General features: G+C 41.4%; 5 protein-coding genes, 1 long non-coding RNA gene and 1 pseudogene across 9 annotated transcripts in view; 3 read left to right on the top strand and 4 right to left on the bottom strand.

Moving 5' to 3' along the window:
* Positions 1 to 27,855: 27,855 nt before the first annotated feature.
* LOC120720078 (sodium- and chloride-dependent GABA transporter 2-like) lies at positions 27,856 to 36,488 on the bottom strand. The gene is made up of 13 exons (XM_040009722.1): positions 36,101 to 36,488; positions 35,256 to 35,390; positions 33,618 to 33,758; positions 33,430 to 33,517; positions 33,125 to 33,257; positions 31,533 to 31,667; positions 31,358 to 31,461; positions 31,117 to 31,241; positions 29,527 to 29,639; positions 29,313 to 29,450; positions 29,056 to 29,158; positions 28,703 to 28,803; positions 27,856 to 28,626 (listed from the first exon to the last, which is right to left on the bottom strand). Exons 1-13 carry the CDS (start codon positions 36,258 to 36,260, stop codon positions 28,447 to 28,449), a joined length of 1,656 nt encoding a protein of 551 aa, XP_039865656.1. The 5' UTR covers positions 36,261 to 36,488; the 3' UTR covers positions 27,856 to 28,446.
* A 4,621-nt stretch (positions 36,489 to 41,109) lies between these two features.
* Positions 41,110 to 53,675, bottom strand: vwa7 (von Willebrand factor A domain containing 7). 3 transcript variants are annotated; one of them, XM_040009450.1, is made up of 18 exons: positions 51,122 to 51,344; positions 50,178 to 50,437; positions 49,752 to 49,985; positions 49,536 to 49,632; positions 48,346 to 48,480; positions 48,011 to 48,206; positions 47,727 to 47,896; positions 47,182 to 47,294; positions 46,815 to 46,931; positions 46,118 to 46,166; positions 45,951 to 46,030; positions 45,286 to 45,418; positions 44,773 to 44,925; positions 44,540 to 44,632; positions 44,176 to 44,456; positions 43,212 to 43,348; positions 41,930 to 42,089; positions 41,110 to 41,842 (listed from the first exon to the last, which is right to left on the bottom strand). In XM_040009450.1, the coding sequence occupies exons 2-18, from the start codon at positions 50,409 to 50,411 to the stop codon at positions 41,279 to 41,281; spliced, it is 2,946 nt and encodes a 981-aa protein (XP_039865384.1). In that variant the 5' UTR covers positions 50,412 to 50,437; positions 51,122 to 51,344; the 3' UTR covers positions 41,110 to 41,278. The 3 variants fall into 3 exon arrangements, with proteins under 3 accessions (XP_039865384.1, XP_039865383.1, XP_039865381.1); XM_040009449.1 differs by lacking the exon at positions 51,122 to 51,344 and adding an exon at positions 53,590 to 53,675 and having other exon boundaries at positions 45,951 to 46,166; XM_040009447.1 differs by having other exon boundaries at positions 45,951 to 46,166; positions 51,122 to 51,342.
* Positions 53,676 to 57,543: 3,868 nt separating this feature from the next.
* LOC120719888 (von Willebrand factor A domain-containing protein 5A-like) lies at positions 57,544 to 106,394 on the top strand. Its single transcript, XM_040009452.1, has 26 exons — positions 57,544 to 57,666; positions 62,024 to 62,071; positions 62,229 to 62,431; positions 63,706 to 63,928; positions 65,431 to 65,615; positions 65,699 to 65,813; positions 65,943 to 66,082; positions 66,173 to 66,261; positions 66,350 to 66,494; positions 67,306 to 67,385; positions 67,475 to 67,589; positions 67,744 to 67,902; positions 67,973 to 68,076; positions 84,911 to 85,125; positions 87,551 to 87,592; positions 87,807 to 87,866; positions 88,216 to 88,257; positions 90,007 to 90,036; positions 90,410 to 90,451; positions 91,467 to 91,610; positions 91,900 to 92,045; positions 94,245 to 94,368; positions 94,455 to 95,725; positions 103,746 to 104,000; positions 104,739 to 105,240; positions 105,917 to 106,394. The coding sequence occupies exons 2-23, from the start codon at positions 62,029 to 62,031 to the stop codon at positions 94,532 to 94,534; spliced, it is 2,526 nt and encodes an 841-aa protein (XP_039865386.1). The 5' UTR covers positions 57,544 to 57,666; positions 62,024 to 62,028; the 3' UTR covers positions 94,535 to 95,725; positions 103,746 to 104,000; positions 104,739 to 105,240; positions 105,917 to 106,394.
* Positions 96,220 to 98,490, bottom strand: LOC120719890. Its single transcript, XM_040009455.1, has 2 exons — positions 96,711 to 98,490; positions 96,220 to 96,327 (listed from the first exon to the last, which is right to left on the bottom strand). The coding sequence occupies exon 1, from the start codon at positions 98,464 to 98,466 to the stop codon at positions 97,618 to 97,620; it is 849 nt and encodes a 282-aa protein (XP_039865389.1). The 5' UTR covers positions 98,467 to 98,490; the 3' UTR covers positions 96,220 to 96,327; positions 96,711 to 97,617.
* On the bottom strand, positions 103,062 to 103,718 carry LOC120719893. Its single transcript, XR_005692766.1, has 2 exons — positions 103,553 to 103,718; positions 103,062 to 103,169 (listed from the first exon to the last, which is right to left on the bottom strand). It is a non-coding gene; the product is annotated as an uncharacterized LOC120719893 (long non-coding RNA).
* On the top strand, positions 103,985 to 116,178 carry LOC120719969 (annotated as a pseudogene).
* A 4,495-nt stretch (positions 116,179 to 120,673) lies between these two features.
* Positions 120,674 to 134,340, top strand: part of LOC120719889 (von Willebrand factor A domain-containing protein 5A-like) — an 18,439-nt gene continuing 4,772 nt past the window's right edge. Inside the window, exons 1-15 of one of the 2 annotated variants that reach the window (XM_040009453.1) lie at positions 120,674 to 120,800; positions 126,830 to 126,877; positions 127,489 to 127,691; positions 127,787 to 128,009; positions 128,141 to 128,307; positions 128,382 to 128,496; positions 128,642 to 128,790; positions 128,872 to 128,960; positions 129,058 to 129,202; positions 130,355 to 130,434; positions 130,511 to 130,625; positions 130,730 to 130,888; positions 130,974 to 131,077; positions 133,773 to 133,993; positions 134,320 to 134,340. The exon at positions 134,320 to 134,340 is cut by the window's right edge and continues 24 nt beyond it. In XM_040009453.1, coding sequence (XP_039865387.1) covers positions 126,835 to 126,877; positions 127,489 to 127,691; positions 127,787 to 128,009; positions 128,141 to 128,307; positions 128,382 to 128,496; positions 128,642 to 128,790; positions 128,872 to 128,960; positions 129,058 to 129,202; positions 130,355 to 130,434; positions 130,511 to 130,625; positions 130,730 to 130,888; positions 130,974 to 131,077; positions 133,773 to 133,993; positions 134,320 to 134,340 — 1,834 coding nt within the window. In that variant the 5' untranslated portion in view covers positions 120,674 to 120,800; positions 126,830 to 126,834. Of the gene's footprint in view, positions 120,801 to 121,100; positions 121,285 to 126,829; positions 126,878 to 127,488; positions 127,692 to 127,786; positions 128,010 to 128,140; positions 128,308 to 128,381; positions 128,497 to 128,641; positions 128,791 to 128,871; positions 128,961 to 129,057; positions 129,203 to 130,354; positions 130,435 to 130,510; positions 130,626 to 130,729; positions 130,889 to 130,973; positions 131,078 to 133,772; positions 133,994 to 134,319 lie in introns of those variants that run through there. The other variant, XM_040009454.1, reaches the window with a different exon arrangement.

Below are 134,340 nucleotides of genomic sequence, written 5' to 3'. Positions count from 1 at the left end.
TGGAGGCAAGCTACAGTTATAGCCACAGCTGCCCTGGGGCAGACTGACAGAAGCGAGGCTGCCATATCGCGCCATCGGCCCCTCTGGCCAACACCAGTAGGCGGTAGGTGAAGTGTCTTGCCCAAGGAAACAACGACCGAGACTGTAACCTTCCAATTACAAGACGAACTGCCAACTCTCTGAGTCACGATCGCCCCTAACCTGTCACGGTCTGCGGTGGGCGGACCGTGTGTGGGAGTGTGAGGTTCCAGGTGCAGACACAGACGAGGAGACAGTACTGAACTTGAAACGAAAAGCGAGCCTTTATTTGGGCTGATTAACGTCGCAAACAACAGAAAGCGCTGAGGCAAAACTAAACTAGAAACTGAACTGGGAAAACTAAGAACTGACACTTAACTCAGACAGCAGGAAAGGCTAAGACAGGGTGACAATGATGCACATGACGGAGACAACTATGAACAGGACTCTGTGCTGGAACAACAAAGAACTATGAAACGTATTCACATAAGCAACATGGACATGACCAGCACAGAGTAGTAACTGTACATTCATGAGGTCTTGAAAACTGCCAAGACTCACAGCCTTAGCCAGCTGAGAGGTATACCAGAGAAATAGAAGGCGGGAGAACAAACCAGCTGTTCACCACAGAACCATCCAAGGTGTACTCTCAGTGGCAGTGGAACAATATGAGAACAGCATAACAAAGGCTGCAGACTGAGCAACACATAATGGCAATGGTCAGTGGCTAGTGGATCTAAGAGCAGTACACAGCAACCTGCCTGAACAGGGACGAGTAACCATCACAGTAGCAGGCATCCAAGAAAGGGTTGGATGTATGAAGAGTATGAAGGGTTGGATAACACAGGACCCGACATGATTCATGCCTACTGGTTGAAGAAGCTGACTGCACTCTGTGAGCATCTGGCAGTGCAAATGAACCAGATTCTAGTCACCCAGAATGGCTAACTGAAGGCCGGACAGACCTGATCCTCAAGGATCCCCAGAAGGGATCATCCAACTACCAGCCAATAACTTGCCTCAGTACCACATGGAAGCTGCCGTCAGACATCATAGTGGCTAAGATGCATAGGCACATGACTCAGTACATGAGCAGGGCACAAAAAGGAATTGACAGGAATACCAGAGGAGCTAAACACCATCTATTGGTAGACAGAACAGTCACCCAAGACAGCAAGACCAGACTGACCAACGTGTGCAGTGCCTGGATTGACAACAAGAAGGCCTGTGACTCAATGCCCCACACCTGGATCCTGAAATGCCTAGAACTATACAAGATCAACAGGACCCTAAGAGCCTTCATCAAGAACTCAGTGGGGATGGGGCATACAACACTAGAGGCTGACTTCAACCCCATAGCACAAGTCACCATCAAGTGCGGGATCTACCAAGGAGATCCTCTGTCCCCACTGCTGTTATGCATAGGCCTGAACCACCTCAGTCAGATCAAAACTGGCTATGGATACCGACAAATGACATTTGTGACTATTATAAACATTACATTTTACGATATAATCAGCAAAAGCTGTCCAAAAGATTAAAAGCAAACCAACAACAACAACAAAAAAAAAAAAACAGCGAGACCGGATATAAATATTTTAGATAGTAACTAGACTTAAAAGGGATGAGATTAAATTAGTGCTTTTACAAAAATTTAACCCAAACACACTGGATTAATATAATTATTGGCATTTCTAAATTACTCTAACTTATGAAGGTCCTCTGTTAGAGTTGTTTGGGTTTTGAATGAAATAATCATTCAGTGTGTTCCATATTAAGCTGTTAAATTTACATCATAATGTACTTAGGTCTATGCAACACTCCAGCTATCATTATCATTTTAAAAGTACTCAGGGGCAGACTTGTTTTTTTATGGTTTTGTGTATTCCTCTAAAAGCTAGTTAAGCACAGCAAAAGGGGAGTCCATACCCCATATTTATAAATTGGCTCTGTGTGAAATAGTTTTTTGCTTTATGGATCCCTGCATAGGTGCTCTGTCTGATACCTCAGCTTAAACGTATTGGTACCAGAGTGACATTGAGGACATAGAAACAGAACAGGAAGAGGGACAGATTAAAAAACAACCAAGACATAAAGTTTAAAAGTTTTGTAAAAACAGCATAACTATATTCCAGCTTTATTCTAAAGAACTTTCTACAGCTTCAGTACAACTGTTGAACCTTGTTTTTAATGCATGTTTATTTGTTTGTTTTTTAAAATTTTATTTATTTTAACTCTTTCCTGCCTGGCAGCTTTGGCAATCAGAATTGCGATCCGAATGCATGGTGGTGCCAAACACATTTTCCTTATGCAAGAACAGCTATATAGAATCTCTATAGACTCCTTTTGTTCATGTGAATATTTTCTGTTTATTTATTTGTTTCTTTTGTGCTATTTCAGATATCACAATATATGTGGAAAAGCATTTATCCAAATTTAATTTAAAGTCCACTGCAAAAAAACAAAAACATTATTCTCTTTAATATTGGCTAAAACGGTATAAACATAAATATGCAAGCAACAAACTGTGACAATTGTAACCTCGCTTATATGTTTGCATCACCTAAAACTCCTAATGTATTGGTAGATCACCTGGGCAGACCTAAGTCAAGTCAAACTAACTCAAATTTCTACATTTAGATTTTGAGATACCTAACCTGAAAGTTTGAGTTGTCCTCCTAAGACCCAAACTCTTCCATGGCATTCATTTTATATTTCTCCTTGATATTTGGGCATATTGGGACCCGATGAATGTAAAAACAAAGAATTACCAGAATTATTTTTGTTTCTGAGAAAAATGAGCGCCACATATGGGGATATTTGTCAAAAATTTAGATCAAATAGTGGCAGTATAATGTCCTTGTAAGTGGATATCAGGCCCTTGTAGAGCAAAATGTAGTATTTTGGCCTAGACAACCGAATGTGTGATGTCCACATATGTGGACGCCAGGTCCTAAGAGGTTAAGGATAGAAAAAGAATTTGTCAAATGCACTCAAATTTAATGAAACACATACAAATAGAAAAATGCCACAAAAGCAAACAAAACACAAACAAAGGTTTTTTGGGGGAGACAATAACTTTACAGTAAAGGTGTGACAGAAACTGAAATGAAGGAAGGATTGCACTGGGCCATGCTTAAAAGACACAGAGGATTTATTGGTGTTGTGAGGTACTTAAGCACATGATTCATATAATGCTGAAGATACACTTTTACTACTATTAGCTTGTCACTTCAGCAGGTGGTCTCTAATGTTTTTTTCCCAAAGACTTATTTTTTTGTGAATGTATTTATTTTTGCTGCACTTTTTTCTATTTCCATTGTGTTTTATGTCACTTCCATTTGTTGCTTTTGAAACAGTTTTCGATTGCTGTGTTTTCTTGAGTTGCAGTGCATTTGACCTCTCAGGGCCACCATAATATTTTGAACTTGAAATTTCTAAGTTTAAGTTCAAAACTTGAACTTAGAAATTTGAGTCTGTAAAATTTTCACTGTTTGCAACAAATTGTTGTTGTTTTTTTCACTTCTGGAAACAAGTGTCCATAAACTACGTATAAGTCTACTAATGAAGAATGAAATGTATGGGCAACCCCTCCTTCTAGGAGAATGTGGCTGCTTGTTTAAGCTATATACCTGACTCAACCACTCCTGCAATAGGAACACCTTGCTCACGAGCCATGAATCCCAGCACTGAGAACACAGCGAAACCAGCTACAAAACTGGTACAGATGTTCAGCAAACACAGCATTAGAGAGTCTCTGCAAATCACAAAAACAAAGTGCAATGTCAAGTCACTGCATTTAGTAATATGGGAATTTTAATATGCCTACTAAAATTAGGCTTAATTTACAATCAGCATTAATCATCATGTACTTATAGCAGTTGTTGCTGTATTTGTTGTAGCTTCCCAGCACAGTTAGGGTACCCACTCCGATACTGTAGGAGAAGAAGATCTGACTCCCAGCCTCCATCCACACCTGTTCCAATAAAGCAACAGTATTACACTTGTCCACCTGTGTTAGACACTGTTATAGACTTCACCCGCTCGCTCAGAATTTCATTGCGAATGAGCTCCACCTTCACCCAGCCGCTACCGCTCGCCTGCTCAGCTCGACGGAGGATCTGCGGCCCGGCCCGCCGGATGTGGAATGTATGCCCAGTGTATAGAGACAAAAGCGACGTTCGCGCCGTCGGCCGAACAGCCGGATGTTGGGACTTCAGAACTGCCGGCTGTGATGAGTCGAAAAGACACTTTTTCTGTTTCGCCAGATTTTTTTTACTGCTATTTCTGGGGCTGTTTTCTGTGCAGCCAGTGAGGAAATTGGTGTTTTCCCTGGCTCACCTACAACTGTTGCTAATAAGAATGTGTCGCCTGAAGCTCACATAGCTGCCCAGCCTGAAGCTCACATAGCTGTCCAGCCTGAAGCTCACATAGCTGCCCAGCCACAAGCTCAGTCTCCAGTGTCCCCGTTAGCCCAGTCATTAACTCCGCCACTAGCTCCATTATCATCTCAACCATTACTTCAGTCACCCTCAACTCAGCCACCTATTCAGCCATCACCTTCACCTACTCCTCCTGTACAGCAAGCTATGTCTATTCAACCCATAACGAACTGTTCTATAACTTCTAATTCTAAGCAGAGAGGCAAACCTATTAAGACTGTTTTCGTTCCTCAAAAGCCGGCCCGTTTAGAGACAGTTAGTCTCTCCAGGGCCTCCCCAGAGGTTGAGTTTCAGCCCTCAGCCCACTCTGGACCCCTGGAGGCTAAGAACCCAGCTGAGGACTGCACCCGGCTGTCGTTACCTGAGCAGAGTCAGTGCTCCGCGCAGCTGCAGTCTGCTCTGTGTTTGCCAGAGGCCCGCGCGCCTGCTGGTTCTGTTTTGTCCTTGCCAGAGGCCCGCGTGCCTGCTGGTTCTGCGTTGTGTTTGCCAGAGGCCCGCGTGCCTGCTGGTTCTGTTTTGTCCTTGCCAGAGGCCCGCAGCAGCTTCATCCACGCCTGCAGCAGCAGCTTCATCCACACCTGCAGGTGCAGCTTCATCCACGTCTGCAGGTGCAGCTTCATCCATGCCTGGGGCAGCTTCAGCTTCGCCTTCACCTGGTGCAGCTTCAGCTTCAGCTTCGCCTGGTCCAGCTTCGCCTTTGCTTGGTCCAGCTTCAGCTTCGCCTGGTCCAGCCTCCGGTTCAGCTTCAGCCTCTGCCTCGTGTGGTCCAGCCTCTACTTCGCCTGGTGCTGCGGGAGCCACGCAGCCTTCGGGTCCCATACTACCGCCTCAACATTGTCGGTCGTCTGCCAGGCCGCTTGTCGGGCGCTATGGACTACCTCCCAAACGCCGCTGCTGCCTTCCGCGCGGTCGGCCCCCTGAACTGTTGCCCCGTCGCCACCGTTGCCATCCGCACAGTCAGCCCCCTGAATTATTGGTGAACTGTACTCCAGTGTTTTTTGTGCACGTTTTGTTTTTGGACTCTTTTGTGCTCTTGTTTTTTGTTCCGTTCCGAGCCCTCCGACCTGGATCCCCGCTGCCCGCCCTGGTCGGGTTGTTTTGTGTTTTTTGGACGGTTTTTTTGTTTCTGTTGGGCTGTCTGGACCCAGCCCTTGAGGGGGGTGCTGTCATGGTCCTGGGTCTGCCGACTCAGTGTTTTGTGTTTCTTTATGCTTTTCTTTATTCTGAGTATGTATTCTGTTATGATTTGCCATTTGTTAGGTTTCTGTTCTGTGCCTGCCCTGGCCCCACTTCTGTGTTCTGTCTGTCTATGGTGTCTCACTGTCTGTTTGTGAACCTGTCTGTTTAGTTCAGTGCCTTGTCTGGTTCTCTGTGTCTGAGTTTCCTGTTTTATTCTGAAGGTCCCTGTCTCATGTGAGTGTGTTCAGTTTACGTTTCCCCTGTCCCATCGGCTCTGACTTCTCCCAGGTGTGTTGCCCTCCTGTCTCTCATCCCCTGATTACTGCTGTGTGTATTTAAGCCCTGTGTGTTCTCCTGCTTGTTGCCGGTTCGTCTGTGTTCCATGGTGTTTTGTCCCTCTCTCTGCATCTCTCTGCCCCGCACCCCGTTTCGTATGTTCTCAGGTTTGTTATTTAGTTTTCCCAGTTTAGGTTTCTTTAGTCATTTGCCATTCCTCACTGCCTGTTCCATCACCCTATTACTTGTAAATAAACGTCACTTGCATTATCAGTCAACTGCCTGCATTTTGGGTCCTTTTCCCTCCAACACCACACGGCTCGCCTCGACAGCCGTGACAATACCACCTGTGGTGAAAAAAGCAACTTTTGAGGGCATTAAAATGTTTACTCCATACATACGATATATATCTACTGTATATATAGTCATTGACAACAATTCTGCAGCTTGTGCAAAGACCTTTCCTGTACACCTGACTCCTCTCAAATACAAAAGTAGCAGATGATCCACATAGCGATGAGGCAAAACAGCACCTCCCATCGGATGCTACCTATTTCCTCAATGCCCCCTGAGATCGGCAGCACTCGTCGTCTAGAAGTCAATTAAATGCAGAAGGCATATATATATATGTGTGTGTGTGTGTGTGTGTGTGTGTGTGTGTGTGTGTGTGTGTGTGTGTGTGTGTGTGTGTGTGTGTGTGTGTGTGTGTGTGTGTATATATATATATATATATATATATATATATATATATATCCGGGCCATCAACACGTACGCCCTGCCCGTGATCAGGTACCCTGCTGGGGTAATAGGCTGGCCAAAGGAGGAGATAGAAGCCACTGACATAAAGACAAGAAAGCTCCTTACCATGCATGGAGGGTTTCACCCCAAGTCCAGCACCCTGAGGCTGTACGCTAAGCGGAAGGAAGGGGGCCGGGGACTGGTGAGTGTCAGCACCACAGTCCAGGATGAGACAACGAACATCCAAGAATACATGGGAAGATGGCCCCAACTGACCGAGTGCTCAGTGAATACCTCAGGCAGCAGAAACCCAAGAAAGAGGAGGGAGACGAGGAACCATCATGGAAGGACAGGCCCCTGCACGGTATGTACCACCGGCAGATAGAGGAGGTGGCTGATATCCAGAAATCCTACCAGTGGCTGGACAAAGCTGGACTGAAAGACAGCACAGAGGCACTAATCATGGCAGCACAAGAACAAGCTCTGAGTACAAGAGCCATAGAGGCGGGGTCTATCACACCAGGCAAGACCCCAGGTGCAGGCTGTGTAAAGATGCCCCAGAGACAATCCAGCACATAACAGCAGGGTGCAAGATGCTAGCAGGCAAGGCATACATGGAACGCCATAACCAGGTGGCCGGCATAGTGTACAGGAACATCTGTGCCGAGTATAACCTGGAAGTCCCGAGGTCAAAATGGGAGATGCCCCCAAGGGTGGTGGAGAATGACCGAGCTAAGATCCTGTGGGACTTCCAGATACAGACGGACAAATGGTGGTGGCTAACCAACCGACATAGTGGTGGTAGACAAACAGAAGAAGACGGCCGTAGTGATCGATGTAGCGGTTCCGAATGACAGCAATATCAGGAAGAAGGAACACGAGAAGCTGGAGAAATACCAAGGGCTCAGAGAAGAGCTCGAGAGGATGTGGAGGGTGAAGGTAACGGTGGTCCCCGTGGTAATCGGAGCACTAGGTGCGGTGACTCCCAAGCTAGGCGAGTGGCTCCAGCAGATCCCGGGAATAACATCGGAGATCTCTGTCCAGAAGAGCGCAGTCCTGGGAACAGCTAAGATACTGCGCAGGACCCTCAAGCTCCCAGGCCTCTGGTAGAGGACCCGAGCTTGAAGGATAAACCGCCCGCAGGGGCGTGCTTTGTGTGTGTGTGTATATATATATATATATATATATAAATATATATATTTATCGATATCACATACCTTGGCTCATGTGTTTAGAGGACCATCAGGGGGTCCTCTTGTCCTCTTGTCCCTCTTTGGGGGGATACTCCCACTGGGTTTAAATCTGGGACACTCCGCCATTTGACCTTAGAGCTGAAGAAGCTTCTCGGATGAGAGGTGAAACGTCTTCAAGCAACTTAAAGAAGTCCAGACGCTTTTCTTTCCAAGCTCCTTTGGTCTGATTAAATATTTGTGTTAATGAGCAACTGAGTGGGTGAACCTAACAAAGTGTCTGGAAAGTATTTTTATGTGTTACTTAATTAATCAAACATATACCGATGAGTGACAACACACAGCAGAGTCATAGAGATCTGCATTCAGCACTGGAGCATTTTCTTTGGACAATATCAGAATTGATAGTCTTATATTAAACATGGTTGCTGGGTGCTGGAGGGTGCCCCTCATGCAGACTCCACTCTCCTATAAAAAGAGATTTCAGTAATTAAGTGGGCAATAACAGTGAGACCTGGAGGGGCATGACTGTGAGGAACAGTCTAAACCTTGTTCTTCTATTGCATTCATGTGCCGCAACGGTATGTCTATAACAAACACTATGTTTGAACAAAAGAATGTTCATAAGTGCACATGACACCAGGACACCCTAGATCACAGGTCAATAATTGATTTTCTAACCGTATCATCAGATCTGCAGTTCTAGTGTATAAGAAGTAGGACGTTAAAGTTATTCAACTGTGTGTGGGAGTTTGTGAAATCAGTTTATAAGGATGCTGTGGACTTGTAGATTTGACCACATCCCTTGGGAGATCCAACTGGAGGTATCTGGACAGTTGCCAAAAGCTCTTCAGTTTCTCTGCGACTGCAGTGAAAGCTTGGCATACATTGCTGGCAAAAGGTGTGACTCATTCCCAGTGGGAATTGAACTTTGCCTTTTGTTATGGATTCTGTTCATAATATCCATGGACAGAATTTTGTGGTGGAACCAAGTGTTGGAAAGCTTTCACTTTGTTGACCTTAGGTTCTATGCTTTTTTGAGAATTATTATGGTTCTGCTGGCATTTGGCTGATTTGCAGCCAAATGTGAATTGGTGGGAATGAGAATCAGCATCACCAAATCTGAAATGATGGTTCTCAGCTGCAAAAGGGTGGAGTGTTCACTGTGCGCCTGTGATAAGTTGCTGCCCTAAGTGGAGGAGTTTAGGCATTATAAAGTTTTATTTATGATAAAGGGAAGAGAGCAGTGGGAGATTCACATACAGATCAGTAGAGTGTCTGCAGTGATGTGGAAGCTGTGCTGGCAAGTTTTGGGGGAGAGAGTTGTGACCATAAAAGTGAAGCTAAGTAACTTAGATTTAGCTTTAAACATTATTACATTTTCATTTTTATAACATTAAATTTCATTATATTACCTGTTTTACTCTTTTTTTGTTATTTATTTTGCTAACTATTGGATTTATTATTGTGTTAAAAATCGATCCCCACAATAAATCACAATTAAAAAAAGTAAGTGTAAGTGAACAGTAAAACAGATGTAGGGGATGATAATCTACTACATCCTTGTTTTTATACAGAACTCCTAATGACTTTGACACTTTACCTATACAATATCAAAAGTGAGTTTTGGATAGTGAAAGAAGGAGATCACAAATAGAAGCAGTGGAAATGAACCGGTGGGTGGCTCGTTTCTCAATTACAGTAAGGAGTAGGGTAAGAAGTTCAGTCATACGGGTGGGCCTTAGAGCAGAGACACTACTGCTCCACACTGAAAAGAGACAGCGGAGGTTTTACGGGCATTTGACTGCCTCAAGGGAACTTCCTGGGTAAGGTGCTCTGAGCATGTCGTACCTAAGTCTCTTGGCTGGTAAGGGAATTCCACCAGATAAGTCTGAGGCAGTGGCTGAACCTTGATAAGGTTACTCATAAAAATGTTATCAGTAACCTGTTTTTGTTTTCAGTTGTGGCATCAACTGTTAACTTCATTGTTAGGATAACTACAGAAAGGATTTAGAATTAACTAATGATCGTGTGCAAGTCTGTGACATTGTCATTTCTAGAAAAGGGCTGCATGTTGTTTTCTTGTTATTAACGATCCCTGAACAGCTTACCTTCTGCTAGTGGGCACAGCTTCCTCCAGCATGTAATGCCACCCTCCTGGGTGAACTGCCCTATAGTTGTCTCCAGCAGGAACAGGGGTACACCACAGGATACCACAAATACCAGATATGGCACCAGAAATGCACCTGAATTTATAACACAATACAGAAAAAACACACCTGATGTCCAGTGTCTAGGTAACAGCAAAAATCTAAAACAATAAACATGGACCTGATATATGGTTTTAGCACATGTTAACCAATGATACAAAGATTCTTTATTGACATTGTGGTGGGGCGTGGTCTGCGTTGCCGTGCAGGGAGGGCGGACGCATCTGCATCTGCAAATCACGCCCGCTGAGTTAAAACACGGGGACTCAGGTGTGTGTGGTGTTGTGTTGTGTTGTGGTGAGATGTGAATAAAGATGGCTCTAAATGATACTCCGTGGTCCCGCCGTGCCTTATTCTCACCACATTGGTGCCGAAACCCAGGAGGGCCTACAACCGAGCCGGAGGAGAGAGGATATGGCCCAGATGGGGGCTGAGATGGCGGCCGCACAGCGGGAGCAGGTGGTGGAGGTGAGCCGGCAGTGGGAAAAGCTGAGGGCCGAGATCGAACGCCACTTGGAGAGAATGGCGGAACCTGCGACGCTGCTCCAGGCCTGGGCGACACCGCCGCCGCCACCCCTGCCAGGGTTGCCTGATAGTGGGGAAGCGGTGGAGGAGCCGCGTGGGGGTCCGCGCCTGCTGGAGGAGGGGGAGCAGCCGGGTAAAGGGCTGTTCCTGCCGGGAGCGGTAGAGGATCCGCTCCAACCGGAGGCGGCGGACGAGCGGCGCGAGGGTCTGCGCCGGCCGCAGAAGAACAAGAAGCGGCTACAGCTGTTCAAAATCCCATAAGGCTGGCCGACATGATAGACGATTGGCAGGGCTTTGAGTACTCAGACTGTGTTTTGAACGCAATATGGATAACATCTGGGAGAAGAAGAACGGGAATTGAGAGAATTGGTGACCAGTGATGGACATTAGACCAACTGTAAAAATTGGATGCAGTTGTTCGCACTAAACCCAAACATTCACCATCTTCACTCATGCAGCTATCTCACTGGTGCCAGCTGAAGGCCTGCCAAGGTCGAAGCTGACTGGAACAACAAATTCTTCCCATGATAACATAATTGTTGTCAGAACTCTTTGTACCTCCTTCAAGGCCACCTGGGTCCACTGGAGACTGTTGATCTTCGTTTAACCAGGCATGGTGACACTTTCTCACAGCTGAACACGGGATACACACACACACACACACACACACACACACACACACACATGCACACACATGAAATATGTACACCGATACTGATACATCCTCACTATCACCCTCCCTCCCCCGAATCCAACGCCTCCTCCCATGCTTACCTCCCATCCGATGGGGACACCGGATCAGCTGGAGGCGCAATCGAAGATTGCAGCGGTCCCAGATATGCTGTACACACTGGAATATTCTCCCATGTTGCTTGTCTATGTTTTATTGTGTTATGGTGTGTTGTCAAGACGAGGAGGACGCACAACCAGGAGTAGAAGCCGAATCAATCCTCTCCACAAAGACAAGCATAAACATACTCGACTATCACTAAATCAAATTTAACACACGTTTGTAATGACACTAATTCAGTTTACAATAGGGTTAATTCGCTTGGTCAGCAGGTGGCAGTATCCTCGTACACTGGGGAGTAAACTGCCATTAAACGAACAGACGAAGAAGAAAACCCCTGCACATGCGCGGTACAGATCGGGTAGACCCGATTAGTACGGTCCAACTTTGCACATGCGCAGTAAGGATCGGGGAGTCCTGATCAGTAACTATCTTTTTATTTTGGGTTTTTGTCTTCATTATATTGAAATGTTTCATTATTGGAAACATTTTAAGAGATACTTATTATTCTTAACATCTTAACAGATACTCTGACCGTAACTATCGTAAAACACTTCGACCGGAAGTGGACACCTTTCGCGCATGCGGAGTACCGATCGGGTTTCCGGTACGAATCAGGTAGTGACAGTGCAAGTACAAGTACACGAGAACACAAGTACGCACAAGTACGCATGTTATTGAGACAGGGCCATGGAGTCTTCACTCCCCCGTTCTCTGTTCGCCATTGGGGGGCCGGGAGGAGGAGCCGTATGGGCTCAAATTGTGGTCATAAATATTTTGTACTTGTAAATCAGTTATGTACTTGTAAGTCAGGATTTGTATGTGTAAAAAGAATTTGTGTGTGCGTAAAAAAGATTTGTATGTGTAAAAAGGATTTGTGTGTGGACTTAGCCAAAAAAATATGTGTGAAACTCTGCACTCAAGTTTCAAGTTACAAGTAGGAATTTTGACCCTATTTTTCTTCCATTCATCTGATTGGTTAATGTCATGTCAATCACAAATGTAACTATCCAATCAGAGAACAGATGGGTTTGGCAGTCGGAGGGGTGCTTTTTTGAACTGCAGGTCCTTGAAGGGTAATACAGTTTGAAGCTGGAGGATCTCTATATAAATATCCGACAGAAGCTAGGTCCCCTAACTTTCAGTAGCTGTTGAAAGCACAGTTGTGGTATATCAGTGGTTAGAAATACCTGGACCTGGAGTTGCCTACCCCTGCTGTAGCCCCTTCTCCCTGCGCATTTTATATATCACTTGGTGTTTGTGTAAATAAACTCAGATATCTCAGACTCCTGCTCTTCAGTCTGCTGGTTCACCTTGACAGAACTAACTAATGCTCTTGTGCAACTCTGTGACTCAAACTGGCCATTTGTAAAAAAAAAAATAAATAAATAAACAAAAGGGGGGGGGGGACAGGACATGCTGTTTACTTGTTATAATAAAGACCTGAACAGCTTACCTTCTGCTAGTGGGCACAACTTCCTCCAGCATGTAATGCCACCCTCCTGGGTGAACTGCCCTATAGTTGTCTCCAGCAGGAACAGGGGTACACCACAGGTTACCACAAATACCAGATATGGCACCAGGAATGCACCTGAATTTATAACACAATACAGAAAAAACACTTCTTCTGTCCAGTTTCTAGGTAACAGCAACAATCTAGAACAATAAACATGGACCTGATATATGATTTTAGCACAAGTAACAGATCTTGTTAACTTGATCTTCTTTGAATCCTTACCATCTTAATAATTCAGATCCTGTGTGAAAAGGTTAGACCTTAGTGTTAAGTAAAAAGCTCATCAAATATTTTTACTTTTATGTGGCAGTGTATAATTGCTTAGCACTTTAATGTGCATGAAATATACAAGCATTAACACATCTTTTATTGATCAGTTAATACATTTTCAGTGAAAATATTAACAAACTCCAGACGGAAACTGAATTTCAAAAGAATAACAATAAAAAACGAACAAACAATGGTTTCATGTACAACTTTGTTTCACCTTTAACTCAGCAACACTATGGCAAGGAGCAAGTGTCTTGCTCTCAGGCCCTGATTTAAATAACTCCCTTCTAGGAGTACTACTCGGGTTCAGAAAGGAGCTTATTGCTGTGACAGAGGAAATCCAGCAGATGTTCTATGGTTTTATGATGAGAGAGGACCACAGAAACTACTTAAGATTTATCTTGCACCAAGACCATGACTGTCAGGGTCCGTAGTCGGTTGACTCCGTGGTTAGGTTTTGCTTATTCTTTGTTTTGATTCTTTAGCATGGTTTAGGGTTTTGAATTTCATCTTTCTTAGTAATTCTTCTGCACCTTGGTGATTTTCCAGCCTTTAGGTGTTTTGTTGTGTTAGTTCTTGTTTTACTTTGCTGTCTCTCTTAGCAAGCTCGTTAGGTATAGCTTTCGTGCTTGAGTAGCTGTGCTCCCCTGGACCTCGCTGTGTCTGATGTGTCAGCCAGCGAGTGAGAGTTCTCTAACCTATTTTAGACGGGTTTCTGTCTGGCGTATGGCAACCCATACCTCCCAAAATTGTTTGGATTGTAGCATTCCATACCCTTAGAGGACGGGCATGATCTGTGTGCGTTATGTTTGGGCCCAGAACAATGCTTTATTGGCCAGAGAAACCCCTGCATGCTGCATTGGATTTTTTTGTTGTTGTTTTTTTTGGGGTGCGGGTCGCTATATATGGATCCCAAAGAGTGGCCCAAGAGGGTGAGCAAAAACATGGGCCTGAGTCACACCACTTTGTCAAGAGACACTTTTATTTGGATGACAGACTAATCTCTCTCCCAATAGAAGCAGAGGCTTACTGTCTTCCTCAAATGCACTCAGGTATCACAGGCAGAATCTAATCCTAAACCTAATAAGATTACCTCCAACAGCATCACAGCAATGCAAGTTTTCGCTCCAGAAGAACTGGCACTGGGTTAAAAGCCTTGGTACTAATTGAAGGTAAATTATGTGAATTTCAGGAGTGGGACCACGCCTCCAAACATGTCTTATCTATATATGACACCTTTATATTTAAAGTTGCAGCTAACAATAAACCCTCCACTTGGCTAGGAGTGCTGCAACTGTGACATGAACCTTGATCAGGTTACTTGTGAAAATGTTACCAGTAATATGTTTTTCAGTTGTGGCATTAACTGTTAACTTCATTGTTGGGATAACAGAATGGATTTAGAATTAACTAATGCTCTTGTGCAATTCAGTGACTCATATTGGCTCTTTGAAGAAAAGGGCTGCATTTTGTTTTCTTGCTCTAATAAAGACTTGAACAGTTTACTTTCTGCAAGTGGGCACAGCTTCCTCCAGCATGTAATGCCACCCTGCTGGGTGAACTGCCCTATAGTTGTTTCCAGCAAGAATACAGGGAGTGCAGAATTATTAGGCAAGTTGTATTTTTGAGGAATAATTTTATTATTGAACAACAACCATGTTCTAAATGAACCCAAAAAACTCATTAATATCAAAGCTGAATGTTTTTGGAAGTAGTTTTTAGTTTGTTTTTAGTTTTAGCTATTTTAGGGGGATATCTGTGTGTGCAGGTGACTATTACTGTGCATAATTATTAGGCAACTTAACAAAAAACAGATATATACCCATTTCAATTATTTATTTTTACCAGTGACACCAATATAACATCTCCACATTCACAAATATACATTTCTGACATTCAAAAACAAAACAAAAACAAATCAGCGACCAATATAGCCACCTTTCTTTGCAAGGACACTCAAAAGCCTGCCATCCATGGATTCTGTCAGTGTTTTGATCTGTTCACCATCAACATTGCGTGCAGCAGCAACCACAGCCTCCCAGACACTGTTCAGAGAGGTGTACTGTTTTCCCTCCTTGTAAATCTCACATTTGATGATGGACCACAGGTTCTCAATGGGGTTCAGATCAGGTGAACAAGGTGGCCATGTCATTAGTTTTTCTTCTTTTATACCCTTCCTTGCCAGCCACGCTGTGGAGTACTTGGACGCGTGTGATGGAGCATTGTCCTGCATGAAAATCATGTTTTTCTTGAAGGATGCAGACTTCTTCCTGTACCACTGCTTGAAGAAGGTGTCTTCCAGAAACTGGCAGTAGGACTGGGAGTTGAGCTTGACTCCATCCTCAACCCGAAAAGGCCCCACAAGCTCATCTTTGATGATACCAGCCCAAACCAGTACTCCACCTCCACCTTGCTGGCGTCTGAGTCGGACTGGAGCTCTCTGCCCTTTACCAATCCAGCCACGGGCCCATCCATCTGGCCCATCAAGACTCACTCTCATTTCATCAGTCCATAAAACCTTAGAAAAACCAGTCTTGAGATATTTCTTGGCCCAGTCTTGATGTTTCAGCTTGTGTGTCTTGTTCAGTGGTGGTCGTCTTTCAGCCTTTCTTACCTTGGCCATGTCTCTGAGTATTGCACACCTTGTGCTTTTGGGCACTCCAGTGATGTTGCAGCTCTGAAATATGGCCAAACTGGTGGCAAGTGGCATCTTGGCAGCTGCACGCTTGACTTTTCTCAGTTCATGGGCAGTTATTTTGCGCCTTGGTTTTTCCACACGCTTCTTGCGACCCTGTTGACTATTTTGAATGAAATGCTTGATTGTTCGATGATCACGCTTCAGAAGCTTTGCAGTTTTGAGACTGCTGCATCCCTCTGCAAGATATCTCACTATTTTTGACTTTTCTGAGCCTGTCAAGTCCTTCTTTTGACCCATTTTGCCAAAGGAAAGGACGTTGCCTAATAATTATGCACACCTGATATAGGGTGTTGATGTCATTAGACCACACCCCTTCTCATTACAGAGATGCACATCACCTAATATGCTTAATTGGTAGTAGGCTTTCGAGCCTATACAGCTTGGAGTAAGACAACATGCATGAAGAGGATGATGTGGACAAAATACTCATTTGCCTAATAATTCTGCACTCCCTGTACAGGTATGCCACAGGTTACTACAAATATCAGATATGGCACCAGGAATGCACCTGAATTTATACAGAAAAACATACCTGCTGCCCAATTTCTGGCTAACAGCAACAATCTAAAACAATAAACATGGACCTGATCTATAGTTTTTGTAGAAGTTCACTAACAATGACATAACCAAAGTTGTAGTTTTCTTCATTTGAATCAAAATGATCCTGGTAAAAGCAAACAAGCTTTTGCAGCACCTTGAGTCCGTCAGATTTGATGCTAGCAGATTTGAGGTAATATAGGTGCTGCAAACTCCAGAATTATGCAAATAGAACCCTGCTTGGCTTCACCTACAGTTTTCATGTGAGTTACCTAACTTATAAAGCAAAATTTTATAGAGTACTGAAAGACACACTTCTGGTAACATCTCAGCAAATCTCTGTAAACTGAGCAATAATAGAGTTTGGAGAAGATGGAGAAGAGAATGACTACACCAAGTCTGAAGTCATATCTTAACCTAAAATATTAAAGATTTTACAGGGTTTTTTTTAAATGTGGGTACCGGCTAAAATTTCTTTACTCAACAGGTTTTGTTAACGTCATCTTCTTTGAATCCTCACCATCTCAGATTTAGTGTGTTTGAAAGGGTTTGACTTTAATAAGTGTTAAGTGGAAAGCTTATGAAATGTTTTTTCTTTTCACCTGGCAGTGTATTATTGCGTAGCACTTTAATGTGGATGAAATACACAAGCATTAACACATCTCATGGCTAGTGAATGTAAAATAAATATATTAAATGAATTAAACATAAGTGTTAGGAACGCTTACCCCCTCCATTTTTGTAACAGAGGTACGGAAACCTCCACACGTTCCCCAGGCCAACGACATTTCCCGCCACAGCAAGGAGAAATTCCAATTTATTTCCCCAGTGTCCTCGCTCCTCCACCTCTGGCTGTGTGTCTCTTTGTGCAGAGTTTCTTGTCATCATATCAAGACAGTTCAGGGTGAAAACAGTGATACCGCTATGCTTTGTGCTCTGGTCATCACTGCCTTTGTATTCTCTGCCAATTCTATGTTGAGGAATGAGCAACTGCACCATCAGTTAATAAGTTTTCAGTGAAAATATTGACCAACTCCAGATTGAAAATTAGTTTAAAAAGAATAACAGAAAAAAAAACAAGCAAACAATGGCTTCATGTACAACTTTGTTTCATCTTTGACCAAGCATCTCTGGAGATGGGGTAATGGTTGGGGTCATGAGAAAGAGTTAAACTGTAATTTAAAACCCTGTGCTGAAGCAGAAGAGTTTTCCAATGCATTCTTGTGACATTCGTGATGGTGCATGTAAGAGCTGTTGAAATGCTACTGTTTGCCGGAAGGTTGCCGGTTCGAGCCCCAGCTTGGACAGTCTCGGTCGTTGTGTCCTTGGGCAAGACACTTCACCTACTGACTACTGGTGTTGGCCAGAGGGGCCGATGGCGCAATATGGCAGCCTCAGTTCTGTCAGTCTGCCCCAGGGCAGCTGTGGCTGTAGCTTGCCTCCACCAGTGTGTGAATGTGAGAGTGAATGAATAGTGAAATTGTACAGTGCTTTGAGGGTCTCGGAAAGCGCTATATAAATGCAATCAATTATTATTATTATTATTTTCCTGAGTGTTCTGGCATACCTCACACACGTCCTAAGGTCATAAGAAAGATTGTATCTTCTCTCTCTGATATATGGTATGGCAAGTACATCTGTATCTGTTCAGTTACAAAAGCCTTTGTTTAGGTGAAAGGCATAGAGGTAGCATTTGTAGGGGATATTGTAAATGAGGGAGAATATTCATTTTAATTAGGCTCACATGCCCCAAAACAGAAAGTGGAAATTTTTGCCATCTATCCAAATCTTTTGAAAATTTTTGGGGAAATGTTCAGTTTCCATAGTTAACCTGGTCACCCAGCGGCAAAACCTCTGCCCACATTGCAAACTTGGTATGGCCCAGATCTGGCCCACACAGTGTGCTTACACATGGCCCTTATACCGCAAAGAATGACAGCCCTTTGGTGGCCCAAATCTGGTTCGCCCACACATGGACCAGCACAAGGCCAGTTGCAGACACACTGCTGGCCCAGAACAGTTTCAGCTCTGGCCCCAGATGTCAGCCTAATGTGTACCTTAATCAAGCCATGTAATAACAACATGTGCTGGAACATAATAGTGCAAAAGTAACATGACAAAACTCTGTTCAGACAGTGATTTGAATGATTCTTATATAGCGCTTTTCTACTCTCCCGGATTACTCAAAGTGCTCTACACAACATGCCACATTCACCCAATCACACACTTTGTCTAAACTAAGTGCTTCCTAACTACATTCATACACATTTACACTCTTACAGACTGGAGGAACCGGGAATCAAACCACTAGCCTTCCGATCAGTATGTGACCTGCTCTATCTCCTGAGCTACAGCCACCCAGTGATCAACATAAGTAGGTGACTAGGATTTGGATAAAGTGTACACTCACAAACCTGTCAAACCAGCATTTGAAACGTTGGCTACCACAGCAGTATAATATTGCAACATGGCATTTGGGTCTTCTAACTAAAATAGGAAAATAGGAACATAAATGGTGCCATCATTGCCAGATCTGGCCCACACCTTGTTGACATACACACTGCCATGACACCAATCAGTCAGAAGTGCTAGCTTGATGCCAGATCTGGGCCATACCTGTTTTCTATGACCCTAGGCCACATAACCCAAACCACAATTGCGCCAGATATGGCACATAGACAGTGGCATCTATGCCAGGCCTGGCCCATATCTGGATGACATACACCTTATCATGCCAGAAGTTAGCCAGCAGTGCTGGCTAGACACCAGATCCGGGCCAGACCTGTCGGCTATGTGGGTGATTTCCCAAAATTAATTCTGTAACCAGAGAATGAGCAAAACTCACATATAATAGACACAATGGCTGACATTCCCATATGGAAAAGAAATAGTAAAAACTTATATGTGATTACTCATGAAAGTGGCCACTTTCATGAGTAAATCATATAAGGCTTACATGATTTACTCATGAAAGTGGCCACTTTCTCATTACTTTCATACATTGTTTTAGTAAGTATCCAAAACATACAAGTTTCATTATATAATTTTTCAAGGGATCTTATATCTGTTTTCACTCTTATATGCTTTTCATACAAGTTTCACACAAGACAGATACAAACTTTATAAGATTTATATATATCTTTTCCATATGGGTTGATAGTTCTGGTTTTGATAAAAACAACAAAATATTATCAGCATACAATGCTATTTTATGATTTGTTCCACCCACTGTTATACCATGCAAATCCAGGTGCTGTCAAATGGCCTCAGGTAGAAGTTCAAGTGCTAATGCAGAGAAGGAGAGGGAGGAAAGGACAGCCTTGCCTTGTACCTCTTTGCAGTGGGAAAGCTGATGATTGTACATCATTTGTTATAACACAGGCTTCTGGAAGTTTGTAGATAGTTTTAATCCATGCAATAAAATCCTCTCCTAAGCCAAATCTTCTTAAATAAGTATGTCCACTCTATTCTGTCAAATACCTTTTCTGCATCTAAATATATAATGTAAACTTTAGAATTTCTCTGATTTGAATATTGTATAATATTTAATAATCGTCAAATATTTGTAAATGAGAAACGATTTTGGATAAAGTCTGTTTGATCAGGGTCTATAAGCAATGGGAGAGTGCCCTCCAGTCTCATCGTTAATAGCTTAAAAAGTAATTTAGAATCGACATTGATGAGGCTGATCGGCCTGTAAGATCTACATCTATCTGGTGATTTATTTTTCTTTAAAATTAACAAAATATTAACCTGTCTAAGTGTTGGGGGGAAGATATCAATTTTTGAAAGAATCTAAAAACATATCGGTCAATGGTCCGGTAAGAAGGTGACTTATTTAAAAAAAAAAAAAAAGTCAGAACCGTTGGGTCCTAATGCTTTTCCTCCTTTAAGACAGCGGTCCCCAGCAGTTTGGTACCAGGCCACGAGAGTTGAGGCTCGGGTGTGAAATTTATGGTTTTCAGTTTTTTTAAAATGGTCCGTAGCGCAAAAAAGGTTGGGCACCACTGCTTTAAGAAGATTGATAACAATTCAAACTTCCTCTTCTGTCATTGGGATATTTCAAATTTCCCTCTGAAATTTCCCTCTGAAATCTTATATAAAAATTCCCCCATCTTCCGTTCTGTGTTACTACACTCTGACAAGTTCATATAGAACTGCTTCATAATTTGTTTGATATCTGTTCTTTTTTTAATGCTTAACCTGTTTTCTATCAAACAGTGATGGTATAAACTGAATAATAAACTGGACTGGAGCCACAACACTGACGCCCTTTACAGGAAGGGTCAGAGCAGACTCTACCTGCTGAGGCGGCTGAGGTCATTTGGAGTACAGGGAGTGCTTTTAAAGACCTTCTATGACTCTGTGGTGGCATCTGTCATTTTTTACAGTGTTGTATGTTGGAGCAGCAGTTTATCGGCCGCTAAGAGGAAGAGGTTGGATAAACTCATCAAGAGGTCAGGTTTGTTCCCAGATTCATATAGCCTATGCTTAGCAAAGGAAAAATGCTGACTCTGCTTTTTTAGTCAGTAATTGGTTTAAAGCTGAGCGGGCTGCTTCTAAGTCCTTCAATATAGTTTTGGACCTAGTGATTTTAAACTGTACTTCCAGTTTTTGTATTGTGTTCTCTAAATCGAGTTGTACTTTCATTGATGTCTTTTTCTGCGCTGTGATATATGAAATAATACTACCCCTAAGATAGGCTTTGACAGTTTCCCACAGTAACGATGGGCTAATATCTTCTGTTTTGTTAGTGGCCATAAAAACATTCCACTGTTTAGATGGGTTTCTGATTTAGAGAAATCACACTCGATATATCGAGTGCGGGAGAGAGTATGACCGTGCAGCGTTTAACATGTGGAAGTACTGACCTTACTTTGAGTTTGATTCCATAAAAAGTGACAAAAACATTAGTGTCCGCTCTTCACTGCGTGGGAAGAAAACTTCTTTTTACAGCGAAAACCCCCCCCAAACTTCCAAGCAAGCACCGAGTGCGCTACCACGTAATAGGAAATTCACAGAGAAACTCGCGGATTCTTCAACTGACCGCTGCGGGACATCTGTACCAGGGCAAACCTCCACCTGCCCCACTCCTGCTATACAGGTGAAAATAGAGCAACAGGACTGCTAGTCTTTGATTTTATTTATTTTCTGCTGTGTTTTACTTGCATCTATTTGAAAGAGTGAGTGTAAACACAAAAATCTATTTTATTTTATGTGCTGGAATGTGCAGAAAATAGGTTTAAATGTGAAACAAATTTCTTCCAGTCAGAGAATGTTGCATATAATTTTTTTCCATTTGATTACATTTTGTATGATGCATTATGCAAAAAAAGTAGAATTGGGCTGAAAGATCTTTTGATTTATCACCTATGCAGGTTGTAAATCGTGTTTTTAAATAGTAACTAAGTAACTAAGTAATTAATTACTTTTGAAAATAAGTAATCAGTAAAGTAACGGGATTACTTTTCGGGGGAAGTAATCAATAATTAGTTACTGATTACCTTTTTCAAGTAACTTGACCAACACTGCTCATTAAGTATGGATTCTTCCTCCATTAGCATGAATAAGATAAGGGTCAAAATAATTTGGGTGAATAGTTATACTTACTAATGAATGATCGGATAATGGACAAGTACTTATTGAGCACTCTTCCATCCTATCCAGCACCGTCCTGGATGACAGTAGCAAATCTATTCTTGAGAAACTCTGATGAGGGCAAAAAAAAACAAAACAGTGAAATCCCTATCGGTTGGGTGAGCTACTCTCCAGGCATCATAAATTTCTAGATCACAGCAGAACTCTTTCAGTCTAAGGCTTTTTGGTGATAAGTAGAGATGGGTACCGGTATCGGTTCTGACATAAACGGTAGTAACCAGACCGAAAAGCAGCGCACATTTCGGTGCTTTTTTTTCCTGAGATGTCATACACTTTGGATTCTAGCCAATCATTTTACCTTTGCGAGCGTAGTAGGCGGGCCCAGGTACGTACGTTCTTTTAGAGCAGAGGTACAGATTAAAAATGCCCAAAGCGAAGCGGTCAAAGTCTGGCTGTACTTCACAGCAAAAGATGCAAACTCAGCAGCCTGCAACAAGTGCTTTAAGCTGATACTGTGATACTGTGCAAAGGAGGTAACACCTCGAATCTGATGAAACACATGGTGGCATATAGCGCTTTTTTAAAAGCAGAGAAGTGCGCCGTATTTGATAGCTTGCTGCGAGACCTCACACCGAGCACATCTACTGCGGGTGGTTTTCCTGTTATCGGACCCGGAGTTAGCAACATCCCCCAAAAACCCAAAGAGGAGAGTCCTGGCCCCTAGCCCTGCCAGTGTAGCAGAAATGATGACGGATGATGATGATGGCAGCAGCAGCCGTTCTTCTCTGCGTGAGTAGCTTAATGTTGTTCATGTGTAATTTACGTTGAGTAGGCTAACCACGTTATTAAATTAATGCATGTAAGGTAAACTAGCAAACACCGTCGTAGTTACATGCGGCTGTCTTCTTGTTTAATGGCAGATACTCCCTTCACCCTGGCCAAAAAGGCTAAAATGACCAAAGAAAAAGTGGAAAACAGCTAAACATGAGAGGTTTTTGGACAAAGTTGGTGTTTTTTTCCCATTGATTAAGCACTGCTTCCAGCCAAGAGTGATACCATATATGCCCTATAGCTGCAGAAACATTGTTATCTTTTTACAAAAAACAGCTAAACATGAGAGGTTTTTGGACAAAGTTTGTGTTCTTGATTCTTTAAGCACTGGTTCGAGCACCGTTTAAGCACCGGCACCGTTTCAAAAGTACCGGTTTGGTACTGGTATCGGATAAAACCTAAACGATACCCATCCCTAGTGATAAGTCACCCTCTGTTTTACATTCATCAACCCTTGGATCAGATACACAATTAAAGTCACTTCCCAATACCATTTGGACCATAAATGCATCCTATAGAAATAGATTCTCCAAATAGATAGCCAGAGAAAAGAATGTAGCATCCTTTCTTTTACAACTTTTTCTATAGTTAAAGGCAGATTACGATGGATGGGGATGGCCATCCTCTACTTTTTGTATTATAAGATGAGTAAAGAACTTATCCAATCCAACTTCTCTTTAATTTTGAGTGTTCCAAATCATTTAGATTGGTTTCTGATAGTAAAGCAATTTAGGTTTTTTCCCTTTTTCCAGATTGAAAGAGGGTTTTTTATTTGTTTTTTTTTTGCCTTTTTACAACATTATTCAGTCCTTTAACCAGGGGTGATTTTAGCCCATTTTGGAATCAAATGAATGAATCAAAGCACCCCCAAAGATTTTTTACTTTTTTTTGACAATATTTGTTGTTTGTGTGACACACTACTAAAAATATAAAAAGCATTCAGTACTTGTTTGAGACTTAACATTTTAACAACAAAAGTATAGATACCCCTCCCCCCCAAAATGGTTTGTTCCAGCTCGCCTCTCCCCTGCTCTGGCTCTAGCACCGTTGCTGCCAGAGCGATGGTGGCTGACATGCAGCAGAGCGGATGTGTAAGTGCCTGGCTTTAAACAGGACATATTAGCTGCATTTAACCTTCAGTTACTCTTTATATAGTTAGGTAAGAGTCAGACCATGTTTCTTTTTAACTGAAAAACATTACACCCAGGTAACCTGCTGTGTTGAAAACGTGTTTCTCGACTATGTTTGCTACCCTACAATCCGTCCTGCTCTGTAGTAAAATCAGCGATATTTGACCGTCCTGTTGCTCCCATTGAAATTTATACAGCCTATTTAAAATCTAAAACTTAACATTGTCCGTAGCCTACTGTTGTTACCACTGTCCTGTTTGAAATGTAATGAGAGAAACTGGTTATTTTGTCATATGTGCATGTGCCGATATTGAACCCAAGGTACTAACTAGCTAACTGACTGGATGCCCATTAACCTTATACCTCCTGTTGTGTGTGTGTGTACAGAGAGACAGCCAGGTTCATAATAGATATGAGGAAGTTTTTTCAAAAACAGGAGCCACATTCAGGTAAAAGTGTAAGATCAAATGATCCATCAATAAAGAATAATGTTGGATCAGTGTTTCAATATTTATATCTTTTATTAGATGTGCATGTGGTTCGGTTATTTGCCTTTTGGTTGAAAGTACACTGAGAGAGGACTTTTTTATTAGTGTTCTTAATAGTATTTTTTTAATCTAATTGAATACAATCTATTTGTGTATGATTGTCAGTCCAAAGATGGAGAGAGGAAAGAGACAGGGAATACTAACAGGCAAAACAGAAACTGGCAAAGAAAAAACAATAACTAATTTTACTCATACAATCTGGAAGTTGTGTCCTCCCTATATTAAAGCTGCTATACAGAATCTGCAAAATCAACTGGGTTGTCAGCCCCGGCACTGCATTACCATATTGAACTTCAGTCAGAGGAAGTCACGGTTGCCAAAAACTTTTTGAAGCTCAAGAGTGAGGCTGGTGCCATCCCAGATATGTTAACATTGTACAATCTTCTGGATAATCAGATTTTCCCCAGCTCCATACCTGGCTGAGAAGGACCATGGGTCAAAGCAGACTCCAGCACCTGGCTGTGATGTCAGTTGAGAAAGAGATGCTTGAGAGACTTGACCACCAAAATGTGATAGACAGATTTGCCAACCTCAAGGTGAGGCGACATAGGTTAAAAGAAAAGAAAAAAATCTGCAGAGCTATATTAGTATCTGCAGTAAAGATATTTTCATACATTGTATACATTGTACCATAGGCCAAGGTGTCTCCATTTTCTAATTTTTTAATATTTTGTACATTTCAAGGACTCTTCTATTTTTGGAGTGTATTTTTTATATTATTCATACACATTAAAAGTGAATCTCTGTCCAAAATATGCACTCAGTTTACTTCTTACTCACTGTGAGCATCATTCCTCAAAGAGCTCAACAACTTTTATGCTCGTTTTGAGCGAGGGAACCCCACAACCACAACCGAAGCAGACGTGACGCCAGACCACCAACCTTTGACTCTCTCCCCCACCGATGTAGGAGCGGTGCTGAGCAGGATCAATGTCCACAAGGCTGCAGGTCCCGGGCGTGTTCTCAGAGCGTGTTCTGGGGAGCTTGCAGGACTGCTCACAGACATATTCAATCTGTCCTTGGCCCACACTGTGGTACCGGCCTGCTTCAAATCCACCTCCATCGTCCCGATACCCAAAAACTCCAACCCATCTTGCCTCAATGACTACCGCCCAGTAGCACTCACCCCCATCATCACTAAGGGCTTAGAGCAGCTGGTCCTAGCACACTTCAAATCCTGTCTCCCCCCCACCCTGGACCCCCACCAATTCGCATACCGCCAGAACAGGAGCACAGAGGATGCAGTCTCCATTGCACTGCACTCTGTCCTCTCACACCTGGACAACAACAACACCTACGCCAGAATGCTGTTTATAGACTTCAGTTCAGCATTCAATACAATCCACCCCTCACAACTCATCAGGAAACTGACAGACCTGGGCATCAGTTCCCTCATCTGCAAATGGTTACTGGACTTCCTGACCAACCGCCCCCAACATGTCCGGCTGGATAACCACTGTTCATCTACAATCACGATGAACACCGGTGTACCACAAGGCTGTGTGATGAGCCCTTTCCTCTACTCCCTCTTCACCCACGACTGCAGACCTGCTGATGGTTCCAACACCATCATTAAGTTTGCAGATGACACCACGGTGATTGGCCTCACCAGTGACAACAATGAGGCCGCCTACAGGGAGGAGATGGATCGTCTGGCTGAGTGGTGCGACAGAAACAACCTGCTGCTTAACACCGAGAAGACCAAGGAGCTCATCGTGGACTACAGGAGGAATGCTGACCCACATCCACCCATCTACATTAAGGGGACGGTTGTGGAGCGTGTGAGCAGCTTCAAGTTCCTGGGAGTCCACATCTCCAAGGATCTCACCTGGACGACCAACTGCTCCAAGCTGGTCAAGAAGGCTCACCAGCGCCTCTTCTTCTTGAGGACTCTGAGGAAGAACCACCTGTCCTCAGACATCCTGGTGAACTTCTATCGTTGCACCATCGAGAGCATCCTGACCAACTGTATAACAGTCTGGTACGGGAACTGCTCTACCTCGGACCGGAAGGCGTTGCAGAGGGTCGTGAAAACTGCCCAGCGCATCGCCGGAGCACCACTTCCTGCCATAAAAGACATTTACAGGAAGCGGTGTCTGAAAAGGGCTGGGAAAATCATCAAAGACCCCAGTCACCCATCACATGGACTCTTCACCCTCCTGCCCTCTGGGAGGCGCCACAGGAGCCTACGGACTAAGACCACCAGGTACCGGAACAGCTTCTTCCCCACAGCTGTCAGACTCCTGAACTCTGCCTCCTGACATCTGACCCACGTTAAACTCATGGACTGAACATACACACACCCACAATGGACAACTGTACCCTCAAACACACAATAATAACATGGACTGAACCACCACTCACAACCACTAGCACTTTATATAGCCTCTGTAGAAACTATCTACACCCTCACTTATCTTAACTGCACTACTGTATAGCTCTGTGTAAATAATCATTCTGTACATTCGATAATCTTTAATCCTACAACTGTTTACAACTTGCATAGTTCCCATTTCTGTATAGCTGTATATCTCAGATTCTGTAAAGTTACTTATTTCATATTCTGTATAGTTTTTCATATTTATATCCTGTTCATAGCCTGTTCATAGCTTGTACTCACTACAGCCTGTACATACTTATAGTTATAGAATATTCACAACATACTTCATACCGTGTACATTATAACATTCCATAATAGACCCACTTCTGTAATATACTCACATATCTATATTATTGCTAATATATATTGTAATATATCTATATCACTAAAGCACTTCTGGATGGATGCAAACTGCATTTCGTTGCCCTGTACCTGTGCATGTGCAATGACAATAAAGTTGAATTCTATTCTATTCTAATTCTTTAACCCTGGCTGTGCTTTCCTCCAGTGATTTTTAGTTTGCGTCACATTTGTTTAAAATGGAGCGATTTTTGTTTTTATGTTTACATTTTATTTAATGGTAGAGTACTTTTTGTTTGTAAAGTTGTGACACACACACGCAAACACCTCACCTCACTCTCAGCCGCCTTCATAACTCTGGGATCTGTAGTCTTTTGGCGCCGAGGTCTGACCCTGAGTGGGGAAACTTAAATTGTATTTGTTGCCTTGTTTTGGACACTTTTATGTGAATGTATCTGTGTTGTGTTTGTGATTAGAATAAAAGGTTTGCTTTTATTAAACCGCTGTCTCTCTGAGCGCTATGTTGGGCTGTGTGCTTTGTATTTCAAGGTCTGTTTAGTTAGCTGTGTGAGAGAATATTTTTGTTTTTACTGCTTGCCTACAATTAAGTCTAAATGAGTGCCACGGTCCAATGAAGAGAGCCTCAAAGTGTTTTTTAAGTGGAATATCTTGGTTTGAGGTCAGTCATATCAACACAAAAGCATTTTTTCTTTTTGTAACATGTGGTGTAAAACATCATTTTTGGGAGTGCACTACACAAACACAGCAAACATATCTTTCCATTAAAGGAAATGTGTGTGGATTTAGATACATTGATATATTGTATAAACAAAAAAACAAAAAAAAAGAAAAGAAAAAGAAGACAATGAATCACTATGATGCAGCTCAAATGGGTACAGAAGTGGAAAAAAAGAGAATTTTTTTTTAATGGAAAACAGAGAAAGTGACATCACATTCAACTCCAAATCGTAGGTGTTACAAAGGGATCAGATGACCTTTTGTATCAGTTGAGTGTGAACTACTGCAGAAGTTCTCTGATGGTCTCTAGCTCAGTTTCCCTCTTTTGGTTCTCTAAATTTTCAAGATTAGGCTGGCACAGATGATGGAAACGCTACAAAATGGAGAAAAATGGAGAAAAACTTAATTTAAAAGTTTTATAATAATTCTAAAAAGGCTATTATTACCATGATTTCTATTATGTTAAAAATCACCCAGTAAACATGAAAGTCTTACATTTTTGTTTAGCTATATATTTAAAATAATAACACAGTCATCCCACCTGACTTAGAGTCCCAGTCTCAGTGCCCAGCTTATACAGGGCCCATCCTGGAACAAGCAGGATGGAGGAGAGGGCCAGTATCCACCCCAGCACATATGCCCAGGATGGATAGATGTACCACCGATTAAAGGTCAGAGGCTTGTACTCAATTAAAGAACATATAAAAGAGCCCTGAGAAATCAAAAGGAGATGGTTTAGTTGGTGGAGAATTGAGTGTTGGTATCCTAATACTTAAAGCCCAACTCACCAGTGAGACCAGTGGTGTGAGGTAGAGCCAGCAGAGTTTAAAGAAGTAGTTGGCTCGTGTTCCTGTCATGTCCTTTATTATGTCATATAACTTATCTACCCCTTAATAGAAGAAGAAACAAGATAAACAACGTATAAAGGTCACACTTGGTGTCAATGGAATGCCATGGATGTATTTTTTTCACATAAAGGTTAAATGACAGCCAAAGGAGTCATAATCACCCATGTAAAGACTCCATTATAATGTCCTCACAAGTGTCTGCAAGATTTGCCCCTATATATGAGAAAATTTCCCTGATCATGTCATCATTACGACATCATTAGTGTGAGATGTAAAAAGAAGAGCACACCTACCAAATATCCAACCCAGTGCCAGAGTTTCAAACACACATAGAAAGAGGATGCAGGCTCCATTACAAGCATAGTACTCGAACAACTGGAACACAAACATCCCTCCCTAGAGACAATGACACAGATATTTATTTTGCATGCATTTATTTTCCTCACTAAAATCAGGATTACAATTAGGATATGTAATGTTTATTTTTTTCTTTTAGACCCCTACACACATTTCCAAAACATTTTCTGCCAGTGATACATTTCATACGGACCTCAGTAACCATGACAAGCTGAGAGAAGAAGCATATTAAGCAGAAGAGAAGGAGAAAAATCTCCCTTCGGCCGGCTCTGCGCAACACTTTGGGAAACATATCGATGAAGGACGTCATCACTACTTCCATGGCAACAAACTGTGCAGAAAATGGACAAAACACACTGAGTAAATTTCAAAGCATAAATGCAATGTTCCAAAGTTGTGTGTCTTACTTGTGTATCCAGACCCAAGAGAATGAGCATAACAAAGAAACAGATGGACCACAGTTGAGGCAGGGGCATCATGGCTACAGCCTGAGGGTATGCAATGAACGCCAGGCCTGGACCTGAAACACAACAGCATGATGCCAGAACATATCAAACATGCCAGCCAGTGGTAAATGTTTGTGTTTTAGTTTGTACAGTTTGTGGTGTGTAATGGCATAAATATGACAGCAGAAATGCAGAAAATTGAACAATCACCTGTGCCTGTTCATATTAAGAGGGAAAAATCAAATGACATCAGGTTTTCACCATTACTCACGTGTTTGACTGTGATGGCACAATGGCACTGACTGATTTAGCCCACATAATATAGTCTGACTATTGGAACTCAAAGGATGCTGAGACCTGATTAGTATGGTAGTTAGTTTCCCCAGCTGTAAAAAAAATTTTTTGCCAGTGAGACCTAAGTCTTAATTTCAAGTTAAGCATCACAAAATGTCAACTTCCTGACACAAACATTTAGCAAAGCATTCGGTTTTCCTATAGAAATGTGAATACCACAGAAAAACCAATCATTCTGTTCCACATTCCTCCTCTTCCTATAATCAAGAAGATAACAAGGAAACTTTCACACAATGTTTGGATGCAAACATTGTGTGAAAATGTTGCCAATTTTCTTATTAAATTTTCTTAGATATCGTAAATTTTGAATTTTCAGTGGCAAAAGTACTTCGTTGTTTTTCTTCCAGTGCTGGAAACAAGTTCCCATAGATTAGGTATAAACTCACTACTGAGACATTAAGCTTTTGTAAACAAAAAATGTCGAAATCTGTCACCGTTCTGGGTCACTTTGACCCAGTATTTTGAGTTGTTATTTTTTTGGTGTGTTTTTGGATTATGGATTGTTTTCTTATTCTCTTGTAGTGATTGTGGTGGTGGTGGTGATTATTAGAGTTTCATGTTTCTGTTTATCTGTGTTTAAGGATTTGTTGTTTCATGTATTGTTTGAGTTCCATGTGTTATATTCTGTCTGCCTCTTTGTTTAGTGGTTTCTTGTTTCCTGTTTTAGTGTGAAGGTCTGTGTCTCATGTGAGTGTGTTCAGTTCTACTGCTCCCCTGTCTCGTTAGTCCAATTTCTCCCAGCTGTGTCTCCCTCCTGTTGCCCATTCCCTGATTACCACCCTGTGTATATTAGCCCTGTGTTTTCCTGTGCTCAGTGTCGCTTTGTACCCCCAGATCCTGCCTGTGTGGTCCAGTTTTATGGTTTGATTTCTGTTTTTGTTTGGTGCCAGCAATAAAGCTGTGGTCTTCAGTTACAGTTCCATCTCAGAGTCCTTCATTTGGATCCACATCTCCACCTGCCTGCACAATGAGCCCTGACAGAAATCATTCCAAAAAATAATGTTCCCCCAAATCAAGCTTAACAATTAAAACAGAGCCCTGAAAATTTTAAAGTCTTTCTCGTTCTGTTACCAAGTCTGTGACCAGTTGAGACATGCTCCCATAATATTGTTATGTAAGATTGAGTCCATTTATGGATCATTGTTATGTCACATTTATGGGTCCAGGAGAATATGGTCGCATGTTTGTGATATATACCTGACTCGGCCACTTCTGCAATGGGAACACCTTGCTCATGAGCCATGAATCCCAGCACTGAGAACACAGCAAAACCAGCTACAACACTGGTACCACTGTTCAGCAAACACAGCATCAGAGAGTCTCTGCAAATCACAAAAACAAGTGCAAAGTGCAGTCACTGCATGTGACAAAATATGAGGTTGTTAATATTTAAATATCTATTTAAAATTAAGGTAAATAACTACTGATCATCATGTACTTATAGCAGTTGTTGTTGTATTTGTTGTAGCTTCCCAGCACAGTTATGGAGCCCACACCGATACTGTAGGAGAAGAAGATCTGACTCCCAGCCTCCATCCACACCTGTTCCAACAAAGCAACAGTATTACACTTGTCCACCTGTGTCAGACACTGTTAGAGATTTGAGCTCGTACCTGAGGGTCTATCAGTCGTGAGGGTTCAGGCAGAAGATAAAACATGATTCCTTCGAATGCTCCAGGAAGAGAGAGGCCACGAATCAAAAGTATTAACAACATCACGTAGGGGAAGGTAGCTGTGACATATACCACCTGTGGGGAAAAAGCAACATTTCAGAGCATTTAAGTGTTTACTCAATATGTACTATGTATACATACCGTATATAGAGCTACAGTGAGGAAAAATAATTATTTGATCTCCAGCTGATTTTCTAAGTTTGATTGCTTATAAAGGAGTGAACAGTCTCTAATGTTTGTGGTAATTTAATTTTAATGGGGGGGGACAAGATATCTCCAAAAAGAACACATTAAATAAAAGTTATAAACTGATTTCCATGTCATTGAATGAAATAAGTATTTGAGCCCTTATAGCTTAGCCAGAACTCTGGTTCTCATAGATTTGCTGTTGTGGCCTATGTGGCACACAGATTGCAATCAATCAATGAATTAATCAGTTACAGATGCTCCTGTCACAGTTCTGGGTCTTAGGGCCAGCTTCTGAGTTTATTGTGGGGTTTTGTTTTGTTTTTTGAGTGTTTTGTGTTATCATTATGACTTAAGTTTCAACAGGCAGTCCTGAATTTATTCTTATTATTGCTTCAGAGTTTTCTCGTGATCTCAGTTTAATTCCGTGTTTGTTAGGTTTCCTTTGTTCCCCCCTTTGTCCTGTGTCCCTCGCTCCCTTGTTGCATTTGGTTGTGTGTGTGCGTCTCTGCGTCTTGTTTCCCTTTTCTTTTTACATGTTCCCCTCCTTGTTTTTCATTCCATATTCCTCCTGTCTTTCGTGTGCATTCATGTCTGTTCTCCACAGCCCAATTTGCCTCTTGTTTCAATAAAAACAAACAAAAACAAAATGTTTTATGTCTATTTGTCCTGTATGTTGCTCTGCATTTAGTTTCTCACATTTTTGATTAGTTATTGGCTTTTGGTTTTTCTTATTTTTGTACCTTTGTGTTTTTGCACCTAAATAAAATGTATGTAGACGTCATATGTTAATGAACCTGCATATTCATGTAACCTCAATAAAAGAGCAGTGTTACGGGGGAGCGGACGAGAGCAACTGGGGTCGAGCGAAGGAACGGCGTTTGTCCAGTTCTCTCCCGTGCACTAGAAACATAAAGAACTTTGCCTACTCGTGTCTTGCTTTGCTGTGTAATTAAATTATCTTGAACGTTCCAGCAAATAGGTTTAAGCTACAAACCTATCAGTTATTAAATTCATTTTTCCTTCTGCCATCTGCGCAGGGGTCCGTTCATTGCCACACACAATCTGCATCCACAGATCGTTGTCAACAATTTTCTATATTTTTGTCCACAAAATATGGGAAATCTGTGGAGGTAGCTAACACTTGAAGTTAAATACTTATTTCATTCAATGACATACAAATCAATTAATTCTATAACTTTTATGACACATTCTGCCTCATTCCATTGAAATTAATCTACCATTTAAATTAGAGAGTCATTAGAGAGTCATGTATTTGGACAAACTTATAATTTCTGCAGGGGATCAAATAATTATTCCCCCACTGTATTTACCAGCAAAACTACCTTTCCTGTAGATCTGACTCCTTTCCAGATACAAAAGTAGCAGACAATCCACATGGCAATGAGGCACAACAGCACCTCCCACTGGATGCTGCCTATTTCCTCAATGCCCCCTGAGATCATCAGCACTCGTCGTCTAGAAGTCAATTAAATGCAGAAGGTAAAAAAAACAATATATAGATTGATAGACAGACAGATCGATAGGTAGAAGGATATAGATATATATAGCTGGAAAAGGTACAGAAATTTTTATTGGGCTTTAAATAACTTGGTATGTAGGCTTTTTCAGTCCATCTACATAGACATACTCCCAAAATTCGGTGGCTGCAGAGGTCGAGTTTGTCTGGTTGGTCCAGTGGACGGTGTTATTTTTTGTTGAAAAGTCTACACAGCCCTCTGAGAGGAGAGTGTGAAAAGTGTCAGAACAAAAGTTTAAATACCTAAACATACTTTGACAATTTTTTATTGGAAATTGGAAATAATCTTTGCATTTTACCTGTGTTCCAGTTGTTGTTGCAGGAGGCCCAGGGGAGCTGAGAGCTGAAGGAGAACACGAGGTAGAGCAAAGCCCAGGACAGAATAATGATGTAGGTCATACAGCTATAGAAAATGATTAGTTGTCCACCAAAGCCAATCCCTGAAAGGCATTTACAGATAATAATTACAAAAATCTCCATTTATCAATTACTCAGACTTCTTATTGTTTTAGGGTTACTCAGCAGTTTTGGCTTGAGGTCTGTGACTGTGGTGGCCATTTGAATGAACTCATTGTTATATTCAAGAAACCAGTTTAAGATGATTTTGTGATATAACAGGATAATATGACATTATCCTGCTCAAAGTAGCCATCAGAAGATGGCTACACTCTGGTCATAAAGTGATGGACAAGGTCAGCAGCAATACTATAGGCTCTGGCATTTAAACGATGTGCAGCTGGTACTTAAGGGCACACGGTGTACCAAGAAAATATCCACCATATTATTACATCAGCACCACCACCAGCCTGAACCACTGATCCAAGGCAGTGTGGACTCATGCTTCTATGCCAAACCTACCATCAGAAAAAAAGTTTGCTCTCTTCTCCAGTTTTGGTGAGCTTCTGTGAATCTCAGTTTCCCGGTCCTTATCTGAGTGGCACTTGGTGTGATTACAGCTGAAGCACATCTGCTTCAAGGTTGTTGTGCATTGAGAGATCCTATTTTTCCCAGGATATATTGGATGTGTGTGTGTGTGTGTGTGTGTGTGTGTGTGTGTGTGTGTGTGTGTGTGTGTGTGTGTGTGTGTGTTTCATTTTGAATGAGCATATTTGATTTGTGTGTGGGTTTTGAAATACATGTGTCCATATTCAGATTTTTGCTACAATAATATGTCAAGATACTGCAGCAGGTTACATGTGAAAAGGAAGCCTAGTGAAAAGTTTGGTGAGCTGTAATTGTTACTTGCCTGTATTTTCAATGCTTTCAGCAAAAATGTTAAGACTTTTCAGGCCAAAATCCTAATAATAATAATACATCGTAATAATATGCAACTTTAAAGTCCACTTTTATTTCAGGCTGCTTGCATTCTGTTGCTAATTGCTAACTTAAAATGAAATGGGTCCAATAATTTGCAGCTACAGTAGCTTTTATGTGTAGAATTCAGTTGTGGGATAGTCCAGTGCTATTCCTTTAAAAACATAAATAAAAAAGGAGTGCCACAAACACTGTTTTATACATTAGCTGGGTAGCAGTCTGCAGTAAACGGGACAAATACATTCCAATATTTAATAAAATTTAGTATTTCTAATTTGAACATCATGGGAAATATTTGAGATAATGTAGAAAAGTGAACCACACACATAATATTAGTCTTAACATATTAAATTTAAATGCATAGAAATTACATCTTGTTCCTTTAGAACTGCCTAGTAGCAAATCACTGAGAATTACTTGCAAAACACAATGTTACCAGTTCTCAGTTAAGGCTTGAACTCATAACTTGAAGATTGTGATAAGTACAGAATTGGCTTAACTTTAAATACTTATTAACTTGTTCACTACCTTTTGAGACACAGTTGTGCAAGACTGTGAATAAATGGCCATTGAAGAGAAGGATAACATGATGTTTTCTTGTTAACGATCCCTGAACAGCTTACCTTGTGCTAATGGGCACAGCTTCCTCCAGCAGGTAATGCCACCCTCCTGGGTGAATTGCCCTATAGTTGTCTCCAGCAGGAACACGGGTACACCACAGGTTACCACAAATACCAGATATGGCACCAGGAATGCACCTGAATTAAAAACATACACAGTAAACATACCTGTTGTGCAGCTTCTGAGTAACAAGCTTACTCAATTAAATAAGGACCTGGTATATGCTTTTAAAAACAAAACATATATCAGTTGTTTAAACATACTACCAAAATTAAGACGACATATTGGGAAGTTATTAAAGGAAATTTTTACTAATGAATTGTTTGACTAGTACTTTTACTACTACTGCTGCTACAACTACTTTTTACTAGAACTTTGTTTGTGAAAGTTGAATTCACAAAAAAACTACAAGAGGTAGATTTTTATAAACTAATAATATTGTTTTCTTCTTTTTTAATTATAATGATTCTATTGCAAACAATCAAGCTGCCTGAGGACTGGATGCTATTGAATTCAATGGAGCAGAGTCTCCACTTTGGATGCTGGCATCAGATTTGATGGAATCAACCTGCTGCCAAATCCAAAATGCTTCACACAGATAGAGAGCCCTGCTTGACTTCACCTACAGTTGTCATGTGAGCTACCTCAAGTGATAAAATTAACATTTCCTAGAGTACCAATGGAGTTTGAAGTCACACTTTCAGTCTCATTTCAGTGACTGTGAACTAGTAATAATAGACCTTGAACTAGTACTGTTTTGTAATTTATTTTGCTCATGCTTTGCACAATCAATATAATCCTACAAGATTAATACACCTTTAATGTAGTGAGTTCCTCATTTGCTTACCCCCTCCATTTTTGTAACAGAGGTAGGGAAACCTCCACACGTTCCCCAGGCCGACAACATTTCCCGCCACAGCAAGGAGAAATTCCACCTTATTTCCCCAGTGTCCTCGCTCCTCCACCTCTGGCTGTGTGTCTCTCTGCATAAATTTTCTTTTCATCATTTCTAAAGGTTCAGGGTGCGGACAATGATGGCACTGCGCTTGGTGCTCTAATCGTCACTGCCTTTATATTCTCTGCCAATTCTGTGTTGAAGAATGAGTTAATAAGTTTTCAGTAGAAAAATTAATTAACTGCAGGAGAGTAACTGGGTGAAAAAAAAAGGTTTCAAAGGTTTCACTTTTAACTTGTTGGGGTCTATGTTTTTCAAGATGCATCTCAGATATAGGAGGGGTTAAAATTTAGTTGTGCTGCATCACTATGTCACAACTGCCGATCGTTAAGCTATACTTGCCAGCCTTTTGTGTTGGTCAAAGTAAAAGTTTAAAGGAAACCATTTAAGGCCACGAGAAGATTGCGAGTTAAAAGATGGGAGAGGAAGAGGAGGTGCACTTAAAATTGGGGTCTCCTGTCTCTAATTTAACTGTGAGTTTGTGTTTGTGGTTGCAGTAGCTTCTGATTGGTTCTCTAAGGCTGGCCCAGAAGGTGGGGACAGCCGAATTTCAAATGAATAACTGAGTAACAGGTTTTAGCAAGGTTCGTAGGAAAGTAGTTAAATATTTAATTTTAGTTTAAATATTTAAGTTAAAGTCCTACAGCTGAAGCACAAAGGAAAGTTTCTCAGTACATTTGTGTGGGATGTGGGATTTTTCAGTTAAATATAAACAAGGTGCATGACTCTGCATAATTCTTTGTTTCCAGCTTACTTACCTTTGCCAGATTGTATTTAAGGTCTAAAGACACTAAGAGTTTTCAATACTTTCTTTTTCTAGATAAATGGACGTCAGAGAAGAAAAGTGAAGACCCATCAGTCAATTCTTATCATGGGCCACTCTTTAATATTACCCTGAATAGTGGTATACAGATACTGCTTCGTAAATTTGTCAGATGTCTGCATGATATCATCTTAAAACAACTTCTTCTTTTTCTTTTTTTTTAAAAAATGTGTTAAGAAATGCATTATTTCATCTTGGCCATTAAGTGATGATGGTCTGTGAAAACAATCCAGTTATTTACCCACTGCTTTATTTGATTTCTACTTTTTTATTCCACATTGGAAAAATCCTGGATCCTAGGATTTTGAGTTTTTCTGTGAGTTATTAGTTCTTCTGGGTTTTTAGAAGTGATTTATGTTTTTGTTTTGTATCATTTCATGGTTTTCTATTGTAGTGTTATTTTGCAATTCCTAGTTCTGAGTTTTGTTATAAAAATTTTAATTTTATTTATTTAATGGACAATTCACAACAACAGTTGCCTCAAGGTAATGTATATTGCAAGGTAAATACACAACAATAATATAAGAAAACAGAGAAAACCCCAACAATCATATGACCCCCTATAAGCAAGTGCTTTGGTGACAGTGGGAAGGAAAAACTCCCGTATAACAGGAAAAAACCTCCAGCAGAACCAGGCTCAGAGAGGGGCAACAATCTGGCACGACCGGTTGGGGGGTGAGGGTAGAAGGACAGGACAAAGACATGCTGTGGAAGAGAACCAGAGATTCAAGGGTGTAGATTTGGTTGTGGCATTGGTGAGGACGGATGATTCAACCATCGAACCCTGCCCTGTTTCTTATTTTTTCTTTTTTGTTTTTGCTTCTTGATAAAAGGAGTAATATACTTGCCTACATATGCTATTCTACATGCTTTTAAACCATTTAAAATTACAATTCATAGTTTTATATGTGAATTATATAATGTTAAATTACTATTAAACAAATGACTGACTAAGTATTTTAGGCTTTAGTTTACTTCAGCCATATTCATATAAATCAGGTGTCATACAAAAATAAAAATAGCTTCAAATACAGTCATGACAACCATGTACATATATATATACAAAAAACTTGAATCTTACAGTGTTTATTTATCGGATAAATGAATACCGTTACTATTGTCCGGCCGGAAACAGGCCGGGGGTGTCCAAATTCAGAGGCTGCGTCCACCTGAGGACCCGGGCCGGGTAGACCGGAAATGAGCGACTGTGAAATTGGACGGTCTAGCCTTCAGAATTACGTCACCTGCCGTCTGCTCCTTGCTGTCTAAAATATAACCGGACGCTGGCGTCACTGGCGTGCACAGATAGAGACGAGGTGGTGCTGAAGCACTTGCCCTTTTGCCCTCAGTCCAAAAAAGTGCCCTTTTGAAAGACGTGATTTTTTTTTTTTTTTTTTTTTAAAGCTGCGCGATTTAAAAAGGTGTGAAAATAATGGCTTGATTTGTGCCCCTTCTTCAAAGACACCCGAACCCTGTCGCTTTTTCACTGTCACCGTGTCACGTGAACACGCTTGCAGTTCATTTGTTGTGAGGCGTGTAGCAGCGGCATGACATAGGACTACTTGGAGTAGGCATAGTAGGCTAACTATAGCGACTGGGAGCCACGGCGGACAACACGGCAGCTCTTTCCCTTCCCAACCAGTCGGGTAACCCATGAATCGAGTGAAATTATTCTGTCTGCCCTCTAAGACCAACCTGCAATTGTTTTGTTGTGAAGTAGCCTGTCAGAAACTGCACATGACAAACTTTGCCAGCTTGCCCCCTCCATCCATCCATATGGATAAACAAAAAAACGACACATTTAAAATGTAACCTAAACCATTTAGGCAACCCCACTCTCCATCAATTCCGACCTTTTTGCATACACTATTGAAAATATCACGTTATGCTATAGGCTACATGCCGTTAGGCAGAGGGCTCTTTTGAGCCCATTTTTCGTTACAAATTTTAGGATGATCTCACGGAAATCTGTGAATAAATACAAAGTTTTCAAACTGAAGTCAGTGACGGGAAGACATCACACTTTTTAGAGATGGAACTGCAGAAAAACCTAAAACCTTGACATGATTATGAATAATAGAATTATGGACGTTTCTCCGTTTTTGTGGATTAGCCTTTCCATAACTAACGTCAACTACTGTCCTACTTTGGTAAGATTGAAATTAATGTCTTTGACTGTCTTTAGTAGGTGTCTCCTGTGAGAAAGTTAGAACACCGTCCAACTGTCTAAAGATGCAGTCTTTAGCCTAACTGGTTGTTACTGACTCAGCGATGCTCGCAGACATTTACGCACTGTGTTGTGACCTGATTGTGACAGAACAGTGACGTTGTTATTGGTAGTTTGAAGGGTACGGTGTTGGGGGTGGTGCATGTTAAAAGTTTTGAGAAGCACTGGTTAGACATGTTAATTTTTTTTGGTGTAACATATTGGCAACATTAACACATTAATTTGCTAAAGGAAAAATAGGCAGTTCCCAATTGCCTGTGAAAACGACCATTCTGCCCTGTTCTTGTAATGACCACAGTCAGTCTTATTCGTTCTCATACATTTTGGTCTATTTATTTACTAATTTCAGCAAGCATAATGCCTAGGAAAGAGAGGCTGAGAAAGGAGAAAATAAAAGTCAAATTGCATTTAACCTGTGCGATTTTTTTATTATACAAAGAAAAGGTTTTCCACATATGCAAAAAGTGCCCTTTTCCCCCCCTGGAGCACTTGCCCCCCAAAATGTCTGTGCACGCCACTGGCTGGCGTAGATGGTCGAATAAACTGCTGTATTCACACAGCTGCTTTCACACACTGCTGTGTGACAGCAGTTTATTCAGCTGTGTGTTAACCTGGAGGAATCCTCCCGAGGGATTAATAAAGTTTTATTTAATCTAATTTAATCTAATAACTTTAATCTCAGCCAAACCGATTTACTCACCAACAAATAAAAACAACTAAAGCACTGAAAAAGGCCAAACAATAACATGTTTAAGTTATTTGACGTTTACACAGCTACATTCTCGCCTGAAAATGTGTTAAAAGTTTATTTTGCGACCCAGAAAGAGTAATAAGAGTAAAACTAGCTGCAGTAATAGTAGCCATTGTTGGAAACTGAAATTGGCTGGGCCAGTCTGGGATATGGTTTTTCAGTTTTGTTGTCCGGGTGGAAAATCGGGAGAAATTGGGGAGAATGGTCGCCCCCAGAGATTTTTGGGAGGGGCACTGAAATTCGGGATTCCCCGGGAATGTTGGCATGTATGGCCTAGCATAGCCTGTAACGTTATTGTGACGGACACATTATATGAGTGAACTTGACTTTAAGTGACTTACAGGTTTCTTTGAAAGATACTTTCTTATATCCAGGTTCTTCCTTTTTTTCTCCTCTTCTCCTCGCAGCGCAGGCTACTACTAGGTTTTCTTTCTATCGGGTTGTTTTTCTTTACTCGAAGAGATCAAATTATTGGTGGGGACAATTCAATAATCGCTGGATATTGGTGGGGACACGTCCCTTCCGTCCATGCCAAATCTACGCCCTTGCAGAGATTAGTAATAACTAATAATGAAATGCATAGAGGTGATGGTTGGTGTGATGCTTGGTTTTGGTTGTTTATGGTTTGTAATTTGTGCCTTTATAGTTTGGTTATAGATAACTTCATGTTCCTTCAGCCTTGTCTCTTTTTTGGTCTTTTTTTCGCATGTCAAGTTGATCTTGGGTGCACATTCAGTTGTGTCACTCTTCCCGTTTTCTTTTGGCAAGTGTTGTTCCTTCCATCTCATTTGTTTAGTTGTCTCCAGCTTGGTTTCCCACCAGTTCCAACTCCCCTCATTACCTTGTCTTTATATTGTCTGTGCATTCTGTGTTTTTGTGGAGTCCTGTATCCTAACTAATCTCTGATTTTTATGTCTTCTGTTTTTGTAATTATTTTCTTAGATTCTGGACTTTGTTTATGTTTTGATCTATCAGTATTAAAGCTTGCCTTGGTGTTATTGGTGCTGCTCCCCAAGTACAAACTACAAATGAATCGACCTCTCACACAGCCTTAAACATGACAGGCATACAAATCTAGTTGTAGCAAAAATAAAAGGAAGTGCAATAAAAGATTTTTTATTCTTTGCAAATTTGCATTTTTTGAATATCAATATGAAAAAAAAATTATTGGTGCTTCAGATTTTGCCTTTGAAAATACAGTAGAACAAGCTCTGTATCAAGTCATCAACAGATAATTTTGACCAGCAAAACATTTGTAATCACACGGGGCTAAAGCAGAGGAAAGCACAGCAGGCCTAACAGCAAGAAAAAGAAGCCTGTGGGCATTTTCTGTCCAGTCCCACTGGTTTCTGTACTCTTGTTTTGTAGCTGCCTCTTCTGACCATTTGTTAGATGGCAGCGTTTCATGTTTCCAGCTTTGTCCCAAACCAGCATCTTTGCCTGAGTAGAGCAGCAGCTGGATGTGTAGCTCACAAACAGTGGCTGAGATACATCCAGCGACCATTCTGAAATATTCAAAGGGGGGCCTCCTGTCTCTAATCTGGCCTTGTGGTTGTGTTGCTCTTGGTGGTGGTGGTAGTCTCCATTTGTTGATTTATCCCTCTGTGTCTGTTGCAGCTCAATGCCAGGCTCTCCAAGGCTGTCCTCTGAGGTTGGGTTACTGTGAAACAAAATCAGAATACCTTCACCTTCCTGTAGCTGCAGAGCATCAAGGCCAGAGTGTCCGATATCTGATACAGACAGAGACACACTCCAGCTAGTCGCATTGCAAATTGCAGAACAGTTAGATTGGACTCGTGCTGCAGAGCAGGATGGTGGGGACGTGTCTGAATCCTGTAGGCAAGAGAAAATCATCATATACACAATAAACCAAAAAACAAGTTTTCAGCAGAATATCCTGCAGTTTCTCTTATTGCTCACCTGAGGGACCACAGTCAAGTAGGCCACTGCATAATTTGAGTCAGCAGAATGAAGATCATTTACAGTCAGTGTAAGGGTGACTGTCACCCCTGCCTGCGCTGTGGCTGGAGTCTGGAGGTACACCTGGTCACGAAAAGACCTTTGTTCTGCTACAAGAAAGCTGAAGGGCAAAAACATGAATTGTGAAATCATTTAACTTATACTTACAATACTGTGCCAGAGTTTTGAACTAGCCATCATTTAATTTATATTTTTCTTAAAATGCGAAATAGATGCAAGGTTTTATCTCCTTTCTTTTAGTAGTCTTCAGGAATAGGTCTCCAGGCTTCTTAAAAGACATTCAAAGGTCCTCTTTGAATGCCGGCTGCCTTTTGTTCCACCCTCTGTCAAGATCATCCCACACTGCTTCAATAAAGTTAAGGTCCAGGCTCTGGGGAGGCCAATCCATGAATAATAGTGTTCTACTTTGTGTTTTTCTATCCAGGTATGCTTTTAATGCACTGGCAGTGTGTTTGGGATCATTGTCATGAAAAATTAAGCCACTGCCAATCAGGCCCAAAATGGAATCATACCTTTCTGTGTTCTTAATTGCATCAATTTTAACAAGATTCCCAACACCAATGGGTGAAATGCAGGCCAAACCATGATTGTAGATACTGACTGTTGTCATTCCATAAGACCCGTTACCACAGATTTTCAGTCCATAATTTGGCATATCTAAGCTTTTTCCCGTTTCCCTTCCTTGGGGATGGCTTCATGACGGCCTTTATAGGCATCTTTATCTGCTATGGATAGTTAAGTGGGCATGCCACTTCTTATTTTGTCCGCAACTGGTCTAATTTCCTCACACTTTTTAATGACACACTACTCAGCTAATAGTTCTTTTGAATAATCTTGTTGGTACATTTTGTTACTGTTTCACAGTGTTATCTTTGAAATTTTCATTAAAAAGAAATGGGAACAAATTATGTGTTTTAAAATTTAAAATTGGTTCTTTTCCCCATCTGAAGCACAAGTGCAAACTGCAATAGGTGCACACCCTTAATATATCCACTAGCAAAAAAGAAAATTATAAAGCCAATCTGATATGAAGAGCAGAATTGAGGGGTGACTCAAGACTTTTGTACATAACTGTATAATTTAAAAATTATTTTGTGTTACTAAGTTTAAATAGTTTTCAAAGGTGAGAGAATGCCAGCGAAGGTGACAAAAGAAGCGGGATGGCAGTCTAAGTTCTTTGAAGTTTGCTTTGCACCTGAGCAAGATTTTCATTTTGATCTACCTGTGGGGCTCTGTCATAAGAAGATATCCACAGTCATCATCGGCTGTCCAACTGAAGTTCCGTGCTGCACCGTGGTTTTGGATCTCAAAGTTCACCACAGCACTCTGACCAGGCACGAGGTCAGGAAGAGAAAGCACCTGAATAATGTGTGAAACAGACTGTGTCAAAAGTGCACGGACCACCGGTCAAAGAAAGGTCATCACCTGACACCTCTACATAGATACTGTAGGTAATCAATAACTTATAATTGTGCCATCTGGCCCTGCAGAATTTAAAGAAGCAAGAGAATAGAGTTTTACAGAGAAAACTGTAAATCCAGAAAGTATTCACAGTGCTATACTTGTTCTACAGTTTGCCATGTTGCAGCCTTTTCATCTCAGAATTCGACACAAAATATCCCATACTGACATTTTGGGGTTGTTTTCATTTTTCTCATTCTTCTTTGCAGAACCTCTCAACCTCCATTAGGATGGATGGGAAGCATCAATGCACAGCCATTTTCAAATCTCTCTAGACATGTTCAATCCGGTTCTAATCTGGTCTCTGGCTGGGACACTCCAGGATTTAACAAAGGAGTGGTCTTAGAGGGTCTTTATATGGTCTTCATATGGCCCACAGCAAGAAGCTACCACCAGCATGCTTCACTGTAGGGATGGTATCGGTCTGGTAATATGCAGTGATGAGAAAAGTTAGATTCTTTTAACCAGAGGATTTTGTTTCTCATGGTCTAAAATGGTTGTCCTTCTAGAACGTCCTCATCTCTCCACAGAGCAATGCTGAAGCTCTGTCAGAGTAACCGTTGGGTTTTGATCACTCCCCTGACTAAGGCCCTTGTACCCTAATCTCTCTGGTTGGCAGAAAAATTGAAAAATAGATGTACATAACAGAGTAACGGAGATGAACTATAGTAAACTTGGAGTAGAAAGCAGCCTCTGTCCTCTTCAGCATTATTGCTAACGATTACCTGTATCTGAATGTGAGTGGGCTCCACCATCTCTGTGGAAACCCTCTCCAGTTTGTTTCCTCTGCTGTCCTCGCCTGAAAGTCTAATGCAGAAAGGAACTCTGGGAAAAGGGTCCACCAAGCCCACCAGCTCCTCCAAGGAATAGATAGATGAAGAGGAGGAGTTGAGCTTCACCTGCTGAAGACTTTCTCCTTCAGCCCCCAGCAGTGTTGCATGACTAAAAGATGCCTCTTCATCTGAACCCAGGCCTGTAACAGCCACCACTAGAAAGGCAGGAACACCTGAAAATTAGAAAGATATATTCTTAAACATATTGTTTACTTACAAATCCTCATTATCGTGTAAATTTATCAAAATCCCTCACCTGCTGTAGGATTACCATCAACTCTGGCCAGACCCGGGTGTGTCTCATTGGTTATAATTGCAAAATAATACAGGAAGTCTACACCGCTGTCACCTGGTGGTGTAGATCAAAAGACAAATCAATTTAAAAAAATGTTTTTAAAAAAATCTCATACCACAGTAAAGCTGCATTTGAATTGAAAATGAATATCTGCCAGGTGATCTGCTTGATGTACTCGATATTATTTATTTTACCTATAACATTGAACGTAAGATGCCCATTGCTCTTGGCTTGCAGTTTCCACTGGCCAGGTTGTAAAGGAGGAAACAGGTTGACACGGTACAGTCCCTGAAATTGCTGTAGCACTGCTAGGGGACCTTCTTCATTCAACAGTGACTGACTCTGGTCTGAGAAGAGAAGCATAAACAGCTGAGCTTATTTTACCCTCAAATTACAAAGAAAAAAAAGTTAAAGAATGATCTTTGCAAGGTAACACTTTAAAGTATGTGTGATAAATCTAGCGCGTAATTCCCCTGTAACTAAACTGAATTTCAGTGTAGTGTAAATACCTTTCAATATTTACATGTAAATATAATTATACTGCTATTTAAAAGAAAATATGCTGAAATTCAATTTAATTACAGGGAAATTGCACCCTGTACATGATATTTCAAGCAAATGCAAAGTACAGTTCAAAGTGCAGTGTCGTGATGGAAAAAAAGCTAACCCTGACTTCATAGCTGATGTTAATATGATGTGAGAATTACCTGATGGACTGGTAAGGATACACTCCGTCATAGTGCCAGAGACATGTAGGGTGACATTTTTTACCGAGCTGTCAACTCTAAATGTATGAACGGACATCAGGTCTTTGTGACTTTCCACATGGAGGAGGGTCACCTGAGGTAGGAGAAGAAAAATAAGTTGTGATAGGTAATGAAGGTAATGAAGAGTAATTATAAGTGATGTCATTATGAAATTAAAGGTCTAAAAGAGAAATTAGTCGGCTTGCTGGAAAAGAAACTAATAAAAAAAAATATTAGAAATACACTTTGTGATATAACTTTTTATAAAATCTGACACATTTCTGCTCAGCAAAAAGTTGCAGATAAGATAGACTACTTGATTAAAAAAGATTTACATGTGCTAACTGTCATGTAGAAAATGAAATTATATTGTTTTTTCAATGCTTTATAAGCAGCAGTTGCCATGTTTGTCTGAGAAAATTAGAGCATTAGGTCAATGGAAAATTTCATATTTAATTGAAAATTTCTAATATTAAATGGTTGATAAATTATGAAGGTGGGAAATTGAGACTGCTAGAATGAGGGAAGTTAACAGATACTGTGAGCTAATGTACTACCTCAGTTCCTTAAATAACTTGTTAAATTTGTTTGGAGTGAATTTCCAGTAAATAATCTTATTTTGGCACCTTGTCAGCTGCTGTGTTGTCCTCCACTATTGTGGAGACCCTGTGTATGTCAGAGTTGGTGGTGAATATTGTTAGTCCTCCTGACAGGGAGGACAGTGAAGAGTAGAGATTAAAACGATCAGGAGATAAAGGTTCTCTACTTCTCCTCTTCCTCCTCATTAACCTGCCTCGGCTCTCTTTGGTGTAGTTGGGATCTTCAGTAAGGAGAAAAGTCACCTGTAGGGAAAATAAGTGCTGTCAGCTGTAAGTACACTGACATACAGTTTGCTTTACTGCAGTCCCCCTGTCCAAAGTAATTGCACAGTGAGCAAGAGAAGGCCAACAAGAGGGGTTCTTTCAGTCTTTCAATCTGGCTGCATGTTATTTTTGCTCCTTATTAGTACAACTGCTGGATGAATTATTTTCTTTGTTAACAAAACTGTCCTTTGGTTAAAAGGTCTCATGATACAATAGCACCACTGTGTGGCCAGTGACAAAAACTACAATTCCATTAAACTTTTAATTTTCAACTAGTGTAGCTGCTGCCACCTGCCGGCCACATGAGGCAGGTAATCTCCACCAGCTTTCAGCAGGCACAGTTTCTCCAGGAAATTCTTATTTCCTTTAAAACCCATCTAAAAATGTAATTCACGCAGTGCTTTCTTTATAAATATACATACAAACAGAAGCTGTATAACCAGTAGCAATCACATCAGATGAAGACTTTTATTTAAAATTTTTGAAAATCTGAGAACAGGTTATTAAACAGCAGCTCTCGGTTGGTGTTTGTCTTCGCTGTCAACCTTAAAGCAGCTCTGATTTTTGCTAAACATAATGCTATGTGACAGATGAAAAAAAAAGACTTCCCTTCAAAGGTGCATATACCTTGCTCTGTTTCTCGAGGGAGAGGGCCTTCACCACACCGAATAAATGGGCATCTTTAGGGGAAGCGTCAGTGAACACGAAGATCTCAGACAGAGGTGGACTGTGAGTGAGTGCCAGCTAATAACAAGAAGAAAGCAAGTTAGTGGTGACATGTCCAATCTATACAACTGCAGTGTTTGTGTTTTCTAACTCAGGTGTCTTAGCTGAAGAACTACAGGGTGATTTAAAGAAATCCCCTGTCACACACACACACGCACGCACACACACACACACACACACACACACACACACACACACACACACACACACACACACACACACACACAACATCACTTATTCTCTCTGAGTGTTTAGCGTCTAAATGTACCTGAATTGCGGAGAGGCACATCTCTGGTTCATCTCCGCCTCCAAGAGCCATCAGCCCCTCCATGTGCTGCATGAACTGGCCTGGATCATCAGTCTCAAATACCGGTCCTACTCCTGCACAGTACAGTAAATATAAATGCTTACAGACTGTGATAAGGAACAGCTTGTTTGCAGTCTTTATAGACCCTTATTGTCTATTTAAAAAATATTTACAGTACCATAAGACTGAATCTTTAAGCTATCAAGAGGCTCTGTCTATAAGTTATTATATTAGTATGTTATTTCTCATTTCATTGCTTTCATGGAAGTCACAGAAGTTCATTCAGTCATTCTTTGAACTGAGGGAAACAGATGGCACAAATCTAGAGGCTCACTGTTGATAGAACATACAGTAGGCATGAAACATATAATCAGAACTATACCTTCTACAGAAGTATATAAAGGTATGTATATAATGGGAAACACAATCACACATTAACAGGGGGCAAAAGCCTCTACAGGTTTATCTGTTATGACCTGCAGGCACTTTTTACCACCAGCTGTCACCTGGATCGTGGAAGGGGACGAGCACAAAGGTGCCGAGTTGCCCCGGGCTGTTGGCTCGGCTCTGTATGATGGATTGAGCCCGAAGACGAGCAGCGTGGATCTCCTCAAACATGCTGCCTGTGGTGTCCATGACAAAAACCAGTGCAGGAACTTGCTTCACACTAAAGAGTCTTCAAAGAGAGTTCAGCAGCAATTAAAGACAGTCATTTCATGCAGCACAGGCATCACCTGAATCTTGTAACAAGTTTACAGTTCAGGGAGCTTTAACAGTGGTTTAAACTTACTTGAGAAAGTTTCTGTGGCCCACAGAGTCTCTGAGGTCTCTCAGCACAGTCAGGGTGGCCTCAGTAGCCAAAGTGGCAGCTTTGAGATGGAGGTAATGATGAGGGGAGAAGAGAGGTGAGGTGCTGTCCTTGTTGATGCCCCCTTTGGCGCCCAAGAAGCGGCTGCTGTCTAGAATACCTCCATGACTGCATTTGCCTAGAAAAACCCCCCCCCCCATCTTTACAGCTTTGTAGATGGAAACGTAGTTGAAAAAGTCTTTAAAATATTCTAAAAACCAAATGTGTTTATTTATTGTGTTTTTGTAACACTTTGCCTGCAGGTGGCTGAGGTTTACCCTGAGGTTTTGGAGGAAATGTACTGAAATATCCAGTGGTGAGCAGCTGAGAGTTCCCCTGTGTGGTTTTCAGTCTTGGCAGAAGGTTGTTTCGACAGGTGGTACTGAAGCACTCCATACAGGTAGGTGTGTCTTCTGAAAGCAGAAATGATGAAGGCTTTAGTTTTTACATTTAAACTTTTTTTTTGTAATGTAATAATGAATATATCAGATTGACATATGTACAGCCAGGTTTCCAAAACATTGGGAGTCTGTGTTAAATGCATGACCAATGGAAATGATAGCTGATTTCCACTGAACCATTTAAAGCCACATTTGAAAGAATGTTGAACATTAGTTTGGCTGGTCAAGTTAATTAGTAAAGATGGGGAGTGCTTTACTAGACTTGGTGGGTCAATAGTTAAATGACGTGGATAATTATATGTGTATGTGTATATGTGTGTATATACATATACACACTGAGTGACACATTGAGTTTTGAAAAAAACCAACACATTATATAAATATTATATTCTTTTAAATGAAACATTATGCACCCTGCCTTCCTGGGTGCTCCAGCTACTACGTTATTTTTTACATCACTTCCATTTTCCTGCTAAACTAAACACTGACATAATTGCTCTGATCGAATCATTTTCTTTATTTTGTTGAGTCAGTCAGCCTCTGTTCTGCCTAGTTTAAATCTCAGCACTCAGTCATTTTGCCTTTCAGATTCTCATTCATGAAACCCACTTCCTTTTCATCTCTGCCTCCCTCTTGTCACTAATAGCCCCACCCAGGCCTCCGTCTTCATCTTCACTCTCATTGTCCTAATTTCTATCATTGCTGGGACTCCATTCTGCTACAAGTCTGATTACAAAATAGCATATTAATCGAACTGTTAAATAATAACTGAATGATCTCTACTTGATGAAATAAATACTATACAGTAGCATATTAAAACAGATTAGACCACAATAGAATAACATCTGAAGAAGCAGCAAAATCGGTAGTAGGAAAACTGTGGAAGAGCTGTAACTTTAACACGTGAAGCTATGCAGTATGATAAAATGATGCAAAATGAAAAAATTCTGTAAAGCTGGTACCTCAGTAACTAGTCTTTTCAAGAGGACCTTTACAATAATGTGTAGATACAACTAATTTTGTTTTTTGTGATTAAATGGGACTATAATGTCACATTCATGAATCACCTTTAGCTACAGGCACGGCAGGCTCCTCTGGCTGAAGCAGATGGAGGTAAATAGAACGCTGGCCCATCTCCACCCAGTTACTGTGGCTGTAGAAGTCCTGACATAGCAGATGTTCAAAACAAAAACATAGCCAAAACATTTCACTTCATGAAATATCTCTAAGGTTAAGCTAACCCTCCCCCTATTATTAAAATTCAGTTCTGTGTGGCAGATTACCTGCAGTGAATGAAATAGCTGACCCAGGCTATGACGGGCACTTTGGTACTCTTTGGCCCGCACTGAGAGCACAGTGTGGGTCCAGAACCGTCGTAGCATGACCGTGGCACTTTCAATATGCTCTGAATCAAAGTGGTAAACTGGGTCAGACCTTGTGGAGCTCCGGAAGTCCATGGCTGCATTGGATTTCACCACCTCTCCCACAGCTCTCCAAAATCCACGTCCCAGTCTGATCTGCAATCGTTAGACCAGGACTTTTATCATTATTTGAAAGAAATTCAATACGTCTGTGTTCAAATATCACCATAGGGAAAAAGAGTGATTCAGTTAAATTTGCATACTTACTTAAAGAGGTAATTCAAACACTTTATGAACCACTGATGCTGCATTACTCAGTAAATCTCCTGACTGCAAACATGACCTCACCTCCTCTTTATCATGGTTTCCATGGTGTTTTTTTAGTCCCCTCAGAGTCTCCAGGGTTACATTTAGAATGGCCCGCTCTGTAATGTACTGGTGAGTGTGTGAGTCCCAGGACAGAGTCAGCACTCTAGACCACAAGTCAGGGAGGAAACCCTCGCACGGTGAAGCCAGGAGAAGAAGGTAAGGGAGGGTAAAAAGGTGCACCTGCCTCCTCCAGATTCCTCTGTGCTGTGACATTGTGCTCTGAGCAGGTCACGTCCTACCTGCATGAAATAAAAACGAAATGTCATTTGCCTGATATCAGTCTTGCTAAGACTCATTATTTTGTCTTTTAATTGAAAGGATTTGAACTGACCTGACTTCTATTGTTCAGTAAAGTTTTGTGCTAATTTGATCAAGCTGTGCCACTCAACCATGCGTACTATTCTGTCATCACCCGGTCCTTACCACCACCCCCGACAGCTCCTCTCAGATTTTTCTCAGCCTTGCCTGTACAGAGCCTCCTATTGTTCTTTTTCATCTTAATTCAGATACATTCTTTGGGATTGTTCTCACAGTCTGTGCTTTCACGAGGAGAGAGTGCAACAAAGCACAAGGCCTATAAAAAACAACCTGTTCCTTTTACTATGTCAGGGTCCCAATAAAAACTCTCCAGGATTGATTCAAAGACAGTCATTCACTTTAACATTTCACAAAGCAAAAACTTTGGTAGTGTTGGTCAGTTTAAGCAATCACTTGCCATTTACCAACACAACTAATCTATTTTTAACACTTTAGCCTAATACGTTAACTGACTCCAGTGCAAAAATGAGCACTAGATGAGCATGAAGTATGAGTTATTTTATGCCATAATGGTTATTTTTATTAGCTTCCAAATTAGCAGACAAATGCAAATATTTCTTTAGAGCTGTAGTCAGACCCAAAGAACTTGATAAAAACAGTCTCACCTCAGTTCATCCTGTATGTCTAGCTCTGTAGATCTGTTTGATCACGTAGCACAGCATCAAGAGTACAGAGTATCAAGAAACGCCACAACACATGCTTGTCAGTGGTTAAGCAAATCACAACATTTCCATCTTTGAAACAAAATAGCAAAGTCTTCACATTTGTGCGTCCTTGAGCTCTTGTCTCTTATTTGCTCCTCATGGATATAGAAACCCTCCCACCCCCCACAAAAAAAAAACAGGACCTGAATGTTAGAGGCACTTTCTTCAGATGAGAGTTTAGGTGATACTGCACAGTCTTGGGTGTGCCTCTTAGCTTTAGGGGTGCACTGTGGGGCAAAAGATATCTCGTCATAGCTCCCCATTGCCCCTCCTTATCTCCCCATTAAAGCACGGTGCATTGATTCACCACAATAGGGCTGAATATATTACCAGTCAGGGTGTTCAACTAAGGCCTACCCCAACCCCCTCTTTGCAATGTATCACACTCTGTGTTCCTCACAAAACCAAAAAAAGCACTTTGCAAAGGCGTTGCAAAGAGGGGAATCAGTTGCTAGACAACTCCAAAGAGGGTGTTGAGCTTGCAGGACTGGTTAAGGTTATAAAGAATACAGGATGTCTCTGCTTTGTGTTTTTGTTGTTGTTTTCTTATGCTGTTTTGTTTTGCCTTTTTTGGCATTTTAATTATTAAAATTAATTATTACAATTGAAAGTGAAACACGAGATGCAACGGTTGTTTTGTTGCTGTGTCTCACTCTCCTGCCCTGACAAACCAAAACACACCCAAGAGGAAATTCTAATGTGTTATAGAAAGTGATCAGTGGGAGACTTTGCTATGGAGCTGCAGTTCTAATGAAGGACAAGTGCATTGCACATGGTTCCATGCAGGCACTCATAGCAAGAAAGAGGCTAAACAAGTCTGCTAACTTTTGCAATTTACCAGAAGAGTGCTGAGGTTGTTGAGGGTAAGGTTACTGTTTCCTGTTTACCTGCAGTAACGTAAGCTAGTTCACCACACTGACATTTCTGTCTGTCACCTCAACCAAGTACTTCTTACAAAAGCTTCTTTCTGTACTGAACAGTACAATTTGTGTCTTATTATTTTTTATAATTCATGTAACTGGAGAGTCCTCTTCACAGACAAAGTTTAATATTGGAGTTCTACAGGGTTCAGTACCAGGACCAGTTCTGTTTACATTATACATGCTTCCTTAGGCAGTATCATCAGAAGGCATAGCATACATTTCCATTGCATTGCCAACTTTATCTATCCATTAAGCCAGATTACACACACCAATTAGTTAAACTGCAGGAATATCTTAAAGACATTTTTCAAATGACCTTGGCCTCCAGTAACACTGTGAGGAATCTTGGAGTCATTCTTCACAATGATATGTCCTTCAATGCACATATTAAACAAATGTCTAGGATTGCTTTCTTCCATTTGCGCATTATATCCCAAATTAGAAACATCTTGTCTCAGAACTAGTTCATGCTAGTTCTAGTTTATGTATTACTTCTAAGCTGGACTACTGTAATTCATTATCGTCAGGATGTCCTAAAAACTCCCTGAAAAGCCTTTGGTTAATCCTGCAGCAAGAGTACTGACAGGGACTAGAAAGAGAGAGCATATTTCTCCTATACTGACTTCCCTTCATTGGCTCCCTGTTAAATGCAGAATTCAAAATCCTGCTCCTCACATACAAGGTCTTGAATAATCAGGTCTCATCTCGTCTTAATGACCTTATAGTACCATATCACCCGTTTAGAGCACTTTGCTCTCAGACCGCGGCTTACTTGTAGTTCCCAGAGTATTTAAAAGCAGAATAGGAGGCAGAGTCATCTGTGGAACCAGGTTCCAGTTTGGATTCAGGAGATAGACATTATTTAGTCAAATTTGTGAAAAATCAAAGACTTTCAGAATTTTTCTGAATGCTTCTTCAGCTTAATTCTAATTGTTTTACTTGTATGTATCTTTCTGTTGGCAGCAATTGAAAAATAAACCCAGTGCTTTGGATGAAATGAGCTCCATTCCTTTAATTATTGACTTTGCATGTTTTCTGTTCATAGTGTTGTGCAAACTATGTAACACATTTATGAACACTCTCTTCTAAATTTAAGAACTGACTACTGTAAAAAAAAAAGTTCATATCTCTAAACTAAAGTTTAACAATTTACTCTTTGCTTAGGTCTTGGTATGCTGATTTCAAGAAAATGAACGATAGCTGTCTACTTTTTTTCAATAATACTTACATATATTACAACAAACTTGCAATGTCAGCATAGATTTAATATCTACAGCATCTACCTATACACTCCACTTCAGTACACTTCAGAACTTCTTTCAGTAACTACGACCTGTGCTATTGATATGGCTTAAGCCAATCACCTTGGACATGTGAATGGTTGTATTCACAAGATACAAGTGAACAAAACAAAATAAATTCTATCGTAGAAACTGAGATCCCTACCTCTGAGCATAAAAAGAAGGTTTCTGGAGAGCTTAAACCCCTACATCCTGAGAGATTTGCCTGGGGTGCAAAACTACATGTATAACGTTGTGGTCTATGGAGACTCCAAGAAGGCTCACGATCCACACATGTAGGCAGACCTCAAACGCCTCCAGATAAATGCAACAAAAAAAAGTTTGTTCAGCCAGCCCAGCATTCCATTTCTGATAGATGTGATTTCCAGAGATGGCCTGTGCTCTAAGTTTTTGCCTGACTATACAACAGTGATGAGGCATTCTGGGAAGTAATACACAGACTGAAATGCAGTGGAATTTGATGGCAGAAGAAAGCTTCAGGGAGACTAAAACCTATCACAAGTATATATATAATATAGAAATAGAACAGATAAAATACAAATAGTACAAATAAATAAATGAAGACAGAAAAGGAGAGAAAATATTGACGTGTGAAACAGAGATGTGTGCAAAAGAGCTATAGCTTAATATGCTGCCTTAATATGCTGGATGACCTGATGTGCAAAAAATTATTATTTCTGTTCAATAATAGGTCAGCTGTTCAAGAGTCTGATGACAGTGTGGAAGAAGGAGTTGTTGAGTCTGGATGTTCTGGATTTCACACTTCTGAACCTCTGTCCCAAGGGCAGAAGTGTGAACAGTCTGTGTTGGGGGTGTGTGAGGTCTTTGAGGATGGAGGCAGCTCTCCTCTGGACTCTGCGATGGTAGATGCTCTGAAGAGAGGGCAGCGGAGTCCTGATGATCTTCTCCACAGTTGTTATCACTCTCTGCAGGCGTTTGCGGTCCATGACAGTAGTGCTGCCGTACCATGCTGTGATGCAGCTAGTCAGTTCTAGGTTACTGGAAAACCTAGCACTTGTGATTTATGACCCTGGATCCCATACCTTCGTTACCACAGATTTCTGAGACTGAGACACTATCCTAGCTCAGCTTCACAAAAACAACATTGAATGCAGAGATGGGCAGTAATGCGTTACTTGTAACTTCTTTTTACAGCGAAAAAAACCCTAAACGTCCAAGCAAGCACCGAGTGCGCTACGACGTAATGAGAAATTCACAGAGAAACTCGCGGATTCTTCCACTGACCGCTGCGGCACACCTGCACCAGGGTAAACCTCCGCCTACCCCATTTCTGCTTTACAGGTGACAATAGAGCAACAGAACCGCTAGTCTTTGATTTTATTTATTTTCTGCTGTGATTTACTTGCATCTATTTGAAAGAGGTGGGAGGTGTTGAGGGAGTATGGGGTGTCTGGCCCATTGCTACGGGCCATTCGATCCCTATACAACCGTTGCAAGAGCTTGGTTCGCATTGCCGGCAATAAGTCGGACTCGTTCCCGGTGGGTGATGGGCTCCACCAGGGCTGCCCTTTGTCTCCGGTTCTGTTCATAATTTTTATGGACAGGATTTCTAGGCGCAGCCAAGTGGCGGAGGGCTTTCGCTTTGGTGGCCTCAGAATCTCATCTCTGATTTTTGCGGATGATGTGGTTCTGTTGGCTTCATCGGGTGATAGCCTCCAGCTCGCACTGGAACGGTTCGCAGCCGAGTGTGAAGCAGCGGGAATGAGGATCAGCACCTCCAAATCTGAGGCCATGGTTCTCAGCCGGAAAAGGGTGGAGTGCCCACTCCGGGTCGGGGATGAGTTCCTGCCCCAAGTGGAGGAGTTCAAGTATCTCGGGGTCTTGTTCGCGAGTGATGGGAGAAGGGAGCCGGAGATCGACAGACGGATTGGGGCTGCAGCTGCAGTAATGCAGATGCTGCACCGGTCCGTCGTGGTGAAGAGGGAGCTGAGTGTAAAAGCGAAGCTCTCAATTTACCGGTCTATCTACGTCCCTACCCTCACCTATGGCCACGAGCTGTGGGTAGTGACCGAAAGAACGAGATCGCGGATACAAGCGGCAGAAATGAGCTTCCTCCGAAGGGTGGCTGGCCTCTCCCTTAGAGATAGGGTGAGAGGTTCGGCCATCCGGGAGGGGCTCAGAGTAGAGCTGCTGCTCCTCCACATCGAAAGGAGCCAGCTGAGGTGGTTCGGGCATCTGACAAGGATGCCTCCTGGGCGCCTCCTGGGTGAGGTGTTCCAGGCATGTCCCACCGGGAGGAGGCCCCGGGGCAGACCCAGGACACGCTGGAGAGATTAGATCTCTCGGCTGGCCTGGGAACACCTTGGTATTCCCCCGGATAAGCTGGAGGAGGTGGCTGGGGAGAGGGAGGTCTGGGCCTCTTTGCTTAGGCTGCTGCCCCCGCGACCCGGCCTCGGATAAAGCGGATGAAGATGGATGGATGGATGGATCTATTTGAAAGAGAGAGTGTAAACACAAAAAATTTTTTTTTATTTTATGTGCTGGAATGTGCAGAAAATAGGTTTAAATGTTAAACAAATTTCTTCCAGTCAGAGAATGTTGCATAGAATTAAATTTTTGCTTGATGCATAAAGTTAAAAGATTAAAACTAATAAAACAAGTTTTTAAAACAGACTTTTCCATTTGATTACACTTTGTATGATGGATTATGTAGAAAAAGTAGAATTGGGCTGAAAGATCTATTGCTTTATTACCTATTCAGGTTGTAAATCGTGTTTTTAAAAAGTAACTAAGTAATCAGTAAAGTAACGGGATTACTTTTGGGGGGAAGTAATCAGTAATTAGTTACTGATTACTTTTTCAAGTAACTTGACCAACACTGATTGAATGTGTAATTGCACTTGTATCCTGCATCCTGTCACCAACTGACAGAAAATTCTCCATAATCGAAAAGTACAGATTGGCTTGTGTCTGGTGTGTGAAGCAGTGGAGAACCTGTGTATGGGGACTCAGATTTACAGAGATAAAGTTCAGGTAGGCAAACACATGGGAAAGGGAGGGCCAAGGTTCTCGACCACCATTTTGGTCCATCAGCAGACAGGGCCCAAGCACATTCATCCTCAGTGACACAAAACACTGGAAGATAGAAAGACTTTCTCCCTGTTCACAGTGGTCTAAAGGGTCACCGCAGAATGACTTTTAAGAGTAAGCAGGCAAGGTTCGCCTAGCAGGCAACAGAAAGAGAGACACCTTCCTGTCTGGTGTAAACATTGTGTAATAAAGTATCCCTCACATGGAGGATTAAAAAAATGTAAATGGTGTAGGTGGATCTCTTCACTTAAAAATGAAAATAAATGAATAAAAAATGTATCAAGAAAAATAAGGCTAAAGTAAAGTTTTACCTTCAGAACTTCAGCTGAATGCATTATATTTTGTTTTTAAACTTTCTATTATTTTGACATAGGCTTAATAAACCTGAGGTGTATTGCGTGAAAGAGATTTTTATCCAGAGTTTGTTGATTCCAAGTGCTTTGCAGAAACATAGATATGCTATTTGGCTGGTAGATGCTTGTACCATCTACCAGCCAAATAGCATGTCTATGTTTCTTACATGTGTTAGGCTAAACCATTATGTGAAGCAGACAAGAGTTGGCTTTTGTCGCTGCTGCAGCTTTTTCACAAGCAGAAAATGTCTTGGGTAATGGAGATGTTGGCCACCAGGCGGCGGGCAAAACGTATTTTGGAGAATTCATATTTAATGCGATCTGATAAGGGAGATATATGAGACACACAGAGAATTGGCAGGTATGATTACTCTCTCTCTCTCTCTCTCTCTCTCTCCCTCTCTCTCTCCCTCTCTCTCTCTCTCTCTCCCTGTATATATATATATGAAAAAAATAGCACTGGCTGTTTACAAACTGCGTTTGAAGATGTATTAAGAACGCTGTATAAAAAACTCTTTAAGAATTTAGTCTTAAATGCAGATGTTTGTATTTCAAAATACTTGTCTTGTATGATGTTCTTTGGTCTTCAAATACCAGACTATTTTAACAACGGTGGTGGGTAAGTTTTGTATAATAATAATAAAAACAAATTTAAGGTCCACCCACTCGACTCTGACGCGATCTCACTGAAGGGTTCCCACGGATACAGGAAAGTGTTTCAGTTCGGTATAGAAAACTGGCGTAGGGGCATTTAAGCCACATTTCACACACTGAAGAACGAAAGTACTTTGAGGAGACAAAAATCTTTCTTTTCAAAGGTAGGCATTTTTCTGAAAACCATTCCCGCACACTTGTTGCGTGTGTTTTGTGGAGAATTCTGTTATTTTTCTTTTCACAAGAAGCGGGCTGTAAAAAAACAAAACAAAAAACAAATACAAACTGAAAAACAGCTTCGATCTGTGATCACCCCGCCTTCACATGACTTATTATTAAATATTCATCCGCTCTGCTGTTTTGATCAGTTTGAGAGTGTGTGTTTTGATCACGTGGAGGAACTATGTAATGGCATGAAGACATCATCTTGCCCAAATGATGTTTTTCCAACACATTTAAAAAATATATTTTTAAGGTTATCGGTACTGACATCTTAAGGATTTTTAACAGCAGTCTTAGTTCAGGTGTTGTGCCAGCCCGTTTCAAACATGCTGTTGTACAGCCTGTACTTTAAAAAATCATCTCGATTCCTCTGTCCTCTCAGATTTCTGGCCTATTTCAAAGCTTCCTTTCCTGTCAAATTTTTTTTTGAAAAGATTTTATTCGTTCAGCTGCAATCTTTTTTTAAATTGACACGGTGTCCTTGAGAGGTTTCGGTCTGGTTTTAAAGCTCTTGGCAGCACTGAAACCGCAAAGTTTTTAACGGTCTTTATTTAGCCACTAACTCAGGAGACTCGGCTGTGCCTTTGCTTTTGGATCTGACAGCTGCCTTTAATACTGTTGACCACAGCATCTTGATCTCACATTGGGGCATTGCAGCATCAGATTGGTTCAGTGGCATTAGAGTGGTTCAGGTCTGAGAGGACTTTCTCTGTGAGCTTTGGAGATTTTATCTCTTCCTCAGCTCCCTGTAACCCACACAATTTCCTTAGGGATTAATAAACTATGCTGATTCTCATTCTGATTACTTGTGGTGTTGCCCAGGGATCTATATTGGGGCCAATTTTATTCTCCATTACCTGGAGGTCTATTTTTTTTTTTTTTTTTTTTTTTTAGAAAATATAACATTTGTTTCCATTCATACACCGATGACACTCAGATCTATCTAGGACTGAAGACGAGCTGCCCTGCCCCGCTGCTATGGATAGTTACCCCACCATTACTTCAGTGTCTCGGTGAAGTTAAAGCCTGGATGGCCTCTAACTTCCCTTTAATGAGAACAAAACCAAAGTGATAATTTTTGGACCAAGTGGCAATCCCAGCACAGCTGATTTTAACCGGCACAGTCTTACTGCTTATATGTTGGAGTTATCCAGATCTGCCTTGTAAGACTGCAGTTGGTCCAAAATGTTGCAGCTCGTCTTCTGACACGAACCAAAAGACGCGAACATATTTCCCTGGTGCTTGCCTCTCTTCACTGGCTCTCTGTTCACTTTGGAGTTGATTTTAAATTTTTTATTGTTGACTTATAAAGCCCTGAATGGAAAGGCTCCTGGGTATTTGTCTGACCTCTTATGGGCCCTCTAGATCTATTAGATCAAATGATCTTCTGCTTTTATGGATACCAAGGTTGAGGCTGGTTCAAAGAGGCGATCGAGCGTTTGGGGTTGTAGCGCCTTAACTGTGGAATAATCTACCCCTACACATCAGACAGGCTCCTTCTGTGAAACCTTTTAAATCTCATCTTAAAACACATCTGTATTCACTGGCTTTTAATGCAGTATGAAAGTTATTTGTTATTTATTTGTTGTTTGGTACCAATATCATAAATTATTTGGAATTAGTTGTTTTGTATTTTTGTACAGCACTTTAGTCAACGTTGTTGTTGTAATTAAACGTGCAGTATATATAAATAAACGACAACGAAACTATTATGGTTTGATCGAGGAGGTGATCAGGGTGTCAATGGGACAGTTTGAGCACATGGGCGAGGTTCTCTCTTAAACACTACACGGGTATTTTTGAAAACGTAGATTTTCCGATTTCCTTTAAAAAAATCTCGTCCACACAAAATATCTCCGTTCTCATGTAAATGCAAAAAACCGGAGTCAAAAAGTCAAACCAGAACCCCTAACCCACTAAGAAATGTTGGCCAATCAGAAGTCTAGAAACCTGGGAGAGAAAGAGTATACAGGGTTTTGTGTCCTCACAAAACCTTAAGTACTGAAAAGTTTTATTTTTATTTTTGGAAAGGCAACTTATTTTGTGTTACTTTTCAAGTGCGTTCATCATTTTAAATGTTAAGAAATGTTAAGAAAAACATTAGGAATGAACAAAATGTATACAGCATACATAAGTTTAATAATTTTTTTTTTTTTTTTAATTCAAAACCGACGTCGGGATTTGGGTTATGAGAGCATCTGTGTTGAAGAAGCCACGTCCGAAGTTCACTCTGACCTCTCTGTCTTTCTAAATGGAGGGCCAGTAACTGCGTGTGTATATGTAAGCGTGTAAAAACTGCAGATAGTAAGATTAAGAGCAACAATATCTTGTCTCTATCCACCATTGTACAAATTCATCTCATGTAAACAATAACGTGGCGCACAGCGTGACGTCAAAAACGGCGCACACCTTTTACATTGGGTGACAAATAAAAACCTAAACGCAGAAACGGAGGTTTTGAAAATCTCCACACTGGTAGGCGTTTTTAAAAATCTCAGTTTTCAGTGATGGAAATTTGGACGAAAGGTGCAAACGCATAGTAAAATGCGTGGCACCTCCTTGGGCACAACGCCACAGGTGGCCTGTCTTTAGGCGTATTAATTTTTTTGTTAAGCTGCTAGAGCAACATAGTGTCACTGAATCTTGTTCTTTTAATTAGTGTCTGAAAAGTGTTTTAATTTCAGGTCTGGTAGCAGTGGCGGCTCCTGAAAAAAATCTCAGGGGGGGGCAATTTTTATGATATCGACTAAAATGACCCATTTAATGAGTACATCAAACAACACAATTTTAATTTGTTGCTAGGTGATTAACTCATACAGTGATACCTCATGCCCACTAGATGGCAACACACAACAGAAAGCTTTCCTCTAGCTACATAAGTTACAGGTAGAAAGCGAAAGAAATTAGCATCCAGTAGCCTTTAAGCAAAAATGAATGTGTCCACTTACTCATTACTTAGGCTACATCAATCCAATGTTGTGTGGTGTAATCAAGCAACAATATAAAGCCGGCTGCATCATATAAATCAATATGCACAGCCTGTCAGCCACGACTTGCGCTGGAACCAACTCCGACAAAAAGTCCTGTTGTATGCTTTTGACTTCTCCTTCGTTGCCTGGGTTAGTTGAATTTCGGGCTTGTCAGGTCCCAACTCTTTAACTTGCAGTTTTTCTGCCATTGTCCTTCTGGCAAAAGGGTAGGTTAGAAGCGATCTAACCGAATTTGGGGGAGGCTGTGCCTCAACCGTTAACAATACCGCTGCCATCGTCTCTCTCTGACCTTATAGCTCACTTAGGCTACTGACTGAGGTAAATATCTAGAACAGCAAATCTTCGCGCGTTTCTGCAGGGGCGCAATTTTAAAGCGCCCCCAAACCATTTATTCAGCGACCGCTGATAGGTCAAATATTTATTATTTCCCTGGCAACCATTTAATGATAGGCCTATTTTCGCTGCATATCAAGGGCGCTGTGACGAGCGCTCCCATGAAGAAGAAAACACCGTTTGTTGGTTGGAACTTAATGAGTCAGCTGGTGAAAATGTTAAATACGCCTGGCTGTATAGGGGAACACACATAGTAAAACTATCATTGAGGAATTTTTAAAAGAATATATATTTTTACTCCTCCACATTTGGGGGGGCGGAGCCCGAGCGCCCCCTATGGGCCAGCCGCCACTGTCTGGTAGTATTGTAAGTCCTGCCACGTAGTTTGCTGTTTTTTCCCCCTGCTGCTCCTTATTAGTTTCAGTTATTTTATTAATAAAAATCCTTTAATTAGTTTTTCTACGCCTTTGCCTTGTCAACAACCATATTTCCTGGGGTGTATCTCCACGCCAAGGTAGCGTTGTCAGTTCCATGTTTACAGACAGCTGTCTTTATTAAATTTTATTTCATTTTTGAGATGCTAAATCTATTTTGGCCTAGCTGAAAAAGACTTTATAGCATTCACCTTATCCCTGACTGTGGTTGCTGTCCATGGTGCTGATCAAAAGCTGTAATGATGCTACTGATATTATTATTATTATTATTATTATTATTAAAAATATATATGTAAAATATATTATTTTTGCACTCAAACACCGTGTGCGTGTGTGTGTGGTGGGGGGACTCATTTCTCTCAAACAAACCATTTTCTGAGCTGCTAGAATAAATGTTTTTGAGTCTGGTGATGTGAAAATTCGCTTTGAGTATGTGCAGAAGAGACAGACTCCAAAAAAGCTGATAAGTGTAGTATAATATACTATGTAAACTGAAATGTTTTATTGAGGAAAACTGTCTGTGGTGTTTGTCTCTTATATAGGTACAATGATGAGATGCTGTGGTCTGCTAACTGCCCAAAAGGAACCAGGTAAAAATCTGATAAACATTAAAATGAATTTTCAATTTGTCATAAAAAAAATTAATAGAGTTGCATGGACAGATGGCTCAGCAGAAAATCTAATTTTGACTTTAAAAAATAAATGCTACTATGAAGTGTGACTGTTAGAATTCTGTTTGTCTGTCAGTTCCCCTGAAGAGCATTGAGGTGGAGCTGGAGGTGAGGGACCATGTGGCTACAGTGGTCTCCACTCTGAATTATGAGAACAAGGAGGACAAACCATTAGAGGCTGTTTTTGTCTTCCCTCTGCCTGGAGACGCTGCTGTCTGTCATTTCAGTGCTAAGATCGGACAGACACAGATTGTAGCTGAGGTGAAGGAGAAACAGAAGGTGAGCTGGACAGTAAATATAACCTCATTATAAGTAAGATTATCTATTCCATGGACAAAAAGCAATGTGTGGTAGGTTATCCATAGACTTGAGAAAGGCATTTGACACTATAGATCACAATATATTAACAAGAAAACTGGAACGTTATGGTGTCAAAGCGGTAGTTTTAAATTTGTTTCCTGAGTAATTTAAGTGACAGGAAGCAGTTTGTGAAATGAAATGGTTGTTGCTCCTTATGTATGGACATTGCTTGTGGTCTACCCTAAGGGTCAGTTTGGGGCCCAAAATTCTTCAACTTATACATCAATGACATTTTTAAAGTCTCCAAAGTATTAAAATGGTACTATTTGCTCATGATACAAACATTTTCTGCTCTGGTGCTGATCTGCAGAAATTATTGGATGAGATGACTAATGAAATAAGTAAAGTGAAGTTCTGGCCTGATAAACACAAATTGTCATTAAATTTGAATAAAACACACAAGACACTTCACCTGCCGCCTACTGGTGTTGGCCAGAGGGGCCGATGGCGCGATATGGCAGCCTCGCTTCTGTCAGTCTGCCCCAGGGCAGCTGTGGCTACAACCGTAGCTTGCCTCCACCAGTGTGTGAATGTGAGAGTGAATGAATAGTGGAATTGTAAAGCGCTCTGAGGCCCCGAAAAGTGCTATATAAATGCAATCCATTATTATTATTATTATTATTATTATTATTATTATTATTATTATTATTACCAGCAAAAGCTTTTGCATTTCTGTCCATGGAGTGAAGCTGTGGAACAGTTTGAATATGGAGTTGCAGCAGTGTCCAAACATAAAGCAGTTCAAAAAGAGTTATAAAGATATAGTTATAATGATTTTCATGAAAGAAAAGGAAAATGTTGAAATTCAGTGAATGTCTCTATTTAGAAAGTGTCATGATGTGATGTATATACAGTATTATATCAGATATCTGTTCGCTATTTTTACTGCAGATTTTATCAGTAAGGAAGCTGACTAAATATTGATAACCTAAGGCAAAGGGATGGGATTAAATAAGTGTGTAGGCTACTACTTCCCACTCCTTTTTGATATGTAACTGAATCGGAACAGTTGAAGCAATATTGAAATGTATTAGCTTTATTTTGTATAGCATTATTTTCTCTTCGTTTCTTTGCTAAATGTACTTGTATATTGTTCACATGATTGAAATAAATTAACAAACAAACAAACAAACAAGATTCAAATTAATAATAAACACAGTGAATGTCACTGACATGTGCCACCTGTCCTTCAGGCTCGTGAGGAGTATGATGATGCTCTGAGCTCGGGTCAGCAGGCCTTCCTATTGGAGGAGAGTGATCAGAGTCCAGATATATTCTCTCTGAGTGTGGGCAGTCTGCCTCCAGGAGAGAGCGCCTCCATCAGGTTGGAGTACGTGGCTGAGCTGGCTGTGCAGGCTGATGATGGTCTGAGGTTCTGTCTGCCTGCTGTGCTCAACCCTCGATACCAGCCTCGGGGTAGGAAAAAACGTTGACACTAACAGAAAGCCTCAAACTCACACCTCTGCATAGAAAAAGGTTTCATAACTGCAACTATGGTGGTGGAGGAATTTCCAACCTCTTTCTCTCTCTTTCATTGAAAGCAACTGTCTTTCTCAACACTTTATTTTCAAGTCCAGAATCTATAACATGATTAGGGGATGGACTTTGGGGTTACGGAGTATCTGTGCTGTGTTAGGCTATGTCCTTCTTTCTTTCTCATTCTGCATTTATTCTGTCTTTCAAACATACAAAATTATTTGATTGCCCTTCCACTATTACTATAACTGCAGTTTCTTTGCTCTTTGTGTCATTTCTAGCCAGAATTTAAACACAGGGGTTACTGTGGCTCCTCTGAAAGAGAACACTCAAATCAGAAGTACTTGACTCCCTGGTATAACTCGCAAATGTGCACCTTAAAGCAGATAAAGTAAGCTAGAAACAGTGTCTCACTAATTTAGAAGATCATCATTTAGCTTAAAAATAGTTTTTTGCTTTATAAAAAAGCCTTCAGTAAAGCTAGAAGGTTACTATTCATCACTGATTGAAGGAAATAAGAGCAACCCTAGGTTTCTCTGCAGCATTTTATTCATTTTATTCTATTATATTGTCTACAATTGTGTACAGTATCTTATTCTTATCCTTTTCCAGTGTTTTTCTAATTTTTACTATGTAACTTTGCACTGTCCACTTTCTGCTGTAACAAAACAAATTTCCCACAGGTTGGACTAATAAAGGTTATCTTATTGTATCTTATCTTAGCACTGTAGTCAAGCTGACAAAAAGTCAGAGCTCTGCTGAGCCAACCATTCCTTTAACGTTAAATAGTAATGAATTCATGAATGTCTTCACAAATACAATTTTAACTACTAGAGGAAAAACATACTGATAATCATCTCACTGACTTAACAATGTGTAGAGTTACTTTCAGTACCATTGGTATTTATTTAATCTTTTTCTTCAATTGATCTTTCTGAGTTAACTTCAGTAATTACTTCATTACTTCCTCCAAATGATCAACATGTCTCATAGACCCCATTCCTACAAGACTGTTCAAAGAAACTCTGCCAATAATTAATATTTCATTCTTAAATATGATCAACCTATTTCTATTAAACGGCTATGTACCACAGGTCTTCAGACTGGCACTAGTTCAACTGTTACTTTAAAAGCCACCTCTAGACCCAGCAGTCTTAACTAATTACAGGACAGCCTTCCCCTAATTAGGACTGGATCAGGTGGCCCAGAAACTTCCCTGAGTTACACTGCAATAGGTCAAGGTTCCCATGAAGCATTAAGTGTATTTCTTCACTGAGTGTTTTTTCACTCACTATACGTTTACACATACCTCTGCATTTAATTCAAGTTCTCTTCCATGGCATGTCTTTGTCCTGTTTTACTCCTCTCACCCTCAACCGGTCTTGGCAAATGGCTGGCGCTCCCTCAACCTGGTTCTGCTGAACGTTTCTTCCTGTAAATAGGGAGCTTTTCCCTCTCATTGTTGCCAAGGAACTTGCTCATAGGGGGTCTTTCGAGTGTGGGGTTAGTGCCCTACAGTCTGTCTTTCTCTGCCCGAGTGTCCTCTCCTCGTCCAATCTCTAAAGTAGAGTCCAACTGTTCCCTGGACCCTCTCCAGTACCTCAACGCTGATCAAACCCAGGCCACGGTAGGTAGAGTGCTGATGTTTCTGCTGTGTGTGGTTGTTACTTATAACTGAGAATTAAATATGAATGTGTTTGTGGTTTGCAGGTCAAACTGGCTGCAGGTCACAAGTTTGACAGAGATGTTGAACTGCTGATTTATTACAAAGATGCTCACCAGCCCACTGCTGTGGTGGAGGCAGGACAGGCCTCTGCTGAGCCGGGTGAGTGGAAATGATAGGAGTAGTTGATTTGCCAATTTTAAAAATCATTATCTACTTCTGCTTGGAAGTTCAAAATGTTGACATAAACAAAAAGCAATTTCTCAGATTTTTCTGTCTGTTATTTTTCAGGCTCTCTGATGGGTGATCCAGTGGTGATGGTGAGTCTGTACCCTGAGTTCCCCCAGTCTGCGATGGCTTCATGTGGAGAGTTTGTGTTGTTAATGGATCGATCTGGAAGTATGAGTAATACTCGCATCAGCAGTGCCAGGGTATCCATAATATACTTACTCATAAACTCTTTAGTTTTATAATGTTCCTCTCACACAGTGGCCTCACTATATTTTCAATGTTCTCTTAAGGATACTCTGCTGCTCCTGTTGCAGAGCTTACCAATGGGCTGCTATTTCAATATTTACAGTTTTGGGTCCTGTTATGAACACATCTTCCCGTGAGTCTCTCCCTCATATCAAAGGCCCTGCTGTCTTTGTTAAAATATCCTAATGGGTGTTTTGGTGCATGTGTTTGTGTGATGGCAGTAAGAGTGTGGAGTACAGCCAGCAGACCATAAAGGAGTCTCTGAAGAAAGTTGAGCAGATGGAGGCTAATCTTGGAGGAACTGAGATCCTGGAGCCCCTCAAATATATTTACAACCAGCCCTGCATTCCCAATCAGCCACGACAGGTAACACACACTCACACGCTCTTCTGGTTTGCTGTCTTCGTGGGGACATCCCAATAACATAATGCTTACCCTAAACTTAACCATTAACCATAAACCAATTGTAACCCTAAAACACTAAAACCACAATTTAAGTGTGAAAAATGCCTCCAACAACGTGGGGACCTGGATTTTGGTCCCCACCAGTACAGTAAATTTCAGACTTTGGTCCCCACCAAGATAGTAAGAACCCGTATGCGCGCGCACACACACGCACGCACGCACGCACACACACACACACACACACACACACACACACACACACACACACACACACACACACACACACACACACACACACACAAACTGCTTTGCATTAATCTCCTGGAAATTTCCTTTGAACTTAATTTTACTTTCTGCTTGCCTTGCTTTAGCCTTAGAACAACTTCATCTTAAAATATAATGATTTAGGATATTTTAGCTTTTTTTATATCACCATGAAGATGCTTTATAGGGATGTATCTACATAGAGCAGATTCAGTTTCATAAAAACATTGGACAAAACTTGGACCACACACGCTCTACAAATGTTTCTCAGCATTGGCATTAGTGTACAATCTAACTTTTAATATATCACATATTTTAACCCTGTGAATATAATCGTTGTTCATGTAACAGCTTTGTTCTTTAGTTTGGAGTTCATATTAACCGTACATTGTTCTTTGCACATTACCATTAAAACATTTGTGTTTCTGAATCCTAACTCAGCTCTCAGAACAAGCTGTGTGTTTGTGGGTCTGATGTTTTGTCCTTATGTGCCAACTCTCCTCTCTAGCTGTTTGTCTTTACTGATGGAGAGGTGTGGGACACCAAAGAAGTGATAGATCTGGTGAAGAGGAACTCAGATTCTCACAGGTGAAACCACAAAAACACAAGTACGTCTACACAATTACAGAATGTCCAACATGTCCTCTATGTACTTAAAGAAAACTGTTGTATTGCAGGTGTTTCTCTTTTGGGATTGGGGAAGGGGCCAGCTCTGCTCTCATCAATGGGATGGCAAAGGAAGGAGGAGGTCACGCTCAGTTCATCACAGACACTGACAGGATGCAAGCAAAAGTAAGATATTTAACACAAAAAGAAAACAAGTTAAGCATTGCAGCAGCAGCAGCAGCAGCAGCAGCAGATCCATATTTGAGATCAGACCTGCAGTGAGTAAAATGTCTGTTCCAACTGTTTGTGTATATTTGGAGAAATTTTCATTATTTTTCAGGTGATGCAGTCGCTGCGATTTGCTCTGCAGCCGGCTGTGGTCGACATCTCAGTCACATGGGATTTACCAAAGGAAGGGTCTGTCACTGTCCTCTCTCCACCAATCACAGCACTTTTCCAGGGTCAGAGGTCACTGATTTATGCCCAGCTTACTGGACAGGTAGGAGCAGCAGCCTCTCATGTTGTTGTTTAACTATTTCATGACTTCTGACCCTGTGATTCTGTGTCAGAGTTCAGAGGCAGCAGAGGGCTGTGTGACGGTGAAGTACAGTCTGGCAGGTCATCCCTCTGAGAACCAGCTGCACTTCAGTCTCAGACCTGCAGAGGACACTGGGTAAAACAGAGTTTAAGAAACCCAGTACTCTTCTTTGGTTCATGACTTTAGATGTATTGGGTTGAAAATAGCAGTAGATTATAATGAATATGAACTGAAATATGTTGTGTTCACATCTGAAATAAAGTATTTAAATAGGTTAACCACTGACATTTACTTCTTATTGCATAATCTTGGTGACTAAGAGTCGACATGAGTAATTAACCCTCTCAAGGCAGGCGTTGCAGATTTGCAACAGTTAAAAACTAACATCCTGATTACCCCACATACATATTTTATGACTTCTTTTTACTCAGAAGTACCACTGCAGGACTTGGTTGTACATTAGCAACAAAAAGTTTAATTTGAGCCTGAGAGGGTTAATATCCTATTGCATTCAATCACTTCTGAATCTCTTCATAACTTCTACTCCGCATGCTGAGCTTATTCACAAACCTTTTAAATAAAGTAAAAAAGATAACATTCTCTTGTTTGCTGTAATTACTAACCACTCACACAGGAGGAGAGACTTCTTTCTCACTATCAGTGAGAATTAATCAGTGGAATTTGCTCATTGAGATATTAATTATAAATTCTTTTAGTCTTAATCACAAATATTGTAACAATCCAAACTCTAATATTAGCGCTATCAGCAGGTTTAAAACCTGAAGAAAGTGCTCATGTGTCATTTGGATTTTGATTACTTCTAGGTATGAGCATTTGTTTTCAATCATGGTATCTGATGTGATTTTTGGGGAGTTTGACTCCAACTCTATATAACCTTAAAAAATACAATGGTAAAAAAAACAAAGAAACACTTAAGTCACCCATCTCTTGGTGTGTTCCTTCTTATCTGCAGATTAACAGTCCACAGGTTGGGTGCTCGAACTCTGATTCGCTCCCTGGAGATGGAGGAGAGAGAGCACAGAGGACAGCAAGTTGGAGGTGTGAAGGAGAAGGTGGTGCATCTCAGTGTCCAAACAGGAGTGAGCAGTTCTTTCACTGCCTTCATTGCTGTCAACAAAGACAACAGCGAAGTGATTCAAGGACCTCTTGTGTGCAGAAATGTTCCGACACCCTGTGAGTTTTTGCCAAAAGCAAAGCTAAAAGTCAGCCACAGCTCTGAAGCAAAGATGGTTGAGCATGAATAAAACCAGTAAAATGTTTGGTTTAAGAGAAGGTCAGACCCAAATGAAAAGAATGATTAGCAACAAGATGGTAAAAATAATGTAGGTACTGATCAGACAGCAGTATGAGAGAGAGGGATGCATGTAAAAAAGCATTGGTTACCCAATAAATTTGTTCCCTAATACTTTTAAGTGTTGATGGAGTCTTTACGTCATCTTACAGTAGTTTTGACCCAGAGGATTCTGCAAATTGTTATAATATTGTCACCCAGCAACTTTTGGTGTGTATGAGTTATGTAGGAGTTATGTTATGTTATTTTAGTTATAAAATCTATGGCATTATTTTTGTGCCTCTGTTCTGAGTGTATGTATATTATTTTTGTAAGTACAAATGTTGCATTTTCAGGAGAAAATTATTTTGAATGAAGAAAAGCTTAATTTGAGCGAACAAAATTCATTGCTGCTAAATGTATTTCAGTGTTTGCTAATATCTATATACACACACAATAACAGCCCCTCTCGCTCAGTTGTTGGCATTTTCTCCTGCTCAGAAATCTGGTCTGTGTGCTCATAGACATCTACCGTCCTGCTCTCAGTGTGACGCTCATGCTTTCAACACCTCTGCTTCCTGCACGCTCAACTCTTTCTGTACACCGTTGTAAATGTGCCACAAAACCAACCAATCACAGTCTTGGATGCAAAAATTCTGGTTGGCTCGCTAGCTACTGTATTCCAAAAAACACTGTCCAAAATGTAGCTAAATCCAGTGGACTGGTTTGGTTTAAACTAGACTAAAACCAACAATGGTCTTAAAAAATAACATTTTTTAAAATAAAATAATTAAACATACTAACTGAAATGGGTTGGGCTACACCTTGGACAGTGTTTCTGGAATGCAGTAGCTAGCAAGCTGATTGGAGACCAATACAGCCAATTGTTTGTGGTGAGTCATGTATGAAGCACAACAGCCAAAAGGTTTGAAAATTCTTTTTACTAACGTGTTTTCACCTTTCTTTCTTTTTTCTTGTTCTTTTTTTGCGTTCTCAGCATTCAAGGGATTAGGTAAGGAAAAATGTCTTCTTTTGTTTGTTTGTTTTTTTTAATATTTTGTGTTTTGTAATTATAAGCATACCCACTTAGCAAAATTGGTATGGCCTGGATCTGGCCCACACAATGTGCTTACACATGGCCCACATACCGCAAAGAATGACGGCCCTTTGGTGGTCCAGATCTGGTTTGCCAGAGATGGCCCACACATGGGCCAGAACAAGGTCAGTTGCAGGCACACTGGTGGTCCTGTGCCTTATGTCAGCCTTATGTGTACTTTAATCAAGCCATGTAATAACAACATGTGCCGGAACATAATAGCGCAAAAGTAACATGATGAAACTCTGTTCAGAGAATGGACTAATTCTTTTATAGCTGCCATGACACCAGTCAGTCAGAAGTGCCGGCTTGATACCAGATCTGGGCCAGACCTGCTTGCTATTTGGGTAGGCTGCTGTCTAAAGCAACAAAAAACATATGAACCAGTTCCTGACATATAGCAGTTGAAGAGTTTTCATTGTCCTACATTTAAGAGAGATGCCATTGCATTTGTTGCACATTTGTTTAGTCAGGGCTTCCACAGCCAGTGGAATTGGAGCAGCTTTACTTTGTTTAGATGACCATCACTGCACTGGATGGATGTGGATTTCTATTTATCAGGAAGGAATAAACTTAACCTCAGTGTTAGTCATATGAAAGTAATGAATTACCAGATCACCCAGTTGGACTGTAGTGTGTGTGTGTTTTTTATAATAATGACTTGAGCTTTACTGAGTTGCGGTCTCTCTAATCTCTCAGCAGCTCATTGCTATGAACCAACAAAGTCTCACAGCAAAAAAGGGCTATTTCCTCACATGAAGAAGAAACTACCTGTCTTTTGGAACTCTCATAAGATGCCTGCCAAGCATTATGCTGCTTCACATATGTTTGTTTACGAAGGTAATGTTGGTTAAAAGTAGACACATAAAGCTTTTAGTTTCCATCATTTACAGAATATCAGGGCACTCAATAAATTCTTCATTGTTGTTGCCACATCAGACTCATCTTACCATAACACTGCACTGCAAAACTTTACATGGGAAGAAGTGAGCGCAGTTTGGTACCACAAAAAAAGGAGCAAAAAGTGCCTTACTGTAAATTTACTGTATAATATTTTTTTTTTTTTAATTAGATAGAAAGGCCATGACTGGACACTTGATGTTCAGTTATTATTTCATCTTTGTACTTTTTTTTTTCCCAGCTGCTGTGCATGAGCACCTATCCAGAGACCCTTTGCTACAGTTAGTCTCCCTCCAGGAGGCGTCTGGCTGCTGGCTGCTTGATCCAGCTCTGGCTACTGCACTGGGAAAGACCAGCAAGGAGGTGAAAAAGTCAAAGCCTGAAAAGGTGGGTTTTTGTCAGTTTCAGTCATTACAAAAAGTGATGATATGCATGTTAATCAAATTTTATGGTACAAAATATAGAAAGAAATTAAAGCTGCAAGCAGCGTTATGAGGGCCCTCGCACCCCCAGCGCGTCGAGCCACGCCCAACACCTAAAACCAGCACGTCCGATCTGATGTCACATTGATGGAATTCATGCATTTAACCACCAGCTAACATTTCAACTCATTCATTCATGATTAGTTAGTCATTCCACTAGGTGGCACTCTAACCATTATGTACAAATGGCATAACAAACATTTCCGAGCTGGAGTCTCATCACGCCTATGAGCTTTGGAAGAGATTGGACATTGTTTTTTTTAGTGACAGCAGATTACTGCTTTTTGGCGAGTGATTGAAACTCCACGTGCCGCCATGACCACCCCGTTTCCCTGAATGTAAAAAGCTTCGCAATTTAACATCACAAAGGTCTTTAGATTCTACACACTGAAGAATGCTTCAATATGATGAAATCCCTTGGAGGAGTTCGTCAAAGTATGAGGCCTGAAAAGGGGGGAAAATGTCGTCAACATTACACATTAATTTTAAAATGGCTGACTTCCTGTTGGATTTGGGATATTGCTCCAAGAGACTTTTTTGTACATCTTGATATCTTACATAAGCTTACCAGGTTTCAGACTCATAGATGAAACACAGAGCAGGGGCTGATGTTTTGAAATATTGTAGGGGGCGCTGTGGAGCCATTTTGCGCTATTCAAGGAAAATGGTTACATAACCACAATGCCTTCATCCATTTGGAGGTGTGTGCCAAATTTCAAGCCTCTATAAACTTTCCAAGCCCCTCAAAAGCCACTTCATCTTTCATGATGAACCGCGTTGCCACCAGGGTGCGCCGTTCAGTTTAAAGTCACAATTTTTGCACTGAAGCATCACGAGGGACTGATGGTGATATTCACCGCTTTTGAGGTGGCCACGATGAACCTGTGAAAATCAGTACAACAAAGTTAAAGCCATGACATTTCCTGTTGCCACTAGGTGGCGCTGTCCGTATTTCCGACAATGGGCACATCAATCTGTTCAGGGCGGGTCTGACATCATGCCTGTAAAGTCTGGTACTGATCAGACTGGATTTCATTGAGTTATACTAATTTGTTTCTTCATGGCGTGACATCAAAGTTCGCCATGCTGCTGGGGTCACACCCTTTTGCGAAAAGTCACAGTTTTCACTGTAACCCAAGACCAACTCCTTAAGGCTTTTCTGGAGAAATTTGAGGCTGCAGATGTCACCCTTCACTATACTGTACCCCAAAGTGTAAAACATGACATTTCCTGTTCCCACTAGGTGGCGCTGTCCTTGATGTCAAATATGGCAGTTGAAATATGTTCAGGGGTGGAGCCTTATCATATGTGTTCACTTTGGTCAAGGTCAGAAAATGTATGACAAAATGAGAGGCAATAAGATTTTCATGGCGAGTCATCGAAATTCGCCATGGCGCCACGGCCTCATAGTATTGTGAAAACTCAAAAGCTCCGCAATTTAACATGGCACAAGGGTGTAGTTGACACTGTCCAAATTTGAAGTATGAAGGACCAAATCCCAAGGAGGAGTTCGTTAAAGTACAAGGCATGGAAACGGTAAAATCAGAGCCAAAATGTCACCTTCAATCCAAAATGGCGGACTTCCTGTTGGGTTTAGGACATTGCCATAATAGACTTTTTTGTTCGACTCTGAACGTTATAACGGTGTACCAACTTTCAAACTTGTAGGCCATACCCATACCGGGGGCTCGCGTTTTTCAATTTTCTAGGTGGCGCTACTGAGCTAATTTTCCCTGGCCATGTCTGAGAACATTAAAATACGTAAATTTTCACCAGACCTGACGCGTGTGCAAAATTTCATGAGTTTTTGAGCATGTTTAGGCCCTCAAAAGGCCGATTCATTTGCCGGAATAATAATAATAATAATAATTAAAGCTGCAAGCAGCGTTATGAGGGCCCTCGCACCCCCGGCGCGTCGAGCCACGCCCAACACCTAAAACCAGCACCTCCGATCTGATGTCACATTGATGGAATTCATGCATTTAACCACCAGCTAACAATTCAACTCATTCAATCATGATTATAGTTGTCCCACTAGGTGGCGCTCTAACCATTACTGACAAATGGCATAACAAACATTTCCTAGCTCGAGTCTCATCACGCCTGCGACCTTTGGGAGAGATTGAACATTTTGATTTTGAGTGACAGCAGATTACTGCTTTTTGGCGAGTGATTCAAACTCTATGTGCCGTCATAACCACCCCGTTTCCCTGCACGTAAAAAGCTTCGCAATTTAACATCAAAAAGGTCTTTAGATTCCACAAACTGCAGATCGGTCCAATCTGATGAAATCCCTTGGAGGAGTTCGTCAAAGAACGGTGCCTGAAAAGAGGGGAAAATGTTGCCAAAATTACACATTAATTTTAAAATGGCTGACTTCCTGTTGGATTTGGGATATTGCTCCAAGAGACTTTTTTGTACATCTTGATATCTCCTATAAGCTTACCAGGTTTCAGACTCATACATAAAACACAGATCTGGGGCTGTGGTTTTGAAATTTTGTAGGGGGCGCTGTGGAGCCATTTCGCGCTATTCAATGAAAATGATCACAGAACAACAAAGCCTTCATCACATTGGAGGTGTGTGCCAAATTTAAAGCCTCTATAAACTTTCCAAGCCCCTCAAAAGCCACTTCATCTTTCATGGTGGACCGCGTTGCCACCAGGGTGCGCCGTTCAGTTTAAAGTCACAATTTTTGCACTGAAGCATCACGAGGGACTGATGTTGATATTCACCGCTTTTGAGGTGGCCACGATGAACCTGTGAAAATCAGTACAACAAAATTAAAGCCATGACATTTCCTGTTGCCACTAGGTGGCGCTGTCCGTATTTCCGACAATGGGCACATCAATCTGTTCAGGGCGGGTCTGACATCATGCCTGTAAAGTCTGGTACTGATCAGACTGGATTTCATTGAGTTATACTAATTTGTTTCTTCATGGCGTGACATCAAAGTTCGCCATGCTGCTGGTGTCACACCCTTTTGCGAAAAGTCACAGTTTTCACTGTAACCCAAGACCAACTCCTTAAGGCTTTCCTGGAGAAATTTGAGGCTGCAGATGTCACTCATCACTATACTGTACCCCAAAGTGTAAAACATGACATTTCCTGTTCCCACTAGGTGGCGCTGTCCTTGATGTCAAATATGGCAGTTGAAATATGTTCAGGGGTGGAGCCTTATCATATGTGTTCACTTTGGTCAAGGTCAGAAAATGTATGACAAAATGAGAGGCAATAAGATTTTCATGGCGAGTCATCGAAATTCGCCATGGCGCCACGGCCTCATAGTATTGTGAAAACTCAAAAGCTCCGCAATTTAACATGGCACAAGGGTGTAGTTGACACTGTCCAAATTTGAAGTTTATAGGACCAAATCCCAAGGAGGAGTTCGAAAAAGTTCAAGGCATGGCAATGGCAAAATTAGAGCCAAAATGTCACCTTCTCTTCCAAATGGCGGACTTCCTGTTGGGTTTGTGTCAATGGGCCAATAGACTTTTTTGTTCGTCTTGGCATGATGCACATGTGTGCCAAATTTCATACATGTAGCTCAAACGATGTGGTCGTAGGGCTGCATTTAACAAGGCATAGGTGGCGCTGTAGAGCCATTTCCCAGTGCTCATATGTAAAACCATTAAAATACAAAATTTTTCACCAGACCTGATGCGTGTGCAAAATTTCATGAGTTTTTGAGCATGTTTAGGCCCTCAAAAAGGCCCTTGTTTGGGGTGAATAATAATAATAATAATAATAATAATAATAATAATAATAATAATAAGAAACGGAGCAGATACAATAGGGCCTTCGCACTCTCGGTGCTCGGGCCCTAATAATAATAATAATAATAAACAGAGCAATTACAATAGGGCCTTCGCACTATCAGTGCTCGGGCCCTAATAATAATAATAATAAACAGAGCAATTACAATAGGGCCTTCGCACTGTCAGTGCTCGGGCCCTAATTAAAGCTGCAAGCAGCGTTATGAGGGCCCTCGCACCCCCGGCGCGTCGAGCCACGCCCAACACCTAAAACCAGCACCTCCGATCTGATGTCACATTGATGGAATTCATGCATTTAACCACCAGCTAACATTTCATCTCATTCAATCATGATTATAGTCGTCCCACTAGGTGGCGCTCTAACCATTATGTACAAATGGCATAACAAACATTTCCGAGCTCGAGTCTCATCACGCCTGCGACCTTTGGGAGAGATTGGACATTTTGATTTTGAGTGACAGCAGATTACTGCTTTTTGGCGAGTGATTGAAACTCCACGTGCCGCCATGACCACCCCATTTCCCTGAATGTAAAAAGCTTCGCAATTTAACATCACAAAGGTCTTTAGATTCCACACACTGGAGATTGGTTCAATATGATGAAATCCCTTGGAGGAGTACGTCAAAGCACGGTGCCTGAAAAGAGGGGAAAATGTTGCCAAAATTGCACATTAATTTTAAAATGGCTGACTTCCTGTTGGATTTGGGATATTGCTCCAAGAGACTTTTTTGTACATCTTGATATCTCCTATAAGCCTACCAGGTTTCAGACTCATACATAAAACACAGAGCTGGGGCTGTGGTTTTGAAATTTTGTAGGGGGCGCTGTGGAGCCATTTTGGGATATTCAATGAAAATGATCACATGACAACAAAGCCTTCGTCACATTGGAGGTGTGTGCCAAATTTCAAGCCTCTATAAACTTTCCAAGCCCCTCAAAAGCCACTTCATCTTTCATGGTGGACCGCGTTGCCACCAGGGTGCGCCGTTCAGTTTAAAGTCACAATTTTTGCACTGAAGCATCACGAGGGACTGATGGTGATATTCACCGCTTTTGAGGTGGCCACGATGAACCTGTGAAAATCAGTACAACAAAATTAAAGCCATGACATTTCCTGTTGCCACTAGGTGGCGCTGTCCGTATTTCCGACAATGGGCACATCAATCTGTTCAGGGCGGGTCTGACATCATGCCTGTAAAGTCTGGTACTGATCAGACTGGATTTCATTGAGTTATACTAATTTGTTTCTTCATGGCGTGACATCAAAGTTCGCCATGCTGCTGGGGTCACACCCTTTCGCGAAAACTCACAGTTTTCACTGTAACCCAAGACCAACTCCTTAAGGCTTTCCTGGAGAAATTTGAGGCTGCAGATGTCACCCATCACTATACTGTACCCCAAAGTGTAAAACATGACATTTCCTGTTCCCACTAGGTGGCGCTGTCCTTGATGTCAAATATGGCAGTTGAAATATGTTCAGGGGTGGAGCCTTATCATATGTGTTCACTTTGGTCAAGGTCAGAAAATGTATGACAAAATGAGAGGCAATAAGATTTTCATGGCGAGTCATCGAAATTCGCCATGGCGCCACGGCCTCATAGTATTGTGAAAACTCAAAAGCTCCGCAATTTAACATGGCACAAGGGTGTAGTTGACACTGTCCAAATTTGAAGTTTATATGACCAAATCCCAAGGAGGAGTTCGTTAAAGTACAAGGCATGGAAACGGTAAAATCAGAGCCAAAATGTCACCTTCAATCCAAATGGCGGACTTCCTGTTGGGTTTAGGACATTGCCATAATAGACTTTTTTGTTCGACTCTGAACGTTATATAGGTGTACCGACTTTCAAACTTGTAGGCCATACCCATACCGGGGGCTCGCGTTTTCATTTTTCTAGGTGGCGCTACTGAGCTAATTTTCCCTGGCCATGTCTGAGAACATTAAAATACGTAAATTTTCACCAGACCTGACGCGTGTGCAAAATTTCATGAGTTTTCGAGCATGTTTAGGCCCTCAAAAGGCCGATTCATTTGCCGAAATAATAATAATAATAATAATAATAATAATAATAATAATAATAATAAACAGAGCAATTACAATAGGGCCTTCGCACTGTCAGTGCTCGGGCCCTAATTAAAGCTGCAAGCAGCGTTATGAGGGCCCTCGCACCCCCGGCGCGTCGAGCCACGCCCAACACCTAAAACCAGCACCTCCGATCTGATGTCACATTGATGGAATTCATGCATTTAACCACCAGCTAACATTTCAACTCATTCATTCATGATTAGTTAGTCGTTCCACTAGGTGGCGCTCTAACCATTATGTACAAATGGCATAACAAACATTTCCGAGCTCGAGTCTCATCACGCCTATGAGCTTTGGGAGAGATTGGACATTTTGTTTTTGAGTGACAGCAGATTACTGCTTTTTGGCGAGTGATTGAAACTCCACGTGCCGCCATGACCACCCCGTTTCCCTGAACGTAAAAAGCTTCGCAATTTAACATCACAAAGGTCTTTAGATTCCACACACAGGAGATCGCATCAATCTGATGAAATCCCTTGGAGGAGTTCGTCAAAGAACGGTGCCTGAAAAGAGGGGAAAATGTTGCCAAAATTGCACATTAATTTTAAAATGGCTGACTTCCTGTTGGATTTGGGATATTGCTCCAAGAGACTTTTTTGTACATCTTGATATCTCCTATAAGCTTACCAGGTTTCAGATTCATACATAAAACACAGAGCTGGGGCTGTGGTTTTGAAATTTTGTAGGGGGCGCTGTGGAGCCATTTTGGGATATTCAATGAAAATGATCACATGACAACAAAGCCTTCATCACATTGGAGGTGTGTGCCAAATTTCAAGCCTCTATAAACTTGCCAAGACCCTCAAAAGCCACTTCATCTTTCATGGTGAACAGCGTTGCCACCAGGGTGCGCCGTTCAGTTTAAAGTCACAATTTTTGCACTGAAGCATCACGAGGGACTGATGGTGATATTCACCGCTTTTGAGGTGGCCACGATGAACCTGTGAAAATCAGTACAACAAAATTAAAGCCATGACATTTCCTGTTGCCACTAGGTGGCGCTGTCCGTATTTCCGACAATGGGCACATCAATCTGTTCAGGGCGGGTCTGACATCATGCCTGTAAAGTCTGGTACTGATCAGACTGGATTTCATTGAGTTATACTAATTTGTTTCTTCATGGCGTGACATCAAAGTTCGCCATGCTGCTGGTGTCACACCCTTTTGCGAAAAGTCACAGTTTTCACTGTAACCCAAGACCAACTCCTTAAGGCTTTCCTGGAGAAATTTGAGGCTGCAGATGTCACCCATCACTATACTGTACCCCAAAGTGTAAAACATGACATTTCCTGTTCCCACTAGGTGGCGCTGTCCTTGATGTCAAATATGGCAGTTGAAATATGTTCAGGGGTGGAGCCTTATCATATGTGTTCACTTTGGTCAAGGTCAGAAAATGTATGACAAAATGAGAGGCAATAAGATTTTCATGGCGAGTCATCGAAATTCGCCATGGCGCCACGGCCTCATAGTATTGTGAAAACTCAAAAGCTCCGCAATTTAACATGGCACAAGGGTGTAGTTGACACTGTCCAAATTTGAAGTTTATAGGACCAAATCCCAAGGAGGAGTTCGTTAAAGTACAAGGCATGGAAACGGTAAAATCAGAGCCAAAATGTCACCTTCAATCCAAAATGGCGGACTTCCTGTTGGGTTTAGGACATTGCCATAATAGACTTTTTTGTTCGACTCTGAACGTTATATAGGTGTACCGACTTTCAAACATGTAGGCCATACCCATACCGGGGGCTCGCGTTTTTCATTTTTCTAGGTGGCGCTACTGAGCTAATTTTCCCTGGCCATGTCTGAGAACATTAAAATACGTAAATTTTCACCAGACCTGACGCGTGTGCAAAATTTCATGAGTTTTCGAGCATGTTTAGGCCCTCAAAAGGCCGATTCATTTGCCGAATAATAATAATAATAATAATAATAATAATAATAAACAGAGCAATTACAATAGGGCCTTCGCACTATCAGTGCTCGGGCCCTAATTAAAGCTGCAAGCAGCGTTATGAGGGCCCTCGCACCCCCGGCGCGTCGAGCCACGCCCAACACCTAAAACCAGCACGTCCGATCTGATGTCACATTGATGGAATTCATGCATTTAACCACCAGCTAACATTTCAACTCATTCATTCATGATTAGTTAGTCGTTCCACTAGGTGGCGCTCTAACCATTATGTACAAATGGCATAACAAACATTTCCGAGCTCGAGTCTCATCACGCCTATGAGCTTTGGGAGAGATTGGACATTGTGTCTTTGAGTGACAGCAGATTACTGCTTTTTGGCGAGTGATTGAAACTCTACGTGCCGCCATGACCACCCCGTTTCCCTGAATGTAAAAAGCTTCGCAATTTAACATCACAAAGGTCTTTAGATTCCACACACAGGAGATCGCATCAATCTGATGAAATCCCTTGGAGGAGTTCGTCAAAGAACGGTGCCTGAAAAGAGGGGAAAATGTTGCCAAAATTGCACATTAATTTTAAAATGGCTGACTTCCTGTTGGATTTGGGATATTGCTCCAAGAGACTTTTTTGTACATCTTGATATCTCCTATAAGCTTACCAGGTTTCAGACTCATACATAAAACACAGAGCTGGGGCTGATGTTTTGAAATTTTGTAGGGGGCGCTGTGGAGCCATTTCGCGCTATTCAATGAAAATGATCACATGACAACAAAGCCTTCATCCATTGGAGGTGTGTGCCAAATTTCAAGCCTCTATAAACTTTCCAAGCCCCTCAAAAGCCACTTCATCTTTCATGGTGGACCGCGTTGCCACCAGGGTGCGCCGTTCAGTTTAAAGTCACAATTTTTGCACTGAAGCATCACGAGGGACTGATGGTGATATTCACCGCTTTTGAGGTGGCCACGATGAACCTGTGAAAATCAGTACAACAAAATTAAAGCCATGACATTTCCTGTTGCCACTAGGTGGCGCTGTCCGTATTTCCGACAATGGGCACATCAATCTGTTCAGGGCGGGTCTGACATCATGCCTGTAAAGTCTGGTACTGATCAGACTGGATTTCATTGAGTTATACTAATTTGTTTCTTCATGGCGTGACATCAAAGTTCGCCATGCTGCTGGGGTCACACCCTTTTGCGAAAAGTCACAGTTTTCACTGTAACCCAAGACCAACTCCTTAAGGCTTTCCTGGAGAAATTTGAGGCTGCAGATGTCACCCATCACTATACTGTACCCCAAAGTGTAAAACATGACATTTCCTGTTCCCACTAGGTGGCGCTGTCCTTGATGTCAAATATGGCAGTTGAAATATGTTCAGGGGTGGAGCCTTATCATATGTGTTCACTTTGGTCAAGGTCAGAAAATGTATGACAAAATGAGAGGCAATAAGATTTTCATGGCGAGTCATCGAAATTCGCCATGGCGCCACGGCCTCATAGTATTGTGAAAACTCAAAAGCTCCGCAATTTAACATGGCACAAGGGTGTAGTTGACACTGTCCAAATTTGAAGTTTATAGGACCAAATCCCAAGGAGGAGTTCGTTAAAGTACAAGGCATGGAAACGGTAAAATCAGAGCCAAAATGTCACCTTCAATCCAAAATGGCGGACTTCCTGTTGGGTTTAGGACATTGCCATAATAGACTTTTTTGTTCGACTCTGAACGTTATATAGGTGTACCGACTTTCAAACTTGTAGGCCATACCCATACCGGGGGCTCGCGTTTTTCATTTTTCTAGGTGGCGCTACTGAGCTAATTTTCCCTGGCCATGTCTGAGAACATTAAAATACGTAAATTTTCACCAGACCTGACGCGTGTGCAAAATTTCATGAGTTTTCGAGCATGTTTAGGCCCTCAAAACGGCCAATTCATTTGCCGAAATAATAATAATAATAATAATTAAAGCTGCAAGCAGCGTTATGAGGGCCCTCGCACCCCCGGCGCGTCGAGCCACGCCCAACACCTAAAACCAGCACCTCCGATCTGATGTCACATTGGTGGAAATCATGCATTTAACCACCAGCTAACAATTCGTCTCATTCAATCATGATAATAGTCATTCCACTAGGTGGCGCTCTAACCATTACTGACAAATGGCATAACAAACATTTCCGAGCTCGAGTCTCATCACACCTGCGACGTTTGGGAGAGATTGGACATTGTGTTTTTGAGTGACAGCAGATTACTGCTTTTTGGCGAGTGATTCAAACTCTACGTGCCGTCATGACCACCCCGTTTCCCTGAATGTAAAAAGCTTCGCAATTTAACATCACAAAGGTCTTTAGATTCCACACACTGAGATTGCATCAATCTGATGAAATCCCTTGGAGGAGTTCGTCAAAGTACGGTGCCTGAAAAGACGGGAAAATGTCGCCAAAATTGCACATTAATTTTAAAATGGCTGACCTCCTGTTGGATTTGGGATATTGCTCCAAGAGACTTTTTTGTACATCTTGATATCTCCTATAAGCTTACCAGGTTTCAGACTCATACATAGAACACAGAGCATGGGGCTGTGGTTTGAAATTTTGTAGGGGGCGCTGTGGAGCCATTTTGCGCTATTCAATGAAAATGATCACATGACAACAAAGCCTTCATCACATTGGAGGTGTGTGCCAAATTTCAAGCCTCTATAAACTTTCCAAGCCCCTCAAAAGCCACTTCATCTTTCATGGTGGACCGCGTTGCCACCAGGGTGCGCCGTTCAGTTTAAAGTCACAATTTTTGCACTGAAGCATCACGAGGGACTGATGGTGATATTCACCGCTTTTGAGGTGGCCACGATGAACCTGTGAAAATCAGTACAACAAAATTAAAGCCATGACATTTCCTGTTGCCACTAGGTGGCGCTGTCCGTATTTCCGACAATGGGCACATCAATCTGTTCAGGGCGGGTCTGACATCATGCCTGTAAAGTCTGGTACTGATCAGACTGGATTTCATTGAGTTATACTAATTTGTTTCTTCATGGCGTGACATCAAAGTTCGCCATGCTGCTGGGGTCACACCCTTTCGCGAAAAGTCACAGTTTTCACTGTAACCCAAGACCAACTCCTTAAGGCTTTCCTGGAGAAATTTGAGGCTGCAGATGTCACCCATCACTATACTGTACCCCAAAGTGTAAAACATGACATTTCCTGTTCCCACTAGGTGGCGCTGTCCTTGATGTCAAATATGGCAGTTGAAATATGTTCAGGGGTGGAGCCTTATCATATGTGTTCACTTTGGTCAAGGTCAGAAAATGTATGACAAAATGAGAGGCAATAAGATTTTCATGGCGAGTCATCGAAATTCGCCATGGCGCCACGGCCTCATAGTATTGTGAAAACTCAAAAGCTCCGCAATTTAACATGGCACAAGGGTGTAGTTGACACTGTCCAAATTTGAAGTTTATAGGACCAAATCCCAAGGAGGAGTTCGTTAAAGTACAAGGCATGGAAACGGTAAAATCAGAGCCAAAATGTCACCTTCAATCCAAAATGGCGGACTTCCTGTTGGGTTTAGGACATTGCCATAATAGACTTTTTTGTTCGACTCTGAACGTTATACATAGGTGTACCGACTTTCAAACATGTAGGCCATACCCATACCGGGGGCTCGCGTTTTTCATTTTTCTAGGTGGCGCTACTGAGCTAATTTTCCCAGGCCATGTCTGAGAACATTAAAATACGTAAATTTTCACCAGACCTGACGCGTGTGCAAAATTTCATGAGTTTTCGAGCATGTTTAGGCCCTCAAACGGCCAATTCATTTGCCGGAATAATAATAATAATAATAATTAAAGCTGCAAGCAGCGTTATGAGGGCCCTCGCACCCCCGGCGCGTCGAGCCACGCCCAACACCTAAAACCAGCACCTCCGATCTGATGTCACATTGATGGAATTCATGCATTTAACCACCAGCTAACATTTCATCTCATTCATTCATGATTAGTTAGTCATTCCACTAGGTGGCACTCTAACCATTACTGACAAATGGCATAACAAACATGTTCCGAGCTCGAGTCTCATCACGCCTGCGACCTTTGGGAGAGATTGGAATTTTTGATTTGAGTGACAGCAGATTACTGCTTCTTTGTTATATTTATTAGCCCACGTGCTTGCTGTTCTGTGGATCATGACTTTAGACTTAAAGTTGCTAAGTGTGAAACATATGACACTATCCAGTTAATCCCTCCCATGTTCTATTTCTAACCTCTTTTACTTGACCTTGACGATCACGTCAATGAGGTCATAAATAACTTATAAATTCAAATTTTATTTGTTCCATACACAGTACAACATGTAGTGAAATACTTGTGTTTGAGCTGCGGACAGGCTGCAGACGTAGCCGCTCCATCCCCGGGCTTTGTTTTAACATGGGGGTCTAGCCAGGACCCTTACTGGATACCGGATACTGGAGTCTATTTTCAGGAGGGAAGATGTTATCAGAACTAGTGTGTAATCGGGACTTTGCATAGATGCTTAAAGCTCTTATTGCAGTGCCAAAACTTTGTCTCTGTCCTAAAACTCCTCCCTCTGTCCTCATGCTGACTGTTTAGAGGTGAACCCCACTTATTGTTCCACTTATTGCTGTGCCATTAGCAAATGTTGGTGCGCAGCTGTGTTTATTATGTTTATTTTCATGAATGGTGGGATGGTCCTCACAGTGAATTATGGGAGAGCATTTTCTCCTCCCTTTCTGTAAAGGATGGTCCAGTGTATCCTCTGCTCAAGGAAGCAATAAAAGAAGCATTGAAGCGCCATTCCTTAGTACTTACAGAATTGAGCAGCTCTTATTATGGTCGCTTTGCCGATATTTCAGTCATGTCTCTCAGTTAAGAACCCTCCAAAGCAAAATTAACTTTTGGAACGTATCTATTGCCTCAGTCTGTTTTTGTCCTTTGTCAGAACATCAGCTCACTTTCCCTTCCTGTCTCTTAGCTCCAGTGCTTCTTACTGTAAGTATTAGTTCCCAGTTTAGGTTTCGGTAGTTTATAGCTTTCCGTTTCCTTTTGAACTTTATGTTCCACATTTCATCAGTTTCACCTTCAGTTTAATAAAAGGCTCGCATGTTGAATTTAGGTCCTAATAGAGGCCTCCTGTCCATATACTGCACAGTGCAACTAGTGGAAAATAATTATATCGTTTTATCTGTTTTCACTTGAAATGCCACCATGAGCTTCTGTTCTGTGGACTGAGATTTCCACTAGGAGATTTTCTCTTGGTGTGAGCATTTGTCACCATTCATGTTATCACTGTGATTCTTATATAAAGCAGTGGGTTTATCTCCATCTATGTTTGACCTTAGAAAGCATACAATATAATAAAAACAGAGAAGTCACTGGTAAACAGCTGTAGTAAAAATATGTCCGTACTTCTTTACAGATTAACAGTCCACAAGTTGGGTGCTCGGACTCTGATTCGTTCCCTGGAGGAGGGAGAACACAGAGGATGGCAAGACACAAAAGTGAAGGAGAAGGTGGTGCAGCTCAGTGTCCAATCGGGAATAAGTAGTTCACTGACTGCCTTCATTGCTGTCTTCAATAACAATGGCGAGGCGATTCAAGGACCTCTTCTGCACAAAAATATTTTAAAACACGGTGAGTTTTTAAAAGCAAGAACTAAAACTTTCACCCACAACTCTGAAGATCATAATTACGGTGCATGAATAAAGGGAGTGCAGTGATTAAAAATAGTTTTATAAGATGACTTGAAAACAAGCTCATTAAACTAAAAACCAAAATATTAAGGGGGGAAAAAACCCATTGGTCAACACTGACAGTGTACCAAATAAAGGATGGCCAGCTAGAGGTCTATATACTGTGGGGCCCATTCAGGAGGCAGCTGAATGGGTTTGCAGAGAGGGCAGACTGAACAAGGGACTAAATAGATGAATGAAAAACATATAAAACAGCAATGACATCCAAATGTCACTCCGACTGGTGACGTGTAGTCGGATGGTAACAAAGACAGAGAGGGTAGTCAGAACGGACACGATTGGACTGCCAGAAACTACTTTGGAATCTCACAGGCAAATGGGAACCATCAAGAGGCCTCTAGAAGAGACCGAGGGTAAGGCAAGTCCTGAGGAGTATGCTAAATGAGAAGAACAAGATCTGTGAATCAACACCTGCAAGAAAGCTCCTTATCATGCATGGGGTTTCAGCCCAAGTCCAGCATCCTGAAACTTTTCGCTAAGCGAAAGGAAGCAGGCCAAGGACTGGTGAGCGTCAGAACCACTATCCAGGATGAAAAAAAAAAAAAAGAGCCATGAGTATATCAGGAAGATGACCACAACTGATCACGTACATAGGGAATACTCCAGGCAGCAGAAACCTGAGAAAGAAAAGGAGGAAAAAGAGGAACCATCATGGAAGTATAGGTCCATGCAGGGCAAGTAGCACTGACAGATAGAAGAAGTGACTGATATCGAGAAATCCGAACAGTGGCTGGACAAAACTGAACTGAAAGACTAATCATGGCAACACAAGATCCATAATGGCTGGAGTCTACCACACCAGGCAAGACCCCAGGTGTAGGTTATGCAAAGTTTTCCCTGAGACCTTCCAGCACGTAATTGCAGGGTTTAAGATGCTAGCAGGCGGGGCTTACAAGGAAGACCATAACCAAGTTGCCGGCATAGTATAGAGGAATATCTGCGCCGAGTATGGCCTGGAAGTTGAGTTCAAAATGGGTGGTTGAGAGAGACCAGACTAAGATCCTGTGGGACCAGATACAGATGGACAAACTCACTTGGTGATGGCTAACCAATCAGACCTAGAAGTGCTAGAAAACAAGAGGAAAACCAGCCATAGTGATAGATGTAGCTATACCAATCAATAGCAAAATCAGGCAGAAGGAAGCTCAAGAAAGTCGAGAAATACAAATGGCTGAGAGAGGAGCTTTAGAAGATTTGGAGGTTGAAGACAACAGTGGTCCCAGTGGTAACTGGAGCATTTGGAAGTGACTTCCAAACTGGGTGCCTTGCTCCAGGAGATCCCAGGATTGACATCTGAGCTCTTAACAGATATCTACTCACACATTTTTTGGGGGGTCAGAAATATAAATTAACACAATACTGTCCATGCTATGGAAAAAGAATTTGTCACAATATAAACAGGCAATAGAGCAACAATCCTCACAATCTCTGTGATCCAGGACCTTCTAATTACTCAAATTATAAAATGTTGAAAAACATCAGTTGTTTGATGCTAAATGTTTTACTGCCATAATTTTAGTTAATGTATTTTATTTTGCATTACGCATATTTTATGTCAATAGGACATTTATTTTAGAAATTCTCATGTAGGATCTATGAGATGCACGCCCATTTTGAAGCATGAGCATGGCAAGTTGAAGCCGGGAATGTTAAAGGTTTCTTAAAAGTATCTGTACAGTGCTCATTTCAGCCTCTAAACATGGGTCAGCCCGCGAGGTATGTTTTATGTCATATAGATCATTTTATGTCTCTATTGTACCTGTTATACTATCTCATTGAATATTATGGTTTTTTTTTAGTTTGATGGTAGCGTAGTTTGTGATCAAGGTGATGTTGTAACAATATCAACCCAAGATTGTACAACTCGCATAAAAGTCAACTTCATGCCATCAGTAAAAAGAACTCTTTACTGACTTTAAGAAGAGGTGGAAGTCATGATATCCAAACATCCATCTAACCATTAAAAAAGATTCAATGGACCTGATCTATGAAAACATTAACCATTAACTAGCCTGTAAACACAGAATAAACCAATAATTCTGTTGCAAAGTTAACATGATTGGAACTGAAATATGAAACATGTTTTTATACACTGTTTCTATAACTTTTTGTGATATTTTAAATATTGTTAAATGGCACTTATTAAATCACAGTTTGCAAAAAGCCCCACTTTGTTGACATTTTAATCAGCTTCATTTTATTCGTACATTTTACAACCGACTGTTATGATTGATGGTATGATGTTTAACTTAATGTGTTTACCGTCCATCTTTAGGATCTAAAAATGCCTTCTTTTCTTGCTACAGATTACGTTGATTGCACTCTGAGTCCTTACCAGGATTATGAAGGTAAGCAAGTAGCTAAATACAACAGATATTGTTTCTCTAAACTTTTGATATTTTAAATATTACTGAAAAACTTGTACCTTTGGTTATGAATCATTGTGCATAAAAAAACAGTGATTTATAACACTTTGAACATTTTTATGAATACATTTTAAACTGTTGTCATGATTTTAGTTTTAGATTTCTTTATAATTTCTTTACCTCCCCTCTCTTTTAGATCTCCAAGAGCCTTCCCTTCTTACCATGGGTTACATGTATGCTGATCAGGAATCTTATGGCAAGCTAAGTTTTGTTTGTTTTTTATTTCTCTAAATGCTGGTAAACACTGAACAAACCAACATTTCTGTGGCACAGTTACTGCTGAACCCATTTGCAACATTAATGAAAAGAATTGTTACTATACATTTTTGTGATACTTTAAATCTTACTGAAAGTTGCACTGTTGTAATGAGTTATAAATCACAGTGTGTGAAAAGAAAAACATTTTTGACATTTTGAACATTTTAACAAGCTTATTATTGTAAATACATTTTAAACTGATTGCTGTGATTCATAGTATGAGGCTTAGCGTAATGTCTTTAACTTCTCGCTTTTGGATCTGAAAATGCCTTTCTTAATTGCAACAGATTACGTTGGTTGCACCCTGAATCCTTATCAGAATTGTGAAGGTAAGTAAATGGCTAATTATAGCACAACATTCATAAATAGATTTCTATAAATGGAATAACTGCCTGTAAACACTGACCGAACCAATATTCCTGTGGGACAGTCGGTATTTAACTTGTTTGCAGCTTTATTGTGAAAAGCTGTTCCTCTAAATTACAGTAATATTACTGAAGAACCTGCAGCCTTGTAATGGCATATGAATCACTGTATAAAATAAATAAATAAATAATCACACTATTTTGATATTTTAATAACCTTTTTATTATAAGAACATGCTAAACTGATCATTGCCATTGGTGGTACAAAATTTAGTTGTAATGTCGTCACTTCTCCCTTCGTTTTGTGCCTGGAAAAACCTTCTTTAGTTACTGCAGATTACAGTCGTTTCATGCTAAAGTGTTCTTGGACTACTTCTACAAGGGAGTCATAGATAGATTGATAGATAACTCATAACATTATTACTCCCTGCCTAATATTGTGTTGGTCCCCCATTTCCTATAAAACAGTCCTGACAGTCCAGTTCCCGGATGGCATACTGGGGTATCTGGTCTTACATCCCAGTCTTGGGGAACAGAAGCACAACATAAGGGTTAACCCCCAAGGTGGAGTTTTATTGCTACCAAAACTAACAGTGCTAACTCTGGGGTGAACAAAGGCTAAAATAATAAACAAAACAAGCTATTCCAAAAGAAGCTGCTACCTAAACCCTGCATGAAACAAAAGCCAAATAAAAGACAACCACTACCCTAACTCCCTAATTTAATGAACAAGAGAAAAGGTAAGGAAAACAATTAGGCAGTTCATCCCTTCTGCTTTAGTGCTTATTTAGTGGAAAAGAGTATTTACAACACTGTTTACAAAACTTAACGGTTCTCTGAAGATACGCGCAAAAATTTGTCACAGAGGGTTTGGAGGCCAACGACAGGTCTATGTAATTATTTTTGTGCCACTGTTCTGAGCACATGTTAAAAGAAATTTGCAAGTACAAGTGTTGCATTTTGAGGAGAAATTTATTTTGAGCGAAGAAAAACTAAATTTGAGTGAACAAAATTCTTCTTCTTTGCTATTATCCATATACACACACAATAACAGCCCCTCTCGCTCGATTGATAACGACACCACATATTTGCAAAAGTGTTCTAACGTTTTCGGAGATGCCCGTTACCCACCAGCTGACTGCACAGCTGGAGTGGCCATTGGCCGATAGTGATTTTTTGTTTTTATGTTTGTTTGTTTTTGTAACAATATAAACTATGAAGGTGGTGGATTTGCAAAGTGGTCATGATGGACTCTGGACTCAGGGATCCATATCCTGCTGAATGAGACTGTAGTCATTGGAGTTTCTTTTTTTTTTTCTTGCCTTGATTGACCTGATCTATTATTTAAGAATAAAAAAACAAAAAGCTGAATGAGAAAGAACAACACATGATTTTCTATAAAAGAACAAAATAACTGCCTGGAAACACATGAAAAAATAAATGCTATTTAACTTGTTTGGGACTTTAAAACAAACAAAACAAACAAAACAAACAAAACGCTGTTCCTCTACATTTTTGTGATATTTTAAATATTACTGAAGAACATACACACTTGGAATGAGTTATGAATCACTGTGTGTAAAAGCCCCACATTTAAAATTTTTATTATAAATACCTTTTAAACTGATTTTTATGATTCATTATGAGATTTTTAGTTATGTCTTCCCCTGCCCTCTTTTATATATCTCAAAGAACCTTCCTTTCTTGCCATAGGTTACATGGATGCTGATCAGGAATCTGGTGGTAGGCAAAAAGCTAACCTTTTTGTTGGTTTGTTTTGGTTTGTTTTTCTTCTCTAAATGCTGGTAAACACTGAACAAACCAACATTATTTTGTGATACAAATACTATGCTATTCATTTGCAATTTACATATAAAATGTTGCCCCTATAAATCTTTGCGACACATTAAATCCTGTGGAAAAAAGTTGCACTGTTGTAAGGAGTTATAAATCACAGTGTGTTAAAATGTTCACTTTTTTTCTTTTTTCTTTTTTTTTTTACAATTTTGAACATTTAACAAGCTTATTTATTTTAAGTTTTTAAGTTTTAAATGGATTGTTGCGATTCATGGCATGAAGCTTAGCTTAATCTCTTTACCTTCTTTGTTTCCCACAGATTACATGGATTGCGCACTGCCTCTTGATCAGGATTATGAAAGTGAGCAAAAATTCTAAATAAAACAGAAACACAGATGTGTGTTTATGTTCTGTAATTAGAGTGACTGCCTGTAAACACTGAACAAAACATTTCTGTAGCACAGTTACTGTTTAACTTTTTTGCAACTTTAACGTGAAAAGTTAATTATTTTTTGTGATATTTTAAATCCTGCTAAAGAACTTGTGCCTTTGAAATTAGTCATTAAACAGTGTAAAAAGCCACACATTTAAATATTTTCAGGTATTTAAACAATCTTATATTATTATAGTATAGTATTATAGTTATTAAGTTGAAGTCTTGAAGACACAAAGGTTTCAGTTATTCTAAAATTATGTTTACCTTACTTATCTCAATCAGAAGACATGCCCTGTGCTAAAGTTAAATTTAAAAGCTAAATGCTATAATAGGGGTGTTTTTTTTTTTTTTTTTTTTTATGAATACATGGCTGTAAACACTGAAATAACTACCGCCTTTTTGTGGAACAGTTGACATTTGCCTTTTCCTTTGTAGTCATTAACAATTTGCCCATGTTAAGTAGTACTTAAGGTGAATCATTTTATTACCATAAAAATCCAGTTTTTAGTAGTTTCATTTCTTAATTCTCATGTCAGAAACATTTACTATTTATTTTAAAACCTTGAAGTGAAAAAGTGCTTTTAGTGTTGTGACACATCTTTTAAAAAAGAAAAGAAAAACGGAACAATGAAAAAAATAACCTTTCCAAAGAAATTGTCCTACATTACAAGTTACAAACCATTACACTGGGTGACAGTTTACTTAGTTAAGACCCCCACATTAAGTGGAATTGGAGGGCTTTTATTTGCCTTGTTTTAGACAGGTATTGTTGCCCATGGTTATGGATGTGGATTTCTGTTTATTGTGGAGGAATGAACTTAATCAAATGTTCATCATATTAAAGGAAGCTCGTATCAAAACACCAAAATTTGATGTATTATGCATTTAATAACAGTAAATTGATCTATATCAGGGTTTTGTTTATCTGTTCTCTCACCAGCTTGTAGCTACAAACCTAGAAATAAGTCTGACAGCAAGACAGGGGTATTTACTCAGATGAAGAAGATACTAAGTGACTTTTGGAAATCTTGTAAGACGGTGGCTGATGGTGCTCTAAAATCTGTGTCTGAAGGTAATGCTAGATGTAAGTAGATAAATCCAATAAACTATCAGCTTCCATCATTTACAGAATGTCAGACATTTGTAGTTGGCTCATCACATGTATGTGTAGTGTGTGCTAGTGGATTAGGAAAAAGAAAATAATAATATGAAAATATAGTCAACAAAAACTTGAATGAGGCATTTAAATATATTACAAATGTTTCAAAGTTTATGGTGGTTTATGGATTGCTTTATATTGTAGACTTTTTATGTCTTCACATGTAGAATAATTATAATCAGGTCCAGCTTTTGTTTCATCTTTGTTTTTTCAGCTTCTGTGTCTGAGCAGCAAACCAGAGATCCTTTGCTGCAGTTAGTCTCCCTCCAGGAGGCAACTGGCAAGTGGTTGCTTGATCCAGCTCTGCCTACTGCACTGGGAAAGACGAACGAGGAGGTGGAGAAGTCAAAGCCAGTATTGGTGGGTTGCTGTAAATTTAAATCATTGCATAAAGTGATAATATAAGATTTCATAGTATGAAACCTAATTAAAAATGTTCATATATAACACAAAGTTTTTGGGTGCCGTCATGGAAGGGACTGTACCTGGAGACATTGTGAAAGGAGTGATTGGGGGGAATGGCCTGTTTGCTCTAAATGAGAATGATGTTTTGTTATTGGACTTCTGTACTAGGTACAGGTTGGCCAACCAAACAATATGTTTTAGTGTAAGGTTGATTGTAAGTGTACTTTGTGCCAGAGCAAAAGGTCAGTGGTTGGTTTTGTTTTTGTATCTGATCAGAGGCAGTATGTCTTGCACACTTTGGTGGAGAGCAATGCTGTCAACTGACCGCCTAATGGTGAGTCGGACTAGATGGCAGGGAGGACTGCTAGACAGTCCTAGAAAACCTAAATGGGTAAAGAGGGAGGTTTTGGACCTCCCACGGGATGCAAGAGTAATGAGAGAGGCTGTAAAGGTTAAGGAGTAGGCTTTCTAGACTGGGTTGGCCCAGGGATACTCCCGAAGCAGGTATTGTGGGGCCAAATGGGGTGGCTTCAACAGTTGAACAGAACTTCAAGCAAAAACCTGGGTGTGGGATGAGTTCAGAGAAGCTATGGAGGAGGACTTTTGGCAGGCATCAAAGAAGGTCTGTCAAGCTATCTGAGTACTCAGGAGGGAAAAGCTGGGTTTGGCCCAGTTGGGGAGGAGAACTGCTGTCCCGTGGAGGAAAAGGCATGTTGAGGAACTCTAAAACCCAAGAAAAACGTTCCATATGAAGGAAGGAGAGCCTGAACAGTTGGGGTAAGTCTCACCGGTTACTCTTGCAGACGGTCACCAGGATTGTTGAGAAGCAGGCAGGAAGGGTTACCTATATGCGTTTTTAATGTTTCATCTGGGACAGTGCCTGTGGAGTGGCAGTCCAGGGTGGTGGTTCTCATTTTATTATTATTATAAGAAATTATTGGGGTATTACGCTGCTTAGCCTCCCAGGGAAAACTTAATTCAGGGTATTTTGAAAAGATGTTCCGTCCAATCATTGAAACAGGAGGAGGAGCAGGAAGGTTGCCTGTTGTTTTCGATCCTTTTCTAAAATTTCAAGACGGACATCTGCTTTGGGAATCTCAGAATAACATCTGTTTTTTTGCAAATGATATATATATATATATCAACCAACATAATCTGTCGCAATTAAGTGATATATGTGGTTCTGTATGCTTCATTGGAGCGTGACCTTCTGTGTTACATTAGCACACATCTATTCCATTCACCCACTGATACTTTTCACTTCTCATATCCCATGCTTGTTATTTCCTTTTTTTGAATAAAGTAATGATTAGCAACACAATCTGTCTTGTCTTCCGTCTGTCATTTGCCATGGGCCAGCTTGTGACAGTATCCACTGGAGCAATTTGTCACAGTTTGAAATGGTTGGTATGAGAGTCAGCACCTCCAAGTCTGAAGTCATGATTCTTTGTTGGAAAGTGGTGGAATGTTTCCTGGATTCTTGTGGTTAAGAGAAATGTGAGCCAAAACGTGAATCTTTCAATTATCCAGTCCATTTACATCCCAGCCCTCACCTATGATCATGAAATATGTGTAATGACCATAGAATAAGGTCATGACTGCACACGCGGCTGAATTAAGTTTGCTCCGTAGGGCTCAGTCTTATAGATGGGGTGAGAAGCTCTGACATGTAGACAAATCTTGAACTAGAACTGCTGTTCCTCCATCTCAGACAGAGTAGGTCGAGGTAATTTAGCCATCTGTAAGGATGCTTCCTGGGCGCCGTCCTTTGTGAATATTTAGAGCATGACCAAAAGGGAAGAGACCCCGGGAATCTGCTGGAGAAATTATATTCCTTGTCTGGTCCTGGAATGCACTTGGCTCTCCCAGAAGGAACTGGAAAATATATGGATTAGTCTGCTGTCACTATGACCTACTTCAGATGAGCATAACATAAAGATGGATACAACTATAACATAAACAAATTACATTGAAGTGAGCAAATGGAGCAAAAAATATTTATTATCAGTCAAAAAAGTATTTCAGTGCCTTCTTTCAGATTATTTATGTTTTCAAAGTGGTAGGAAACAAGATCATAATCATTGGGTAGCATTTTCCATGTGAAGGATTGTGTTCTGTCTATATCATTTGATTTTGTTTGATTTGGTGAATTAGGCCAACAAGGAAATTTGGGCTACCATTCTGGCTCTGATCTGGCTTCATGGTTTAAAGATGGATTCAAAGAATGAGTGGGATCTTCTGGCTATGAAGGCTGCCTCATGGCTCCGTGCTCAGAATGGTAGTAACCCTTATGAAAGTGCTAAAGTGCTTTTTAACACTGGTTGATGCCACACTCAGCTGTCTTTCTTTGTTTTGTGTTTTCAGCACCATGGGTGACAGAGTGTGTGGAAGCTGCAAATTTACTGTTGGGTTGCAGCGTGATGAAAGAAGCTCTGGGACTCTGAGGGATTTCTTATGAACCCTTTTCCAATAGTACCTACTTGATTTGGGTCAGCACGGCTCAACTCTGTTTTTAGCCTTTTCCATTAAGTGATAGTATCTGGTAGTGGATAGTTTTTTAGTACCTCCTCAGCCGGGGTTTCAAGCGATCCATGCAAGTAGAAAATGTGACATCAACAGACTGCGTGCCACAAATTGATTGGTCAGAGGTGTCACTCGATGAATCATGAGAGCGTCTATTTAATGACTAACCAACTAAACTGTCATTTTTGAAACCTAACAACAAGGGAAATGGCTACACTAAAGACAACACTGTGATCACTGACTCTGCCAAAAAGCCACAGACTGAGCAACAGGTATAACACTACCTTTGTTGTGGCGTTCGTGTCACATACAAATGATATTACAGTCATGCCTGCTTACCTGATGAACGGTTGTTGTCTGCCACTAATTTTAGTATATCACCTTTGTGATTCATTTTAATACTTTGGTTCAAAAATGTCGTGCAGAGAAAGGGACACTCCAAAACAAACAACAAACACATCTCCCACTACTGTCCAAGTTGCAGCATTTTTTTATTTACTTAGTCAGTTATTAGTTATCGGTGCAAAATCTCCACGTACTGACAAGTACTGTAATTCTATGAATACATCGAGCAGTTAAACAAGAGAAACTGTATGCAGGTGGATTATGGCAGTTCTGTTTTTACAATAATAAAAATCAATAATCAGCAAGTAAAACCTTGATTTGTGACTTTTGTTCTATTTCATTATTTATTTTTTAAATCCTGTCTGGCAGCTTTGCAATCAGAATTGTGATCTGAATGCATTTTTGCTTTATTTTTTAATAACATTAAACTTTTAGATATATGCTACTATAGTAGCATAGGGCCACTGAAGGTAGAAAAAAATAAAGGGGAAGGCTGTGCGTGTGTGTCAGTTATTTTTTTTGTGCAGTGGTTTTTATGCACTGGTTTATCTGGTAGGTATTAAATATTATAAATATTTAAATACACCAAATATTTAATAATTTAATAATAATTTTTTCTACCTGTTGTAGCTAAGAAGCCACCCACAGGCCCTTTGCTGACATTAATCTCCCTCCAGCAGGCGTCTGGCTACTGATTGCTTGATGCGCCTCTGGCTATTGCACTGGGTAAGGCCAGCAGTGAGGTGGAGAAATCAGTGCCTGGAAAGGTGACTTGTTCATCTTAATAAATAAAATCAAAAACTGATAATTTGAGATATTGTTATAATAATAATAATGATAATATAGCAAAATTTGAACACAAACACATGATGTATAAAAATGTATGGAACGACCAGACAACATTATGTGTGCGTTATCATTTGTTTTAATTATATAATTAGAATTGTTATATATTTGTATTGTACATTGGTATTTGAAATTTGTGTTTACCGTTGTAAACAAATAAATAGATAAATCAGAATTGTTCTCATAACATTGATAAAGTAAAGACAGCTACTGTAGCAGCTCTTTCAGAAAGACTGTTCCTTACTTTTCTCTCCCCCTTTCTGGTGATGAAATTCATACTTGTTACTTGTTTAACACATAAAGACTATAAGAACATTTGTTAATTTGGGTTGAACCCAGGACTGTATAGGCGTTGGCTGAATAGCAGTGGTGTTCACCTTGGGGTGTCGGTCAGAACACACAGGACGCACAGATAAAGGTTATACCGTCTTTACTGTGATTCCTCAGCTTAACAGCACAGTACAGCAACACAGTAATGCAACCGCAGGCTTACAGAGTGGTGAGGGGTGTGGGTGTGTGTGGTCTGTGAACAGAACATATACAGAATACTGAATGTAATAAACATCTAAGTCATGAATTATGATGCATTAGCGTTCTTCGAATCTAACCAGAACTACAAATGGGAATTCCTATATGAACATCTACATGCACGAGTTTCATACACTACTCCCAAACCCTTACAGTACATGACATTGATTGCCAATACACCCAACAACAATATATCACAAACACCAAATCGTTTAGCTTACAGCTAGCAGGTATGTAGCATAACAGGTAGCATTAGTAGCATGAACTAGCCACATAGCGAACAGGTCGATACACATTGCACTTCTACATCCACTAAATGTCTAATTGGCATAAAAGACTAAAACTGTCCTTTTCAGGCATGGCTCCACGTCTACTCACAGTTCTTTAGCGACGCACACAACTCACACCGTGTGTAGACATCCCCTGCAGAGTCAGTCTGCCAGGCGGCTCTTGCTATGTGCTAGCTCCAACTCTGATCACTGGAACATGCGCTCAATAGTGCAACTGTGCTCTCTTGCCACAAGGGGGCCCCCCCACACAGCTGACAGCCTTTCCAACATAGCCGCCCCCCAATTTGCGGTGCAAATTGGCCCCATGGAAAGGCTGTTTATACAGACGAGGGCTCCCCCACCTGGTCATCCTCATCCTTGATCGCCGGAAGCACAATCAGACGTACTATAGGCCGGGTGTATGTTTTGTCACGTATCTTCACCTCTGCTGTTCTGGTGTGGCCATCAGAACCAGTAAGAATCTTCGTCACTCTCCCAATCTGCCATGATGCTTTGGGTAGCTGTGGATCCACCAGCAGAACAACCGCTCCCTCTGTTATGTCCTCCATGGGTCTCTGCCACTTCATGCGAGTTTGGAGATTAGGCAAATAGTGTCTGATGAAAGATGACCAGAATCTGTCCACCAGGATTTGCGAATGTCTCCATCTTCGCCTCCCTAGTGCTTCTTCTTCGGGATACACTACCTGAGGTAGGGAGCTGTCAGGCCGCCCCATGAGCAAGTAGTTAGGGGTCACTGGATCGATGTCAGCCACATCAGCAGAAACATAACCTAGGGGTTTGGCATTCAGGATACCCTCGATTTCTGTAAGAACGGTCCTGAGTACTTCCTCACTCACTGTTTGAGAGCCAACAGAGGTGTATAAGGCGTTTTTGATAGAGCGGATTTCTCTTTCCCAAGTGCCTCCAAAGTGGGGTGCTGCAGGTGGGTTGAAGCGGAAACGAACCTGCTGCTTAGCCAGTTTCTGCTGGAGGTCCGGACTCATGATGGAAAACGCCTACTGGAGCTCCTTTTCCCCTCCTTTGAAGTTTGTCCCCTGATCCGAGTAAACTTCTGCCGGTTTCCCTCTTCTCGCAATGAACCTTCGGAAGGCCATCAGAAAGGAGTCAGTGTCGATGGATGTCAGGAGGTCTATATGGACGGCCCGAGTAGTGAGGCACTTAAACAAAATGCCCCATCGCTTCTCCCTGCGTCTGCCTATCTTGATCCAGAAAGGACCAAAGCAGTCCATGCCAGTCGAATAGAAGGCAGGTTTGAACAGCCTAAGGCGGGCAGGCGGCAGGTCAGCCATTTGCTGAGAAGCTGGGTTTGCCCTCCACCTACGGCAATCCATGCAACTATGTTGGTGCCGCTTAACGGCCTCTCTACCTCGCAGGATCCATACAGTCCGCCGAAGCTCAGCGAATACTCTCTCTGGGCCAGGATGACCGAGACGTGCATCCACATCTTGAATAAGTAGTCTGGTATACACATGGGTGGGATCCAGGACCACAGGGTGTACAACAGACAGATCAAGGCTCTCTGCTCGCCGCAGCCTGCCACCAACCCGGATCAGTCTATGATTGGCATCATACTGCGGTGCTAGGCATAGCAGCCGACTGTTAGCCGGTATAGGTTTGCCTGCTTGTAGTAGGTGGTAGTCCTCTGGGAAACAGTCCATCTGAATCTGTCTCAAGATCTGTTGCTCTGCCTCGATGTAGGCCCCTGCAGTAGATGAGTTACTCCCAGCTGGGTCACCCTGCATTGCTGCATTTTGAATCTCCTTAGCTGTGGCTTCTACTAATTCTGCCCATGTGTTGAACTGCTGGGCCTCTGGGGTTTGATTACCCGGGGTCGTGTTAGCCATATGACATATGGCAGAGCGTTTTAGCTTGATGCCATCCTCTGGGTCTGATGCACCCAACGATGGGCAGGAGGGCCACTGGTCAGGAGGTAGGAGGAGGAAATCTGGTCCTTGAGTCCACCTATTTGGGCTGGCCAGTTCAGTGAGACTTTTGCCCCTTGTGATGTCATCAGCTGGGTTTCTTGTAGAATCCACATATCACCAGTCTTTGGGGTTAGTAAGCTCTTGAATTTCTGTAATCCTGGTGCCAACAAACACCTTGAAATGGCAGGATGTGGAATGCAACCAGTTGAGGACAGTGGTTGAATCAGACCACAGCGTACATGTGGTCACCTTGAACGTTAGTCCTGTCTGAAGTAGCTTTGCGAGCTGGGCTCCAGTGAGTGCAGCGCAGAGTTCGAGTCTGGGAATAGATATCTGCTTCCTTGGAGCAACCCGTGATCTGGCCATGAGGAATGACAGCTGCGCATTACCATAATGATCTTCTGATCTCAGGTAAGCCACAGAGCCATAGGCTCGCTCTGATGCATCGCAAAAGATATGTACCTCTCTTGCAATGTCAGACAGATCCATGTGCGGCAGTGTGTAACATCGTGGCAATGTTAACTCTGATAAATGCACCAACTCCCCCTTCCATGTCTTCCACTGGTGCAGTAAATCATGAGGTAACTGGGGGTCATCCCAATCTCGATGCTTGTCCCAGAGTTGCTGTACAATAATCTTGGCCCTGGTGGTGAAGGGAATGATGAACCCAAGTGGGTCATACTGACTAGCCAGGGTTCGATATATGTTCCTCATAGTGGGCTCTCCATAGTCAATGGGTCGGTGCTTGAGGCTGAGGGTGTCCGTCTCACAGTTCCAGTTCAGTCCCAGGGTTGATTCATGCGCTTCTTGTCGGTCCTGTGACAGCCAGAGTTCCAGTTTGTCTGACCGTGCCTCGGATGGCAGATGACTAATCACTTCTGGCCTATTACTAGCCCACTGCCGAATTTCAAAGCCCCCGGAAGCCAGAAGCTGCCGTAGTTTCTTGACCAACTGCTGGGCTTCTTCAATCGATGAAACACTCTGTAGACAGTTGTCCACATAGAAGCACCGTTCGATGGAGAACCTCACCTCCTCTCCTGGTTCACTATGCAGGAGGACATGCCGCTGTAGCGCAAAGGAGGCACAGCAGGGACTACATGTTGTCCCAAAGGGAAGGACTTGCCATTCATAGCTGTGAGGGGGCTCATCCCGATTCATATTGCGCCAAAGAAACCTCAGGAGTGGTTTGTCTTCCGGGAGTAGGCACACCTGGTGAAACATCCCTTTTATGTCACCACTGATGGCAATGCTGTGTTCTCTGAAGCGCAGGAGCACTCCAACCAGAGAAGGGCTCAGGACAGGGCCAGGCAATAGGGACTCGTTCAGGTTAAGTCCCTTGTGTCGAAAAGAGCAATTAAAGACCACTCTATTCTTGCCATTGTGCTGGACCATGTGATGAGGTATGTACCAACCCTCTTGGCTCTGAGAGGCAACCTCCGGTTGCAGTTTGGCTACAAACCCAGAGGTCACCAACCTTTCAATCTCGTCCATATATGCAGCAGCCCTAACAGGGTCTTTGCTCAGACGTTTCTCCATACTCCTCAGGCTGGGCAGTGTTGCCTCTTGGGTGGCCTGAAAAAGTGGTGCATCCTTCCTCCTCAATAAGGGTGTGGCATACCGGAGCACTCCCTTAACATCCACGCGCCTTGTTCTGGCCTCCAATATCTGAAGGGCTTCATGATCCTCCTTCGACCTTGTCACCTCCTTTTCACTCTTATATGGTAGAACATCCACTTGCCACAGCTTCTCCACATTCCTCTGGAGTTCAACAGATAGGGGGCTGCAGGAGGTATACAGACACTGTTGAGACTCTAACTGTGACTCAAGCGACTTTGCAGGCCCTTGCAGAGTCCATCCTAGTCTGGTTCGCATCGCAGCTGGCCCTCCTGGTGATCCAAAGCGCACAGGCTCTATAGGGTTTATGAGATGTGGGTGATCAGCCCCAATTAGCAACAGGGGTGAAACTCTGCTGAAGGTTTGTAGGGGCAAGTCCGTCAGATGTCGGTACCTTCTCTTGAGCATGGTAACTGGATATGAATGCTCAGCTAAGCCAAGCCGCTGGGCAGTGAAGGCATTAGCTATGTGGAAGGATTTCTGGGGCTGCATGATAGGGGACAGTGTGAATGAAACGCAGGCCCCATGTAACATTTGGATATCCTGACGGATAGTTCTCAGGGCGAGGTCTTCAGGTGTGCCTGTTAGGCCCAGTTGCTGAGCTGCAGAGGAGAGCAGCATGGTGCGGTCAGAGCCATCATCCAGGATGGCATAAGTGTCCAGAGTTTTGTCACCATTTCTCAGGAGAACTCTAATCACTTTAAGCAGAACACGGGTAGAATCTGAAGGTTTATCTAGGTGGAGTATTTCAGTTGCAGAGCTCACCAGGCAAGTACCTTCCTTCACACTCTTGGCGTTGACCTCATGCAGGATCTGAAGGTGTTTGCCTTGACATAGGCTGCAAGCTTTCTTCAGATTGCACTGTGCTGCTTGATGTGATCTGCCACATCGCCAGCAACGCTGGTTTGTCTTAATCCAGTCTATGATTTGAGCCTTATCAAACGACTGGAATATGGGGCACTGACTCAGGTAATGGTCCTCCGTATCACAGTAGGGGCAGTAAGCTTTCAGCGGGCCTTTCTTCTTGCTATGGACAGCTGGTTTGCTGCTCACCGACTCGACAGGCTGCTTCGTTGGCAGATTCTCTGAGCCATGCAGGATAGTGGCCATGCGCTTTACTGACTTCGCCTCTCTCAGGCGCTCTGGTTTCTGGATGACCCTCTCCTTCTGCCCTGTAGCCCCAAGCTGGGTACTGCTATCTTGGCACCATGTTTCCAGCTGTAACCAGTCTGAAAAGTCTGTTAGGTTGTATACTACCCCTGGATGGCGACACATGTGTCTCCGGAACTCAGACCTCATTTCAGCTGGCAGCTTACTGAGGAGCCGTGCCACATGAGAGCCACATTTCAGTTCCACTTCGCCGTCCGGACCAAGGGTCTTCAGCATACCAACGAGAGCCCGAATCTGCAGTGCGAATCTTTCAAAAGCCTCCACATCCCTGCGACGAATGTCCGGTGCATCCATAACACCGGCAATCTTCCTGAGGGCTAACTGGTGGGGCTGACCAAACTTCTCCGATAGGGCTGCCATGGTGTCAGTATAGGGGGATGGAGAATTGAGATATGCATCAGCTATGAGACGGGCTTCATCTAGTTTCAAATGATCCATCAGTATCTGAAACTTGAAAAGCTCTGTCCCATCCGGTGGCAGTAGATTGTCAAGTGCGATCTTTAACCGGGCAAACTCACTTGGGTCCTTCTTAATGAGATCAGGAATACTTGGAGTTGGACCCCTGTATGTTTTCTCTTGTGCCATTACATGTGGTGGCTGGTAGGCTGGGGATGGATGAGGTTTATATTGCGATGATGTTGTGATAGGTCTTGATACCTCGGCGACGGGCTGCTGGCTCCAGATGTTGGTGGGGGCTTGACTCTGGAAACTGGGATAAGCACTAGCAGAAAACTGCTCCTGCCAAGGAGGCTTCAAATGTTGCGGAATGATAGGTGGATGTTCAAACCGAAAGGAAGGTGCACTGTTGGGGAATGGCGGGGTTGGCCGACTAGCTGTCAGTGTCTGCTCCTTTAACAGCTGTAGTTCACCCATCATCCTATCCAATGTATCAATCATTGTAGTATCCTTGGGTGGAATACTCTGAGCTGATGGTGGGCGAAAGTATGGCCTTTGGTATTCTTGTTGAGCATGGATGTCCTGCCTATTGTCATACTGCGGCCATGGACTCGTTCGTGCATCTATTCTATGTGTATGGGAACTAATCGTGGGGACACTGATGGGCTGCATACGTTGGGAGGAAGACAGAGGGGGTACATGTGTTGGGGGTGATCTCTGGTCCCGTTGCTCCGACAGGTAACCACCTCTGTCTGGTTCACATGTTTGGGCGTAAGGCTGAGGTCTGCCATTCATACCATACTGCGAACCCGAAACTGCAGACATTTCCCATGGTCGATGGAAAGGAGAAGGAGGCTGATGGTTCAGGCCATCCCTACTGGGCACATGCTGCCGCATATCTTGCAGATCATTCGAGGAAGCGGTCCATTCATCCACGGTGTGTTCCCATCCAGGCTGACTTGTTGGGCTAGACGAGCGGGAGGTCTGTACAGACACTGCCGATGGCACGTACTGCTTTTGCTCTTCTAGCCCGGGTGCATACTGTGCTGTGTACGAGTGACGGTAGGGTGTCATGTCTCGTTGGTGGCCCACCAAGCTCACCTCATAGTCTGCAAGGTAGGGAGGAGGTTGTACTTGGCGCCTTGGGCGAGTTGAATCTGAGACATCTTCACTGGAGAAGAAACTAGGCTGCATCTTTAGGATCCAAGGAAAGCACCCTCCGGCTCGAAGGACCAATGTTAATTTGGGTTGAACCCAGGACTGTATAGGCGTTGGCTGAATAGCAGTGGTGTTCACCTTGGGGTGTCGGTCAGAACACACAGGACGCACAGATAAAGGTTATACCGTCTTTACTGTGATTCCTCAGCTTAACAGCACAGTACAGCAACACAGTAATGCAACCGCAGGCTTACAGAGTGGTGAGGGGTGTGGGTGTGTGTGGTCTGTGAACAGAACATATACAGAATACTGAATGTAATAAACATCTAAGTCATGAATTATGATGCATTAGCGTTCTTCGAATCTAACCAGAACTACAAATGGGAATTCCTATATGAACATCTACATGCACGAGTTTCATACACTACTCCCAAACCCTTACAGTACATGACATTGATTGCCAATACACCCAACAACAATATATCACAAACACCAAATCGTTTAGCTTACAGCTAGCAGGTATGTAGCATAACAGGTAGCATTAGTAGCATGAACTAGCCACATAGCGAACAGGTCGATACACATTGCACTTCTACATCCACTAAATGTCTAATTGGCATAAAAGACTAAAACTGTCCTTTTCAGGCATGGCTCCACGTCTACTCACAGTTCTTTAGCGACGCACACAACTCACACCGTGTGTAGACATCCCCTGCAGAGTCAGTCTGCCAGGCGGCTCTTGCTATGTGCTAGCTCCAACTCTGATCACTGGAACATGCGCTCAATAGTGCAACTGTGCTCTCTCGCCACAAGGGGGCCCCCCCACACAGCTGACAGCCTTTCCAACAACATTTTCCCAGGTTTCCCTCTGTAGCCACCCTACAGTCTTCTGTACCAAGACTTTTAAACGCGGGGTTCAGGTCCTGATGACTGTGTTCTCAGAGCTAAGGCTGCGAAAAAAGCTCCACCCACATCACAACAAGTAAGTGGAGAATATCAGATAGAGGTGACATATCAGTTGAGTCTGTGCTGTGTGAACACTTTGGCCTTTAATATTTACAAACGGGGACGGCAGTAAACCATCTGACATCTGACACACATGTTGGGCTTTAGAGGTAAGCTCCTACCGTGCATTTATTTAAGCAGCCTGATCAGTTGCTGCTCAGCAACACATTACTGCACACTGACATGAAAACCTTAAAACTAAGGATAGCAACCTGGATGCTGTCACATTGAAATTCTTTATTAATTTTGTTTATATGTTTTTATCGTGATATAAAGAAATGTGGTTGTGCTGCAACAGACAACCGCATTTACAGAGAGACATCTGTGTGTGTGTGTGTTGGGGGGGTGGTGGTTGGGGTGTTGCTCTTTATTTTTAATTCGATGGTGCAAACAACAGGAAGAACTAAACCGGAAGGTGCTTCAGGCTAGCTGTTACCTGTCATCAAAACAGTGGTATGCGGTGACGATTCCGCCCACCTCACCCACCACACATACACATAAGAAAAACACATTCCTCCACCATGTAACAATTTCACAACATAAATTGGACCAGTTTAAAGCACTATTTATGCTGCCTGTCTGCTTTCAAACACAGACATCTTAAGCCTAACTAAATATCTACTATAATACCAAGAGTATTCACTGTTAGCTGACAATGCTGACAAGTGATTTTCAAACCATTCCCTTAGGAAAAGAAACAAGAAAACAAAATGAAAACACCTCACTATAAAAAAAAAACTGTATGACTGGAAAACTGTGCATAAGTAATCAAATTAATAATGCAATTAAAATTTAACTAACTACTAAGATGTTCCTATTAGCATTAAAATAATGTTCTTGGTTCACAGGTACAAAGATGAACTTCTCCGGTCTGCTAACTCTCCAAAAGGAACGAGGAACTGATTCAAAGAGACTTCTGTTTTCTCTCTGACCACGTTTGGATTTTGTAATATTTTAATGTAACTGGTTACTGGTTATAATGGCACATAATATCTTGCTTCACATATTGTTTGTGATAGAGATAATATCTAATTAAAAACAGTATTTGAAAAGAGGGACAAATAGCAGAAATACAGTCTGCAATGTCATACATTTCGTGTTTGTCTTTGTGTAGTTCTTTTAAAAAAATGAAAAATTAAAGTATAAAAACTCAGAACTACAAAAATCTAGTCTTTCATGTTAATTCAGTTTGAATAATATTACTATTGAATAGTCAAATGAAAGTCTGTTTAAATTAAATGTAACTTCCAGAATAAACATTAAAGAAAGTGTCTTATATAGTTAACACAAAGTTATGATTCAACTCAAAAATCCATGAAGGATGAAAGCAGTCTTAACAACATTATACCAGTCCTCATGTTCTGTATTGTAAATAATCTTGGATTGAGTTTATTTTTTTTAAGTATCAGCTTGGTAAACAGGTAGAATTTCCTTGTAAAAAGAAGAAATAATCCACGAGTCAACTCTTTGTAAAACATGTTTAGTTTATGTATTCATGGTGATTCTGTATTACTGTCAGTTCCTCTGAAGAGCATTGAGGTGGAGCTGGAGGTGAGGGACCATGTGGCTACAGTGGTCTCCACCCTGAACTACGAGAATAAGGAGGACAAACCATTAGAGGCTGTTTTTGTCTTCCCTCTGCCTGGAGACGCTGCTGTCTGTCATTTCAGTGCTAAGATCGGACAGACACAGATTGTAGCTGAGGTGAAGGAGAAACAGAAGGTGAGCTGGACAGTAAATATAACCTGATTATTGTTAATTTTAATATTACATATAAACACAGTGAATGTCACTGACATGTGTCACCTGTCCTTCAGGCTCGTGAGGAGTATGATGATGCTCGGGTCAGCAGGCCTTCCTATTGGAGGAGAGTGATCAGAGTCCAGATATATTCTCTCTGAGTGTGGGCAGTCTGCCTCCAGGAGAGAGCGCCTCCATCAGGTTGGAGTAGGTGACTGAGCTGGCTGTGCAGGCTGATGATGGTCTGAGGTTCTGTCTGTCTGCTGTGCTCAACCCTCGATACCAGCCTCAAATATCGGGATATGAAAAACACTTGACACTAGCAGAAACCCTCAAATTCAAACATGTAAAAGGTTTCATAACTATATATGTGGAAATAAGTAAGATATTACATGGAATTATTTACATGTTAACCGAAAAATAACTACTGTAAGTCATTCCATCTCAAATTGGACAATTTGTAGAATCTTTTCTGCTTGATTGTCACTGATTTGAATAAAATTTTTATGATACAAAATTTGAGCAGCTATAATTATTGCAGTCAAAATTTTGTTTTATAACTAAAATACTTTTTAACATACATATTTTTGAAAAATGACTCGTGCACCTACTTAAATGGCATTTTTTTTCATACATTGAAACTGCAGCAATGTTTGAACATGAAGGTTGATTCTGTTCATCTGGTTGTAGCGTTTTCAGCGAGAGAAACGTTTCATCACTCATCAAAGTGACTTCTTCAGTCTCACCTGACTGCAGGTTTCCCCAATCTTATTGACAGTACATTTGCATAATGACTGAAACCAGCACCACTGAAGGAACAATGGGCTGGGAGGTCAGTTCCTTCATCATGATTATGCAAATTCTCATGCCCACTGATCAACAGCTGAAGTCTGAAGAAGTCATTTTAATGAGTGACGAAACGTTTCTCCCACTGAAAACGCTACGTCCAGATGAACAGAATCAACCTTTGGAGATTTACTTACCTGGATGACTGAGAATGCATCAAGATCTCTGAACATAAATATCTAAAAGATGTTTAAAAATAAAAGCCAGTATATGTGTATACTGGTCTTTCTTACTATCAAAACAAATCAGAATCTATACTCTTGGACAAATATAAACATGTACTGGCTAAAAGAAAAAATTCTGTCAAAACAGATTTAGCTGAAATGTTTATGATATAAAGTTGGAATATATATAATGAATCTTATAAAATTATTGTAAATTGTTTAAATGTATGAAATGCTCTGTCAACCCACTTCCAGGCACATCCATCCATTCGCTTCCGCTTATCCTTTTCAGGGTCGCGGGGGGGCGCTGGAGCCTATCCCAGCTGTCATAGGGCGAAAGACGGGGTACACCCTGGACAGGTCGCCAGTCTGTCGCAGGGCCAACACACAGAGACAGACAACCATTCACACTCACATTCACACCTAGTGGCAATTTGGATTATCCAATTAACCTATCCCCACAAGCTGCATGTCTTTGGACGGTGGGAGGAAGCCGGAGTACCCGGAGAGAACCCACGCAAACACGGGGAGAACATGCAAACTCCACACAGAAAGACCCCGGCCTGATGGTGGAATTGAACTCAGGACCTTCTTGCTGTGCGGCAACAGTGCTAACCACCAGTGGTGATCCAGTGGTGATGGTGAGTTTGTACCCTGAGTTCCCCCAGTCTGTGATGTCTTCAGGGACTTCTTGTGGAGAGTTTGTGTTCTTAATGGATCGATCTGGAAGTATGGACTATGCTATCAGTAAGAGTGAGCAGGAGGAAACTCATATGAGCTCTGCCTGGGTATCCTTAATACGTTATTACAGTCATAACATCTTTAATAGTGTCCCTCTCCGCTCTGCTGCTCCTGTTAAAGAACTTACCAATGGGCTGCTATTTCAACATTTACAGTTTTGGGTCCAGTTATGAACACATCTTCCTGTGAGTCTCTCCCTCGTATCAGTCAGCCCAACAAAAGACTTTCTGTTTTTGGTATGAAGTGCATGTAATTGTGTACTGATATTTATGTGAGGGCAGTAAGAGTGTGGAGTATAGCCAAGAGACCATGCAGGAGGCGCTGAAGAATGTTGATCACATGGAGGCTGATTTGGGAGGATCAGGGATGCTGGAGCCCCTCAAACATATTTACAACCAGCCTTGCATTCCCAGTCACCCTAGACAGGTAACATGCACAGTGGCTCTAATTAATTTTCTGGGGACTTCTTGTAATCATAACCTTACTGCTTGCCTAACTCTTACCTTAACCTCCTAAGACCCGAGCTCTTTCATGGCATGCATTTTTAATTTCTCTTTATTATTTGGGCTGATTGGATGTAAAAACCGATGAATGTAAAAACAAAGAAATATCTTTTTACCTGATTTTGCTCTACAAGAGCCTGATAGTCACACACAAGGACATTCGTTTTGGCAGTTTTGGCAGTATGGCCTCGTAAGTGGTATCAGGCCCTTGTAGAGCAAAATTGTGTATTGTGGTCTAGACAACCCAAAATGTCATGTCCACATATGTGGATGCCAAGTCCTAGGAAGTTAAAACAACCATTTTAGATTAGATTAGATTAGATAGAACTTTATTAATCCCTCGGGTGGGTTCCTCTGGGAAATTCGATTTCCAAAAAAGCACAGCACCGACAGAAGTTACAGAGTTACAGAATATTATATATATATACACACACACACACACACACACACATATATAAATACAGAGACAATATAAATAAAATATACGAAGGGGATAAATAGAATAAATAGGAATAAAAAATAAAAATACAAGTGAATTGCACATTTCAAGTATTGAGGTCTATTGCACTGTTGACTATTTACAAAAGTATTGCACAAAAGGTATTGCACAGTGAGGTGAAGAGGCACTACAGCTTAGTTGTTCCCCCCTCCTTTGTCCTCCTGTTTCCCCTCCCTCTCCCCTCCAGAGAGGAGTTAAACAGTTTGATGGCGTGTGGGACAAAGGAGTTTTTAAGTCTGTTAGTTCTTGTCTTTGGGAGAAGCAACCTGTCACTGAACAGACTCTTCTGGTTGTTAATGGCCGTGTGCAGAGGATGCCCAGCATTGTTCATAATGTCCAGCAGCTTTTTTAGTGTCCTTTTCTCTGCCACTGTCACCAGAGTGTCCAGCTTCATGCCGACCACAGAGCTAGCCCTCCTGATCAGTTTCTCCAGCCTGGATGAGTCCTTCTTTGCTGTGCTGCTCCCCCAGCACACCACAGCATAGAAAAGTACTCCAGCAACCACTGACTGGTAAAACATCCTCAGGAGCTTCCTGCAGATGTTAAAAGACCTCAGCCCCCTGAGGAAGTACAGTCGGCTTTGGGCTTTTTTATACAGGTGCTCTGTGTTGCATGACCAGTCCAGTTTATTGTCCACCCACAGCCCGAGGTACTTGTACTTGTTGACCACCTCCACCTCCTCCCCCTCTATCTGAACCGGCAGTGGACCTGCTCTAGACCTCCCGAAGTCCACAACCAGTTCCTTAGTCTTTGAGGTGTTGAGTTGCAGGTGGTTTGTGTGACTCCATGCGACAAAGTTCCTCACCAGACTTCTGTACTCCTCTTCCTGATCATCCCAGATACACCCCATGATGGCTGTGTCGTCTGCAAACTTCTGAATGTGGCATAATTCAGAGTTGTAGCAGAAGTCAGAGGTGTACAGGGTGAAGAGAAGAGGGGACAGCACAGTTCCCTGTGGTGCTCCTGTGCTGCTGACCACTGTGTCAGACGTGATGTCCTTCAGCCTGACGTACTGTGGTCTGTCGGTGAGGTAGTCGGAGATCCAAGCGACCAGGCAGGGGTCCACCTCCATCCTGTTCAGTTTTTCCTGAAGCATACAGGGCCGGATGGTATTAAAGGCACTGGAAAAGTCAAGAAACAGTATCCTGACCGTGCCTTTTCCCCCATCCAGGTGTGAGTGGGCTCTGTGTAGGAGGTACAGGATGGCATCCTCCACTCCGACACCCGCCTTGTATGCAAACTGTAGTGGGTCCTGGGCATGTTGTACCTGTGGTCGGAGGAGGTTGAGGAAGAGCCGCTCTAGAGTCTTCATAAGATGTGACGTCAGTGCCACCGGTCGGAAGTCATTCAGCTCATTGGGCCGGTTCTTTTTGGGGACCGGGACGATGCAGGATGTCTTCCATAGGGCGGGCACTCTCCCCAGTCGCAGACTGAGGTTGAAGACTCGTTGTAGCGGCTCCCCAAGTTCAGCAGCACACGCCTTTAGCATCCTAGGACACACCTTGTCTGGGCCTGCTGCCTTTCTGGGGCGAAGCTTCCTCAGTTGTCTCCTGACCTGATCCACTGTGACACAATATATCTTAGTGTTAACCTGAATTAACTCTCTTCGGAATCACATGACTGCCAATCTTTTGTTTGAAATATGGAATTTATAAAGTGATTGGAGGATGGACATGCCATTCTGTACTGGTGCTGTCCTTTAAGAATATTGAAAGAAAACATTTGACTGACCCTCATCATACCTGCAGTTCTCTTTCTGCTGAAGTTACAGCTGTAAAAAAAAAAAAAAGGTTTACTTCTAATCAGTCACATTTGTTTACAGGTAAGAAATGTAAATCTTTTGAGGTGGTTTATGTTCCAGCCTCTTGGGTGCCCTACACTCTGCCTTTCTCTGCCCGAGTGTCCTCTCCTCGTCCAATCTCTAAAGTAGAGTCCAACTGTTCCCTGGACCCTCTCCAGTACCTCAACACTGATCAAACCCAGGCCACGGTAGGTAGAGTGCTAATATTTCTGCTGTGTGTGGTTGTTACTTATAACTGAGAACTAAATATGAATGTGTTTGTGGTGTGCAGGTCAAGCTGGCTGCAGGACACAAGTTTGACAGAGATGTTGAACTGCTGATTTATTACAAAGATGCTCACCAGCCCACTGCTGTGGTGGAGGCAGGACAGGCCTCTGCTGAGCCAGGTGAGTGAAAATGAGTGAAGTTGTTTGCTGCAATTTGTTGGAATAAACAGTAAAAACTGCTTTGCGTCATTTTTCTGTCCCTTTCATTTTTCAGGCACTCTGATGGGTGATCCAGTGGTGATGGTGAGTTTGTACCCTGAGTTCCCCCAGTCTGTGATGTCTTCAGGGACTTCTTGTGGAGAGTTTGTGTTCTTAATGGATCGATCTGGAAGTATGGACTATGCTATCAGTAAGAGTGAGCAGGAGAAAACTCATATGAGCTCTGCCTGGGTATCCTTAATACGTTATTACAGTCATAACATCTTTAATAGTGTCCCTCTCCGCTCTGCTGCTCCTGTTAAAGAACTTACCAATGGGCTGCTATTTCAACATTTACAGTTTTGGGTCCAGTTATGAACACATCTTCCCGTGAGTCTCTCCCTCGTATCAGTCAGCCCAACAAAAGACTTTCTGTTTTTGGTATGAAGTGCATGTAATTGTGTACTGATATTTATGTGAGGGCAGTAAGAGTGTGGAGTATAGCCAAGAGACCATGCAGGAGGCGCTGAAGAATGTTGATCACATGGAGGCTGATTTGGGAGGATCAGGGATGCTGGAGCCCCTCAAACATATTTACAACCAGCCTTGCATTCCCAGTCACCCTAGACAGGTAACATGCACAGTGGCTCTAATTAATTTTCTGGGGACTTCTTGTAATCATAACCTTACTGCTTGCCTAACTCTTACCTTAACCTCCTAAGACCCGAGCTCTTTCATGGCATGCATTTTTAATTTCTCTTTATTATTTGGGCTGATTGGATGTAAAAACCGATGAATGTAAAAACAAAGAAATATCTTTTTACCTGATTTTGCTCTACAAGAGCCTGATAGTCACACACAAGGACATTCGTTTTGGCAGTTTTGGCAGTATGGCCTCGTAAGTGGTATCAGGCCCTTGTAGAGCAAAATTGTGTATTGTGGTCTAGACAACCCAAAATGTCATGTCCACATATGTGGATGCCAAGTCCTAGGAAGTTAAAACAACCATTTTAGATTAGATTAGATTAGATAGAACTTTATTAATCCCTCGGGTGGGTTCCTCTGGGAAATTCGATTTCCAAAAAAGCACAGCACCGACAGAAGTTACAGAGTTACAGAATATTATATATATACACACACACACACACACACACACACACACACACACACACACACACACACACACACACACACACACATATAAATACAGAGACAATATAAATAAAATATACGAAGGGGATAAATAGAATAAATAGGAATAAAATATAAAAATACAAGTGAATTGCACATTTCAAGTATTGAGGTCTATTGCACTGTTGACTATTTACAAAAGTATTGCACAAAAGGTATTGCACAGTGAGGTGAAGAGGCACTACAGCTTAGTTGTTCCCCCCTCCTTTGTCCTCCTGTTTCCCCTCCCTCTCCCCTCCAGAGAGGAGTTAAACAGTCTGATGGCGTGTGGGACAAAGGAGTTTTTAAGTCTGTTAGTTCTTGTCTTTGGGAGAAGCAACCTGTCACTGAACAGACTCTTCTGGTTGTTAATGGCCGTGTGCAGAGGATGCCTGGCATTGTCCATAATGTCCATCAGTTTCTTTAATGTCCTTTTCTCTGCCACTGTCACCAGAGTGTCCAGCTTCATGCCGACCACAGAGCTAGCCCTCCTGATCAGTTTCTCCAGCCTGGATGAGTCCTTCTTTGCTGTGCTGCTCCCCCAGCACACCACAGCATAGAAAAGTACTCCAGCAACCACCGACTGGTAAAACATCCTCAGGAGCTTCCTGCTTCCTGCATTTGCCTTGGAATGTAATTACTTATGTCATTGCACATGTCTTTCTTTACATCTCCATAACAGGACTGTATAAACAGACATAATTTCTACAACATGAGTAAAACTTACACCAAACACAAATGTTCCAAGAACGAGTTGATGGTGGATTTTGCAATTTGTACCATAGTTGCATCTACTAAACATATCAGACACGTTTGAATCTCAGTGACCTCAACTTCAAGATGGAGGTCAGAGGTCAGGTTTTCAGAAAAATACTTAAGATTTGCACATCTTTATGGCCTATTTCACCTATCATGTAGTACAGGCACTATCTACCAGGAGGCTAAGAGGACTGGCAACTGCCTGTATTTTGTTGTTTCGTTTTTGTTGCAGGTACTAACTGTGCATTGTTCTTTGCACATTACAATACAAACATTTGTGCTTCTGAAACCTAACTCAGCTCTCAGAACAAGCTGTGTGTTTCTGGATGTAATGTTATGTGCCAACTCTCCTGTCTAGCTGTTTGTCTTTACTGATGGAGAGGTGTGGGACACAAAAAAAGTGATAGATCTGGTAAAGAAGAACTCAGATTCTCACAGGTGAAACCACAAAAACAAAATTATATCTACACAATTCCCAGAATGTCCAAAATGTCCTCTATTTACTCAAAGAAAACTGTTGTATTGCAGGTTTTTCTCTTTTGGGATTGGGGAAGGGGCCAGCTCTGCTCTCATCAATGGGATGGCCAACGAAGGAGGAGGTCACGCTCAGTTCATCACAGGGACTGACAGGATGCAAGCAAAAGTAAGACATGAAACACAATTAAAAGTCACATTAAACATTGCAGCAGCAGATCCATATTTGAGATCAGACCTGGGCGATCGTGGCTCAAGAGTTGGGAGTTTGCCTTGCAATCAGAAGGTTGCCAGTTCGAGCCCCGGCTTGGACAGTCTCGGTCGTTGTGTCCTTGGGCAAGACACTTCACCCGTTGCCTACTGGTGGTGGTCAGAGGGCCCGGTGGCGCCAGTGTCCGGCAGCCTCGCCTCTGTCAGTGTGCCCCAGGGTGGCTGTGGCTACAATGTAGCTTGCCATCACCTGTGTGAATGTGTGCGTGAATGGGTGGATGACTGGATATGTAAAGCGCTTTGGGGTCCTTAGGGACTAGAAAAGCGCTATATAAATACAGGCCATTTACCATTTACCTGCAGTGAGTAAAATGTGCGTTCCAGCTGTTTGTGTATATTTGGAGAGATTTTCATTATTTTTCAGGTGATGCAGTCGCTGTGATTTGCTCTGCACCCTATTGTCACAGTCATATGGGATTTACCAAAGGAAGGGTCTGCCACTGTCCTCTCTCCACCAATCACAATACTTTTCAAGGGTCAGAGGTCACTGATTTATGCCCAGCTCACTGGACAGGTAAGAGCAGCACCTTCTCGTTTTGTTGTTTAGGTATTTGATGACAGTAATTAACATGACTTCTGACCCTGTGATTCTGTGTCAGAGCTCAGAGGCAGCAGAGGGCTGTGTGACGCTGACGTACAGCCTGGCAGGTCATCCCTCTGAGAACCAGCTACACTTCAGTCTCAGACCTGCAGAGGACACTGGGTAAAACAGAGTTTAATAATGACAGCACTGTGAGAAAGGCTACACTATTTAGTAAAATTTAGTTTGCCAATTACAAAATACCAATGTGTGCTAGTACTGATTATAAATATGATATAAACAAAAGACAGAAGAATCTCACTTCCAGCACAGGTGCAGTCATTGTTTGATTCGTCCAGCTTATCTTGGTTCTCTTTCCTTTCAGCAACGCCTGAACTTGCAGCCTGATCTCATCTAACACTTTATGATAAAATGAAACTGACATCATGCACTTTATTTTTCTGCAGATATTTCTTTCACACTAAACAAGTGACTCATTTCTCACAATAAACATTAGACTGAAACATTCACACACATGTGGTCAGGCTCCTGAGTGAAGTCACAGGTGTTTTGACTGTTTGTGGTTTGCTGAATGAGTGACTGCAGTTTAGGTAATTTTATTTAAGATGCACAAAGTGCACATATCGCTGACGTCTTTTAAAAGCTGGCTTAACCAAGTACTCATTTTACTCTTTACCTCGTTTTTATGGTTTTTACATTTTACATTCTGATGATAGCATTTACTGATTTAATATTCCAGCTTTAGCCACCATCAACCAACTGGTTCATGTTTCCCTTAGCTCAAACTTCATGATTCACAAAACACAGGAATAATTAAATTATTTTAATTAAAAAATTAAAAGAAAAAGAAAAAAATAGTTTGCAGTCTGCTATCTGTGACATCCTGCAGCTATAAGAGGCATTTCTGAAGGAACTGACAGAATCTTCCATTTATCCTACAGTATATTTATCATTGTAAAGTATTTTACGCCGTAATGCTGTAAAAATTATATTTATCTCTGCTGATGAGTAAGAAAACACAGCAGTTACACTCCTGTGTTTAAAGATCAACCCTAATCATTGACAGTCAGAATTCTCTGCAAAGGTAAACTCTGCAGCTTGTTGTTTCAAACTGTTGACTTGCAGTTATGCATGGGGGTGCTGTCTGTGATATCCTGCAGCTATGAAGGCCATCGCTGAAGAAATGTTATGTCTGTGGTTTGTTGGTTTTGAAAGTGCTGCGGCATCAGTTGTAATAGGTTGATAGAGAGGAGCAGTTACACTCCTGTGTTTAAAGATCAACCCTAATCTGACCATTATTCACTGTAACATTGACAGTTAGAAACTGTCTGCAATGCTGTAAAACACATTAAAGTGTCATTTAATGTCATTTTATTGAGTCGTAAACACAGAATGTCTGCTGCTGATCTCAGTAAATGTAACAGGGAACCTCAATCTCTCTGTGCAAATATATAGGTGTGGGTAAACGGGGGAGGTTTGCTATAGATTTGCTGTAGATGACACTCTGTTTGAAAGTACAATAAAACTGTCATCAAAGCAGATTCTTTTTTAGGACCCTGTTTTAGTAGAATATTTACTACTTCTTTCTTTCTGTAAATGGAAGAGGAATGTAACGCTCTTAAACCGTTTGTATTGTTGTGTTTGATTATGAGTGCCTAAAGAGGAAATCATCAGGTAGGAATGTAGCTCATATTAATTTTATTAAAAAAATACCAATGTGCACAATGTGTTTAAAACTTTAAGACCTGAAGTTGAATAATTAAAGTTCATAAACACATCCATATATTGTACTGTATGTCTGTATCCATATATAGATTGGGTTGGACTATTATTTTGAAAGAAATAGGAATTTATATTTCTGTTCCATCTATTCTTCCATTTATTTTCTTCCACCACCAGTTGGTGAGTTGGATAGTGAGCTGTCAGTTCAGATCATCTCTTTACGCAAGTGTCCAGAATATATGGCTGCAGATCCGATGATGAGATTACAAAATTGATCATCAACTGAAAACCTAGGATGTCCGGGTGACACATGCACTTATTGCCATTCTCATGTTAAAACATGGTGGTCATTATGGACAAAGTCTGATAACAAAACACTACTCAGGTTCAGATAAGGCAGGCTGGTCCTCCCAATCACAATGCTTCAGGTCTCTCTGTCATTGCCCACGTGAGTGTTAGGGTCAAGTCTTCCTGTAAAAAAACACCAGGGCCTCCGCCCTGATAACAGCCCTAACTTTGATTACAAAATTAATGGCAAGTTAATCCCCAAAGTTTGAGTCTGTTCATCTGGACGTAACGTTTTCAGTGAGAGAAACGTTTTGTCACTCATCAAAGGGACTTCTTCAGTCTCAGTTGACTGCACGTTTCCCCAACCTTATGAACAGTACATTTTTATAATGACTGAAACTAGCACCAGTGAAGGAACAATAGGCTGGGAGGTCAGTTCCTTGATCATTAATATGCAAATTCTCATGACCATTGATCAACAACCACTGATCAAAGCTTATTGATCAAAGACCGCTGATCAGTCGCCATGAGTACCATTCACAGAGATTTGGGAAATGGCTGCAATCACAGCATTGCAAGATGGCGAAAGATGTACCCTCAGGCCCCCTCCTCAACTCAGATATAGTCTTTCCCTTTTCACGTAAATGGCAAGTTTGAAAGAAATCTACACCAGGTGTTCACTTGTCTGTTGAATTTAGACCCCTTGTAGGTAGCATTTACCTCCAAACGTTTTATTAATGTGATGGTGGATTAGACTCTATTTATGTATGAAACTAAAGAGGATACAATGGTATAAAACAGACACTAATAAATGAATGTAGTAAAATGATAAACATTACAACTGTAGCTGTTTTCCTTCTTGTCTGCCGACTAACAGTCCACAGGTTGGGTGCTCGGACTCTGATTCGCTCTGATTCATTAAGGTGGCAAATCCACGTTAGCGCGGTGGGGCTGCATGGTGCTAACGCGTTGCCTTGGTGGATTTCTGGGCTTCTCTGCTTAGGCTGCTGCCCTCAGGACCCGATAATGGATAAAAGGATACATTTATTTTTAATACAAGTCCTCAAATATTCTTGGTTCACAGGTACGAGGATGAACTACTCTGGTCTGTTAAATCTCCAAAAGGAACCAGGTACTGATACAAAGAGACTTACGTTTTTCTAAATGAACGTTTTTCAAAATGAACGTAAGTTCATTAAATAAATGACAATCGGTCATTAAATAAATTACCATTGTCATTTATTTAATCCTTAATTGTAAAGACTCGTTGCTTGGCATGTAATATTTTGCTTCACATACTTTTGTGATAGAGAGGATAATTGTAAATAAATAAATAAAAATAAAAAATAAAAACTGGGGATAATAGTACAAATACGCGTATGAGCAGCCTACATGTGGTTGTTGTGGCTGTTCTTTCAACATCAAATTTATATTAATTTAGATATCATTTTTATACTGCTTCTGTAGGCTCTTTAGTAACATGTTTTCAGAAGGTGGAGGACATATAATGAAATAAATAACCAGTTAAAAAAAATCCCCCCCAAAACCCCACATGTACTGAACAAATACATAGGCTAATAAATTTTGTTTTCTTATGAATAGTTTGTATGAACATATGTATCATGTTCATAACAACGAGCTTGATATTTCTAAACAAAAAAATATTACATTTATCAATCATGTAAATTTCCTGCACCTCTCATAGACGTCCATGCGATGTCCAGAAAAATTAGCTAGTCCAAAGTTAAAATGTTGAAAGTCATATTAACGTCTAACTTGGGTCATTGTTGGATATCCAGATTGTGGGCCTAGTTTGGATGTTGCATAGATGTCCAGAATTGGTAATGAACTGACGGACCCAATATAGACATGATCTGCACGTTTATGTTTTGCAAGTACAGTTCCTACAAAAAAACTAAATAATAAGAAAGTTATTTAAAAAATAGACTGGATAAGTTAAATATAAATATTAACAAAATTACACTTTTTCTTCTTTTTTTGTTTTAAGTTGACACTTTGTTGGACAGAACCATGTTTAAATATCAACTTGGTTAACAAGTTTCTTTTGCTGAAATGTAAAAAGAAGAAACAAACAACCATTTTCAAAACATCTCTGATTTATGGTTTTTTGGTAATTCAGTTTGAATGTCAGTTCCTCTGAAGAGCATTGAGGTGGAGCTGAAGGTGAGGGACCATGTGGCTACAGTGGTCTCCACCCTGAACTACGAGAATAAGGAGGACAAACCATCAGAGGCTGTTTTTGTCTTCCCTCTGCCTGGAGATGCTGCTGTCTGTCATTTCAGTGCTAAGATCAGACAGACACAGATTGTAGCTGAGGTGAAGGAGAAACAGAAGGTGAGCTGGACAGTAAATATAACCTGATTATAAGTAAGATAATAATAATGGATTGGATTTATACAGCACTTTTCAAGGCACCCAAAGCACTTTACAATGCCACTATTCATTCAATCTCGCATTCACACACTGGTGGAGGCAAGCTACTGTTGTAGCCACAGCTGCCCTGGGGCAGACTGACAGATTAATCTGAAAATATTGTTATAATATCTACATAGCTAAGGAATGCCTGGAATGTACAGCCGCTATAAATTTTATTTCACAGTCCTTAAATGTTTCTGTTTCACAGATACGATGATAAACCGCTGTGGAACCAGGTACTGATGGAAAATAAAGTCTTCTGTTTTCTCTGCATTCTCTGCATATTTACTAATTCCACACTTGCCCTGTGGACAGTCTTTATCCTTCAACCTTGGGTCCTCTACCAGAGGCCTGGGAGCCTGAGGGTCCTGTGCAATATCTTTGCAGTTCCTAGGACTGCACACTTCTGGACAGATGTTGTTTTCTGGGATCTGCTGGAGCCACTCGCCTAGCTTGGGAGTCACTGCACCTAGTGCTCCGATTACCACGGGGACCACCGTTACCTTCACCCTCCACATCCTCTCGAGCTCTTCTCTGAGCCCTTGGTATTTCTCCAGCTTCTCGTGTTCCTTCTTCCTGATATTGCTGTCATTCGGAACCGCTACATCGATCACTACGGCCGTCTTCTTCTGTTTGTCTACCACCACTATGTCCGGTTGGTTAGCCACCACCATTTTGTCCGTCTGTATCTGGAAGTCCCACAGGATCTTAGCTCGGTCATTCTCCACCACCCTTGGGGGCATCTCCCATTTTGACCTCGGGACTTCCAGGTTATACTCGGCACAGATGTTCCTGTACACTATGCCGGCCACTTGGTTATGGCGTTCCATGTATGCCTTGCCTGCTAGCATCTTGCACCCTGCTGTTATGTGCTGGATTGTCTCTGGGGCATCTTTACACAGCCTGCACCTGGGGTCTTGCCTGGTGTGATAGACCCCAGCCTCTATGGATCTTGTACTCAGAGCTTGTTCTTGTGCTGCCATGATTAGTGCCTCTGTGCTGTCTTTCAGTCCAGCTTTGTCCAGCCACTGGTAGGATTTCTGGATATCAGCCACCTCCTCTATCTGCCGGTGGTACATACCGTGCAGGGGCCTGTCCTTCCATGATGGTTCCTCGTCTCCCTCCTCTTTCTTGGGTTTCTGCTGCCTGAGGTATTCACTGAGCACTCGGTCAGTTGGGGCCATCTTCCCAATGTATTCTTGGATGTTCGTTGTCTCATCCTGGACTGTGGTGCTGACACTCACCAGTCCCCGGCCCCCTTCCTTCCGCTTAGTGTACAGCCTCAGGGTGCTGGACTTGGGGTGAAACCCTCCATGCATGGTAAGGAGCTTTCTTGTCTTTATGTCAGTGGCTTCTATCTCCTCCTTTGGCCAGCCTTCAAAAAAGATTTGTGTGTGGAAAGGAAGAAAAACAGGGTCAAAATTCGTACTTGTAACTTGAAACTTGAGTGCAGAGTTTCACACGTATTTTTTGGCTAAGTCCACACACAAATCTTTTTTACGCACACACAAATTCTTTTTACACATACAAATTCTGATTTACAAGTACAAAATATTTATGACCACAGTTTGAGCCCATAGGACTGGCCCTCAGCATGAAAAGGAACCGTATTTTGCATGCCCTCCAAGTGAAGGAAGCTCAAGCCAAACCCAGTATATGTTGGCGAGATTACATTTCTGGGCTGGCATTTATTTTATACTGAATGAATGATTTTGTTGTGTAAAAGATACAAGTTTTATTATAGAAAAATATTAAGTTTTGTTTTATAAAATATGTAAATTAATTGTAATGTTGCAAAATTAATAATGATTGTTGTTTTTCTTTGGATAAAATTAATTAGATAAGTAAAATGATTTGTAAAGAAACATGTTTTGATGCTATAATAAACTTTCTTCTTCCAATAAATTATTGTTGGGGTCCCCGGGGCCTCAGATCAGTCATCTATGTAATGTTGTTTGGAATGAGGGTTACATAGTGTGATGTAGATATCTTTTTATCAGACACCAAAATTGGCAATACGTATTTGAGATAAATTGTGTTTGCACAGTTGTTTCATTTGATTGTCTTTGATTTGTTGAAGTAGGCCAACAATGAAGTGTGGGCCACCATTCCATCCATGCCACATTATCTGAATTTCTTTGAATTTTCTTTTTAACTAGTTCTATAATCATTGAGCCAACTAAATGGAGACAACCTATTAGTGCTGATTAATGAAAGTTTGCACCGTAAAATAAAGAATAAGGAGGAGGAAGTACAATTATTTTTTTGTGTAAGAGTGTGAGCGTGAGACCTTTCAGGACTTCAGAGCTATTGCAAAGTAAAAATGTAAACCACAGAAGGAATTCTAAAAAAAACAATCCAAAGGAAAAATGTTTTGCAATTTGACGCTCCGCCCACCCAGTGCATATCGGTTGGTGGAAAAAACAAGGAAATGGGACGTACCCGGTAGCAGTGACTTTTTTCAATAAAGTCTGTTGTTTGTGGCGTAAACATTGCTACAAGAACAGAGGAGTGCAGTAAACCTATCAGGATACACCCGTCTATCAATAGAGGTAAGCTTCTATTGCGCATCATTCTTCGCTGGCGGCCATATTTTCATATCTCACGTGTTGATTTTACCTAATTCCATTTTTTATGAGTTTGTCGCTCAGTTCCAGGCACGTGCAGAGAGGGGGTGCTATAGGGGCTTGAGCACCCGCCCCTTTCCTGATGGGTGCCCAAAGTGCCCTTTTGATAAGGCAACTTTTAAAAATATATATATATATATATATATATTTTTTATGTGTGTGTGCGTGCGGAGTCCTGTCTGTGCCCCTCAACAATAATATTTAACTATTAATCACAGTTTTGCTAAATAAAAGGATCTGGCTTGCATCAGTCACATGATCACTATTAACCAATGATCGCCCTTGACGGCAGAACGCGCTGGTTACGAGCCGGGAACGAGCTCACAAGGAGCACGCGCATTTGTTGCGGTCTGGAGCTGTAGGAGAAACACAAGTTAACTCAGAGACACAGACTGATGCGACAAAACCAGTAAGTAGGTGTACAGCGTACACTGTAGTGTATAGCACACAGGAGTATTAGCTTATTACGTACACGTTGGTAAGTTGTCTTGTGGCAACTGACGAACTGAAACAAACGAGCGTGCTGTGTGTGCAACAGCGCGACAAACATTACCTGTCCTTTTATTAACTGCACAAGTAGTGCTGGTCATAGCTGCTGGCTACCTGGGTGTCATGGGTCTGTAGCTCTGTCACCGTTTTAGGGAACATATTTAGTTTTAAAGTAAGTTTCCGGGCTTTTCCTGCCTTTCTGGAGGGATTATATTTCACTAAAAAACGATCTAATATGCATGTCCACATAATAATTATAATATATTAAAAACACACGCTGTATTTTAAAGAACATACATTAAGAAGCAGATTATATTAGATTTATATTTTAAATAAGACAAAATTTGGATTTTACAGCAGTAAAATGATTGTATCTCTACAGTTTAAAAATGTAATAAGCTTTGCCCCTGCACAGAGTGGATAGTGAAACAAATGGAATCATCATAGATACATTATTTCATATTTATTACTTCCCCCTCCTCATTGCTTTATTATTGTAGCTCTAGTAATAAATAATAATGTAAGGATTCTGGATCAGCACCATGATGCCCATAGTATATACAGTATTCTGAAGAAGGTCTAAAATGTCACTGTGTGTGCGTGCATGTGTGTGTTTTATTTAGATGGATTTTTAAAAAAAATATTACTCATGATATAACATTGTCCAGACATGCCTGGTAACGACATGAGGAGGAAACAGCAGGAGCTGTGTGAGGCTACTAAAGGCAGTGCTATAACATTTTTCTGTCATCATTTTATTATAGATTAAGTGCAAGAGTTGTTAGGTGTGGATAATTAAATTATAGTTTATTGCAATAGCAAGTTGTGCCTTGTTCTCACATAGCAAGTGGAGAGTGATATATGAAATGATGGGATGGAAGGAAGAAGAGAAGCAAAGAGTGATTCACAGGCAGAGCCTAAATTATTTCTCACAGTTTTTTGTTGCATTATGGTTCCAAGCGCTGTCACCAATCTTTGCATTTTGTTATTATCTCATGACACTTGTTTAATCAGCTACCATCTCTCCTATGGAATTTTTAATGAATACAGTCTCAGATCAACACAGCCCTGCCCTTCCCATATTAGATTCTTGATGAATGTGTGTTGTTGTTATTCAGCCTGGTTCAATGTGCCCCTTTTTAACTTTGAGCACCCGCCCCTTTAAACCTCTCTGCACGGCCCTGCTCAGTTCATTGTCACGTCATTGGTTGCTTTTTCAGTTTTCATTACTGCCTTTTAACAAATGTTTTCGGATCCCAGACAAAACAGTTTCAAAACTATTCAGTGGCACAAAACTGCATAATTTTGTGTGTAGTGAAAAAGAACTATTGCCTTAGATTCTGAAAGTGTCACGTACTAGCAGGTAGGTGCACAGTCACTCTGTCACAATAACAAAGAGATGCCATTAATTGTCTGCACAGAAAACGCCTCCGACTGGAAGTTATCAGAGCGTAGAAGTCCCCGGTGTTCCTGCTTAACTGGTTTTGGTGTTTTCTGATGGCGTTTTCCAACATTTCACTGCGTGGTAACGTAATCCAGATGTTTCTAGTGGCATCTAATGCGAATCTTTGTAGATGCCAAGATTCAATTTTTGCAATGTTTCAATGTTTCAGAGTTCTAATATGCAGATGTGGCGTTAGAAATAAACAGCAGTACTGAGAGCGCACTCAGCATTAAAATAAAATAAAAAAAACTCACATTGTGTGTAAAATGAGAAGAAATTTTCTGCACAAAGAAGTATTTCTTTATTTCAAAGTATTCGTGTCACTATCAAATTCTGTTCGCTATAGATCTTTAATCATCTTCACCTGATTAAATCTCTTAATGTATTGAGCGGAATCCATTAGAAGTGTCATGTGAGCAGTAAAGCGCCAGCCACCCCCTTTTTTATGAGCGCGCACAGAACAACCGCGGTCAAGTGAACCATCATTTGTGCGTCGGGGTGAAACCAGCTGCCTCTTATCCTACCGTGAAGCGTTGGATATCTTCTTGTTCGCTAATCGAGACACCCACACAAACGCACAGAGGAAGTTAAGAGAAATAAAGCTCCAGGACCATTGTTTTCCCCAGTGAAGTTTTCATTTATTTTTCTTTTCACTTTCGCTGGTAATGTGCTTCTTACTTCACAATTCAATGGAATCTTCAATGTGACCGCAACAACACTCAGTTTCATCTCAATCAACTGCAAAATTCCTGAGAAGTTAAAAGACAGTTACTCAAATTCAACCAGGGCTGTAGCTATAGATTATTAATCTATCGATTATTCCATTGAGTAATCGGATAAGAAATACTTTGTCGTATTAATGAGAAATAATAAATATCGTAAAGAAAAAGAAAATACGTGTCTATCAAAATGAGCTGCTCACTGTTTTCTATTAGAAATTGCATTTTTCTTTTCGTTTCAATCCGTCATGTTTCATTTGTCAGTCTCTTTCTCCCCCAACTAATGGCTCTGCCTCTTTGCTCATTCTGTGCGTAAACAGACTCCAGCTCCACTTTAAACTGTGCCTGCACCATCAAAAATATTTTATTTATTTATCCGCCATTTTTCAAGTGGTCTTAACCTTTTGATCAGGACTGTGTCATATTCAAAAATTGGCACACATGTAGCGGAGTAACCCAGAGGAGTAATCAACTGAGGATTTCATGTCAAGGATGATTTTAATTAATTTTTATGTGATGTTATATTTGATTGAATATGTTGAATTAGACCAGAAATGTCGTTAGATTTCTCCAGAATTATGCAGTGGAATGAGGAAAAAAAACCCTGCACACGTTAGTGTGAGTGTTCAAGAAGAAAAATCCAATTTCATTTAACTGTCATGTATAATTTTAAATACATTTTTAACATGATGTTGACACATTACTTTGAAATGTTTTTTCAGTTGAGTAGTTGTCCTTTAATTTCTTGGGTGTTTAAGCAGTTTAAGATCCAACTTCTAGAGTAAGTGAACCAGAGTAGAAATATGTTGAAAGTATCATGTCAACTGTGAAGGATGGCTTTTAATGAATTTTGGAATATGATGGAATAATTGAGTGATTGTGTTGAATTTGAACATACTTGCCCTCTAACTTCTCAGAAATTTTGCTGACTAAACCAAAACAACGCAGGGTTTTGTCATGTAAAAATGTATTAGTGTAACTCTATTAATTCCAGTGTTTTTAGGCAGAAACGTGTGAAACCTGCACTTCCAACGTCTTATTATGTTGTCATGTGACTCTGCTGGTTTTCGAGCAGCTAGTTTGCTCTGCTCCTGGTGAATTTCTGATCATTCTTGAAATGATCTGGTGTTGTTTATAAACTGAACTTTCCCACAATTTGAGGCATTCAGAAAATACTGGTTGAGGCTATGTGGATGAATATTCATACAGGCCAAACAGGGCAGTTTCCTGGACTTTTAGAACCGAGAACAAAGCACTGATGCTCACACAATATCAGTGTGAAAAACTAGTGAAGAAAATATGGTACATTGTTCCAGGATGCATAGAGGAGGTATTTCCTGCATGTCCTACCAGGAGGACGTCTTAGGGCTAACCCCACAGATGCTGGACAGATTGCATTTCTGGGTTGGATGGTTGTGTCATAAATACAACATAAATAATATGTATTTGATATTCTTGAAAACTCACTTTGTGTTCAGATGATAGTAAATAAGCTTTTGAGTAAACTACATTGAATAAAAGTGCAAGTAACAGAAAAATAAACATTTTTGTTTTACAATTAATTAACATGTTTTTATAACTTTGCAAAATGAATGATATTTTGTACATTATGTGTAACATCAGATTTCTGTATGCTTGCATGACAACCTTAGGGTAGTAATATAGATGCTTTCACAATGATTTGTATGTATATGATGTGATTCCATAAGCAAAGTCTGTGTGGCTACAATTAACCATTAAATCTGAGATATTCATGCTGTTTTTAAGCTCGGTGAGGTCGATCACAGGAAGAAGATAACAAGAGTGAAAGTAATGGTTGGTTCCAACTTGGATTTTTGAGAGGAGGTCCTGCTGTCGTTGTTAGTTATTGTCATCAGAGGAACACAAAAAAAAAAAAAAAAAATCTGCAACCTTCCCTGTGGTCAACAACAAACACACATTTTGCCCCTATCATGGACTAAACCAATCAGAGATAGTCAGGGGCGGGACCTCTCTGATTGGCCGTGGTCCAGTTGAAAGTGCAGGTGGAAGTGGGAGGTGAGTAGCTTGAATAAAGCCATATTAATTCATTAAATCCTGAATGGACTTTTAAATATAACTGTGTTTGGCCAGAAACGCCAGATTCTCAGATTAAAGCTCACAAAACCATTTCAACAACAACCAAACAGCAGATGAGAGCAGGTACACGCATTCCACACAAAGACGTAAACACAGAACGGACCGACGCATCAGAATCAACTTTGTCTTTCTCGGGCGGCCCGTAGACGGACACGCTGTCAGAGCTTAGCGATCCTGATGCGTCCGGTCCGCGCTGTGATTAAGTCTTTTTGAGCTGATTCTGAGCTGCAGGTTTTGTCTCTCTCCAACCAAAATCCACCGAGCCAGCAGCAAAAGAAGCAGCAAACTGCGCTTCACATTTGATCAATGTCGTCATGAATTTTGCTGTTTTGCTTCCACGACTATTAAAATCACACTTCATGCACAGCTGGCTCTCTCTCTATCTCTCTCTGTACTTCAAGAACAGTTTTATTCATTCGTTTATTGCCCACCAGTCTACCGTTGTTTACAGCGCTGTTGGCTGCTGTCTTTTTCTTTTTTTCACTTAAATGACCTCGGACAAGAAAGCCTATTTTTTTCTGTTGTTCAATACTGAAGAAATTTAAACTTTATATGCAGAACATTGTAGAATATTTTTAAGGTTATCTGCTATAAAAAGCCAGACCAGGAAAATCTCCTTCATGTTTTTCTGTGTTTTATTCTCAGTTACTTTCACACAAAGGCATCTGCTGTGATGTTCACAATTCTGAAGAAGTCAGTACTGATAAATGATCAGAATTATAATATTTCTGACTGTCTGAGGCTAAGTTGAATCGAATCGGGACTTTGAAAACCGGAATCGAATGGATTATAGAAATCAGTGATGATACCCAGCCCTAGTGAGCAGCCTAGGCGACAGAAGTGGATGTAGCTGTAATAGGAAAAGAACTATTGCTAACTTTTCTGTTAAGTTAAGGCCTGATCCTTCTGAAATTCATAGCCAGTGCTCTGACACGGTGTCATCAATCTTTGAATGCTGAAAAAGCACAGTGTATCCAGAAAAACACATTATATTATATAAATTATTATAAAATTTGTGTGCGCCTAACTTTTGTGCCGGTACGCCTAACTTTTTAAAGTTAGGCATACCGGTACGCCCATGGCAAAAAGTTAGTCTAGAGCCCTGTAGCTAAAGAATGTCTGAAATGTAGAGCACCTATGAATGTTATTTCAACACTAAGTCCTCAGATGTTTCTGTTTCACAGGTACAATGATGAACCGCTGTGGTCTGCTAACTCTCCAGAAGGAACCAGGTACTGACAGAAAGTAAAGGGGCTTCTGTTTACTCTCCAGCCTCTTTTCATTCATCTAAAATTCAAATGTAATGACTTTTTTATTTGTAGTGGCTCATAATAATAAATGATTATTTCCCCATGACTGAGACAATACTCAACAAACCCATTTCAATAGCTGGATGGTCATTTTCTCTTTAGGTTATCAACATGAAAATTGCATTGAGGTTCATGGCCATTTTCACCTTCTGCTGACCAAAGTATACATAAGAAAATCTTGTGCTTCTCCCACACCCACTGGTGAAAAGTTCTGGATGGCATCAAGCTTAATCTGTGAAGTTGATCATATGCATCTTGGACAGTAGTGTACTGCTGCATATGGCTACGATTAATGCAGAGTATATCCCTGTGATACAAAAGCACAGAAGAAAAATGATGGATACAAGAAACAACCAAAAATAAATAAATCAATAATAATATAAATAAACTTTGCAACACTGTTGGACAGTCATGTTTAAGTACCAGCTTGGTTTAATGGCTAACTTTTGTGTGGCTGAAATGTAACACAAGAAACAACCATTTTTAAAACATGTGCATGGTTTATGTATTTATGATTGTTCTGTTTCTTTTAGTTCCTCTGAAGAGCATTGAGGTGGAGCTGGAGGTGAGGGACCATGTGGCTACAGTGGTCTCCACCCTGAACTACGAGAATAAGGAGAACAAACCATTAGAGGCTGTTGTTGTCTTCCCTCTGCCTGGAGACGCTGCTGTCTGTCATTTCAGTGCTAAGATCGGACAGACACAGATTGTAGCTGAGGTGAAGGAGAAACAGAAGGTGAGCTGGACAGTAAATATAACCTGATTATAAGTAAGATTCAAAATAATAATAAACACAGTGAATGTCACTGACATGTGCCACCTGTCCTTCAGGCTCGTGAGGAGTATGATGATGCTCTGAGCTCTGGTCAGCAGGCCTTCCTATTGGAGGAGAGTGATCAGAGTCCAGATATATTCTCTCTGAGTGTGGGCAGTCTGCCTCCAGGAGAGAGCGCCTCCATCAGGTTAGAGTACGTGACTGAGCTGGCTGTGCAGGCTGATGATGGTCTGAGGTTCTGTCTGCCTGCTGTGCTCAACCCTCGATACCAGCCTCAGGGTAGGAAAATCATCCAACACTTATTAATTTAGTTAAATATTTATCACAAAACAATCATGCTTGTAACAAGCATGAGTCTCAGTAAAAAATGTACCACAGTGATTTGCAACTATCTCTAATGTCAAGTACAGGTAGTGAAGGTGCAGGAGTTCAGGTGACTTCTGTTCCAGCCTCTCTGGTGCCCTACAGTCTGTCTTTCTCTGCCCGAGTGTCCTCTCCTCGTCCAATCTCTAAAGTAGAGTCCAACTGTTCCCTGGACCCTCTCCAGTACCTCAACACTGATCAAACCCAGGCCACGGTAGGTAGAGTGCTGCTGTGTCTGCTCTGTACTTATAACTGAGAACTAAATATGAATGTGTTTGTGGTGTGCAGGTCAAGCTGGCTGCAGGACACAAGTTTGACAGAGATGTTGAACTGCTGATTTATTACAAAGACGCCCACCAGCCCACTGCTGTGGTGGAGGCAGGACAGGCCTCTGCTGAGCGGGGTGAGTGAAAATGAGATTTGCTGTTTTGAAATTTAAAAAAAAAAAAAAAAATCATTATTCGTCTTCTTTAACTCAGTAGTTAAAGATGTTGGAGTAAACAGCAAAAACAATTTTTGGTTATTTTTCTGTCCGTAATATTTTTCAGGCTCTCTGATGGGTGATCCAGTGGTGATGGTGAGTCTGTACCCTGAGTTTCCCCAGTCTGTGACGTCTTCAGTGGCTTCATGTGGAGAGTTTGTGTTGTTAATGGATCGATCTGGAAGTATGAGTAATACTCGCATCAGCAGTGCCAAGGTATCTGTTCTTACAGTCATAAATGTTTCATAGTGTTCCTCTCACACAGTGGACTCACCATCTTTTCCCTGTTCTCTTAAGGATACTCTACTGCTCCTGTTGAAGAGCTTACCAATGGGATGCTATTTTAACATCTATGGTTTTGGGTCCAGATATGAACACATCTTCCCGTAAGGCTCAGATCTGTCAGCCCAACACAATTATTCCTTTCATGTTTTTGTGTCTTTTGTGTTACATGCGTGTGTATTGGTGTCTGTGTGATGGCAGTAAGAGTGTGGAGTACACTCAGCAGACCATGGAAGAGGCCCTGAAGAGCGTTGAGCAGATCCAGGCTAATCTTGGAGGAACAGCGATCCTGGAGCCCCTCAAACATATTTACAGTCAGCCTTGCATTCCCAGTCAGCCTAGACAGGTAACGCACACACTGGCTTGGATCAGTTTCCTCAAGACTTCCTTGAAACTTAACCTTACTTACCGCTTGCCTAACTCTGACGTTAATAAAAGGATTGCGAGGACTGCACAGTGTCTCGTCTTCTGGTTTTACTATACTGGCAGTTAAGTTCTGTTTTTCTGACTGTTTATCTTTTTTCTCTTGTTTTTTTCTTTTTGTTTTCGTCTCGCCTAACTGCTTCTTCTTTCCAGGCCTGGAAGTATTGTGATTCTTGCGTGCGTTTTCCTTTCCTTTCTCTCCTAATTCTTTTAAAGAGCCTCCTTCAGCTGTGTTAGCACTGAGGGGCTGCATTTCCCTTCCCAAGTGGGACATTTTGTTTTCTTAGGATTTCTCCATCTACAAGCACTGATTTGTCCGGTGCCTGGACATTTCTTTTCTAGCCACTGCTCGTCAGCAGTGAGTTTGGTGGGCTGATTCCCCATTGTCACAGAACTGCAGAGCCTTCTCTGGTACACTTGACTCGGGGGTGGTGGCTGACACGCCCTTCTACTCCGCGCGATTCACGGAGCGGTGTCAGTTTTATGAGGCGGAACTCAACCTTTCCCCTTTGTCACCAGTACGTGGGCTTTTGCAGGATACACAAAGATGGAAGTAGTTCAGCAGTTTATTTGTGCTGTAAAATCAACTTACTTCCAAAACACATATAGACATAGACATTCACTCGTTTTTATAATTTGTCACGAAGTACTTTCAGCTACTTCTGAAACCAGTCTAAATTTAGTTCCTTTCGGCGAACTCAACCTATTTCACGTGTTTATTTCTTTAGACCCTTGCGGCGGGTTAGACCTACTGCGTTCTTTATTTATACAAGCTTGTGTGTGTACAAAGGTAACAAAGTTATTCCGGGAACTCAGAGCTGAGGTTCCTCTTCTCTAAGTCTGTTCTCAGAAAACAGGAAGCGGTTAGTTGCTAAATAAGTTTATCACACAAGAGTTTATGTGAAAAGTCATGTAGACATGTGGATTGCTTAGTGATCCATAAAATCCAGCATATTTCATGTAGCTGGATACACTATGTACAATTTTCCTTTGACAAACCTAACTCAGCTCTCAGAACAAGCTGTGGGTTTCTGGGTCTGATGTTATGTCTTCATGTGCCAACTCTCCTCTCTAGCTGTTTGTCTTTACTGATGGAGAGGTGGGAAACACCAAAGAAGTGATAGATCTGGTGAAGAAGAACTCAGATTCCCACAGGTGAAACCACAAACCCACAACTATATCTACACAATACATGTCCTCTGTGTACTTAAAGAAAACTGTTGTATTGCAGGTGTTTCTCTTTTGGGATTGGGGAAGGGGCCAGCTCTGCTCTCATCAATGGGATGGCAAAGGAAGGAGGTGGTCATGCTCAGTTCATCACAGGGACTGACAGGATGCAAGCAAAAGTAAGACATTAAACACAATTAGAAGTCACATTAAACATTGCAGCAGATCCATATTTGTTATATGTATAGGATGTATATTTGGAGAGTTTTTCATTATTTTTCAGGTGATGCAGTCGCTGCGATTTGCTCTGCAGCCGACTGTGGTCGACTTCTCAGTCACATGGGATTTACCAAAGGAAGTGTCTGTCACTGTCCTCTCTCCACCAATCACAGCACTTTTCCAGGGTCAAAGGTCACTGATTTATGCCCAGCTTACTGGACAGGTAAGAGCAGCATCTTCTCGTTTTGTTGTTTAGGTATTTGATGATAGTAATTAACGTGACTTCTGACCCTGTGATTCTGTGTCAGAGCTCAGAGGCAGCAGAGGGCTGTGTGACGGTGAAGTACAGCCTGGCAGGTCATCCCTCTGAGAACCAGCTGCACTTCAGTCTCAGACCTGCAGAGGACACTGGGTAAAACAGAGTTTAATAACAACAGCACCCTTTTGGTTTGGTTTACTTTATTTAAGATGCACAAACATATTACTGTGCATATCTTTGATATTTTTATGACCTGGTTTTACCACATCCTTTTTTTCCATCTATACATCATTAGAAACAATGATGAATTACAGTGTATTTCTATGTTTGATATTCTGACAATAGGGTTTACTCATTTAATATTCCAGTTGCAGCCATGGCTGGACTGGGACAAAAAATCGGCCCGGGCATTTTGACTAGAGACCGGCCCACCAGGATAAAGATTGAAAATGTGATGTCATTCAGGGGTAAAACCGCAAAGGATTCTGGGAACTTGTGGCAAGAGGTACTAGCGCACGCAGGCTTTCAATTGAACTCAGTTACACAGCGATAAAAAGAAACCCAAAAAATGGCAAGAAGCTGTTGTATTATTAACTGCAATAGCCGGTCGCATGACAGCCACGGGAAGCCGACGGGTAAAGAGATTGTTTTTTGTTTTTTATCGGATTACGTCGTTGAAGAGAAATTTTTTAAGCCATGTTTCCGAAGTAAGAGCCGATGGATGGTCTGGATATACCAAATATAACGTCTCAGAACACTCCAGCTCACATGTTAGTCTGCTCCAAGCATTCCCACAAAGGTCAGAGTTTTGTAGTAGTTAATGCGTCATTTTTCTTAACATAATTAGTGATATAGGTTACAAGCAAGTCTGGCGCTGAACAGAAATTGTCGCGCTATGCTCCTTTATTTATTGTGCATAAATAGTGAATTCTCCATCCATCTCCATCCATCTTCATCCGCTTTATCCGAGGCCGGGTCGCGGGGGCAGCAGCCTAAGCAAAGAGGCCCAGACCTCCCTCTCCCCAGCCACCTCCTCCAGTTTATCCGGGGGAACACCAAGGCGTTCCCAGGCCAGCCGAGAGATATAATCTCTCCAGCGTGTCCTGGGTCTGCCCCGGGGCCTCCTCCCGATGGGACATGCCTGGAACACCTCACCCAGGAGGTGCCCAGGGGGCATCCTTGTCAGATGCCCGAACCACCTCAGCTGGCTCCTTTCGATGTGGAGCAGCAGCTGCTCTACTCTGAGCCCCTCCCAGATGGCCAAACTTCTCACCCTATCTCTAAGGGAGAGGCCAGCCACCCTTCGGAGGAAGCTCATTTCTGCCGCTTGTATCCGTGCAGTGAATTGTCCTGACACAATATTGCGTTTCGCTTCTGTTATTATGGTACATTGACAAAAACATATACTTTTATTCACAGGATAAAACAGTTGTTTTGTATCACTAATTGTCCGGTGCGATTACAACATACAATATTATTGTCACTGCTACATTTCTGTGATGCGAACCAGAAATTATTTCCACTACTAATTAATTACCGTTGAGCTCAAAGGTTATATTAATAAACGGTTAACGAATGTGTATTTATGACGACGATTTGTGAGACTGGTAGACTTACCTTTGTTCGTACGATGGTCCTTTCGTTCTACACGGTGCATTTCAAGGTCCTGTACCCATCCGTCGGTAAACTGTACCTGGGCTTGTTGCAGTGACCTGAAGTTACTAAACTTCATGAGTGTATGCACTCACTCCAAGAACCGTATAATTATAAATCTGAGCGTGGTGAAAGTTGGGCAGCACGCTAACGTCTTTTGTCCACTCTGTGTGCTCGTAAGGGTCTGACCCTTTCACTCCTTTGATTTTTTCCTCGTATCTTTTCTTTGACTTTTCATCAAGTCTGTCTTTGTATGGACCGGCATTGTTCTCCTTTTGTTTTGTACATTCCTTTTTTGTGCGGCAAAGAAAAAACAAGAAGGTATTGGAACCGGAGAATGAACATTTTGCGGTGCTGCAAATGCTTGCATTTGATGCGGTACTTGGATTGTTTTGCCACGAGTTCCCAGCATGCAATGCGCGAAAATCACGTGATTGCTAAACAAGGGGGAGGGTGCATCCGGCCTCCTCGGCTGTAATTGGTCCAGCCCAGAGTCGATCATGACCAATTGGCCAATCCAACACCTTTCATTATATATATACCCTTCCTAAAAAAAAAAAAAAAAATCCATCGGCCCATAAAAACAAAAAATCGCCAGCGGCCCACCGGGCAAATGCCCGGTATGCCCGATGGCCACTCCAGCTATGGTTGCAGCCATTATCTGCCCAAAACCAACTGGCTTCATTTCCTGTAGTTCAAATTTCATGATTCAGAAAACACAGGAATAAATGAAGCTGTTTTAACCAAAAATTTAAAGGGTAATTTAACTCTAACATCTAGAACCTTATTATTGCTGAGCTTGATGATGAGTGTCTAAAAAGTAAACATAAGAATGGGGACACGTCATTTCATTAAAATAAAAATAGTAACATTATACATTAAACAATTTCTACACTATACAGTAAACACTTTATAATGTTTAAGAACTAAACTTGATTAACCAAAGTTCATGAATGCATGCATGCATTTCAATGTATGTATGTTTGTATCCTTGAATATATTGGATCACTCTACTGTCTTCAGATAAACTTGGTATGTTATCATTGTGATTCTTTACCAAAGTGGTGGATTAAACTTCACCTCTGTAGGACCCTGAAGAGGATGCAGTGGTATAGACAAAGTTACTGATAAGTTAATCTAGTAAAATGATAGACATTAGAACAGAAGATGTTTTTTTTTTGTGTCATGTCTGCAGATTAACAGTCCACAGGTTGGGTGCTCGTACTCTGATTCGCTCACTGGAGTTGGAGGAGAGAGAGAGTAGAGGACAGCAAGATGGAGAAGTGAAGAAAAAGTTGGTGCGGCTCAGTGTCCAATCAGGAGTGAGCAGTTCTTTCACTGCCTTCATTGCTGTCAACAAAGACAACAGCAGGGTGATCCAAGGACCTCTTGTGCGCAGAAATATTCCGACGCCCAGTGAGTTTATTTTAAATCCCCAAACTAAAACTCTGTGAGCCACAGCTCTGAAGATAAAGATGGCTGAACTTCAATGAGGTGAATGTAATGACTGCTTTAATTGCAGAATAATAGAGTTAATTCTAAATCCTAAAAAACTTAACTTAAAAACAAAGTAGTTAGGTAGTAGTTGCTTGTTTTCCAAAGTGATCTCCAAAGATCAGAAACTAGCAAGAAGTAAAAACCTGAATGAAAGTACAACAAACAATTTTTGCATTTCTTCCTGTCCAATCCGGACCTCATACCCTCACTCTTTTTTTTTCTTCTTTTTTTTTTTTATCTTAAAGTGACACTAAGATTTGGATCAG

This window comes from Simochromis diagramma, unplaced genomic scaffold (assembly GCF_900408965.1).
Source record: "Simochromis diagramma unplaced genomic scaffold, fSimDia1.1 OVJJ01000344.1, whole genome shotgun sequence".
In the NCBI taxonomy this organism is placed as follows: Eukaryota; Metazoa; Chordata; class Actinopteri; order Cichliformes; family Cichlidae; genus Simochromis; species Simochromis diagramma.
The sequence above is the reverse complement of the archived record's forward strand: the minus strand, read 5'-3'. Positions and strand labels throughout refer to the sequence as shown.

What these genes read in the sequence shown, in the direction of transcription:
- vwa7 (XM_040009449.1), bottom strand. Translation starts at nt 50,411, where the DNA reads ATGTCACAGCACAGAGGAATCTGGAGGAGGCAGGTGCACCTTTTTACC. An exon ending in ATTTCCTCCAAAACCTCAGG is followed by an intron (nt 48,207 to 48,345) that starts GTAAACCTCAGC and finishes GGGTTTTTCTAG; the next exon opens with GCAAATGCAGTCATGGAGGT. An exon ending in TGATGGTAATCCTACAGCAG is followed by an intron (nt 44,457 to 44,539) that starts GTGAGGGATTTT and finishes TCTAATTTTCAG; the next exon opens with GTGTTCCTGCCTTTCTAGTG.
- LOC120720078 (XM_040009722.1), bottom strand. Translation starts at nt 36,260, where the DNA reads ATGATGAAAAGAAAATTTATGCAGAGAGACACACAGCCAGAGGTGGAG. An exon ending in CACGACTGATAGACCCTCAG is followed by an intron (nt 31,462 to 31,532) that starts GTACGAGCTCAA and finishes TTGTTGGAACAG; the next exon opens with GTGTGGATGGAGGCTGGGAG. An exon ending in GGCACTGGGTTGGATATTTG is followed by an intron (nt 28,804 to 29,055) that starts GTAGGTGTGCTC and finishes TCTTCTATTAAG; the next exon opens with GGGTAGATAAGTTATATGAC.
- LOC120719888 (XM_040009452.1), top strand. Translation starts at nt 62,029, where the DNA reads ATGATGAGATGCTGTGGTCTGCTAACTGCCCAAAAGGAACCAG. An exon ending in AGGAACTCAGATTCTCACAG is followed by an intron (nt 67,386 to 67,474) that starts GTGAAACCACAA and finishes GTTGTATTGCAG; the next exon opens with GTGTTTCTCTTTTGGGATTG. An exon ending in TCCTTACCAGGATTATGAAG is followed by an intron (nt 87,593 to 87,806) that starts GTAAGCAAGTAG and finishes CCTCTCTTTTAG; the next exon opens with ATCTCCAAGAGCCTTCCCTT.
- LOC120719890 (XM_040009455.1), bottom strand. Translation starts at nt 98,466, where the DNA reads ATGGCTAACACGACCCCGGGTAATCAAACCCCAGAGGCCCAGCAGTTC.